The sequence below is a fragment of the Colossoma macropomum genome, unplaced genomic scaffold (assembly GCF_904425465.1).
Source record: "Colossoma macropomum unplaced genomic scaffold, Colossoma_macropomum, whole genome shotgun sequence".
Lineage (NCBI taxonomy): Eukaryota > Metazoa > Chordata > Actinopteri > Characiformes > Serrasalmidae > Colossoma > Colossoma macropomum.
The window spans coordinates 1,026,003-1,170,181 of record NW_023495761.1 but is presented as its reverse complement, the minus strand read 5'-3'; the positions used below and the strand labels follow the sequence as shown (position 1 = coordinate 1,170,181).

Genomic DNA, 144,179 nt, shown 5'->3' with positions numbered 1-144,179 from the left:
CTATTTACAGTAGGGTCATTTTGGTTCTATTTACAGTGTTTCTTCATTTATGTTAAGATTTATCTGTTTAATCCATTCATGCCTCAACATTTAGTATGATTTAATATGATAAGGAACTTGTTCATAACTTGTTCAGATTGGTCTAAAGTGATGACATTTTGTAAAGCTGTACCTTGGGTGCACATCTAATAGTACCTATTTTTATTATTTTATAGTTTATACTTTTATTTTCAATTAAGCTTGGATTTTTTTCAAATGACAAAAAGAATGAATTTAATCTGATATATTAAGTGATAAAACTCACCTTTTAGCCATGCGGTTTGATGAATGTGAAAATTTTCTTCATATTTGTGCTCAAAGAAGCTGAAATGTAATAGTTCGAATGTGGACATGAATGGATTAAACTGGAACAAACAAGAGGTTCTGAGTGTATCTTATTAATTGATACCCATTAATACCCGAATATGCTCTAAAATAATCAACAAGTGTTTAATTTCGCTTCTGGAATCACAGGACAAAGTGAGAAAAGAACGTAAAACTGACCAGAACCGAGCTGGTTAGCTCAGCACAGTGAACCCCGCTTTCCTTCGAGCGCTGCTCGCGCGCTCACCTCTGAGAGGAAATACACCCGCGCGGTATTTGACGGTTTTCTTTTTTTTTCCCGCCTTTTTTCTAGTGACGCCATCAGGAGACGGACGACGCAGGTGGAAATCACAAAACTACTGACAGCTGAAGAACCTCGCAAATCCAGGAGCTGAAGAAACCTCTGATTTTCCTTAAACGAACTTTTTTACTCCAACCCTGAAGAAAGAAGCTAACGGACAGAAGTGTGTTTAGGAGACGGAGCTGGAGGTGCGATGAACTCATAGAAGAACCTGTCTCGAGTTGTTTTTGTCTTTTGTTGGGGGTTTTTATGAAGGACATGTCTACAGAGACGTAGACCTCAGGTGTGACGGTCAGTGTGTTTTTATTGATGTAGTGACTGAAAGAACTAAAACCTCTCAGTCGTCGTTTTTCGGTCTAATTCATGACTTGGTGAGTCACATATTTTGGACTTTTTTCTTAATTAATTACTTGACTCAGTTCGTCTGTTACTTTTAAACCTCCATCTGGATCTACAGTAAGGCCAAACTGCTGCAGTCTGAATCCAGCACTCGTTCCCCGCACCAAACCCTTTCCTCCTTCCCTCTGCGGACCCCCCTTGTGCTGCTTCATCAGTCAGTCATCCCTCCATCTGAGGCTATGAGAGGAAGAGAGGAGACCCAGCTCACATCATCATGCCAGAGTTGAGGAGAGAGGATGATAGTCGGGCTGGCAATGTTCAAGGTAAGAAATTAGTCCTTCTTTCTTTTTTTTCTCGCTCCTCTTCCTCTTGTCCATTTACACGCTCACTCTTCCTCACGCCTTGATTCGCTTTCTCTCCCTCCCCTCTCTCTCTGTATCCCTCTCTCCATCCCTCTAGCTCTGTCCAAAAGTTTTCTTTCTCTCTGTCTCACACACGCACACCGTAATCTCTGTCTTGCTCTCTCTCTCACTCACTCACCCACTCACTCTGTCTATCCCTCTGTTACTCTCGCCTCTCACTCTTTCTCTCTCTGCCTCTCTCTCTATCTTTCTCGCTCCTCTTCTGTTTATCTATTTATCTCTTGCTCTCTCAAGCGCTCTCTTTATCTGTCCTCCTCCTTTATCTGTATCCCACTTCTATCTCTCCCTCTCCTGTTCTCTTTATGTCTCTTCGTCTTGCTCTTTATCTCTCACTGTCTTTGTCCCTCTTACTTTCTCCTGCTATTTCTTTCTCTCTTTCTTTCTCTCTCTCTCTCTCTCTCTCTCTCCCTCTCCTCTGTCTCTTTAACACAGTGCCATCCTCTGTTCTTTTGGGACTCTAATTGTTTGTTGCTTCACTCCATGAATTGGTGAATATGTGGGCATGAGTGTGTGTGTGTGTGTGTGTGTGTTTGTGTGTGTGTGTGTGTTTGTGTGTGATATTCAGAGCCTCACTGTCTTCTTCTGCAGGCGTTCTCCCAAATTGCTCTTGGTCGTGCTGCCTTCTTTCAAGCTTGAGTAATGTGCCCATAGTCTTGTCCAGACATCGCAACTAAGTGGGTTAACTAGAAACAAAGGGAGAAAGACAGAGAGAAAGAGAGAGAGAGAGAGAGAGGATGCACTGCCCTCTCATCCCTTGTTCTGTTTCTCAAAGCTGTGTTCCACAGAACTAATGAACTCATTCTGAGGGACGGAGGCAGTGTGTGTGTGTGTGTGTGTGTGTGTGTGTGTGTGTGAGGGGGTAGGACTCGTCAGCTAGCCTGAAATCTTTGATGATGTGTCCCTGCCTTCTGACTCCCCTTTGCTTATTAATGTAAGGTGACAGATTTGCTTTACCCTTGCTCAGTGGGGTCGGCACAGCTGCCAGTCACGCTCGCCTTTGATTGACAGGCACCAGAGGGATTAAGGAAGAGAGAGCGAGAACGTCTTTCAAATCTTCCCCAGCATCACTTCGAGGTTCTGTTGGCGTGGCAACGGGAAGTTGGGTTGGCGTGGCAACGGAACACAGGGGCAATGCCGGAGCCCTTTTGTGACATAACTGTTACTGTTCTAAACTGTTGCCGCTTGTTTGTGGCAGCAGCCAAAACTGTGACCTGTTCACTCCATTAGAGCGCTATTTCAGAAGTCTTCCATTTTGTAGTGGTGTCTGATAACAGTGGAGAACATCCAGTGCGCTCCTACTGATAACCTGTACTTCATTTAAAAAAACAACGTGCGTTGAATTTGCTTCAATATTTAGAAAATGTTTGATTCATACCTGCGTGGGTATCATTTTCCCATCTTTAAAATACATTACATCAGCACCGTTACTGCCAAAAGTAAACTGAGAGACACAATTGTCTTGATGTAATATATAGCTAGTTTTTTTAAATTAACGGGACCCTCAAGGGTACATCTCAGTACCTTTAGACAGGGAACATAATTGTACCACAGTCCATTGACATTATATTTTCTAAGTTGTATTGACTCCACACCCCGTCTCGTCTCCAGGCTTTTTATATTTCTGTTCTGTTTTAAAACATTAGGTACAAATATGTACTTTTCACCTGGGAAAATAAAACTTATTCAAGATGTAAATTTGGACCTTAAAACCACTGTTGTACCTTTGAGGGCACATTTCCATTGTTTTTACCTTGATAAATGAGAAATGTACCTGTACGGTCCCTTTAGTTCTAACAGTGTACCTCCAGGTAGATAACTTGCATTCAATAAATAGAACTTAGACAAAACATCATCAGTAGTGGTAAAATCTTGTGTTTGAGGCTGTACTGGCAAATGCACCAAAGAATGTAATGTATTTTACTTACATTTTTCCCATTTTGCAGCTTTCAAAAGCAAGTACAGCTGCTACCCTCTGTGTTTGTAACACCTGTTGCTGAAGCCACCTGCAATTTAGCGTCCGTCAGATGAAGATGACGTTGCTAAGCACTATTGCATGATGATGATCATGACATGAGCACCAGAATGTAGTCCAGGATGGTATGTTGATGTGTTGATTGCTATTTTTAGAATTCTTACTTTGTAGAGAATTCAACAGGCGATATAAGCTATAAGAAGATAACGCTACTAGCATTTATGAAAGTGGACACAGGTGTTTGGCTCATTTTTTAACATGCAGAAAAATGAAGCTTTATTTGATTCTACATGTGGTTCTGGGTAAATGTAGACAAGTGTGAGTGAGTGTGCAGAATAGTGCAGTATTTTATATCAGCCAATAAAGTAAGCTAACTAGCAAGAAGGTTAGTTATTAAGTCAAATTGAATTGAATTAAGTGAAATAAAATGATGAAAAACACCACTAGAATGAAGTCTGTGACTGGTGTACTTAATAGTTACATGATCAGTATTAACAAGTTTTTGACCTGGGGAGGTCAGTTTAGAAAAGCTTTCTGTTTTTCTGTTTTGGTTAAATTTGTCTCACGATTAATACAAAAACCTGTTGTACCAGTGCAGCGCTACCTGTATTATCCACCCAGAAGTCATTTCTTTGCTGTTGTGAAGTAACCCTGATGTGTCCTATAGTAGAATGTTAACTGATAATAGTGTTCTGTAGAATGTTTCCTATAATAGGGCTCTGTAGAATGTTTCCTATATTAGGGTTCTGTAGAATGTTTCCTATAATAGGGTTCTGTAGAATGTTTCCTATATTAGGGTTCTGTAGAATGTTTCCTCTAATAGGGTTCTGTAGAATGTTTCCTATATTAGGGTTCTGTAGAATGTTTCCTCTAATAGTGTTCTGTAGAGTGTTTTGTATAATAGGGTTCTGTAGAATGTTTCCTATATTAGGGTTCTGTAGAATGTTTCCTATGATAGTGTTCTATAGAATGTTTCCTATAAGAGGGTTCTGTAGAATGTTTCCTATATTAGGGTTCTGTAGAATGTTTCCTATGATAGTGTTCTGTAGAATGTTTCCTATAATAGGGTTCTGTAGAATGTTTCCTATAATAGTGTTCTGTAGAATGTTTCCTATGATAGTGTTCTGTAGAATGTTTCCTATAATAGGGTTCTGTAGAATGTTTTGTATAATAGGGTTCTGTAGAATGTTTCCTATGATAGGGTTCTGTAGAATATTTCCTATAATAGGGTTCTGTAGAATGTTTTGTATAATAGTGTTCTGTAGAATGTTTCCTATAATAGTGTTCTGTAGAATGTTTCCTATATTAGGGTTCTGTAGAATGTTTCCTATAATAGTGTTCTGTAGAATGTTTCCTCTATTTTAGGGTTCTGTAGAATGTTTCCTATGATAGTGTTCTGTAGAATGTTTTGTATAATAGGGTTCTGTAGAATGTTTCCTATATTAGGGTTCTGTAGAATGTTTCCTATATTAGGGTTCTGTAGAATGTTTCCTATGATAGTGTTCTGTAGAATGTTTCCTATGATAGGGATCTGTAGAATATTTCCTATAATAGGGTTCTGTAGAATGTTTTGTATAATAGTGTTCTGTAGAATGTTTCCTATAATAGTGTTCTGTAGAATGTTTCCCATATTAGGGTTCTGTAGAATGTTTCCTATAATAGTGTTCTGTAGAATGTTTCCTCTATTTTAGGGTTCTGTAGAATGTTTCCTATGATAGTGTTCTGTAGAATGTTTTGTATAATAGGGTTCTGTAGAATGTTTCCTATATTAGGGTTCTGTAGAATGTTTCCTATATTAGGGTTCTGTAGAATGTTTCCTATGATAGTGTTCTGTAGAATGTTTCCTATAATAGGGTTCTGTAGAATGTTTCCTATAATAGGGTTCTGTATAATGTTTCCTATGATAGTGTTCTGTAGAATGTTTCCTATAATAGGGTTTCTGTAGAATGTTTCCCATATTAGGGTTCTGTAGAATGTTTTCTCTAATAGTGTTCTGCAGAATATTTTCTATAGGAGGGTTCTGTAGAATGTTTCCTATGATAGGGTTCTGTAGAATGTTTCCTATGACAGTGTTCTATGGAATGTTTCCTATAATAGGGTTCTGTAGAATGTTTTGTATAATAGGGTTCTGTAGAATGTTTCCTATGATAGTGTTCTGTAGAATGTTTCCTATAAAAGGGTTCTGTAGAATGTTTCCCATGATAGTGTTCTGTAGAATGTTTCCTATAAAAGGGTTCTGTAGAATGTTTCCTATAATAGGGTTCTGTAGAATGTTTCCTATAATAGGATTTTGTAGAATGTTTCCTATAATAGGGTTCTGTAGAATGTTTTGTATAATAGGGTTCTATAGAATGTTTCCTATATTAGGGTTCTGTAGAATGTTTCCTATAATAGGGTTCTGTAGAATGTTTCCTATAATAGGGTTCTGTAGAATGTTTTGTATAATAGGGTTCTGTAGAATGTTTCCTATAATAGTGTTCTGTAGAATGTTTCCTATAATAGGGTTCTGTAGAATGTTTCCTATAATAGGGTTTTGTAGAATGTTTCCTATATTAGGGTTCTGTAGAATGTTTCCTATGATAGTGTTCTATAGAATGTTTCCTGTAATAGGGTTCTGTAGAATGTTTCCTATAATAGGGTTCTGTAGTATATTTCCTATAAGAGGGTTCTGTAGAATGTTTCCTATATTAGGGTTCTGTAGAATGTTTCCTATGATAGTGTTCTGTAGAATGTTTCCTATAAAAGGGTTCTGTAGAATGTTTCCCATGATAGTGTTCTGTAGAATGTTTCCTATAAAGGGTTCTGTAGAATGTTTCCTATAATAGGATTTTGTAGAATGTTTCCTATAATAGGGTTCTGTAGAATGTTTTGTATAATAGGGTTCTATAGAATGTTTCCTATATTAGGGTTCTGTAGAATGTTTCCCATGATAGTGTTCTGTAGAATGTTTCCTATAATAGGGTTCTGTAGAATGTTTTGTATAATAGGGTTCTGTAGAATGTTTCCTATAATAGTGTTCTGTAGAATGTTTCCTATAATAGGGTTCTGTAGAATGTTTCTTATAATAGGGTTCTGTAGAATGTTTTCTCTAATAGTGTTCTGTAGAATGTTTCCTATAATAGTGTTCTGTAGAATGTTTCTTATAAGAGGGTTCTGTAGAATGTTTTGTATAATAGGGTTCTGTAGAATGTTTCCTATAGTAGGGTTCTGTAGAATGTTTCCTATAATAGGGTTCTATAGAATGTTTACTGTAATAGTGTTCTGTAGTATATTTCCTATAATAGGGTTCTGTAGAATGTTTCCTATAATAGGGTTCTATAGAATGTTTACTGCAATAGTGTTCTGTAGTATATTTCCTATAGTAGGGTTCTGTAGAATGTTTCCTATAATAGGGTTCTGCAGAATGTTTCCTATATTAGGGTTCTGCAGAATGTTTCCTATATTAGGGTTCTGTAGAATGTTTCCTATAAGAGGGTTCTATAGAGTGTTTTCTACAATAGTGTAGTGATTTCTAAAATAGTATTCTACATGGTGCTCTCTCTATAATTGTATTCCATATTGTATTTCTGTAATAGCTTTCTATACAGTGCTCCCAACAGTAATGTGTTCCATACAGTGATTCGTCTAATAGTGTGTTTTAAATGTTTTCTGTAATGGTAGAATTTTCTCTGATACTGTTGTTTATATAGTGTTTCCTATAATTATGTTTCATATAGTGCACCTTAGTTGTACCCCATAATGGTGTTCTATATAATGTTTGCTATAAAAGTTCTATAATAGGTAGAGTTTATATTATAGGGAGCATTCTACAGTGTTCTGTAGAACGCTCCCTGTAATAGTGTTGTACATATTGCTCCCTATAGTAGTGTCCTATATAGTGCCTTCTGTGATTGTGCTCTATGTAGTGCTCCCTGTAATAGTGTTCTTTGTAGTGCTCCTTGTAATAATGTTCTATAAAGTGCTCCCTCAGGGGGACCATTTCAAATACAGCACTGCGATTATGAGAAGTTTTGCACGGTGCACCGTAACCATCCTCTGCAAAGTTACAAGCGAAGCAACACCAAAGCAGACATTTTCTGCAGCCGTTTCTTTTTTGGGGGGGGGACACAAGAAAGAGCACAGTTTCTTTACGATGCTGAATGAACTGCGGCCGCCGTGCTGATGTTTTCCTCATGTTTAAACTGCTTGGTGCGTGACTGCGCACGCAAAGCGCCTGTATATTTGTTAGTGTGTGTGCGAGCTAGAGACGACCTGTTCTCTCTGATCGATGGAGTGTGTGCTCATGTCAGTGGGAGAGATGGACTGATGGACATGAAGGTCATTATCCTGAACTGGGCTCATCCAAGCAGCTTTAACAACATTGACCAACCAATTAGGGGGGATTTAGGTTAGCGTGTGTGTGTGTGAGTGTGTGTTTGTGTGTGTCTGCATCACCTGTGGTGATGGTTTATCAGTTTATTAATGTGCACCTGTTCGCACCTCCATAACAATTAGAGGAAAAGCTGGCTCTGTTCCTTGTGCTGAAAGGGCTATGACTACCTCACACAATGTCTTTGACAATTGATAATTATAATGGCTTATTAAGCCATGTGTTATGGAGGGTTTTGCTAATAATGATGGCAGTTTTTTGGTGGGTATTGGACAGTTCTTTAAGGATGACAGGCCCATCATCATGGTTAGCATATTACAAGTGCAAAAACTGTATATCATAAGCCTCACTTGGGCTTTTTTTCACTCAAAAACTATTGAGATTTGGAAAAAAAGAGTAAAAGACAAACCATTCTTGCATATTATTTTTTACTTCTTTAAAATCCTAGTTTTGTAATCACACGACTCTGCCTGGTTGTATTTCATTTGAACACTCCCTGTTATTATAATCAGAGCTAAATAATATGATTTTTTAATTGTGCAGTATTGGCCCTGTAATGTAAGGAATGTGTAATTTGTAGAAATTTTGCAGAACGCTTCAGTATCCAAATAGTGCTCCAAAATATTCTGCAGGGGTTCTGATAAATAGCAGACGTTAATGCAGTCTGTCAAGTTTATGCCATTTTCTTGTGGGTGAGATTATACAACCCCTTCTGCAACACATGGAAATATGTGTTTTATCATTTCACAGGCCATATCTTGTTTGTAATATTTAACATGATATTATATTTTGCCCATACCACACAACCCTTGTTTTAAGTCATGTAAAAATGCCAATATATCATCTATTGACTGCGGTGTTTTTCCACCTATTCTCTATCTGCTGCATTATAAACACAGATGTAATAGAAGCTACTGAGCAGGTGCTGAAGCTGAAGAAACTGTCCATATAGCCTCTACCACAAGTGTAATTTGAGTGAATGAGTTGTTTTTTGCAAGTGCAGGGAAGTTACAGTTGCAATTATTGTCCATGGAAATCATCCATATGCTGCAGATGCGACAGATAGGCATTAGTTTGAAAACAGTGGGATTTTCTTTCAAAATGGTAGAAACTGGTTTCTGTGGTTATTTTAGAGCTTATTCTTCATTGTTTTCTAGTAATTGTCCTGTTACAAATGTCCATCTATCCCTGTCAGGGAGCTTCAACTTGCTACCTCGGTTCCTCCATCCTGAGGCAGTTTTTCCTTGTTTGGCACCAGCCCTCATGAGTTTTGACACTGTTCTTCTAGACATGGCTCACATATCTTGACACGAGCTCACATATTAAAGCGCTAGTTTAGTATATGTTTCTTTATAGTTTAAACATCGCAGTAGTTGCTGTTGGTATTGATAACCTATGCATACATTACGTAGTTTTTAACTATGATTTAGACTGTTCTGAATAATTATGGATAATTATGGATAGTTTTTCCTTTAGCTTGCCTGGCATTTTACACTGTATAGGGTGTACTAGAGCTTGTCCTATACAAGACTGTACTTTCCCACCAAGGTAGCCCATGTCCCGAAAGCATTTGGCCTCATTCACCAATATCTTCCAATATCTATAATAATAAGTTATTTTCTTAATTTTGTTTTTGAGAGAGGTCCTAAGAAAAAGTCTGCATCATATTCATGACGTGTTCTTAAACCACAGAGTTGTTCGCACATCCCAAATAAGAACATAGTGTGAAGGTCAGAATCTTGTGTGAAAACTGCGTTAGTGAGTTTTAAGAAGAAAGTCCCTTTTAAGAACAGTTGGTGAGTGAGGCCCAGTGTTAGAATCACTCATTCACTTCATTTAATGCCCCTGAGATAGTGCTGGGCAGTATTGTAAAAATTCAATATTATAATATTCTCCAAATATTTCAAAGTATTAGAGTATTTGATGATATTTAAGTTTACATTAATACATTTAATGCGCCAGTGTTTCCTGAGCATAGCTTCTGTACGCTAAAAGAACTTCTTAAACCTACACCTAAAGAACTTACATAGTATTTACAGCAGTCAAGTGATCAGAATAGTTAATGTGATTAATTATATTCTTAGTTAATGTAGTTAATAAATACTATTAAAAATGTGGTTTTTGATTTTTCTAATGTTGTGTTATTCCACCCTTCATAAGTACACAAAAGGTAGACTGATGAGGGGATATGTAGCATTTAATCTGCTTTGCCACTAGTATGCACACTGTCAGTACACACTGTGTGCATACGCTACATGAACATAATGTATCCACATACACACATGCACTGATCGTTGTATCTCAGGCTTGAGGAGCAGGTTTTTGGGTGAAGGATCTTTTCGTCCCTTCAGGGCTTAGTGATGGCCTGCTTCCACCTCGACCAATCGCGTGCGAGCATGGGATCACCCCCCTGCCCATTGGTCATGGGTAATTAATTAGCAAGCTGTTCCTCGTTAAGGCCAAATGAAGATCAGCACATGGATACCATGAGACAACAGGCTTGTCCCCAATCACCCGCTCACACACTACTTCTCACTAGGGTAAGAACACTACTACATATCCCTTTGTCTATCGTGGTATTGGTGTCACACCGTAATAATAATTTTGATTCTAGTGGTATTGATAGATAACAAGTATCCTATTCATGATAACTTTCTTTTCCATAAAGTAACCCAGAGGTTTCCTCTGTCTCTCTGTCATTTACCATGGAGACCACTGCCAGTGCAAGATTGCGTCTTTTCTATATTTATACAGTTATATCTGTTCTATAAGATTATCTGTTCTATAACATGATACTTTTAAGTCTTTTGTTTTAAAATTAAAATTATTTTTGTGAGCAAAACCAAGTATTTTGTAGTATTTAGAGTTCTGTGGAATCAGTACTTAACACACAGAATATTGAAGACCATATTTAATCTTTAGACTAAACCTCAGAATTGACAACTGTATCACGCCTAAAAATATGTGCATAGTTACACGCCTAATAGGTAGAATTTTTCATGGTTTAAAAATCTTTAAGACATCCGGTTAAATCATTTGCATTTGCATCTAGGAATGTACAATGATAATGTAATCATATTGGTATTGGCCAACATTTGCTTAAAGAAATCCACCCTAACCATAAACCAAGAGAAAGAAATGGTTAGGTCAGATCTTCAACTCTGCTCATTGTTGGACTTCTGTTGGAATTCATTCTGTTGGTTTGATTGTTATGCTTATTATATACTGTGCTTGTGTGAGTAGAGCACTTTCTCTCACATTTTCTGCACATTTCGTAGTCACTGGACTGGCTAAATCCTCACTGAAATACAGTCAGAAGAAGTGAGTATATATTGAGCATTTTTTTTTGGTCATTTCCAGGAGACAAATTGAGTAAATGGCATTTTTTGAGTCTAGCATGTTTTTCACCATGTTTATTGTTAATTGATTTTGCCAATAATCATGGTTTTGTATACTGTGGTAGTTGCAGGCGCACTCCCATGCAAAAAAGTAAGCCAAGCCCAAAAATCATGTTTTTTTACAGATTTAAACCCTATTGAGAACATTTGATCTCACATTAACCACAAACCAGCTTGGCCATGTTTCTCACCTGTTTGAAGTCATCAGTGCTAAGTGGAACAATATTGACTCTTCTTTCTGTAAAAGACTGTTTGCAAGTTTACCCACAAGACTTCAACATTTAAAGAAATTAAAGGGAAAAGCTTTTGCAAACTAAGTTACTTTATCTATTTGTTTAGTGATTTGTTGTTAAGACCATTAAAAGCTTGATGTTTTGCCATTTGGCCATTTTTGCACGGAAATGTATATAATCACAAAACCAGCCAGAGTTCAGCGTTTCTTTTTCAGTTACAAAACACTTCATTTCACTGCTTTTCTCCCTGTCAGAGCACATAAAAATGGCTAAAGCTTTTGAATAAGACCTTCTGAGAGGTTGTAGTGTGACCTGCAGGAGCTGCGAGCCTCAGAAACATATCTAAATCATAATCCTTTACATCACCAATAAAGATGGCAAATAAAAACTGAGCTATATACCAATTGACAGAGATAGATGCTGTTTCATTTGAATCATCTTTCAATAAAGCTAAAGCCAAATATTTGTTTTTGAGGGCAAAACCGACCTGCATAACATGAAAGGTAACTTGGCAGCTTGTCTGCACATATACATGAAGGGGTCAGAATTTCCCATACAAACAGGCTGTGGATTGGGTCTGTGACATACCTATATAGTCTTGTAAATTACCCCAAGTCAAATCCAGGTAGATTTAGTCCTAATTTCCACATTTTATAAATGTGTGTGTGTCTGTGTGTAGGGGTGGGTGATATGGCAAAAGATTATATCACAATACTCCAAGACATTTTCACAATACCCAATATGCATAGTAATATTTTTTTTTTCTGAGATTTAATAAGTTGTGTCAGACAAAATAGAACCTGTACTGCCACATATTAAAAAAACTATAAAATAATAATAAATTTACATCTACAATGATTCTTTTTCAATATTTTGCAAACTGTGCTGCATTAAATCCCATTAAACAGGACAAATTATGCTCACTTTATAATGAAATGTGGTTAATCTGTGTTCTTTAAGTACTGACAATATACACAGTATGATCAGAAAAGCGTATTGTAACATAATTTATCACGATACCGATAAAATTTCATCATATTGCCCACCCCTTGTATGTGTGTTGGCATTAGTATTGACATTGACAGATATGTTAATTTAAAAAATGTCAGATATCTGCCTTGACCCACAGCTCTCATTTCAGTACATCCTTTTTTGCACTGTTTCATCACTGAATGAGTCACAGACTACTGTACGCTCTTAAAAAAAGGTGGTTCTCTAAGGGTTCCTTAGTAAAGAAAATGGTTCTATAAAGAACTATGAACACTCAAAGAAGCCTTTGTATGATTAAAGGATTCTTTGCATCATGAGAAGTTTCTTCAGTTTGATAGAGAATGTGCTGTAGATGGTTCTACATAGAACCTTTTTGAAAAGGGTTCTATATAGTACCCAAAAGGATTCTTCTGTTGTTACAAGCTTGACATTGAACAATAGAAGAACCCTTTTCTAAAAAGTTCTATATAGAACCATCTACAGCACATTCTGAAGAACTCTTTCGTGATGCAAAGAACTCTTTAATCGTGCATAGGGTTCTTTGAGTGTTCATGGTTCTTTATAGAACCATTTTCTTTACTAAAGAACCCTTGAAGAACTATCTTTTTTAAGAGTGTAGATTTCTATTTCAGAAGTCCAGATTTTGTCAGATTCACATGTTTGAACATGTTTGTACTGAAGTGGGCATCTTGAGATTTAAGCACCACTTGTGCGTCATTGAAAGAAAGTCTGAAACGTTGGCAGAAGGAAAAGTGCACAGAGCACTAACAGCACAAACAAGCCTCATTCTTTCAAAGGTCTTCCAACATGTATATTAAAGGGATCTTTATCCATTTGGATTCTCTGTGTTAACTAACTAGTTTTGTGTGTTTACATTATTTATAAAGAGACTGCATGGACAGCACCTCCGCTGTCAGTAAATGAGGCGTTGAGTAATGTTTTTTGGCTGTTTTAACACATTAAGTTGTCAGACCACAACTATATAGCATATTTCTGATACTGGAATGTGTAATCAAACCATATCCTTGTATTAAAAATCTGAGCATGCTTCCTGTGTTAAGTCAGATAACTGGTTGTATTAGAAGGCACACAAAATATGTTATTCTTAACTGATCACACAGACATCACTATGTGCTGTTATGAGAGTGTGAAAGCTGTAGAATGAAGTCTGTGCTTTTTGTAGAATGACTTAAATCTGCCTTTATGTCATGTGCCTCTTTTTGAAGACCTATGGGAAGAATTTATGATACAGACATATATCCACATTAGTCATATAATTGTTTAGAGGCTTATTAGCTAAGCATTGAGTAAAACATTGAGTTTTTTGTCTGTTTTGAGTGTAACAATTTTAGTACAACGAAAAATCAACAAAATTAAAGTTCGAAGTAGTGAATCAAAATTGTAAACTCTTGCTTATTCTATGCTTGCATTCATGCTCAAATGACAGGGCTTTTGTTCTGAACTTGCTCATAGATTCTGTTTGGGGTTGTGAGTTTTGAGGTTTAATTTGCTATTGAGAATCAGATCTTGTCTTCACATCAGAATGAAAAATTACACTGTATTTGAAAATATGTGTATTGTGGCACTGTTATAGTTTGTTTGCTTTGCCATTTTCCTGCTCGACTCTTTCAGGTGGTGTTTTTTTTCCCTTTTGTTTGCTTTTGTTCTCTCTTTTATTTAGCAGAATCTTCTCTGTGAAACTGTGCTGGCACAGCTCCATTACCCCTCATAAAGGCTCTGAGTGAATGGCCAACACCTGAGGCCCACACACAACTTCATTCAGCTCATAGAGCTGTGTGTAGGAAAAAAAAAGCAATGCTGGTTATTAGGGATGCACCGCAGGAGAAGTATTTTTAATGGAGAAGTTAAACACAAAACAGAGATCAAACAGGCTTACGGTAAAAGTGTCAAAATCTAATGTTTATATTAATATACTTTTATGATTATTGTTAATAGAAATATTATGAATGCTCAAGAAAATGAGAAATAGGATTGCAATACTGTTTTTTACTTCACTCTGTTCATGTTCAAACGCCTAAGAACGTCTTCATTACAGGTTTGATACTTGAACAACAGGAAACAATATATAGTTTTGAAATGTTTTTGAAATGATGAAAAAATCACACAGCCAGTGCCGAAGTGCAAGGATAGCCTAAAAAATTACGGAATTCATTGCCTTGGCTGACCAACAGTTCTCTGGTGGTGAGGACGGTGGATTTCATGGCACATACTGTAGGTTATGTACTGTAATAATTTTAATACGTTTATTTTATATAAACTGTTTTCTCTTTATTGTCATTTTTCAGCCAAGTGCCCCCTGAATTTTGGTTTTGGTTTTGGCCAAGAATTTTCAACTTGTGTGTGCATGTCTGCACATAACTGGACTCATTTCTACAATTTTGTATATTTGTCTTTGCTTGTACGTCTGTATTTGTGTATCTGTGTAATTGAGCTTATTTTGTGAGCAAAGGAAAATACCACTTAAATCTTCCTCTCTTGCTCTGACAGGCTTGCTGTGTTTGGATGCGTATTAGTGTGTGTGTGTGTGTGTGTGTGTGTGTGTGTGTGTGTGTGCAGCAGAGGGAATTATTTGGAGATGGAGAGAGGCAGGCAGCATACCTCCATAGTGTCAAACTGGATTACCAGACAAGCGCAATCCCACTCGCGCAATGCACCACTTCAAAACGCTGTGTGTAAGGACGTGTGAGTGTGAATTTGTGTGTGCGCATAAGCATGTGTACGCCTCCCTCCGTGTATTTTCTGTCCTACAAAATGTTACAAACCTCACTCATCACTTAGCCCTGATAATCCAGTTATTTTTTTCTGTTTGTGGTTTTTATTTTTGCTCCTGAATTGAATCAGCACTTGCGAATTCATTTTGTATAAATGCATCAATAAATGTTAATTGTGTTTTGGGTTGTTATCAGAGGGTTTCCTCCCAAGCCGAAACGGAGCTAATTTGGGGATGGGATAAAACCTGCAATGGGTTTTTGTACAAACATTTTGTTTAATGCATAATTTATTGCCTTGCCAGGAAGAACTGAGCTCAAGGATTGTGAGAAAAGTGTGCTTATCCGCGTTCTAAATGTAATGAAAGAAACAGAGATAGGTTACTGTGTATAAGCAGACACACACACACAGACACAATTTTATGAACACCTCTCCCCTCACACATACAGATATGACGTACCTGACCAGTATACCAATTGGATATTGATGACCCAAAGATTTACAGTGAGGGGAATTTCTAAAAGTATTGAGACTTTTGGTTACTTAATACACATTCAGAAAAGTACACATTCATAAGCATGAACGAAGATATGTTTAAAGAACTACCTTGATAAAGATAAAACCGTTCAGACATTATATTAAAATATACATAATGTAAAGGTTCAAAAATCTATTTTTACATATTAATGTTCCAAAAATAAAAATGTGCAAGTTGCATCTAGTGTCATTCTGAATGACACTGCCATTGGGAAGATTTCGCACAAGTAGCAATCATGAGGAAGGCGAAGGAGCTTCCTAAAGGTTTTAGGGACAACATTATTGCATTATAGCACCAAAAGGGTTCTTCTATTGTTATGATGTCAAGCTTGTAATAGAAGAACCCTTTTTGGTGCTATATAGAACGATATACAACACATTATCCAACAGTCTGAAAGATGCAAAGAACCATTTAGTCATGCAAAGTGTTTCTTTCAGTGTTCATGGTTCTATACAGAACCACTTTCTTAACTAATGAACCCTTGAAGAACCATCATTTTTAAGTCTGTACATGGACACTCCCTCCACACGCAGCTCATCAGATTACACAGCTCAAAATGTTTGATTACTTAGGGAGACACATTGGCATATGGCCGCGATCTAGTTCATTCCGTCAGCACTGGCCTGGCCTGATTGTGCCTGTTTGTGTATGTGTTTATGTGCCTGCATGGTCTGGTAGTTTACTGGTCCGGCTGGTCTTCAGATCGATACTGTTTGTAAATGTCATCTTGGCCGACTCTAGTGGACATGACCAGGCCCCTTGGGCCATCTTTCAGGATTCTAGCCAATGATGCCCCAGGACCCAGGCCATTCTCTCATCTGCAGCCAATTAGGTCTCGGTGCTGGAACGAGTCTCTCATCTGCAGCCAATCAGCAGAAATTAGGCCTCGGGCCCTGCGCAAATGTGTCCGAGATGATCAAGAGAGTGTCATCAACTGGAACATGAAGGGACACTGATACAAGACATCACCACGAGGGAGTGCATGTGTGTGAGAACATGTATAATGGTTGACAGTTATTGTCTAACCTGCCATTTACACTTAAACATTGAAGGACTCCCAGCAGGTGTCCAGTTAGGATGTCGGTGAGCTTGAGAAGGGACAGACGCATGCTGTGCTACCATAACTTCAAGGCTTAAGCTAATTTTAACAAAAAAGCTCGCTTTTCAACTAGTTTGTACTTTGTTGTGGTGGTCCACAAAGATTTTAGCCGCATTTCATGGAGCACAGACATATCTCCCATATACTCCAATGGAGCATGAAAGGAACAGCTTGCTTTCATCTAAAATAGGCTTCCAGAAACTCCCAGCTTAACACCAGTGCAGTTTCTTCATGTCTCAGACTAGTTCTAAAGTATTGTGAGATCATGTACTAGTACATCACAAATTATAATCATAAATATTGTAACAACCTCATATCTTCGAAATGGTAGCTTTATAGGAGAAGGAAAAAGGAGTCCTAATGTAAACAGATTTTATTGCAGGACATTTTGGACTATTTGTATTGGTTCACTTGTTCATACTGTGTAAAAGGCAGCAGACTTTTTCAAATAGTGTAAAAATGAAATAAATGAAATTATGAGGCTTTGATATGACAACAGTGATATATTGCTGATCAGCTTGTCAACGTCAGTTGGAATTTTTGGATTATGTTTAGTTGATCACATGTTCACTGATTGTTTAGGAATGCTGCCATCCAACACTGAACACTGAAATATTTATATAAGTGCATGGCTCTTTCTCCGAAGTGATAATTATGAACGTGAAAACTGGAAGTAATGGCACACTGAAGTTTGGACACAGTTATGCGTAGCTCTGAAAGCACTTTCGGGTTAATGTCTAAATCTTCTGTACATTTGTTTGATCTATTATAATAAATGCTGATCAGTCAAGACATGAGTATGACTTTCACAAGGTTATTAAATAACATTTAGAAAACTACGTTTGGTATTTATCCAAAAAACAACGAATCTGAAGGAATAATCCAGCGGCTTTCTGAAGCAACTGCTCATTGGCATCTATCATAAGTGTGTTTCAAATGAACGTGTTTTCTGTTTTTACTAAGTGTCATGGGTGTCACTGGACCCAATTTACTGGTGCATGTGTATCTGTATAATGTTGCCATGCCCCACTATAATCAAGAGGGGATAAAAGTCAATACGCAAGTTATAGTTTCCAGTTTTCACTTTTGGGCTAAACTATACAACACAAACATTATGACCACTACAGACAGTACATTTCCCACAGTGCCTTAGCATCTTTCCTTTGAAGTCTTTCCGCTTTCATGACCTCTCTCTGTAACGTAGGGTCAGGGCTGACTCTTGGGGGCTCTAACCACAATCTTTTTGGGGACCCCATGTCTTGCTAGCTAATGTACTGAACAATTAAAGGCAAACTAAAATTTACCATGACCACCATGAATAATGATCACCACAATCTGTATAAATTATGTAAATTTGTAGCTGGCTAATTGTGCATTGCTGATGATTGGATACTCGTTTCAAGTAAATTATTTTATTTGAAATTAATTAATAAAAAAAATTATTATTTACTTAGTTCGAACCCTTGTGGTGGAAACAGCACTGCATTTTTATTGCTATAAATGCTTTACTTTTTAAGTATTTAGGTAGTACTTTTTCCTTCTTTGTCAGCTCCTCGTCATGTTTCACACAATATGCTGTTCATTATAAATTATATACTTTTAAGTTCACGTGCCTGAGGATTAATTACAGCTTTTAAAACTTAGGCAGAAAACCTGCTCTGTTAGACAGACCGCAGATTCGGTGGTAGTTGTTGTTCACTATAAGCCAAAATAAATGGCATAACATTAACACCTCAAAATAAACAGCATACATATATCTTTAAAGCTTTTTCTCTTATCTTCTCTGCATACATTCATTTTTGAGACATGATTAACCAGTAGCTCTTTTTTCCCCTCACTCAAGCATCTTAGACAGCTAGGAGTTGTTACGGGCTTCACTGGTGGCTGGAGGGCACTAAGCAGCTGCTTATGTTGCTTAATGGGTAGAGCTGCCACTTCCTATGGTAATTGTCAATACAGAACTAGTGATAGGTGGACTATTAGACAATGAATATTTGTGTTTAACAGCAAGTAAACTACAGAGCAGCCAGAGTAATACTAACACTTATGTCAAGGCTTACCACTTACAGCCAACATAAAAACACATATTAAGCCACTAAACAAATTAGGCACATTGGCAACTGTTATGCAGTATAAATGAATTGAATACATTCATTTTCAAATAAAAGGGACATTGTGCAATTAATAACTTCTCATTTTGCAAGTTTGTGCTGTTAAACTGATCATGCAAAAACAGAATGACACAACTGGCACGCTGTTTCTGTCTCAAACAAGTTATTTCATATGCATGTGTGTGAAATTATTAAAATGAAAGTATAAGTGGAACAGAGAAGGAGTGAAAGTGAGTATTGAGTCAGAAAACCTTTCTGGTTTTCATGTAGACCGTTCTTCCTCGACAGCTGTCAGGCAAAGAGGTTGGGCTCAGTTCCCCCTTAATATGCCTAGAAGCACCCCTGCAAAGTATGCATTGAAAATTATTGTCTGTGGAAGTAACCCGTACGCTTTGGATGTGGCAGATAGAGATTAGGTTCAGAAGAGCTGGAATATTCCTGTAAAACTGTATTTAATTTCAAAGGCCCCTGTTTAAAAAGTGAAAACTGAAATGTTGGAGAAATATGTAAAGCATATAAACGCATATAACTACAACTGTCCACAATATTTGACAGCTGTGCCCAGCAGAACGGTCGACTTGTATACAGAAATGCTCATTTTAATGGTCTGATGAAACCGCTTGTAGGAGATAACATGACTGATGAGATGCTAATTGGGCATTTCAGTGAGCCTGTTTGAGATGAAAGCATGCATTACCTCCTCTGTGTCGGACTGGAGTCTATAAGAAGCGCATGCTCTGTGGTCACCTATGAGAAATATTCCTCTGATTTAAGACTTCATCTAAAAGCATGTGCATCAGACAGTGTGACGAGTATACCAGAATAAGCTTTCATGTGTAAATTCAGTGCAGTACACCATGATTTTAGAACATGTTGTAAATGATGTGAACTCGCCACTTCCCTGTTCCAGTTGTAAAGGAAATGGCAGGATATTCTGTATTTTAGACATCTCAAATTCATATACAGAGTTATACACGCAATTATCAAAACCTCAGTAACATGAAGAAACATATTTTTTAGAGTAACATATTAAAAAATGATACTGACATGTCTTCTATGTTCAAAACTGGTAGCATCAAAAACACCAATTTTTTTTTTCGCCATTTGAAAAAGTCTTATATACATTGCGTTATTTGAAAAACATAGTCCAGCAGATAATTTGAAAGCAAACAAGTTATATTACAGTATGTTTATTATTCAGTTATTAATCTTAAGATGTACTTTCCAGTAAATAATAATATGTACAGGTATATATTTTATATGGTAATAAGAGTAAGGATTTGATTTACAGGTCTCATAGAGTTTAAAGTGTTAACTGATTTAAGGACTTTTTTCCTTCTTCTATAAACTTACTGTGATTTAACTCAGGGATGTGAGGTTTATATGACAATGACAATATACTGACTCAAGATGGGGTAAGAAAGTTACTATGAGTTTCTAAGGTATCTAAAGGGATTGGTATACTGCAAATAAGGGTATCATTATTGGATATAATCATTATTATTGGATATTAATAAAGGGAATTAATAGAGGGAAATAAGTTGGAAGAAAAAGAGGTTTACAGAACTGGATTTCTTGATTAAAAGTAATTAATTAAAAGAAAATAGGACTCCTAGCAACCATGCAAGACCTGGTAGACCACTAAAACTGTCAACTGTCAGATAAACAGTACTTAAAGCTTTCATCTTTGAGAGAGAGGAGAAAATCAAGCTCCACTCTTACTTCAGATCTGAAAGCATCCACAGGTGTTTCTGTCCACCCTTCCACTGTGAGAAGGCAACTCAACACTATGAGTCTAAAAGGATGTTTAGCTGTCGAGAAGCCCTTACTTGGATTGTGAGAAGCAGAAAATACAACCAACTTCTAAGACTGATGTGTGGAAAAATGTCCCTTTAGATTTCTTTGAAAAACTGAAAGCAATAATAGAAGCTTTAATGAAGCAAAGGGTACAAACTAAACACTGAAAGATATTTTCTACTTTTTTTGCTGGCCCTAAAATATGTAGATAATGGCTGTTGTGAATGGAAATATAAATTGGTGGACTGCGCATGTGTGTATACATGTGTGCATGTGCTTTGTGTGTGAATGTGAACACTTGGAAGCCGACAAGATGCTGAGTTTCGTCATCATATCAGCAGGAAGTCGTGCAACATGCGACAACATGGGGCTTACAGCTTTTCATAAGAAAATGTGTAGGAGTGCTGCGTGTGTGTGTGAGAGAGAGAGTGTGTTATTCAGAGATCCTGAAATCTTCCCCATCATCAGTGTGTGAAACACCATAATCTGAGAATATTACTAGAGTGGCCTTATTTAAGTAGAAATGTAAAAGTATTTGTTATTAAGAAATTTAAGGCTGTTAAAACTGAAACTGTATCACTATAGTGCTGTTGTCTGTGTGTGTGTGTGTGTGTGTGTGTGTATGTGTGTGTGTGTGTGTGTGTGGAGGATGGCTCATTTGAATAGTTGCTATGGATACCAAGCGCTGCTAAACTGAACGGCAAAACCGAATGGCACATCTCCTCTGCCTCTTTTCTCTTTCTTCTGTCATCCTCTAGCACTTTCTCTCTTTCGCTTTTCCTTCGTTTTGTCAGCTTCCATCTGCTGCAACTGTCATTTTTTTCTTTCTTTTAGCATTGTTTTATTTATTATACCTGCATTCATCTGATTATTTCAGTTCTTTCAAATGATTCTTACTGTTCCATCCGCCCTCCTTTTTTGTCTTTCCTCTCTTTTTTTGCCCTCTTTTTATCTCTGTTTTTTTAAAGCCATTACTGTACCCTTGTTCTCAGTTTCCTCATATTTTGTGTCTTTCTTTCCTTTTTTTTAATGTTCCATATGTGCTTGTTTCATTCTTTCCTAGCCCCCCCTCTCGCTCTGCCTCTGCCTCTCCCTCCCTTCGCTCTTTTCCTCCCACTCATTCTCCTCCTCCTTCGCTCCAGTCGTTCCGTCTCAACAGAAGTGAGCGCATTCACAATTAGCATGTGTACCTGCAATTAGCGCTGACAAACCTCCAATAATTAGCCCTGTAAGAGCCGCCTTTCTTTCGGAGTAATCCCTCTGCTTCTTCTTCTTCTTCTTCTTCTTCTTTTTCTTTTTTCCCCTTTCTTCCTCTCCTTCCCTCGCCTCTCATCCTCCCCAGAGCACTCGTCATGTTTTTGGTAGTGCTGGGCTCATGTTCTTCCCCTTAATGCCACAGTGTCAGCCCCTTAAGAGAAACACTATCAGTAAGAAAGATATTGTCAGCTCAAACGCACACACACACACACACACACACACACACACACACACACACACATGAGGGCTATAACTGCACACACATTTCCCAATACAATATTGATATTGAATTGAAGAACTGAAGAACACGATCTTACAAAGCTCAAAATAAATAGACTTTTTTGTCACAAACCGCCATTTTGAGCAAGGAGATACATGAATAGGAATAACCTTCACACTGCAGGCACCTTTTATTGTTACTCTGATGAGCCAAATCAATAATAAGCTCTTAGTGATCTGATCTGTGGGCACTCACTCAGAAACTGTCACAAAACAACAGGAGTCCCCAGAAAGCACAAATTGCAAATGCTGACCTTTAATACGTCCAACATGGACATACATGTTTATACTACTTCCTTTTAATGAAAAGTTTTAACAAGTTAAGGGGGACAAAAACTAAAAAGGTTCAATGCTGACAAGATTTTAGGTTTGATAGAGTTAAAAAATTCAATTGGTAGAACAAGACCACAGAGTCTGGTGAAAGCATAATTAACAGGAACAAATAATTTTCTTAAAAGATAAATGTAAATACACACAGAGTGCAAACGCTTTCAGGTTCCAGGGAGTTGGTCCCCCTTTACAGCTATAACAGCTTCCACACTTCTGGGAAGCTTTCTACAAGATTTTGGAGAGTGTCTGTGGGAATTTTCGTTCATTCATCCAGAGGAGCATTTGTGAGGTCAGACACTGATGTTGGACGAGAGGGCCTGGCTCGCAATCTCCATTCTAGTTCATCCTAAAGGTGTTTGATGGGGCTGAATTCAGGGCTCTGTGTGGGCCAATCAAGTTCTTCCACACCAAACTCACCCAGCCTGGCCTTTATGGACCTTGCTTTGTGCACTGGGGCTCTGTCAAGCTGGAACAGAAAAGGGTCTTCCTCAAACTGTTCCCACAAAGTTGAAATGGTCCAAAATGTCTTGGTTTGCTGAAGTATTAAGTTTTCCCTTCACTGAAACTAAGGGGCCTAGGCCCTGAAAAACAACCCCCATAGCGTTATCCCTCCTCCACCAAAGTTTATAGTTGGCACAGTGCAGTCAGGCGCGTAACATTCTCCTGGCATTTACCAAACCCAGACTCATCCATCAGACTGCCAAACAGAGAAGTGATTCATCACTCCACAGAATGCGTTTCCACTGCTCCAGATTCAGTGGCGGCATGCTTTACACCTCTCCATCCAACGCTTGCTGTGATGTAAGGCTTGCATGCAGCTGCTCATGTTGTTATTACCCATGCCATGAAGCTCCCAGCACATAGTTTTTGTGTTGATGTTAATGCCAGAGGAAGTTTGGCAGTTATTGAGTCAGCAGAGCGTTGGCGACTTTTATGCACTATGCGCCTCAGCACTCGGCGACCCGCTCTGTGGTTCCTAAATGCTTTCACTTTTCAATCATACCACTCACAGTTGATTGTGGAATATCTAAGAGGGAAGAAATTTTGTGAGCTGACTTGTTGAAACGATAGCATCATATTACAGTACCATGCATGAATTCAGTGAGCTCTTTAGAACAACCCATTCTTTCACAAGTGTTTGTAAAGGCATTCTGCATGGCTACGTGCTTTTAAACACCTGTGGCAATGAAACCGGATGAAACTTTACGTAAATTTAAACAATGAAACATGTAGCTTTTGTAAAAAGCACTTTACATAGAAAGGACACCATTTGCTTAAATTTTTCCAACAAAGTCAGGACATTTTCGTTCTGAGAAAAATCAAACACAAACATACATACATACACACACCCCTCGCAAAAAGCTCTGTTAGTTTTGTGACCGATTTTGATTTATGAGCTTCAGAGACACACACACACACACACACACACACACACACACACACACACACACACACACTGCACATTTGGTAGTGACTAAGTGGTTGTCTCTCTCTGCATTGCTGCTAATGAGAATGGCAGTAAACAATAATGTGATCTCTTCAGGCACTTCAAAAGGAATGAACAAAGATGGAGAGAGGGCCAAGAGGGAGAAGAAAAAGAGAGGGATGAGTAGAGAGAATGAGAAATGGGTGGAGAGGGAGAGAGAGACACAGGTGGATTTTTAAGAGGGGGGGTTAATAGATGTATATGAGAGACGTTTACTATTAGTCAGTCACTGTGTGTATGTGTGTGTGTGTGTGTGTGTGTGTGTGTGTGTGTGTGTGTTTGGTTGTGTATGCATGTATTTGCATGTTTGTTTTTGTACATTTTCAGGACCAAAATGTTCTGATTGTGTAAGAAAACCAAAGAAAAAGAGATACCAACATAATAGTCATGCCTTTCTAATTTGGATTATGATTTCTTTACAGCCAAAATGCTAGAGTGAAGCGTACTGTACTAAAGCCTCCTCCAGTGTTAAGAGTGAGGCTTCAAGTTGAAGTATTTACTGAAGGATTTACTGAAACACTAAAACATACACAACAAAGCACATTACAGGCTTCAAATGTCAGATTTTAAACTAGTGCTGCCATCAGTGTTTTACCCAGTGTGGGAAAGGTAATGTACACCAGTGTTAGCTTGGTATTTGTCTTTACTTTATGCTCTCCAAGCTGGGACTGACTTCTTTGGCACTGACATTATAACATGTTATTAATACTATTTATAAAGCATTAACAATTCATAATGTATAATAAACATGGCTATAAAGTGTAATTCAGTGTAATTCTTTTATAACGATGTTTATAATGCCTAATGAATACATTATAACATGTTATAAATGTGCTTACAAACATGACATTCATAGAAAGTGTTACCCATTATATTCTTAAATGTTTCAAACTGGTATATTAAATTCATGAAAAAAAAAATAGTCAAAAAAAGTTCTACATCAAAAGTAAGAGGAAACTGTATATTTAGTACAGTGAATCGTGTGTAATTATGCTGTGACATTTTGGTAAAGGTGTTGCAGCAGCATTCAAAATACAGCACAAGCACTTTTACCTGACATTACATTATTTATGGCATAAAATTGCAACAGAAATCATCCAAAATAGAAATACTTAATTTTAGCCAATCGCTAGTTTTTACAATAGCTACATGTTTCATTTTTAAAATAAAACGGGTAAACCAATTTCTTTTAGGTACTGAGGTCAAGATTAGTTTTAGGGTTACGCTTAGATTATTAATTAAAGATACTTATGTAGCCAACAGCTAGGCTAGCACAATAATTAAAAAGTCACAAAGTTAGCCTGTATGCGCTCTTTTAGATAGAGTCATGTGAAGGTGTAAGTACACCCTGTGAAAAGTTTAGACATTTTCAGCATATTTGGACATACAGATATCCGGTCTTCATTTAAACAATGTTGATAGACAAAGGTGATATAATTTAACAAGTGACACCTTAAAAAACATTTCTGTAGTCCTTCATATAATTAAAATAAACAGAAATGCAGTTTCCTATATGGAAAAAGTGAGTACACCCCTCTATGTATCACTTATTTGCTCTTTGTTATTGGAGTTTGGGGTATTATCAGGGCTACATCAGAAGAACTTCAATTATGGTGAGCATAAAAGCATCTCAGAATGCATCTCGAACCTTGAGGCAGATTTGCTGTAACAGCAGAAGACCATGTTGGATTCCAAGTATGTTAGCCAAGAACAGAAAACTGAGGCTGCAGTGGGCACAGTCTCACCAAAACTGGACAGTTGAAGGCTGGAAAAAGGTCTGATGACCTACATTGGCGCCAGGAGGAAGATTTGGTGTCTAAAAAGAACATCAGAGCAAGACTAAAATTTGATAATCAATATCTAGGCAAGGACCAGTACTTCTGCAGCAATGGACAGATCAAAGATAGAGGTGTTTGGTCACAGTACCAGAAGCCATGTTTGGCAAAAACCAAAGACTGCATTTGAACAGAAGAACCTCATACTGACTGTAAAGCATGGTGGTGGAAACCTTATGGTTTGGAGCTGCTTTGCCGCCTCAGGGCCTGGCCAACTTGCAGTCATAGAATCGACTATGAATTTCATACCAGAGAGAGCTTGAGGAGAATGTGAGGCCATCTGCTAGAAAGTTGAAGCTGAAGAAATGGACCTTTCAACAGGATAAAGATACCAAACATACAAGTAAATTCACCAATGAATGGCTCAGAAGGAAGAAGTGGAGAGTTGTGGAATGGCCTGGTCAAAGCTCAGATCTGAATCCCATTGAAATGATGGGATTCATTCACATGCATGAAGTCCTTCAAACATTGAACAGTTGAAATAATTCTGCATGAAGGAGTGGGCAAAAACATCTCTCAGTAGATGCCAGAAACTGGTAGAGATTTATAGGAAACACATACAAAAAGTCTTTTCTGTCAAACGGGGCAACAGCCGTTACTGAAGCCAGGGGTGTACTTAGATTTTAAACAGAAAAAAAAACATCTCATTTAATTTATTTTTACATAAATGATTGCAAAGTCAAATTACATTTGTTTTTTGTTCTATTACATAACATTTATCTATGCATGCTGTTTAGCTTATGCCCACATATGTCAAAAAAAACAATGAAACATTTCATGGGGTGGACTTACTTCTTACATGACTGCTACTGCAACAGGTATGCAATTTTATGCTGTGAATTTCTCGCTTTACCACATCTAAAGGCGTTCTGCTGGACTCAGATCCAAAGAAGACTGTTCCAGTTTGCAGAGTGTAAAGTGAGACAAATAAGTTTGTTTATGCCATGGGGTGTGTTAGGGCTGGACTTCAGGTGCCGGCCCCAAACAAGTTGTCTAGCAAAGATTTACTACTACAGTGCGCTTTCCACATCAGCACTCTCACTTTAAAAAATACATTATATCACAGCAAACCAAGTACCCAGCAAGCCCCTCCCCTGAAACCCCCTCTGACATCGCACTGAGTATAAAGTTACTGTGGAGCAAAGGCACTGAGTGTGAGGGGCAAGTTTTTAGAGTACGGTCATTGTATTTTGTTCCCTCAGTGGTTCTAACATGAACCCCTACAAACCATCACTTTGTAGCATCTCTACACTACAGCAATGCTAATTTCTGCTAGAAGTTACTGGGTATGCGGTGCTAAGTTAGCATCAAGCTAACAGTAGTGTATATTGACTTTCCTAGGTTTGGTAAAATACTACTGATGGCACCACTAAGTTAAAATCTGACATTTTAAGTGCTTTACTCTGTATGTTGTAGTGTTTCAGTAAATCATTCAGTACATACTTCAACTTGAAGCCTCACTCATAATATTGTTGGAGACTCACTTTACTTAGAGCTAAAAAATACAACTTACAAGCTCTTATATTATGAACACTACTTGTAATGCATTATGTTAGCAATTCATAATGCATAATAAACATGGCTATAAAGTGTAATATATTTTCATAAATATGTATAGCAATGTTATTCATAGAAAGCAATATAATTTTCATAAATGGTATTGTTTTATATATATATATATATATATATATATATATATATATATATATATATATATATATATATACAGCTGCTGTCGGAACAAAACCTCGGTGAAGGATAGAAGATACTTTACTTTCAACGTAAGTCAATGGAACCAGATATTTTTCCAAGTAATTTTGGTCCGTTTTAGGACATCAGAGTCAGGTCAAAGTTAGGTCAAAACCTGAAAAATGACAAAAACAGAGATATGAGGTATTTGTATATATATCTATTTATAGGTATAGATGTATATATATATTAAAAAATTAATATGTGACATATATAAAATTTCATGTTCTAACGTTACATTAAAACATTTGCGATCTGTTTTAATGCGTGTAAGCCATTCTGTCAGCAGATCAATCAACTGGTGTGTCATTCTGTCTAAACACTTTCTGTGGGCGACACACATGCACACACACTCATACACCCTCTCTCTGCCTCTCATCATCACTCGTTCTCTCTGTCTGTCGCTATTTTTCGTCATCTGTCTCTCACTCTCTTTCACGGCTATTCTCACTGTCCTTTGGACTTCTCATTGTGCTTCACAATCAATTTCTTTAAAAGCTCTCATGCTGAGTGTGTTTCACTGTTACTTTACAAGACAGTCACACACACTCTGAAACTCAAGGTCGAGTTCACACGAATGATTTATGCATTACAAAACTATAAAAGCCAGTAACAAATGCACATCTAGGGCACGCCTCACCTTAGTAATAAACGCATCAAACCATAAAACTTAACCAGTGACTTTATAGAAGTTAATGCACTGCAGTAGCCTCAATTCATTACACTTGCATTTCACTGAAATGGCTTATGGGAAATAATTGCCCTGACTCATTTAAGTTGCAGTTTACGGAAATGGCTTGTGGAATATGATTGCCGTTATTCATTTGAGGAACCTTTTAGTCAAATGGATTTGGAAAAAAATAACTAATTTATTCATTTGAGTTGCATTTTACTCAAATTACACACATGGCTTATAAAAACATTTGCCTTTTCTCATTTAATTTGCATTTTACTCAAATGGCTTATGGAAATGATTGGTTTACTCATTTGAATAGCCTTTTAATCAAATGGTTTGTTGAAAAGATTGCATTTACTCTTTTTGTTTAATTTAACTCAGTAACTTAAAGCAGTTGCCTTTACTCATCTGAGTTGGCTTTTGGAAAGCTGAATATATGTCGACATTAAATAAATGAATTATGATATCTTCAAGTAACTGGTTTACATAAAATGGAAGAAATGTAATGAAAGTATATTTCATTGAATGAAAAATGTTTACGTCCAAAGAACATTTCATCCCAATGAAACTCATATAAATTGCACAGAAATATTTCTAGGCTGTTTTTACTCGTATCTGTATCTTCCATGTAAAATGAAGTTGAAATAGATTTTACTCAAATAGTTTATTGTAAAATATTTACCTTTATTCATTTGAGTGGCATTTTACTCAGACTCTGGAAAATCATTGCCTTTATACAGTTTCAGCATACTGAAGCAGCTTATGGACCTGCTTTGGTTCATTTACCTGCCCATAGTTGTTGACATTATCAGTAAATGAATGCAATACATAGTATGAGTGTGTGTGTGTGTGTGTGTGTGTGTGTGTGTCTGTTGCTCTTGTGCAAAAAAACACTTGCACATCCACGATGAACAGACCAATAGAAATGTTCAAAAATTTACTTGACAAAAAAAAATAGGATTTCTGCAGTTATCCGATTATTTGAATGGTCATGTAAACACCATACACCAATATAGAAATCCGATTAAGAAATCAGATTAAGAGAAATGGGTTTTAGCTCAGTAATCAGATTTCTCAGTGCATGTATACCCGTATTTTTTTCAGATTTCTCAGTCTGCGCATGTGCAGAATAGACTGCTGTACCAGAAAATAAGCAAACGGTGTTGCTGTGAGACGCATGAAGCATTTAAATATTCTTCATCTTCTAGATGGTGCTTCTTCATAGTTTCTGGTAAAGTGGCTCAATGCCGCGGCATGAAGTTTGAGTTTTACATTATGTTTACGTCACGTCTTCTGTGAGTTTATTGGCCGGTTGCAAAGCAGAAATCGGATTACTGTCTGACTCATATAGACCTGGAGTTTCCCATTATCTGATTACTCAAGTGCATGTAAACACATTGATCAGATTACTGCCAGTTTTCTTCAGTTATGGGATTATTACTTGCATGTAAACGCACTCAGTGTGCATATCTGAATTCTCTAAAGGATCTTGATGTTTTCCAAGAAATCTCTTTCAACACGTCAGTAATGGGTGGTGATGGCTGGCCATGAAGGAATACACATGTCTCATTTTTAAACTCTCTCTTCCCTCTCTTCCTCCAGGGACTGCGTCTTCACTCGTCGGCCATGCTTGTCAGCCTTCGCCTCTCTCTCCTCGTTCTTCTCCCGCTCCTCCTCTTCCTCCCGGCCTGCGAGTCACGGCGGGGTGGAGGGGGCGGTTCCACCGCCGGCGGGGTTGGGGCCGGGGGCGTGAGCAGCAGCACCCGTGGCCACTCCATCATCGGGCCGCCACACTACCCTCCGGCAGCGGCCAACCCGGTGGCGGCGCCGCTGCCGCCCAAGTTCGCTCAGGGCCTTAGCATTGCTGTCATCCTGGTGGGAAACTCCAGTGAGGTGACGCTGGCGGAAGGCCTGGAGAAGGAGGACTTCCTGCATGTGCCACTGCCACCTAAGGTGGACCTGGTCACCATGAACGAGACTGACCCCAAGAGCATCATCAACCGTATTTGCGCGCTCATGTCCCGCAACTGGCTGCAGGGTGTAGTGTTCGGAGATGACACCGACCAGGAGGCCATCGCCCAGATCCTGGACTTCATCTCGGCCCAGACACACATCCCCATCCTGGGCATCCGCGGGGGTTCCTCCATGATCATGGCTGCCAAGGTACGGCTACCAAATGGCTTTCTTTGTTGTGCTCAGTCTTCATTGAGCTTTGTCTGGCTTGGTCTAATTTTTCTGCTTGTTCTCGCTCGCTGGGTGTGTGTCTCCCTCTCTCTCTTTCTCTCTCTATCTCTCTATATCTCTGTCTCTCTGTCTCACTCTCTCTCTCTCTCTCGCTGATGCTCTCTCTTTTGCACTCTTTCTCATGCTCTGTCTGGCTCTTTCTCTCTCTGTTTGTTTCTTTGTATCTTTCCCTCTTCTGCTCTATCTATCCCATGGTCTTGGTTTGCATTGTTATCTGTTTGTCTTTCTTTCCTCTTACCATTCTCTCTTATTTGGTGTCTCTGGCTTCTCTCTCCCTCTCTTTTAGTCTCTTCTTTTAAAGTCCTAGTTTTTCTTTAGTTTTACTTTGTTGCTTTGTTTGTTTGTTTCTTTCTTTCTTTCGTTTTTTCTCTTTCTTTCTTTCTTTCTCTTTCTTTCTTTCTTTCTTTCTTTCTTTTCTTTCTCTCTCTCCCTTTGCCCCCCCCGTCTCTCTGTGTGTCTCACTGGTTTCTCTTGCTTTGCTCTATGTCTCTCTGACTCTTAACTCATTAACTTTCTTACTCACTATCTTTTGCTCTCTCTCTGCTCTTGCTTTCTCGTTTGTTCTCTCTGTCTTTGTTTACCTTCTCTCTCCCTGTCTCTATTGCATTGTCTTTCTCCTTTTTTTCCTCTCTCATTTGCTTTCCTTCTGTTTCTGTCTTCTTTTGTCTTTTGGTCTCTATCTACTACTCTTTCCATTTTCTTTCTGTCTCCCTTTCTTTTGGTCTCCTGCTCCTACAGTGTCTCTTTCTCTATCCATCTTTCTTCTCTCTTTCGTTTGGTCTCTTGCTCCTAGAGGGTTTCGGTCTCTATCTATCTATCTTTCACTCTTTTCCCCATTTTCACTGCTTTGGTCTCTTGCTGTCTCTCTTCATCTCGCTTTCTTACTTTCTGTCCTCCGATGTCTCTCTCTTATTGTCTGTCTGTCTGTCTGTCTGTCTCTCTCTCTCTCTCTCTCTCTCTCTCTCTCTCTCTCTCTGTGTCTCTCATTATCCTCTCATTTGCTGTCTTTCTATGTCTCTTTTTCTTCTTTTCTCTCTCTTTTGGTTTTTGTCTTTCTGTCTCTGTTTTCATCTCCTGGCTTCTGTGTTTGTCTCTGACATAGTCTCTCTCTCTCTTTACAGTCTTTCTTTGTCTCTTTCTTCTTTGTTGGTCTCTGTCTTTTGCTCTCTGTTCTCTCTGTTTCTGGCTCTCTTTCATTTGGTCTCTTGCTCCTACAGGGTCTCTTTCTCCATTGGGCTCTCTATCTCTCTCTCTCCTCTCTCTCTCTCTCTCTCCCCTTCATCTCACTTTCTTACTTTCTGGCCTCTGGCTTCTCTTTAGGCCTCTCTCTCTCTCTCTCTCTCTCTCTCTCTCTCTCTCTCTCTCTCTCTCTCTGCCCTCTCCCTCTCTGTCTCTCTGTGTTAAATATATTTTTGTCTTTTATTTGGATCAATCTCCAAGGTCATCGCATTGTCACAGAAGTCAGTGCACGTGCTGTGGTAAAGCGTTCGTGTCCAAGGCTGTTTTATCTGGCCTGATGATCGCGGCTAACACTGCACAGAGGGAACCGAGCAAAGTGCTTTGAAGTGAAAGTGTGAAGATGCGTGGTGCTGGTCAGAGACGCAATGGGGCTCATAGGCTCATATTAGTATTACTGTCACTTCTGCTATTACCAATACTCCACTGCTTTTTTTGCACTGAAAGAATGTGATGAACGACTGAGAGAGAGAATGAAGGAGGGGGTAAAAAATCAAAGAGCGAGGGATAAACAGACAGGGGGAGGCCAGAGAGAAAATGGAGAGCCAGACTAACAGAGGCTGTGTTGGTTTTACTCTATAGAAAGCAAAGGAATGAATAGGAGCGACCATGGAGAGAAAGAGAGGGAGAGAAAAGAAAAGAAATGTCACCAGGACTTTTAGCAAATGCCACCGACTAAAAGAGTGGGAGTCTAACACACTTGTTTTGTCATTTTGGAAAAAAAAGAGGGAACAAGGTAGAAAAAATGGAAAAACAAATCACAGCTGTGGCTCAACATAAGTGCATTTTGAAATGTTAAAAAACACTGAGTTACCGAACCACAGGCGAACTTTACAGTCATTATAATAATGTTCACTTAGGCATCATTTAGTAAACATCATCATTTCAGTACACTTCCAACATCTCCTCTTCTGATTCTTTCTCTCAAGATGTGAAATTTCTGACCAATAATGTTAACTTGATATTGACTTTGTTCTTTTATCAGTCCACTCATGTTCAGTTATTTGTTATCAGTTGGTATAATGATGCATATATTTTCAGGTTGAATATGATTTCTCCATTCTGAGGTGAAGATTTCATTTGATTTTTGATATTTTATGTTAAAAATACATTGTGTCTGATTATAAACTCTGATTATGTACCACACAGATTAGTTAGACTAAGATAAAAAGTTAATGCATTAGATATCAAATATGGATAGAATATGGCTCGGATAAATAAAAGCCAAAATAATCCAAACTTTTAGAAAAGTGGTCATCAACGGGCAGCCTGTGGCCCATTTGGAGACCCAGTTAGAAATTTCAGTTGAATGAACCAAGCACTTCTGCAGTAAAGCCAATTAACATAAGTAAAAAATAGTTGTGCGTCAGCTGTATATATGCACTATATCGCCAAAAGTATTGGGACACCTACAAAAGGGTTGGTCCCAGCTTTGCAGCTATAACAGCTTCCACTCCTCTGGGAAGCTTTCTACAAGATTTTGCAGTGTATCTATGGGAATTTTTGTCCATTCATCCAGATGAGGATTTGTGAGATCAGACACTGATGCTGAATGAGAGGGCCTGGCTCACAATCTCCGTTCTAGTTCATCCTAAAGGTGTTTGATGGGGTTGAGGTCAGGGCTTTGTGTGGTTCTTCCAGACCAAATTTGCCCAGCAATGCCTGTATGGAGCTTGCTTTGTGCACTGGGTCACAGTCATGCTTGAACAGAAAAGGGCCTTCCCCAAACTGTTCCCATAGTTGGAAGCATATAATTGTCCACAATGTCTTGGTTTGCTGAAGCATTAATATTTCCCTTCACTGGAACTAAGGGGAAGAAATTTCACAAACTGACTTGTTGCAATGTATTACAGCACCATGCTCAAAATCAGGGAGCTCTTTTGAATGACCCATTCTTTCTTATGTGTGTATATATATATATATATATATATATCAGACAGAATGGGTCGTTCTAAAGAGCTCACTGATGGTGACTCTAACCAATCCTTCTGCCCTGCTTAGGACGTTTTATACTACATATCCTGTTATGTTTTATACATGCTTTTATAGCGACACAGGTCAAAACACAAAGTGAAAGTAAAATTTGAGCATGTTGCTGCTGCTCGCTGCATGTGCCCAATATAATGTGGGAGGATAAATCAACAGGTTATAAAGATCTTCAGCAAATTTTAAAGGTACGATGTTTTCAATAGTGTAATGGAAGAACTACTGGATTAACAGCAGATGATTGTAAGGGGAATGTAGGGGTGTGGCAGTTGGCAATTTGGCAGAGAATGAAGAAGTTTTAGTTGTTGGATTTTGCTTATGGCTGTGGGAAAGCTAGGACCGGAACTGCTTTAGTGGTGCAGCCATTAATAAAAAACAATTTTGCCATTCATCATTTTTAGTTTGTTTATCCGGATCTTTGTAAGAAAGAATTTTGATGGAACTTGACCTTCCCAAGTTGAATATTACTGCTCTAGAATTTATAAGCAACAGAAAAAAGCCCAAACTTTTGAGCTTGGGTGCATGCATAGAATAAGGCCTTCCCCTTCCTGCCCTCTGTACTCTAATTAGGGTGTATGCAGATGCTTAGTTTATTGACAGTAGTTTCATCTCAAATGAGAGAATATTAGAAGAGGCCGAGGCGTGTATCAGCTATATACTTTTAAATTTCTATGCGTTGTTTTAAATGTTAATTTTTTTTAGTCTTTTGATACTGTATTGAAAAAGTTACACGCTTGGTGTAGAGCTTTCTCTTTCGTACTTGCTCTTAGGTATAAGGTATTCTGGCAAAATTGCATTGTGACTCATATTGTATTGCTCCCTAGTGGTAATGCTTCAGGGCTACTTAATGGGAGCTAAACTTTTTCTACATTGTGTGTAGCACAATGATTCCTTACATAAATGCTTGATGTAATGTTTTTATTTATTTATTTTTTGTGTGAGAGAGACAGTCGCATATCACCTATTCACCCCACAGAGAACCACACAAGTGTTGTTTCTATTAACGCTTAGAAGTTGAGAGTTATTACTTTAGATTTGTTATTCTATTCAAATGGAATTATGTAAGTACATATTTAATTCAGTATTGAGTTGCATAATGAACCACATAAACATTTGATTTACATTCTGCACTGACAGGTTCAAGACTGCACTTCTGACTTTGCTGTTTCTTTCAGTGTCAGGCGGTGACAGAAACGTGGCGAAAATATAAAGGATGGCTTTTCTTTCCACAAACCAGGACCATATGCACAACAGTAAGACTAACTGACGTTTGTCAAATTCAGATGAAGATCAAGGCCTCCACAAACCTGCAAAAAATGGAAATTACAAAAACATATTTTGTTGCTGTAGCAACTTCACAAAACATGTGATCCTTACCCATTTTAACAACCTCAATGCTATGCGCAATGGCTCGTTTAATGCTTCAGATAAATTGCAAGCTGTGAGTTTTCATTTCTAACAGAAACTCACCAGTTGTGCTGGGTTCATGTTGTCTCTGTTTTATAAATTGTTTTAGAAACAGTGAACAGGAATACAGGAAAGTTCTGCTGCATAGTAGCAATTAAATCTAGTGAGCCCCATATCAGAAAACAGGAACAGTAGTTGGCTAGTGAACACTGTCAAGCGTGCTGTTGATAATAAGCATGCATTATGCTAGGGTTAGACATTTAGCTTAAGAGATCTGCACAGTTTGTGTCTGCTATCCTACTCATAATTAGACTTATAGTTAGATTGTGGTTTTAGTTTAAAAACAGTGTCTCATTGAGCAAAATGTGTTGCATACTAACAGTTTTGAAGTTTTCATCTTTTTCTCTGTATTTGTCTACTGATCTTTCATGTAGCTGCTGCTGTACCCACAACATCTGCTGTTTGAACTGTCTGTGACTCGGTCACTACCCAGGAGTGGTGGTGTGTATCCCTTAGGCTAGATTCTTTTTTTAATTAATTCTTGTTCATTCACTACATTAAAAACACCCCAGACTTGGGTAGCCTCTCCGTTGCTTACATCAGGGGTGTCCATTCTCAGGGCCGGTGTGGCTGCAGGTTTTCACTCCAAACAAACTGGAGCACACCTGATTCTACTTGTTAAATCGGTTGGCCTTAGTCTTCAAACATTTCATCAGATGACCTCCTGCTTTGTTGGAGTGAAAACCTCCAGCCACATTGGCCCTCTGTGGATAAAATTGGACACCCCTGGCTTACACAAAATACTATTAAGTAGCCAAAAAAACACTATGGTCTTCTGTTTTTCCCCCATCCTGCTTGCATCCTAAGAGAGTTAAGGGAGGTGATTGTCAACTTATACATTTGTTTTTTTGTGTTTTTGTGCCTATACATTTTGGACAGAACTGCATATCAGTGGTTAATAATAAATAATTAATTAGCTTTGACCAGACATTTGTCCCAGAACTCATGCAAGGTATTATAGTACTAGGAAATGTTGTCAGTATTATCATGAGTAGGCCACAGTCATTAAAATATCATTTATTTCTCTAATGCCATTGAGGAAGCAAGGAAGGAATTCTGTAAAGGGCTAATTGAATTAGTGCAGGATATCTTCACACACTGGACATCTTGTCCACTTCATTACACACACACAGACACACCTGTGTCTACACACAGTCGTCAGCATATTGAATGGGTCATAAAATGGACGCAATCCACTGCACCATGGCAAATTGGGCTGATGTTAGAGATGACCGCTGTAAAATGTTAAGGATTAATTGACCGTTTGTAAACATTTTGGACTAGCGCCTGTTCTACTGGTGGCAAATGTGGAGAGAGAGAAGCTGTAAGAGTCAGTTGCCATTCTACTCAAGACACCTCATTACCATTATAAGCTATAACACCACACAGTGAGCTACATGTAACCTATGCAGTAGAGAAACAGACACGGTCATTTTAGTTATGTGATGGGACAGGCTTACTTCTCATGTTAAACCTGAATGCCACGTTTTTGTCTGTTTTGCTAAATAGAACTGCCTTTTTCTTGGCAGAGGGCCGCAAACATATGAGTGCTTGAAGCATTGACCAGATGTGGGACTTGAGCTTCCACAAGGAAAGGAAAAAAAACTATTGATATAAGGGCAACTTCTAGCTAGCTAGCATTTACCTTTTTTATTTCTTTTTTTTGTGGTTGTTTTGAGTTACTGATACCTAAGATAACATTAGCTCAACAAACAGAGCAAGCAGATACACTGGCATTGATTTGCTTTAGACTAACATTACTAAACTTTTACTTTGTGTTTTGGTACTACAAATTGGAGCCGCAACTGTTATCCAAATCTAAAACTAGTTAAACAAATGAACGTCAAGTGAACTAAAGTCAACTTGGCTTGGAGATGTCCTTGGTGATGTAGAAATACCTGTCATGCATCTTTTTTTATGTTTGTGTGTAGCACCATGGGGCCTGAAGAATGACATTTCATTCCATATACAAGTATTCAAGCCAAATTGAGGAATAACAAAGACTGCTTGATTTGAATTGACTTGACTTGAAATATTCAATTGGGGATGATACCACAGTTTGACCTACAGCTTGTTTGAGGTTTGAGAGAGGAAAAAAAATAAATCCCTTTATCCTCTTTGAGTAACATGTATCACTACTGCATGTGTCGTTGGATCCAATAATTTGGCGGATAGCAACAGTCGGCAATATAGGATTGGTCAGATTTAAAATTTGCAAATGGTCATTTCTTTTGAGTTTAGTCAGATTTCTGTGGTGACTGTACATTTGCAGTTTCCTTTCCAGTGAAAAAGCTTTCTCATTTAGCAACCGTCTTCCTCTGAGAAATCTCTTATTTAATCTAAGTCAAGTGAGCTCCTCTAGCTAGTGTCAAAATGTTACAAGTAGCCAATTTGGCTCTTCCAATTGACTTTAATGTGATAGAATTGAAGTTTGCCACAAGCATTTTCACCTAGTGTTTTTAGTAAAAAAAAAACTGAGGTTGTCGAATGATACACAGGTGTTACTCATATACACTATTGCTCAAATGTTTGTAATCTCTTGCTATTTTAATAATTCATGTTATATACAGTGGAAACATACAGTGATTTAAATCTTATAAACTACACACTGAAAGTATTTTGTATGTTTGTATTCAATTTTTCAAGGATTCATAGGAGCTTCATTCTCAATGTTTTACAGCTTTCTCAGTCATTTTAGAATCATCTGCAGCTCTGTTTATCTTTGAATGGTTGTGTGGTACTGTAGAGATGCTTACCAGGCGAGGTAACATAACTGTTTTCATGCTTAATGGAAACTGAAAAACGTGCATACACACACGTTAGATGTGTAGTGTTCTGATTCAGGGTTGTTAAGATTGTGTCAAGCAGTTACTCCTTCACTTTCCCACTTGTCGTAGAAAGCTCTCATAGTGTTTAGTTGATTTTAATTCTAGGCTGCAGTGAGCTAATACATATTCAGAGTTTTCTCTCAACAGATTTGTTACACCACAGATTTTACACAGGCAAGACACTTATGCAATCAGCAGAATATCAGTGATATTTCACTGCTGTGCAGACGTTTGTGTTTTTACATATGCACTAATAATATGATCGTTATCTGATCGTGGCAGTTACCAGGTCCTTTGAGTGGTCATATAAACACCATACTGCGATTTATCGGTTTAAAGCAGTTTAATCAGTGGATTTCAAGAAATGCCAAAAAAAATGAAAAATAAATGACACACTCTCAACGGATGCTTTACTCTACAGATACAGCATCGTATTGATGTTTATTGGTGTTTTTTATTTGTCTGCCTGCTTTGAAAAGGAAGAAGTCTTTATGCTGGCTGTTTTCTTTACTGGTACGTCTTTTTTGAATGTGCTTGTAAAGGCCAGATCACCTCAAAGTAACTGCTGCTGAACGAGCCTATAAATGCAGCTAAAAAAAGCGGAAGAGGAGATGGAGAGAGGGAAAGAGGAAGGATAAATATGCCAGCTGGAGACGGAAGATGGGTAGAATAGAATCACGCTGATGACTCTGAGAGAATAGAGAGAAAGAGAGATGGAAGAGAAAGAAAGAGAAGGAAGAGAGGGGGATGTTATAAAACAAAGTGTGGGGGTGTGAAATAAAGGAAGCTTCTCAACATACAATTACAACACGGTTAAGTTTTCAAAAAGGAGGAATTCATAAAAAAGTTAACCCAAAATGAACCAGAACCTAAAGGAAGTGAATGGAAAAGAGGCAGAGGAAGAGAGGTGCTGAAAGAAGGCAACAGAAGGGATATAAAGCAAGAGGGAGAATGTGAGAAAATGTGCGAGAGAGAGGGAGAACGTTCAGATGCAAATGGAGGGCAAAGTAAAAAACATGTAAACGAAAAAGACCGAGAGCAAGAGAAAGGGACTGATAGATTGATAAAAAGGAAGATAAAGGGTGGAAAAGAGATAAGACAAAGTGAGAGATAGATAGATAGATAGATAGATAGATAGATAGATAGATAGATAGATAGAGAGAGAGAGAGGGAGAGAGAGAGAGAGGGAGAAAGAGAGAGAGAGGGAGAGAAAGTGAGAGAAGTAGAGGGAGAGGGCAATAAAAAGGAAGAGAGAGAAAGTCAGTAAGGAAGAGAGAAAGGAAAAGAGATGGGGAGAGTGGGAGAGAGAAAGAGAGAATGAAAGATGTGAGTGCAAGAGAGCAAAAGGGAGAAAAAAGAAAAGGGAGTGAGAGAAATAGAGGGAGAGGGCAATACAAAATGAGAGAGAGAGAAGGAATGAGAGAGAGCGAGAGATGGGAGAGAGAGAAAAGAAAAGGGAAGTAAAGAGAGAAAGAAAATGTGAAAGAGAGGAAGAGAGAGATGAACAGAGCAAAAGAGAGAGAGACAAGGAGAAAGAGATGGAGAGAGACAGGAGGGAGAGACAGGAGAAGGAGATAAAATGGAAGCGAAAGAGAGCGAGAATGGGAGAGGGAGCAAGAGAGAGTGTAAGAGAGAAAAAGGGAGAGATAGAGGGGGTATGGAGAGTGAGCATGAGAGAGATGGGAGAGAAAGAGGAGATCTAAGAGAGAGATGGGGAGAAAAAGTGAAGAAGTGATAGAGAGAGAGTGAGAAAGAAGGAGGGAGAGGGAGATAAAAAGGAAGAGAGAGGGAGGGAGGAAGGAGATGTGTGACATGCCACAGGAGGAGGTGGTTAAATAGAGGGGATTGAGGAGTGTTTTCAACCCTGTCTTTTTCTTCTTAATAATTACCTCTCTCTCTCTCTCTCTCTCTCTCTCTCTCTCTGTGGGCTGAATCGGTTGGCATGGCAACCACCGGCACATACATTTCTATATATATATGTAAAAGGATGCTGGGGTTGGGGGGAGGCAGAGAGAGAGAGAGAGAGAGAGAGAGAGAATGGAGGAAAAACAAGCAGCAATAGATACAGAGAGGAAATATTGAGATAGAGAGAGAGAGGGAGAGAGAGAGAGAGGTAGAGAGAGTCAGTCTATTTCCAGAAGTGAGTGTTTTTTTTTTTTCTTTTTTTTCTCCTTTTTTTGGGAGAAGCTTCAGGCGCTGATGTTGGAGAGGAGAGGACACGTCAGACAGGATGGTCAGGTTAACAGAGACACATGTGTACACACAGAGTTCACATGAGGAGAGATAGGAGGAGGAGAGAAAGAAGAGAAAGTGTGGGATTTACCACATGAAACACAGTAACAGAGAGAAGGACAGACAGACTGACTTGCGAGATGTTGCTGGATATATGTTATATGAATACACAGCGAGCCCAAAAGGTATCTGGACATTTATGCAATACCTAGAAATGTATTAAGTTCATAGTGTTAGGAAACAATGTCAACTGAAGTGACATTTATTTTAAAAACACCATTCCAGCATGACTGTAACTGGCTACGAGGGCAGCGAGGTCTGGACCTTGGTAGTTTCAGAAGGGTTTTCTCACATACCTCATAACAGTGCCTTTCCGATAATGCGGAAGCCTACTCTGAGGCATAGCTCTCACAGGCCGATCCAATCAAATGGGAAAAAAAACGATTTATTAAGCCGCATTTTTTAAGAGTGACTTTTGATTTGTTTTCTGTGAGTGCTGTTGCTGTTAAGGCCAAGCAAATCATTACACTCTGAGCCACGCTTCGCCTTCTTTTCTCAGCCCACCAATCACTGCTTAGCAACCAGTGCTATCTGCAGTTGCTTCAAGCCTTTGGTTCGTTGTCAACGCCCTTCATTTTCTTAACTAGCATGAGGACAGCAAGGTTCTCTGTAGTTTCTGAAGCATTTATGAGATTTAATTTGGAACCAAGACTATTCAGTCAGCAGTGACTGGTTCCCAGCTGACCTCAGAACAGCTGGTTTAGACATTGACTGAACTGCCTGAAGTTTCAGTACAAGACACTACGCTTATGTTACCCAGAGCAACTTTGACTTCTTGAGATGTAATGTGTCACTGGTGTTACCAATCCTCATTGGTGTTACACATAAGAAAGGTAACACCAGAGACATTTTTAATGAAAAATGCGTTTACAAAATGGCTGCTACAGAGCATCAAACCACATGTTGTCAATCATTTAATATCCACTAAAATGTGTAATTTAGTCCATTTGTATTCTATTTTTTCACAATTACCAAAGAATAAAGTATTATGAGCTAAATGAGAAAATTTCTGATAACTGAAAAGACACAGTGGGTGTACCATGTGCTTTTTTCCATAGATCCTCAGAAAATAGGTAAAAGGAAGTCAAGTGATATAATTTTTATTTCAAAATAAGAGATTTGTTGTTACGGGGTAACACCAGTGACACGACTCCTGGGGACAACAACTTTCATTATATATTTTATAATATTTTTTCGGCATTTATCATTTAATGCGTATATTCCATTGTCAGGTATAGATTATTGCAGTTAAATTATTTTGCATTTGTTTATGTCATTTAATGCATATATTCCATTGTCAAGTATAGATTATTACAATTAAAATTGCAGAAAAACATGTTTTTATTACTTCAAAATATGGGGCTCATCCTTTACACATGACTGTGAGGACCAGCACTTCTGTGGTGCTTGGAATTCTGTATAATTGATTTAAAAACCAATATTGCTCAAGTAATTGTAATTGTTAAAGGTGTAATTGGTGTAATTGTTAAAATAACTTAGTTTTATTTTAAAATATAAATAAATTGTAACCCTAACATGTTTTTCAAGTGTAACACAAAAATGAACATTTCTGTAGAATGACCCATATACTATAGGCTAACATGCAACATAGCTATGATAAAGTGTGAGAGTTTATGAGGGTAATTAACACATTATGATTGTAAAATGCAAACCTGATGACTCATTTGTATTTGGACCACTCATAACATTGCAGGCTAAATCAGCATGTGTTAGCCTAGTTCTAGTAGCTGCTCAGTTTAGGCTACAGGCTGTGTAGTTGGCTATATTGGCAATTAGATGAGAAATGAATGGTAGTTCAAAGGTGTATTATGTAAACTACTCACGACGTACTATAACAGAAAAAGTTCACAGTTAACTAGCATATTGATGGCACAGTATCATGTAATGTAATTCAGAAATCAGCTGGTACATTTGGCTGTATTATGTTTGGTTAACTTTATGAGTAGAGAAGAGAGAAAAAGAGGCAGGTACAGAAACACAAACTGAGCGACAGAGAGAGGTCAATGAAATAAAATCAATGTAACTGTCAATTGATTTAGTATATATGTTTCAGCTGAAAATAAATGGGTATATAAATAGTAACATGATTATTAAATGAAATGAAACAGGGTAGCTGAGTTCATGGGACAGTAATAGTAGTTTATGGACGACTGGAGGGATGGGAGAGGAATACATGAAAGGAAAAGGTACATAATTATGGACGGGTAAAGAATTTGGTTAAAAAACAATATAAGGAGAAACTGACAGTTGGTGTAATACACATCACCCTCACTGAAAATTTGATCCAGTTATTGCCCTGCATTTCAGGACTGTCATTTTTTTCAAAATGTGGCAGATTGCTATTATTTGAATGATTTTTAAATTATTATTTTTTTTATCGTTTTTTTTCAGGGTTGTATCCGAAATGCATTAGTACACAAGTTCATGATCCCATCAATGTGCACAAATTCGCTGGTCACTTTGAACATCCTGCTAAGCATACACAGTGTGATTTTAGTCTATTTTTAAACACACCCAATCACAATCACAACCATTTTCCCAGTACAGGTGGAGACATGTGGACTAGTGAAACAGAGTTGAAAAAGTTGACATTTAGTACCGAAGTCTGAATGTCCTGACTTTACTCTGTTTGGCTGAACAGAATAGCGAGGTATAAATGCTAATACAATGAATTTTTTTTTTTTAACTGTCATTGTAAAACAGACTGTAGAAAGACCATGTTGTCTTATTATGTATATTTCAGTGCTCAGTATGATTAGCCGGACTGCCGTAGCTTAGTTTCTCAGTGTGTTTGCTCAGTACTCAGTTACACATGTTATTTTGAATACAACAGCTTTATTGATATTTGTCCATAGACAGAGCTGTTTGTAGAGGCTCTGTTTCATATTGCATGTCAGGCAAACCAAGTGTTTTTCATCAAAGAATAATATTTCTAAAATCACAGTGTATGTGTGGTTGTAGAAGACACTCAACTACAGCTCAATCAGCCAAACACAAACAAAACTATGAAACATACTTTACTTACAGCTATACAGAAAACCCGCTCTTATCCACTGCAGCGCTACTCGATTCAAGGTAACTAATATAGCTAGCTAATGCACGTCATTTAAAGTATGCTAGATTTTAATTATTTAATTGTACATTGCACTCATTTATACTAACAACTACTTAATTCTAAGAAGGTAATTTGTTATGGTATCGGATTTGATATCGGATAGTTCTAAAAATACGCAAAAAAAAAGGTATCAATGCATCCCTAGTCTTGGGATGCATAGATATCAATGTAGCTATAACAGTGTAGCTATAGGCAGGCTTATGTTTTTAAACTAGCATTGTTATCTTCTCCACACAATGCCAAACGTCAGTGTAATCCTCATGACACACGCTCATGTTATGGTTCCATCATAACCACTAGAGTTTCCCCATATTGAATGGCTCAGTAAGTAACGTGCATGTTGTTTGAGTCTGTATCGGAGAGATAATGACAGCACCATTGTCCTCTCTGATTACGCCATTGATTAGAAAGTGCCTATAATAATCCTCTTCATATTAGATCATAGTTATTGTCTGGAAGCTGGGCCAGTGGAAGACAATGCAGTGGCCACTGGCAAGAGGTGAAGCCAATCTGGAAGAATTATGCTTCCATTCCACAATACGGGCCGGCTGTCCTGGGGCCAGCCATCACCATGCGGCTCCAAGTGGTTGCTAGGGAGCTGTGGTGTAATCCTGGGATGGGCTGGCAGTGTTAGGCTTGCACGAGTTCCAAAGACATGCACACACATACACACATGGGCATGGAAGAACAAATGCTCTCTCTCTCTCTCTCTCTCTCTCTCTCTCTCTCTCTCTCTCTCTCTCTCTGTCTCTGTCTCTCGCTCTCATATATATATATATCTTTAATATACATTCTTAACTTTAATGTATGCTAATGTGAACAACAATGTTGAGTACATAAAAGTAAAGAAGTGCTCAGTGTAAAGATGATGTACAGATAAATATATATGTGTAGAAAGGTTTATACAGTTGACCTTCACACAGCACATTCATTACATTAATGCATAGACATATGTTTACATTAGGGCTGTCTATTAAAATAATTAATCACAATTAATTAATCTGTGTAGTTAATCACAATCATATTGGTCTCATTTGCTCAAATGTGAGAGATTTTTTCCATTTTTAAAGCAGTACATTTAGTAATACACTCACTTTTTACTAATACGTTCAATTCAGAAAATAGATTTAAATTTTATACAGACATTTGCAAAAAAAAAAGATAAATTATAAATTATTTTATATAATAAAATATTTATACAGTTGCTCATGGGATGATATGTAGTTCAGCCATGAGCACTGTCCAGCGCAGTCTGCTGAATCACTGGTATTGATGGCATCAGCGATGTGTTTTGCTTGTAGATGATCTGTTATACTTGTTGTGCTTTGATGATTGAACTACACAACTTAGCAACATACAGTGTGTGAGCTGTATTACTGCATTACCTTTGACAGCACTAGTTTATACATATATTAATGCGTGTATATGTGTGTGTATATGCAAATGTCTGTACAATATTTCAATTTATTTTCTGCATTGAATATATATATATATATACATTCATATCTGTATATGTGTGAAACCTATCTACATTGACCAGTTCATATTGTGGCCCACATTAGGCAAAGTGGCAAATGAAGCTATAAATGGAAATATCTTAAACAAAAATGTTATGAATTAATGTTTTTTATTCAAACAGTAGAAAATATTTTCTTGTTGGGTGTTTGAATTCTGCTCTTTTCAAAATGAAGATATTCAAATAGCACAAATGGTTAAAATGCCCATCAAATAAATACATAGATATACAGGTAAAGGTGTATGTGTGTATGTATGCATGTGTCACACATAAAGGCATGAATAGTATCCAGGCTGGGCAGAGGCTCTATTATGTTACACATTCCAGTGTTATGAGATAATAGTTGGATTCCGCACAGGAAAACCCGTGTTACAGCGAGGATGAGTCCCAGAAGACTGACTTCTTAACTAAATACCTCACTGTATATCCTGTCAATATCTCTCTCTCTCTCTCTCTCTCTCTCTCTCTCTCCCTCTCTATCTCACTTTTTGCCCACGCAGCTGTGCATTTTCTATTTTATCCCCTTATTTCTTGCCCCATTCTTGTCGCTCGTTATCATTATCCTATGGAGGCATGTAACCTACATAGGAAATGAAGACGCTGTAGAGAGAGAGAGAAAGAGAGAGATGATCATGTTCTGTTTGTGCGTTTCAGTGTTAAGTGATTCTGTGACTTGTTTAAATGCAAAAACAGCCCACGCTTTCTCCTTTCTCTCTCTCCATTTCTTTCTTGCTGTCTTGACCTCTCCTATCTTTTTTTCTCTTCTCCGTCCTTTCTGTTGTTGCGTTTGTCGTCTCTTCTCTTCACTCCTCTCTTCTCCTCTCCCCCCTCTCCTCTTCTCATTCTCCTGCTGGTGGTCTGTAGAACAGCCGTGCTGAGGCCTGCTGTACCCCAGAGGTGTAGAGGTGTGTGTGTGTGTGTGTGTGAGCGTGCACGTGTTTGTGAGCATCACTTCTACAGTTAATAGAGCTCAAATGTCATGAACATTTTTTGACCAGTAGTGACAGTAGTGTTTTGATGATTATAAGGGGCTAAAAATTAAACACTATTGGTTGATTTTATTTGATTTCTGTTTATTCATATTTATTTTCCACTAGTTTTAGTTAAATTGTGCTTTACTGATGATGTTAACTGTCAAGTGGATTGTCAAATATGAAACACGCTTATTACAGAATTAGGGTTGCGTTATGTGTCATCATATGTTTTGTGTCAATATGATTGTCAGGCTAAAGGTTAGGTTACGATACATTTTACTTTATTCCAACCATGTACCACGTTTAGATTTACCAGTTCAGCCTGTATTGCTGTCATATAGTTAAAAAACATTTGCTGATAAATCAAATAGTTGCTTACATATTCTTATTGAAGCCTCCTAAAACTCCATATATATGGATAATAATAATTTGAAATAAACATAATTTGAAAATGTCAGCTGCCCTTTTACATTGTATAAACACTTTATGAAGAATGAACCAAAAGAAATGAAATAATCTCTATACAATTTTTTCTCCCAGACGTATAAATTTACCTGTAAATTTACCCACTGGAGGAATGTAAAGGTATTAAATGATAAACAACATAATTGTCTTCTGTGTTTACAGTAATTTTACCCCAACATTTGATTTTAAATACAATTTCTAAGTACTAATTTCGTGTAACTTTATTTCGGTGTTTACAATCTTGTTCATCATTCTGGACACAAAAATCTGAAAAATGTTTTCATTCTTCTACAACTGTCCTGCAAATTATTTGAAACCTATGAAGTTGAAGAGTGCTAGCATCGTATTAGAATCATATACGTATACATTTTTTGCCGCTGCTGTTTTGTGGTGATGTTTTTTAGTGTTACAAATGTTAATTTTATTTTTTATTTTTGAAGGAATTGAACATTCTAGACTCACAACATGGTTACATTTACTGAATAGAAATTCATGTTGCCCACCCCCTTGCTCCCTTCTCTCTCTCTCTCTCTCTCTCTCTCTCTCTCTCTCTCTCTCTTCCACTGCTCTATTGTTCCTCTTTTGCTTGTGCTTTATATTATCTCTCTTTCACACACTCTGTTTCTCTGTTTTTCTTCATTTGCTGCCTCTTGATGGTGCTTCTGAGTGGCACACTCCTGGGTTGTGCTCTCGGTGTCTGTGTGTGTGTGTGTGTGTGTGCGCGCAAGGCGCTCTCCTCAAAGATCACAGGAGTCTAAGTATGAGTGTGTGTGAGAGATCAAAGAGGAAAGTCGTGAAGACACCAGGCATGCTGAAGATCACAAGGCTTGGTGTGTGTGTGTGTGTGTGTGTGTGTGTGTTCAGAAGTCGGCATTACAGACCTGCAGACTGTGTGTTGCTGGAGGTGTAAGTGCATACTGGTTTATACGTACTTCTTAGAAGTAAATTTGCATCTGTATTAGGGCAGCACGACAGGGACGTAAAATACAGTAAAGTTGTTGGATACTGTGATGATGTGAGAAATCATACATTATGATTAAAATACAGAGTCTATCTAGCTCAATCTAGCTCAGAGGTTCCCAACCACCGGGCCTCAGATGTTTTGATACTGGGCCACAACAATACAGAAGTGAGCCAGGTGGAGTTAGCAGCCTAACTTCTGAAACCCACTTCTGAAATTTTATTATTATCATTAATGACATCATAATAGTTTTTCTTTCATTTAGAGCTTAATTTTTTCCGTTAATTTCATGGGATTAAACATTTCAGCATACATCACCTCTGTGAATGGCTTTGTGAGTGCGCGTACATTGCTATTATCTGAAGTCAAAAATTAGTAAACTGACAATATTAAATGGAGTTATGGAATAACTGAAGTTTGGGAGGAGGAACTTGCCTGAAACCCCTCCTCCTTCCAGTATAATGCTCTATAAATTCACACCACCTTCCGTCTCCTGTGACGAAGTTCTCACAGTCATCTGTGAGACACCCGTGCACCTACCAGCCACTCCGCCACAGACCTGGATTCTTCCCCCCGGCCATCTGCCAGCTCCTGCAGTCTGCAGATTCAGTCCAGCCAACATCCAACTATAATCCGTTTTCATCATACCTGCTGCCCTGGTTATTTCGGCCTTGACAGGATCCGTCCGCCTGGCCGGCTCCCCTGGCCACATGTGCTATCCCTGCCTGGATTCAGCGCTTCTAGTGCAGCTGTGGCTTGTGTTCTTTTGGACGTCTGGCCTTTTAGCGTCAGGCAGAAGCTGCCCAGAACTCTAGCCCAAGTTCTTAGAGTTCTCTCCTCTCCTTCAATCAGTCTTTTTTCTCTACCACCACAAAAATTCATAATTCAATCAAAAATAGCAGCACACCACACAGGAAAGAAAAATCAGAAAATAGGTCTAGGTTAAATCTGTCAAGATTTGTATGAATACGTCTGATCAATATTTTTTGCTGATTGAGAAAAGCAAACTGTTGGTTGAGAAAACTATTATATATGCCTGCATCACAGTGTCCATTATTATGACTTGACTTAACTTGACTTAACTTGACTGCGTTAAAGCTGTACTATGTAAATTTTGGGCATTTGGAGACCTCTCTGGTGGAAATGTGTAATTGCATGCACTGTGTGGAAGAACATTTTGCAATGTCGGTTGTGATTCAGCCTCCTTTCCTGTGCTGATAAAGTTGATGATTGCGACTGAAATAACTTTCAAAGAGATCTTTGAATTATTTTGGTGAACAACATGAAGAAGGAAGTAAGTGAATTATCTACTATCATCATATCTTCATCATATCTTCATCAGTATAATGTTGATTTTGCATTTGAGACTAAACATCGAGGCGGACTTCCTATTGTTCTTTCTGAGCCTTTGCATGTGATGTTAATGCATGAAAAATGGTAATACTTTTAAATTATTATTTTAGGTGACTCACATCAGTGCATGGCCACCATATTTTGCGTGTTTTTTCTCCTGACTTAGTAGTGCTCCCAAAAAAATCTTATATTGTGCTGCCTTAAAGTCATATTAAAGACGTATGAATGAGACCACAAAAAGCCATACTATGTGGCTTGAAATTCACCCCAAGAAAGACACCCCAAGTAGATAAACAGACAAATGCTAATGATCTGTTACCTCAGCCAGCCTTACAGCCTACTCTTTTTTACCTGATAGCTTATAACCTGAAAACAGACCATTTGTGAATAGTTAGTTGATATGAAATATATTCCTAAATTCATACATTTGTATCATTTTATGCCATTAAACATATAAGAAAAGAGTGTAAAAATGAACTTGAACTTTGTGTTTATTGATAGTCTTACTGTGACACATGCTATGAGGTATTGCTGCACTTTGCTCTGTATCTGCTATATGATGCTGCACGGTGGTCTTGTGCGGTGTCTTCTAGAAGCTGATAGGAAGACACAGCAAAGAGGTCTACTAGCCCACCTTTTTCCTCAGTTGTTAGCTAAAGTATATTTTACTAAGGTAGTATAAATGGATTCAGTTGTCAGCATGCAGGTTTGGTGGGTCCCACAAGAGGTGAATCCAAATTACAGTTCAGGTTGCTGGACAAATGGGTAAAGTTCTGGTCTTATGTTGGTTGTTACACAAAAAGACATGTAGCCTAGTGTGAATGTTTTCCATCATATATTCTTGAACAGCCTAATATTTGTTGTCTTTTGGCTTGGCTGCTTACATTTTCTGTGTCTTCATGGCTGTTTCTGACTTAAAGTCAAATCATCTAAAGTTTCTCAGAAGTTTGAGATGCGGTCAAGCTTCTCTCATTTTAAACCTGAGTTTTAAACCGTGGCTTGGTGCACTGGATTGTATTGTTAAATTATATATTCAGACTGGGTTTACAGTTTATCGTGGGGAAGTAGTCTAAAATGTGGAAAAGACACCTAAGGTTAGCCATTCATTTTGTCATAAAATTTGCATTTCGTTCAAAGAAAAATCAGGGGACCCTCTGTTTTTGAATTATGTCTTTCTTTTGGGGGGCACTCTTTACTCTTAAAGAAAGCACCCTCTCAATTTAAACCTTGAATATAGTCAATATAACATTGCACTGGCACTTCTACACACCTTTGTTCTCTCTCTCTCTCTCTCTCACACACACACACACACACACACACACACACATAAAATAAAAAAAGACACAGATACACAACTGGAGAATACACACACACACACACACACACACACACACACACACACACACACCACATCTGCAGGCTAGGTTGTATCAGCTCAGTGTGTTTGATATATGAAGGAACTCAGCCATCACATCATGTCAGTCTCCCTCAAGACATCAACTCTGCTAAAGCACCACCAGCTACACACACTCGCGCAAAGACTGCATGTGATTCTTCTCAGATTCTTTGTGAATCTACAGTCACCCTCTGCCAACCCACACAGACACACCTTAAAGTGGATTTGTAAATTGCTAAGGCCCTTGAGAAGTGCACAGGTGGAGAGGTGCTCTTTTCCACATGTGATTGGTGGTGATTTTACCAGCCCCCTGCACTGAACTTGACTGTAACCTTTAATACACACACACTCTAACCTTTTACATGCACACCTACACACCCACACCTTACACTCCAGGGCCAGCTCTTACACTCCAGGGCCACTGTGACTGTAATTAGCAATAGCAAAAAAAAAGTTCACTTATTGATGTATTTTTTACCAGATCATAGCCAGACACTGGTAGTCCCAAACACAAGCATAACTGTAATTTTAAACATATACTATACTGTACCTAGCATTAGAGGATTAACAATACAGCCAGCAGTTCAAATCGATTCATAATTCAATGTGTTGATGATTCTGTATTCTCAGTATTCAATATTTTGAAAAAAAAATCGAATTCAGAGTAAGATGGCAATAACCGTGTTGTTTCAAAACTTCTAGGGGGGCAAGAGGAGTGCCAGAGTAATTTGTTGACTGGTGCTTGTCATTTACAAACTGGTTTTCAAACAATGCAGTTGCATTAGATGGCATAATTAACAGAATGTCCTACTACCTTACATAGATGAGCTTGTTCTAGAAACACTGTGCTTCTTGAACGCACACAGAGAGTGGGGCATGCTGTGCCATTGCGGCAGGCAGATGCCTGTACAAGAAGCCGCCTATGTTACGGTGTATGTTTAAGGACATCTTCAAACCACAGCTTTAAGTTTCAGACATCAGACCAAAAGGCTTCAGGTCTCAGGGTTATTGGATATCAGGCGAAACGACCTCAAGCGAAGTGGCCTAGGACAAAAGACATCATGCTAAGTGACCACAGACAAAACGGCCTTAGACAGTAAAGTTTGTGTGACATTCATATTCCTCTTATTATTAGAATAATTATAGTTTCATGGCAAAAAGAAAGATGACAGTATACTACAACTGCAGCTTTACTGAACTGCTGTACCCTGCTGTTATGTTCTTTTATTTCAAAAAGATTAATCTTAAACTCACACATTATCAACATCCCTAGGGAGCACTGTATAGAGCACTATTATAGGGCGCACTATATAAAACACTATTATAGGAAACACTAGATAGAACACTATTATAGGGAGCAGCATCTAGAAAAATATTAAAAGTAGCACTATCGAGAACACTATTATAGGAAACACTATATAGAACAGTTTTATAACACTGTCATAGGAAACACTATATAGAACACTATTGTATGGAGCATTAATTTAGAACATGCTCTGTGGAACATTATTAAAGGAGCACTATTGAGAAAACTACTATAGAGAACACTACAGAGAACAGTATTATAGGGAACACTATATTGAACACGATTATAAAGAACGCTATAAAGAACACTACTACAGGAAACACTATAATACTGTTATAGGAGCACTTTATAGAACATATAGGCTCCAGCAACCCCGACCCAAGAGGATGAGTGGCTTAGATAGTGTATGTGTGTATGTGTGTGTGTGTGTATAATGTTATTATAGGAAGTACTGTACAGAACACCATTATAGGGAGTATTATATACAACCATATTAAAGGACAGTATTACAGGGAACACTATATAGAACACTAGTGTAGGAAACAACGAGCATCATTATAGGAACAGATTCAAATAAATGATTTCATACACTAATGTTGTAATGTTACATTAATGTACATGATCTGTTATTGCGGTGCATTGTGGGATTGTAAGAGTGCATATTGCGCATGTTTTCAGATCACCACTACAAAACAGTGCAATATATAGTAAATAACTTACATTTTTTTCATACATATACTTAATATATGACCAACAATCCTACATTTTATAGCGTTCAGCTTAATATTTGGTATTCAAATTTATTTTTCTGTCACCAAACCCTGAAGAAAAAGCAATGCTCTTCAGACATTTTCCTATTCAACATGTAGGCTCCTTTTGAATAATGGAACGTTGCCGTCAGACAGGAGTATTTCCATCTTGCCCTTCATCTCCGGAACGTTCTGCGAGGTCCGGCCATAATGTGGCCATTTAAATATAGCAGCCGAAGGGCACTTGTTGGAGAAATGCAAATGCAGCACTAGAACTTGGCATCCCGTTGGAGGAGGGACGGTGGCATGACGTGATGACATAACAATATCTCAGCTGTTGTTTTGACAGGAGCTCTGTTCTGTCCATACTGAATCATCACGCGCACACACGTACACATGCACACATGAGACATGCAGGAACTCTGTCTGTAGTGAGTCACTCATGTACACGCGCACACGGAATAAGTAACATGTAAACGGACATTTGTGCGCAGACACTCAAACACACAAAAGATGATCATTCAGTGAGTACTATATCCTGAGTAAACTCACACACAATGAGGATGGTTGTAGTTATTTGGATACATGGATATTCAAACTGATTGTAATCTGATTTGAATGCATGTGTTGTTTGAAATAAAAGAAATTGTGTATGTAACTTTAGAAGAGGTTTTTGACTGAATTTACGCTGTAAAAACCACAGAAAATGTTAAAACACAAGCAGCTGATATTACACATTAAACAAACATCTCACATTAAACAAAACAGCCACATCTAAGCTATATATGAAAATATTTTGACTAAAAAGATGATTCATTTGTGCAGTGTAAGTAGTCTGAATTATTGATCTATAAGAGTGTTAAATCAGATACACCTTAAATCGGGGATTCCACTGATTCTTCTTAATTTCTGTGCAGTGGTGGTGATGAAAACTAGATGTCTGAATAGCTTAATACCTTTTGAAGATCCCACACAGAAATGGTTTAATGTTCTTTTGGAGAAGGCTTTAGCCTCAAACATATTTTTTTAATCCATTCATTGTCAAGGATCTTATATGGCAATATAGCACCCCAAAAAAACTTATTGTTAACATTTAACACTATTTTACCATGATCAACATTACATAAAAACTCAGAAGACATGTGTAGGCTCACCGGTGGTTTTGGATAGTAAATAAACTAGATATATTTGTTTTGTAGACATCACAACATGGTTACTATCACTACCACTGTTAAGAAACCTGAGTGTCTCTTCAATTCACCATTTCACCTCAAACCTCTCTGAATGACTTTGTTTACATGTCAGCAATTGAATTACGCAGAAATGTAGAATAACTGGTGGAGTTCCCTTTTAAACACAAAGATGATGGAAGTGGACACTTTGTAGTGTAAACAGGCCATAATCTTGTAATGTTGGTTCAAATTAAAGGTAGTGAAGTTAGCTGTTAGGCTTGTTGCATGACTGAGCACCAGTTTACACTGCTAGACTTTTTATTTTTTGCAAAACTCAGTCTGCTTTAGCTTTCAGTGACAATGTGATTTGATTGGTGTGGGAGATTTTATGGAAATATCCCTTTCAAAACATAATGTTATCAGGAAAATAAGTTATGTACTTTTTTCGGCAACCATCTGATGATTATTATTTTGCATAGTATTGAAAAAGTGGGGTGAACTTGCCCCCTCAATCTCCCTGACTTTGCACAAGTACCTTATACACTGCTTCTAGTCCTCTTCAAAGAACACAGTCATGTGGTTAGCTGAGGTCTGTTGCCTTCTCAAGAGTTTAGAACATGCCAACCCAGTAAACCCAAGCAAGTGCTGCAGTGTGTTAATGGGTGGTAAACTATGTAATATTTATACACCCCATTCAGCACTATGGAATATGTATGTAGTTTGCTCAGCACTTTGGAAACTGTGGGTTTTTTGTGTGAATGTGTGTGGCCCAATCACTCTTTTCCCTGGAAAAAAACAAGGGAAAACACACATACATACACACACACACACACACACACACACACACACACACACACACTTACAGCATCCCCATGGATCCTTAAAAAACATATTTCAAAGATTTAAGATCATTAAATGCTTGAACATGAATTATTGTTTACTATTAGAAGTATTAAATTCTAAGATGATGCCTGAAGACAAGGTTGAAAAGAGTTTATTAAACTAATCCTGATTAATTCACCAACCAAAATATCCAGCTGACCTTAATGCTGTTGGCCGAACTCGACCTCTGTTTGAGTAAAATAGACATAAATGCACAGCATAATTGAGATTATGCATCATGGAAATTGTATTATGTTTACTATTTTTTTATATTATTTTTTTATATATTTTTTATTATTCTTATTTTTCTTAAAGGGAACTTCCACCTTTTTTTTAATTTCTGCATAGTTAAATGGTTCAGACGTAAACCGAGTAGTTCAGAGTGGTTTAAGCTTTGAAACGCTCCATTCTAGAAACGAGTCAAAGTTATTCACAGTGATGGTGACAGGAACCAGGCGTCTGAGGTGTTTAATTCATCCCGAAGCTACATCACAGAAAGTTATTCTATGAAATGATTACAAGTGTGCTTGCTGAGTCATTGCTTAATGATATTTTAGAAAGAAAAAGTATAGGAGTTGGTAAGTTACTGTATACATGGCAGCTCTTCACATTGAACCACTCTGAATGACTCACATATTAAGGTCTGTAATATGTAGAAAAGCTGAATTTCCTTTTACAAATGTAGTACAAATCGTTGAAATTGGCTGTAAAAACTGTGCAGCAGTCCTCACATATGCTCATTTGTGTTGAATTAAATGTATCAAGTTGCTTATTCTTAGATGAGAAATCCATATACATGTTATTGTATATGTGAATTTGTGTGTGGTTCAAGTTGTTTGTATGTGTGTGGTGGGGCTTTTATGTTTCAGTTCTGCTATTACTTACGTGTTGTTTGGAATGTAGGATATATTTGCGTCTGTGTGCCATTTTGTTTTTGCATGTGTGCACGTCTATGCGTATGTGTGTGTACGTGTGTGTACAGTGCATGGGAGTGCAAGTGGGTATTTTTTCACTCTAATGGCATCTTTAGCAAGACCGTTACGATGGAAACCACGTTGCCACGGAAACGCTGCATGTCTCTTTGAATTAGAAATCTCTCTCCCACTCTCTCCTATCGCGCTCTCTCTCCTTCTCTCTCTCGCACATTCTCTCTCCTGCTTGCGCTCTCTCTCTCCCTCTCTCCTTTTCTCTCTCTCTCTCTCTTTTTCTCTCTCTCTCTCTCTCTCTCGTCATACAGTAGGTTAGGAATACTGTAGCTATAAATGCAATTGTGCATATGAACTGTGTCAGTAGTGTCACTTGCTGACCCACGGGCTGTTTGTGAATTCATGAATTTTATCAATTTCACAATACTAACTCTTCCCATTCTGCCAAAAGCACAGCCTGAACAGCAGTCTCCATCTTTCAGTCTTTTTCCTTTTTCTCTCTGTTTTTTTGACAGTGCAGCTGTCCCTAGTCAGAAAAGTGCTGGAGCAGAAAGATATTCAAATTCAAACTGGAAAAAGAGAGAGACAAGGAGAGACAAAAAGAGAGAGAGAAGGAGAGAGAGAGAGAGAGAGAGAGAGAGAGAGGGAAAGAGAGAGAGAGAGGGAAAGAGAAGGTGAGGGGGCTTAGGGTATCTTCATTTACAATTACAGAGACGTGGACTTCCACATCAGAAAAACTTAGTGAAATAATTATTTCCTTAAATAGAAAAGAAAAGAAGAAAGGAGAGGGGGAGAGAGAGGAGGGGGAAAGAGTGGCAAAACTGAAGTGGCGAGATAAGGAGGGAAGCAGAGGATAACAGATGTAAGAAGAGGGTTAGTGACTGTGTGTGTCTGTGTGTGTACACAGAGAGAAGACACAGAGAGACTCATAGTGGGAAAACCTGGGCGAGAGAGGATTGAGAAAAAGAGAGAAGAACGCTTGAATGAAGAAAAGATAGATAAAGCAGAGGAAGAGAGATGCGGTGGAGGGTTTTTTGGAGGAAACATTCTGAGAGAGAGCAAGGGATGGAGTAGGGGCAGGCACTGTGACGAAATGTCATCGTCATGGCAATTAATTGTCACGGCATGGTTTTCTGAGCATTACTGTAGCAATAAATTGCCACAATATGCTTTACTGAGCATTGTCGTGGCGATAAATGATGTCACAATATGCTTTTCTGAGCATCGTCATGGCCATAAATGATGTCACAATATGCTTTACAGAGCATCGTTGTGCCAATAAATGATGTCACAGTATGCTTTACTGAGCATCGTCATGGCGATAAATTGTCACAGTATGCTTTTCTGAGCGTCATCGTAGCGATAAACGATGTCACAATATGCTTTACAGAGCATCGTTGTGCCAATAAATGATGTCACAGTATGCTTTACTGAGCATCGTCATGGCGATAAATTGTCACAGTATGCTTTTCTGAGCATCGTCATGGTGATAAATGATGTCACAATATGCTTTTCTGAGCATCGTCATGGCGATAAATGATGTCACAATATGCTTTTCTGAGCCTTCATCGTAGCGATAAATGATGTCACAGTATGCTTTACAGAGCATCGTTGTGCCAATAAATGATGTCACAGTATGCTTTACTGAGCATCGTCATGGCGATAAATTGTCACAATATGCTTTTCTGAGCATCGTCATGGTGATAAATGATGTCACAATATGCTTTTCTGAGCGTCATCGTAGCAATAAATGATGTCACAAAATGTTTTTCTGAGCATCATTGTGGCACTAAATGACAGTGATAGTGTGCTTTTCTGGGTATTATCAATACGGATGAAGTTGTATCATACAAGACAGAGAGTTCAGACTAATGACAGAGAGGCTGAAAAATTACAACTGCGTAGTAACAAGTGTGGTAGCACATCTTTTTTGTTTGTTTTATTTATTTGTTTCTCTTTAAATAGGTTTTGAAAATTTAAAATCCTTTTTTTTTTAAACTTGTTCTCTTTTAGATGTGGGGCTGCTGTTATCTTCATGCGTTGTTATGACCAAAGGCTAGTTATAGGTATTCATAAACGTGGCAGATGACGATCATTTTTTACAAGTTTTTACAATGGCTTTAAACATGGCTCAGCCAATTAGATTTCAGAACCAGAATTGTTCATTTTATAACTGACATTTCCACTTGCAGTTGTTTTGGCATCCTTTATTTTTTTAGCTTCTTTTCTTTAGACAACAGATATTGTGCTGAATTGGACTCCTTTTCGTATGCACGCAAGCATATTTGCATTTTCTGCCATTTCTCTTTATAAATAACCCTTAAGTTTATAAGTGTGAATTTTCAAACTGAAGATGCATGTTTGTAAATAATAACTACAAAAATCAGGAAGGAAGTCTAGCATTTGTATGTCTGCATGACTCACATCATCGTGAAGGGGTGCCTGGTTCTGTGGAGGAATTCAGCACACTACTAAAATGGCTGCTCACTGCATTCAGCTACCCGGTGAGGTTTTGTTCATTTTTGTAGTTTGCAGTAAGTCATACTGTGTCTTAAATCACATTGTGCAAACTTGTCAACCTTAATGAAGACCTGGATGCGGCTTGAGTGGGTTTTGGGGATGTATTTACAGAAAAAAATTTGGGTGACTATTGACTTTTAGTGATTGACACCAAAGTTAGCCTTTTAGATCCAGGGCTAAACTAAAGAAGTCAAATTTGGATGCCAAACATATCTGGTACACACATATAACACATTTATCATTTAGTAATCTCAATGAAATTAAGGCACAAGTTATATAGTAAGTAATGAACTGAACACATACAGGCTCTTGCAGCTTGAGGGGTTGCGGTTAATCATCGACTAATGATGGCCGTTTGTTGGTCAAAGGAATTTGCTCAAATTTGCTCCCATTGTATCTCCAGTTATCGCGGTGCTGTGTTTTTTGCCATGCCTACTGGCGGAGAGAGAGAGACAGAGAGAGATACACAGAGAGAGAGAATGTGTTTATAGGATATGAGTTGGATTAGAAGTGAGTGCATTTAAGATGAGTTGAGAGAAACACGAGACACACTTATTACACACACGTACGTTAGAGTGCAGGGGGTGAATGAAGGTCGGTGAGAACACACACACATACACGCAGTTGTTCATAAAAGGGGGACATTTTTGCATATTCAGTGCACTGCTTGGTTTCACAGCCTTGTAAATAGCTCTAATTCATTAAGCTAATGAAACTTAATGGATCCGTCCCTTTCAGAACTAAACAGTAAACATCGCAACAGAACAAGCCCTTAGCTGCTGCACCACCACTTCGCTCTGTGTGTGTGTGTGTGTTTGTGTTTGTGTGCCATCTTGACTCTCACACACTGATTTCTGCACCTCAGAATGAGCTCTAAACAGCGTTCAGCTCATGCTCATCGACCTTACTGCAGTTGTACTCACATACATGCACATATCTCTCCCCATCTTGGCTGTTATTCTCTCTCCCTGCCTTTTTTATTTTCTTTTCTACCCCCCCACCTCTCAATTTTCCTTTTCTCACCTTCTCCATCTCTTTCTTTCCTTTATTTCTCTCTTTGTGCAGTTCTCCACTATTACTGTTCTTATTGCCAAACCATTCAACCATTATTATGTTCTCTATTGCTTCCATTCCTTCTGCTTCTGTCTTTCTTTTTCTCCCTCTTTGTAGCAGGGGTGGGCACTGTGGCAATATGTTATTTTTATCATTAGAAAGGCACCGATATGGGAAATTGTGGGCCGATGCCTGATATTTTTCTTGTACGTATCTGCTGATGCCAATGTATAAATATATATAAAATGTAGAAATTGGGACTGAATCTGCTAACACTACGGAGAAACATGACATTTATTTTTGTAGTGTTACAAATCCTGTAAAATGAAAAAATGCAGATGTTTTAGCACCTTAACCCAGCGTCGCACAACCTTCTGCTTTTCTGGAGTACAATAAATACATCATCAAATATCAATTTCAGATATCGTTCACATTGAACCATCTGACTGATGCTGTTATCTGCTGATATTGATATGATTCTGGTATCACTGTGCAGCCGTAGTTATCATGATACAATTATGTGCAAAACGTTTGGTTGACCCTCGTTGATTTTCTAAGTGAAAATAAGTTAACACATCCTTCACAAAGAACACATTTTTGCACATTGTAATGCACGATTACTCTTAATTTGCTGAAATTGGCATAACATGAGGCCTGTGCAAAAGTTATGGCACATTTTATATTTTATGTTTATTTTATTTTCAATTTGTTAAACTCGGCCATTAAATTCTGTTTGGTGGATGCATGCTTACAAAAAACACTTATACAGCCAGTGTACAGCAACAACAACCAGTGTAGAGTAATTGCATAAACTGTGTAGTAACAAGTAGCTATTTGAATGTCAGCCTATTATTACATAATTTTATTCGTTTATTTTTACTAATTGAATAATTTTTTTTTTTACTTTTTAAATTTTTTTGCATTCAATGTTGCACTACCGTTTTGCTGGGTTATTTTGTCCGTTCCAGTTTGTGGTAATCATCAGAACATTTACATATTATCGCTGTTGCATAACAATGTTGTATCTCCATTGATGTCATTTTTTTTACTTTTTTGCATGATTTGAAAAATCCAGCTGCCTCAATGGCCCAAAATTACTTGGACAAAAACATTTTTACATTTTCCGTTACTTAATGGAAGGTTATAATATTTTTTTTCTCCTGTGCAGTTACCACTTTGGAGATATGAGCTCTTGTTCTGACAGTGGCGATATTGTTAAATATCATTAAATATTTTCTGCCAAATGTTGCCCTGACACTGCTGTCCAACATGCCATAGAATTTGCAAAGGATGTCTCCTATATAGTACATTGTGTAGTACATATAGTATTGAGAAATTCATTGTACAGTGAAATTCACTTTCTCTGTGCGTATGGCGAAGAACTTGACTTTACATAATAACATGCACAGTCGTATGCAAGAGTTCAATAGAATGTGCAGAAAAGTGTTTTCTGTAGAGGATGTGTTAACTTACTTTCACTTAGAAAGTCAACAGGACATGTAAATAGACCAGGAGCGCCCAGACTTTTGCATAGGACTGTGTGTACGTGTGTGTGTTGGTCCTCCACTGTGGCTCGTGTATGTCAGCAAGTGATTAATTGCCTTTGTCCCTTCTTTTGCTAACAAGCCTAATGGACTCCAAAGCAGCGAGAATTTAATTAAGCAGTGGGGTCGAAGGTCATCGAAACATATTGACTCCACCTTCTTACTGTCCCTTTCCCATGTTTTTTAACTGCGGCGTCTCTCTCTCTCTCTCTCTCTCTCTCTCTCTCTCTCTCTCTCTCCCCTCATTCTTTCCTTGCTCTTGCTTTTGTATTTCTTTTGTCTCCTATTATTGTCACCCCCCCCGCCTCATGTTGACCTCACTCAAACACCGACTCTTTGACTGACATGGCTGACATATTGGCGCTGATGCGAATGGCATATGCTCCAGTAAGACAGCCCCCATTTCCCTCCGAGGTGTACGTCTCTGACCTCAGTGATTCGATTCCGCTACGATTATTTACAAATCAATCCTAAGCATCCTAAAATCTCACATTTCATCATAATTCAATTTCTGTTATTTTGGCCTGATTCAGAATTATATTGAAAAAATACACTGACAGTAAAAACAACAAAAAGAATACACTAAGCAACTTTTAGGGGTATTTTTACATGTAAAAATAACACTAGAATTGTATTCTGTCCAAAAAATGTGCGTTAGAATCAGTTATAATCAGTTTTAACATTCCAGAATCATTTCAGTTGAATGGCCACCTTCAGATCAGTGCAGCGGGACGCACTGAAGCATTTTTACACCCATAGAAATTGTTACATGTACAGTATGATATGAAGAAACTGCTTACAGTGTAACAGAAATGTCATATGATATAAAAGGTTAAATGCTGAATAATGTAAAGCTGAGGAAGAAAACTGGATGTATCTCTGTTCTTTCTGTCCTCTAAAGAAATCTATGGTGAGGAACTGAGCACAAATTGTTGTTGACTTTCTAAGTGAAAAATATATTAACACACTTCTGCACGTTAGTTACTGTTTGAATTACTGTTATTTGCTAAATTCAACATATTGATGAAAAAAATACAACATAAAATATGCGCTGTGCAAAAGTTATGGGATGTTATGCTTTATTTTTTCCAATATGTTAAACTTAGCAATTAAACACAAATTGTGCTCTAAAATTAGCAGAAAAGTGCCTTATTTAATTTTGTTCTCTGTAAAGTGGGAACTTTTAACAAGACATGTAATTTGACCAGTGATGTACAAACCTTTGCATACAACTGTACTTTATTTATTATTACTGTCTTACTATAATGTGAACTTATAATGTGAAATATAGACAATAGAGACCGGTATATATAGACAATCTATACGTTGTATGGAAATTTCCTAATGTATGGAGCCCTGCTGGTGACATCTTGTATAACTAAAAATAATGCTGTATTAACGTGTGGGAACGAGATCCTAATGTATGGCCACGACATACTAAGATGTGGCAACAAGATGATTAAGTCATGTCCGCAAGATCATGCCTCATTAACTTGTTGTCAAGGCTTAATTATCTCATTCCCGTGCCTTATTAAGTTGTGGCTACACATTAGGATCTCGTTCCCACGCCTTATTAAGTCATGGCCACGACTTGATTGTCTCGTTCCTATGCCTTACTAAGTTGTGGCCACGCATTATTTTTTTATTTATACAGGATGTCACCAGTGGGGCTCCGTATTGATGAGTAGACCAATAGAAAATACGCAGTATTATTTGTGTAAAAGTCTCTATAAGATTTCAATTGTAGTTTAAGATCAGGTTTCCTTTTCCTGAAAAGTTAGCATTTTAGAGATACAAGGTTTTGTTCTGACAGCGATGATATAATTATTACTACTTTTATTCTAATCACCACCTTCGTATTTATGCATTGCAATCCATCCATGCATTTTTTACATTCTTCTCCCTTCTGCATCTGTCGCAGCAGGAGGGGAGAAAAAGTGGAGTGGAGAGGACGAGGAGAAAGCAGGAGATGATGTGAGGAGGGCTCTTTGTGATTAGAACGTGGCGTTGAGGCTAATTTTAGGCCCCGAAGATTGATCTCTTTTGATTACGAATTCATCGGAGGATAAAGGAGGGATGAAAGAAGCTTCTTCACAGCTTCTTTCAAGAGTGGGGTGGTGGTGGTGATGGGGGAAGTAGAGAGACGACGGGAGAGAAGGAGCGCATTTGATAGACCTACAATGGCTGAAAAGGCACAAAGAGAAAGTGAAATAGAGAGGTTTTTTTAAACTCTGTGCTGAGGCTTTTCAGTAGTGCGGGTGTGACACTGAGATGACGATACACTACACAGTTACAAGTGAAACTCGTGCCTACAGTGACTACACACAGTGTACAGTAGAAACGAGGTAAATTATAGGTTCATTGTAAAGCTAGAATCGCTACGTTTTGAGATTCAGAATGGCGGATGCAGATGTGACTTTTGAATAAATATGTAGGAAGGCTTTTAATGGTAGACCTTTTACCGGTTTTATACTCTAGACCCATTAAATTAAACTTTAAAATTCAGTTATCACTGGTAATGAGCAAAGCATGTTAAAAGAAGTGGAGAAAAGCCTGAGTTCCAAACTTTCAATCAATACTGATTTTGTGTTTGTAAGAAGTAGGCCTGTCTCCATCGTGAAATTTTAGCTAATGAGTGTTATAAAAATTATTGCAATTAACAATTTAATTCTGTTTTTGTTAATTCAATGCAACTAATAAAGTACTAGTTCAAAGTAGCTAAATTGGCTGATTAACTGTCTTGCTTAGTTAGCTTTTTACAGCTAACAAAAGAAGATACGCTGCACTGAACTCTGCATATCAAGTCATTTACACAGTCAACCAAAGCTTACGTTCATACTTCAGGAAAAAACCTGAAGGGTGGTCTCTGACTTTTGCACAGTAGTGTGTGTGCGCACAGGCATGTGCATGTGTGTGTGTGCACACATGTGCCTGTTTGATGAAGCCTGTGTGCTGTACGGTATGTGTTTTGTCGTATGCGTGTGTGTGTGTTTGATGTAGGTTTTGGTAATCTGTAGTGTTCAGATGCTAAGCGGCGGTAGCTGTTGCTTTGAAAGATGAAGTGTATTCCTTCGGTGTGTGTTTGTGTGTGTCTTCAGAAGATGAAGTGTTTTTAGTTCTCATGTTATTACAACCTATTTCAGTCTGACTGAAGCTCATGTATCTATGTCACAGCAAGAAACCACATCTACACGTGTGTGTGTGTGTAAGCACGTATGCCTGTGTGCTAGAAGCAGGTGTGTGGTATTTTTCTCAAGCAGTACATCATGTCTGTTTTTATCATCCCTCTCCGAATATTTGTGACTTCAGCATGGCATAATGGAGTTTTTTACAATCCATTCAGATTAGTTTGTAACTGTGCTATATAGTGCCCTGATCAAACACGCTAGCTGTGAGCTTATATATATGCCACAAGCTGACACACTAGCCATGAGTTAACATCAGGGCCACAATACGGTAATACAATACGATGTAGTACAATACATTACGATACTATAAGATGTGTTGTATTGTTGCACATTTATGTTCACGTCCATATTTGTGGATGCAACAGTGATATACAGTACTGTGTATAGGTAGGTCAGGTACCACCCTTCTTTAATTAATTTCCATTCAAAACAGCCATTAAGTACAAGTTATTCATTTTCACAAGTTTTTTTGAGGAGATTAGATATAATATAATCCACTTGCATGATGAAGGGGAACGTCAATGGAAAATAAGTGGGGCAAAAAAAAAAGAGTTTTGAAAAAATATTAAATTATCAAAGAAAAAATCTTAATCCTAATACCTCCTAATAACCATGCAAGACCTGGTAGACCACCAAAAACTATCACCATCAGATAAGAAATGAAAAGATAAGAAGGGAGAAAATCAAGCTCCACTCTGACTTCAGATTTGAAAAAATCCACAGGTGTTTCTGTCCATCCTTCCACTGTGAGAAGACAACTCAGCACTATGAGTCTGAAAGGATGTGTAGCTGACACGAAGCCCTTATTGAAAAATCTCTCTCAAAGATGAAAGCTTTAAGTACTGAGTTTATCGTGGAAGAAAACTCATGTGATCAACTCAAGTGATGATCACCTAATTTTAAGTAAACTGTAAATTAAGGAATAAAACATTTTCCATTTTTTTTGAAAAGTAACTTTGTGATATTGATAAAGTAAATAGTCTACTGCTGCACTCTCCCTGCAAAATACACACCAAGGCAACACGTTTACAGTAAACGATAAACAGTAGTAGTGCTTAATTAAAAAAAGATTAATGCCACATCCATGATGAAATGATTACAATGTGTGTTCTTTTTTCAGTGTATTTACCAAATGCTTTATAGAGCCCTAGTCAAACGCATTAGCCACAAGCTAATATGTTGATGGGAAATTTTCATGCCATCCGATCTCTACTGATGTATAAACCATGGAAGACTTAAGAGGGTTAAGAGAACAAACAGGAATTTATATATGTGTGTGTGTGTGTGTGTGTGTATGTGTATGTGGGCTAGTGTAATTCTGTTGGTATATGAATTGCCTTTACAGTAACACATGTACTGTTACCGTGTGTGTTTAGCTGCCAGGCGTGCGTCATGCCATATCAACAACAGTTCCTCTTCCTCATTTTCGCTCTGTGTAGACATATCATGTTCCCATCGTCCTATTTGCATTATGCAGATGCGCTGCTGCGCGCTGTGATTGAGACACGCGTCGCCCGTGAGCCTGTGCAGGGGAGCCTGGGTAACCATGGTAATTTGCGTGACTGCATACTTATGTACTCTAAAGGAAGGGTCAGAGAGTCACTTTAGCCCAAAGGCTATTCTCGCATGCTTCTGCTGTGGACATATTGCAGAGATACTGAGCTCTCCTGTTCCTGTTTATGCAAGCTAGTCATCAAAGCCTACTTCTACTGTTCTGCTTCCTGAATATGTCTTCATTGGATTTTATAAACCCGCTGCACAGGACACAGTATAATAAATGTGGGCTTTTATCAAGATAATGTAAACAAATCACCCCTTTGGACAGTCGCTTTAGCATAGTTAGGGAAGCTACAGGCTGTTGGTTGGATGGATTTATGCATCTGTGAGTTCGACAGTGATGGAATAAAATGGAATACTTAATTGTGCTTAACTACTCAGTTGAAAAATGTATTGATTAAAATTCACCTTTTATATTTCACATTTTTATAGTTTACATTTGGCTGCATTTTTTTCGTTTAACCCATGTAGTCTATCAACTAAATTTAGTTTGAGGGGGAAAAAGGCCACAGAACTTATTCTGATCGGTCTAAAGTGACGGAATTTTGTATAGTTACTCCTATTTAAATTTTCTGATTACATGTAATGTTCATGTTTTTATTTACAATCAAATTTGGATGTTCTATTGCTTTGTTAAACATCTGTATCTATATGACCAAAAGACTGCATTAAAGATGATGATATGAAAAAGTGATAGAAAGTTTGGTTTGATCAGTGTGAAAAATTTCTTGCAGAAAATATAAGGACCAGAGGAAACATAGCATTCCAGACATTATCGTGTTAATTTTTGTATCCAATGTAGTATTTTTCCAGTCTTTGTCTGCTTTTCCAGCTCTGACTGCTTTTTGAATGAGAAACAATATAGGACAGCCAATCAGAACAGAACTCATTTACACGTCGGCCTTGAAGGCACAGTTTGTTACACAGTTGTTAACACCCTGTTTAATTGTAAGGGATACAGAGAGGATCATGTAAAAATAAACTATGAACATCTTTCGTACATAAAACCACACAAATGTTATAAGCGGACCTCAAGGGAAAAAGTAATATACAAGAAAAATGTAGGCTATTGACCCTTCAAAAACATTTTTTGATTAGTCACCAAAATAATTGTTTGATTACTTGATTAATAACGTACTCAATAGTGAAAATTGACTAGTCGTGGTCAATTTTGACACCTTTGTGGGCCAACATACCTAAGACCTAAGCAGCACAGTCATGCACTTTGGGTCAGTATGATGTAAGGCACCATCAATGACCAAGAATAGATCTACTTTAATGTAATCACATTATGACAATGCGTTATTTGTTACGCTTCAAATTTGATATCGCTATACACCCTTACATTACCCAGGCCTAGTTTCATTTTCCTTTTCTATCTATTCAATCTGTAAAATAGGAATGAATGAAAACCTCTTGGGGTCATAGTTGAAAAGAGCATTAGGGAGTTGTCATTATGTTACTATGAATGGGGGATTCGGCTTTCTATTATTCATGCTCCATTTGCTTTTACACACAGCAAATTAATGGTGAATTTGTGGGCCGTAAAAAATGTTTGCGTATTAGCACGCTAGCCGCCCCAAACAGGGAGATGTCATTAGCGTTTCGGTCATTAACATAGCCAAATTACTCTGACCAAGTCTTGGATTTTAATACCGAAAATAAACGAGCAGTAATATGATCACACATTTAGAGTAAAAGATTAAATAGTTGAAATTTGGCCATTGGGAGTGAGGATTAAAGAGAGAGAGAGGTTTCTTGTTTTAATGAAAGGAAGGCGGATTCTCTTTTTCGCTCGATGCCAAAGCCTAGTTAGAGAGCCAAGAGAAGCGTAACTGCGACCTCTTCGTGAGATGCAGGAAGTCTCATTAAATTGGGCAGGGGTGGCTCCTCTTGGTCTGCTGCAAATAGGGCTGAGACTTTACCTACTCTAAGACACGGAGTGGAGAGCCGGGTGGGAAGCTTCTAAAATGCAGTCAGACGAAACTTACTAAAAAAATAGTTGCTTTGCAGTAGTGCTGGGCAGTAGTGATTCATTCAAAGGTATAATATTTATCAAATATATCACAGCATCATAGTATAAGAGGATATTCAAGAGTTGTTGCTGACTTGAAGGCCTGTGCAAAAATGTGCCATTTAATCTGCTCTTCTCCATTAAGCCTGTGATGTCTCGTGAACTGCTGTTGAATATGATGTGCATTCTGTGATGTGATCTAACAAAGCCAAAAATTCATAGATTTTCATTCAGTTTGTCTCATTACTTTTTTGAATAAGAAAACACATGAATGAGAGTCACACATCAGTCGTTTTTAATCATTTCTCTGATTAAACAAAACAGTAATGAGCTCTTGTCAATTTAACCTGCGCAATGAATGAGCTTGTGCACCCACACAGAATAAATCACAGTGAATCCAACAACAAAGGAAGCCTCGTGCAGCATTTATTCAGTGATAGAAAATATAGTAGCACACCTAAAAGCGCCGATGCTGATGTGTTGCACTCTGGCTAATGTAGATGTACATGTGCTATAACTCCTCTGTCAGCATATTTTCACGAGTTTAAAACCTGACATGGCTTGCACTACAAAGAACTGATGTAAATTTACAGCAGAAATCCTACAGTAATATACTGTATTCCTTAAGTACAGCAGATTGTTGCAGAAAGTGGTGCATTCTGGGAGATACAGGTCACCCTTCTTATAAAATAAGCTATGTTAAAATATAGGATTTTACAGTTGCTGTTATTTGCAAAGTATATTGGGAAATTGGGGTGGATCTTCCCAGCATTCCCAGTATGTGTTTTTTTACTTGTTGTTAATTTTCTTATTTTTTTATCATACAGTTGGAAAATGAATTGTTTGTTTTAGCATATTATTTTTACCCTTGGTACAAGTTTTAGTTTTCCAGCCATGAGGTTGTTTTGTGTTTCATTAAACTAGTTCATCAAGTAATGTTATAATGTCCTAGTATTATTGCATTTATATTTGCACAGTCTATTACTGCACTATTCATATTTACACCAACAGTTACTGTAGAGTTTGCTCTGCATACATATCTTTTTACGTATGCTCTCACAGTACATACTGCCTGCATTGTACACTCTCCACTCACTCTGCATATATGTATACTATATTTATACTTGCATATCTATATTTTTTTATCACTATACCATCCTTCTGCACTTTATATGTAAATAATACTGTATTTTGCACTTCTGGTTAGATGCTGACTGCATTTCATTGGCTTTGTATCTGTACTCTGCACAGTGACAAAGTTGAATCTTGTTGAATCTATTTAATCTCATCTAATCAATAGATATTTGGTTACTGTCATCTTTGAAGTCTTAACGACTGGCATAAGTGCATGTAACTGCTGTACTGTACTGTTCAGTACATGCTGTGATTAGTAGCACTATTGTTCTCGTAACTATGTTAGAGTATGCTTGAAGTTTTAACTGTAACATATCAAAACTGAGAGCCCTTAGTCAGCCATGCGGACACATTAGAGCACATATGAGCTGTACAATAGAAAAACAGGGATGTGGGACAAAACTGTACAAATACAGTAAACAACTATAAATTGTAAAATGTTTACTGACTGTAGTTTTACATTCACTTTGTTATACAGTGTGTTTTAATTGGACTGTTTTATTCTGTTACCTAGACATAAACCACATATACAGAAAAGAAGCTTTTTATTAATGCATTTAATGGCTTATGACATATATGACATTTAACTAGCGTTTTCCATTAGAAATTAAAAGTATTAGTATTACTAAAAGTAAAATTTAATGTTGTTGGGTAATAGCAGTACTGGAATAGACCATATATCAGCCAGCTCTAGTTTTCAGTTTCATTTTTATGCTTTATGACAGTTGCCATCTCTACCAGGCGCAAACCATGGGGAGCATCAGGGCATTCGCTTAAATTAGGAGCGCAAATCTTAAAAAAGCCACAGTAATGAAACTGTACTGAACAGTCTGAAAACAGCTGCTCTAGTGAAACTGCAACAATAGGGGTTTTAAGCATGCATGGTCGCTATGGTAGCCAGAAACACCTAGCTGTTTTCCACATGCATGTGTTTCACTCACGGGTTCCCTTTTCGTCTCGCAGTGTTGCCAGATTTGCTGTTGTCCCAAAAAATATGACTGGCTTGAAAATGTAGTGCGAGTGGAAAAGATATAGTCTTGGGGTGCATTTTTGTTTGGACTTTTGTAAATGTGCTGTGGAAAGGTTTGAAAATGAAAACTAATTGCATCATGAATGTATGTTGATCTTAGTGTTGAATAGCTGGCAACCCAAGGACACATACTCACATAGAATAAGAGAAGCAGCAAAAGAGCGACAGTTCACATGTGCTGGACTTCAGCAAGAAAGATCTACAGATATCCTTTAACCACATGGATAAACAGTCAAATCAGTTACTTTGCTCAAGAAAAATACAGTTTGTAAAAGAGCACTGTACATTTATTTACCCTTGACTGCATTCTCACATGTGATTGTGAGTTTCAAGCCGGGTGAACAACCAAGAAATCTGTTTCAGTATGGAATGTTTAGAAAAAAAAGAAAAATGAAAGTTTTTTAAAGTTTTGTTCGATTTTCCGTTTATTTTCATTGATTCTTATGGCTTATTTCACTTTGTTTTGCTGTATTTTCCTGGTCTGTTCTCTAAAAATAGTGCTACCTGTGTTAAAGCTCTGTTAACACAAGCAGCAAAAAGAAAACCAAGTTGTTCTGCATTGCTCTTAATGCGCTGTAATACTATTATCTTTTTTAATACAAAAGTGCAAAAGTGTAACGATAACGAAATGAATTATTTCACATGTATTTGCTCATGATATCTGCTCGTACTTCGATCTCTTTACCCCACATTAAACTTCTATCAAAATCCCCTCCCCACCCCATGTTAACCTAAGTTGACACACATGATCACTACCCAAGTTGTCTTCAACTTGACGATATCTCTGCCACCTCCATACTGTTCTTTGACTCTGAAGTTACCCACAGTATCATCACCACCAGCTATAATCATCATCATCATCATCATCATCATTCTTCTCTATATTATCTTCATCATTATCACCTTTTCCGGCACTGCCTTCATCGCCACCTTCTCTGCAACTGGGTCACCAGTTCCGAACCCCACTATGCTGTTCACAATGACTCATAACTCCATTATTCCATTATGCTTTATGTGCTTTATGCATGATTTATGCATAAATCTGTTGAATTCATATAGACAAATACAGCTATATTTGTTTTGTTCTTATCTGAAAAACTCCAGCCATACAAGCTGTTGTCAAGAATGCCCTGACTTTGATATTTACCCCAGAGTATAAAGAAGGTTAAGCTACAAGACCAACAACGTGTTCCTTTCTTTGGTTCTTCAAGGGTTCTTTTGTAAATGCAATAGTTCTATATAGAACCAAGAACATTCAACAAATGATTTGCATGTTGCATGGTGAAACAGTTCTTCAGATAGTTTGAGAATGTGTTGTGTATGGTTCTTTATAGAACCTTTTTGCTTTTGTTATGATTTGAAGCTTGTAACAATAGAAGAACCCTTTTTAGTGCTATATAGAAACCTTTTCAAAAAGGTTCTATATAGAACCATATATAACACATTCTCTACATAGAACCATTGTCTTTACTAAAGAACCCTTAAGGAACCACCTTTTTAAGAGTGTACTTTTTACAAAAGTAACTGAAAGGTCAAAATCATTTCTTGTAGGTTTAGATGCAAACATTTTAGGCACCTGAGAAAATTACATTTAAAAGTTGAACCAGGCAGTAAATGTTTATTTGCTTATAAAATGCTGATGTTAGAATAAATACAAATAATAATAATATAATAAGTGATTTTATGTATTCAAATGTGTCTGTTTAGTTATTTTCAAACCTCTCCTTGTGACAGCCCAGTATTAATTCAATCCAATACCTTGTTTAGTTCACCAATAATTTATTTAGTTAATTTAACAAATCCATACAGTGGAGATCGAGGAGAAGTTGGGATCCAAACCTGTGTTCTTCTGACTTTTGTTGTGTAGCTCACAACTTCTAAACTACTGTTTAAAAAGAGGAAATTCTTGTTACTTTTTACTGTATAATGTGTTTATTGGTATTATTGTCATGTTATTTTGAGTTTTCTATTGGTAAGTGCATATTGCATATGTAATATTTATAGGAAATCTTATGTATAGCTACTTACATATAAAATTGTATGCAAAAGTTCATGCACCCTTAGTCAAATTATGTTTTATTTAAATGTATAATGAAATGTAATGAAAATAAGTTAACACTTCCTCCTGCATACATTTTAAAGTAACCCTCCCAACCCTGGCCAAAAGCAATAAGCAATAAGATAGGTAACATGTCTTATATACATTTTACAGTTGTATGCAAATATTTGAATACCCCTGGTCAAATGATGTTATGTTTGAGTATTGGAAATAATAAAACATAAAACATGGCCTGTGAAAAAGCTATGGCACATTTTTTATTTTAGATTTTATGTTTTACTTTTTACAATACGTCAAAAATCCAAAACTCAAACAAAGCATATAATTTGACTAGGAGTATAAACTTTTGCATATGACTGTATAATGCATACAGGACATATTATACAACTTATTACTTATTACATCCGGTGTTGGGAAGATTAAAGTATTCCGTTACAGACTGCTGGTGTTCTGATATGTTCTGATTGCTTTCTGTTACTTCTGGATTACTTGTCTTTTAAAACTCCTATAATGAAGTGAAGATGAGAAAAAAAAAACTGGTATACCGAGAATAGAAGCTCTGAGACTAAAACACAGGGAAACAAGTAATCACTGCAGAATGACCCATTCCTTGACTTCAACATGCAAATGCAGTAGTTAAAAGCTACACTGCTCTACCAGGATTTTGGCTTATTGGTTAAAATCTGTTGCTTACCATACCAAAGTCAAAAGATCAATCTGATATAAATCTTCTTTTAAGACTCATCAACAATAATTAAACACAGGCCATTCTAAAAAATCTGACTGGTCATCATTTGTGTTAAATAATGCTGAAAGGCCTGTACTGGTTTCTAAGATTTCATGCTGGTGTGTCAGCCCAGAGGCTCTGTACATAAAACTCTACGTAGGATATTTTGATAGCTTGAATCTCCTCATAAAAAAACAGTACAAGCGTTCAAACTACGAAGCTGAAGTTGGCTTCTTATTAGCCAGCTTCTTGTTCACATTTTCCAGTTTTCCCACCTTAAGTGATGCACCAGTTATATTCTGACAACCGAGGCACCAGGAGAGCCAATAAAAGGTAATTTCAAGTTCATTTTTACTCTACTTGTATAAATTGAACGAAATAAAGCGTTCAGCATCATCTGTCACGCTTGGTATAACTTTACTTCTTCTTCACAAACTGGCTGTTTTCAAGCAAAAAGATACGGATTGAAAAAGGCTGGGATGGTAAAATTAGCTGAGGTAACTACCATTAGCGTTTATCTGTTTACTAAAAAACCCTGGCATCAGCCAATGTGTACATGTAAATTATCGGAAATCAGCATCAGCCCAACTGTAACATATAGGTACTTACATATGCATAATATGGGATATATGTATGACCCCACATCCTGACAAAGAACAAAAACAAATCTGTACGTGTGTGAATGTTTCTTGTACATCAGATCTTGGCTGAGAGACATACCTGACAGCGTTTATATTGTTCCACTGGAGCCAGTTACAAACCTTTTCCCCATCCGCAGAGGGGGGGAGGAAAACACTTAAGAGTTTTCCCAACAGAACCTACAGTGTTTGGCTCTCAGCTAATGTGGTTAATGCACCGAAGATAACATGGAACGGTTTAACATGGGGAGAGGAGGAAGAAGAAGACAAAGGTGCAGAGAGAGAGAGAGATAAGTGAGTGTGTGTGTGTGTGTGTGTGTGTGTGTGTGTGTGTGTGTGAGAGAGAGAGAGAGAGAGAAAGAGAGAGAGAGAGAGATTAAACTTGGCACTGAACTTGGAAGAGATGTCATGCCAAGTAGGGATGTTGACCTGGAACTGAAAAGTAAAGAAGTTAAGATAAAAGGCAGAAGGACGAAGGCTCGGTAATGAACGACAGAAGGAGAGAGAGGGAGGGCAAGGTTGGAAGAGGGGGATAACAGACAGAAAAGAGAAAGGTGGCAGCAAGAAGAAAAGAACCATGGTATAACAGAGAACGATAATGGGAGAGACACTTTCAACAATTAATGAGCAGATCTCATTTTCTCAGAGAGTAGAGGAGAAGGGATCAGAGAGGAGAGCAGAGGAGGGGGTCGAGGGCCTCGGGTCTCATTTCCCTCCGAGGAACCTTAAGGCTGTAAAACTCAAAAAGAGAGAGAGAAAAAGAGGTCATTGTGACAGAAAATGACTGAGGTCATCGCCCACGGCTAGCGTGGAGAGGCTAGCCTACTTCATTTAGATAAGCAGAAAACATGGTGGATCTATTAAATCTTATTAATTCGCTGTGGAGACCCACAGGCCTACGCAGCTGTATGCTTGTCGTTTTCAAGGCAGTGATGGTTGCCTTCACCCCACATGAAATGGGGGGAGCACTCAAATTTCACTTCGCACTTCAACTCACTCCGTTGGCTGCCTCCACATCAAAGATAAGGTGCAAAGGTGTCCTGCTTTTGTTTTCCAGGCATTATACTTCTTTGCTGACAGGCCTCAGCTACAGAGACTATTCTTTACATTCGCAGACAAAGAGCTGCCACTTACACAGCCGCCATAACACATTAGGGTGGTCTATTTTTAGAAACACCTCATGAACCTTGCTTAGAACTAACGTGTTCACTAGCTGGCTCATTTGAGTAAATTTCAGTTTGGGTTGCCAGATCTCCAAAAATTAGAAATAGTAAGATGTTGTTAGCTGGAAAATATGTGCTTTTGAAAGACATTCAGTTTATTTTTTTAACAGTGTAATCCTTATTAGCATAAAAAAAATGGCAAATCTGTTTTTACATACACTGTATGGCTAAAAGTATGTGGAGCACCCATATGCGCTTGCTGGACATCCCGTTCCAAAACCTTGGGCTTTATATCCAGTTGGCCCCTCTTTGTGGCAGCCTCCACTACTCACTATCCTAGGAAGTGTGTGTCTCTGGAATTTGTGCCCATTTAGTCGCAAGAGCATTTGTGAGGTCAGGCACTGATGTTGCACGAGGAGGCCTCCACTGCTCCAGAGCCCAGTGGCTGGCGTGTTTAGACCACTCAAACCTCAACCCCCACCTTAGACGCTTAGCATTGTGCATTTTGTTCTTAGGCGTGTGTGTAGCTGTTCAGCCATAGAAACCCATTTCTTGAAGCTTCTGACACTTTTGCTGATGTTGCTTCCAGAGGCACTTGGGTACTCTGTGGTGAGTGATTCAATAGAGGATAGGTACTGTGCACTTAAGCACTCTGTGGCCTGCTACCACTTCATGGCTGAGCTGTTGTTGCTCCTAGACACTATTAGCACTTACAGTTGACAGGGGCAGATCTAGCAGTCAGAAATTTCACAAACTGACGAGTGGCAAAAGTGGCATCTTATGACAATGTCATGTTTAAAGTCACTGAGCTCTTCAGTATGACCCTGTCTATGTAGACTGTATGGCTATGTGCTTAGTTTTATTCACCTGTTAGCAATGGGGGTGTCTGAAATAACTGAACTCAGTAGGTAGGGGGGGTGTCCATATACTTTTGGCTATTTAGTGTACTTCCAGGGTTTTCTCTCTCAGAGTCTCCCTCATATCTCTTGGTGCAGGTTCAGTAGGTGTTTATGCTACACTCTATGGCCAAAAATATGCGGATATTGCTCCTAATTATTGAGTTCAGATGTTTCAGCCACATCCGTTGCTAACAGGTGTATAAAATCAAGCACAAAACCATGCAATCTCGATAGACAAACATTGACAGAATGAGTCGTACTGAAAAGCTCAGTGACTTTAAACTTGGCACTGTTATAGGATGGCCACCTTTGCTACAGGTCAGTTTGTGAACTTTCTGTCCTGCTAGATCTGCCCCAGTTAACTGTAAGTGCTATTATATGTTTTCCCTGCTCCCAGCACACCTGCTCCATCTAATCAGCTCATTAACAACCCTTTACTGAGTTGAAGTGGGTTTGTTAAAGCAAGGAAATGTGTTTTCTGGCATAACAAATCAAGCTTCTTTATATGACAGTCTGAAGGATGAATTTAGTATGCATGGCAGAGGGGAACTACAAATTAATGCCCATGGTTTTCGAATAGCTGGACTTTGTATGCTGTTTCAAATTGCAACGTAGACAGAGCGCTAGGTGGCTAAATTTAGGTGTACTGAACTGGTATGAAAGTCTCCTACATTTGATATAATAAAAGTTATTTGTTTTAAAGTGTCCGTGGAACATATTCAGTAAGGTAATGTTAGCTAAGTAATGTTAGCTAATCCCAGGGGAAAGAAATATTCTAAATGAGATCTCCTCTTGATCTCAGGGACTTCTCTTAGATGTTGTTAAGTCCAGTTTAAAATCAGAGTGAGACTTAAGCCATTTTCTCCAGTTTCTGAATTTTGGCTCCTGAGAAATAAAACTACGATTTTCTCACTTTGGTCAAAATATTGTCACACATGTGGCTTAACTCTTTTGTGTCTGACTCGTCTCAGTCCAGTCTCAGCTGAATAATATCTCCATAAAAAAGTGTAAGATCTCATCGTCATCTGTCAGTGCAAATGGAGAACTCATGTTTTTCTGATTCATCACTAGAACGTCTTATAGAGAAATGCTTATGTTAATCTCCCCTTTTCTCCTAAGGGGGGTTTAGGAGAAGCAATTTGGAAATCACTGATCCTTCATTAATATTCATTAATATCATATTGAGATCTGCTTTATTTCTCTGAGACAATCTTAAGAAAGATTTTTTTTCCTCTGGGATGTGCTGTCACTATCGAAGTTAGCCCCACTGCTGTAGAAGAATGGGGCTTCATATCTTTTACTCTTGTGGGCCTTGTTTAACAAGAACAAGAAGGACACAACTATTGCAGTAGGGCAACACAGTACAAACAATCTGTAGATATATTATTAGGACACATAAGCACAAAGAGGGGCCATAAGTGAATGAAGCCAAGAGAGAGAGAGAGAGAGAGAGAGAGAGAGAGAGAGAGAGAGAGCGAGAGAGAGAGAGAGAGAGAGAGGGGTCATGGGCTCCACTGTGAGTTCAAAATCTTTAATGTAGTTTTATAAAAATGAAAGCAATTCAGAAAGAAGAAAAAGAATGCGTCTGTTCTGAAAAGTTAGCGAAGATGGTTTTGTCTTTAAAATGCTTTGCTTTATGTATAAAATATTTGTCTGGCCCTTGTAATGCCATTAATTAGAAATTACACATTTCTGTCTGGTACAACAACCTCAAACATGATATCCACAAAAAAGTTTTTGGTGTTGAAGCATTCACACACACTTAAAAATAGGTTGAAAAATGTTCCTAAATGATTCTTGGGTGAATATACTTCTAGGAAAATATTTAAATTGGTGTAGAAACTATATTATGTAGAAGTTCTTTAAAATTATAAAATGTTTTTTCAAAGAAGAACTATCCATTGAATGGTTTTTTAGAGAACCAAAAGTGGCTCTTTTATTCCAAAGAACCCTTTGTGGCTACTTCATTCTTAAGGCTTAAGTCTTAAAGGGGACTTCCACCAATTTTTCAAAATTACAGTATAATTAAGTCGTTAAGATGTATACAAAGTCATTCAGAGTGGTTGGATGTGAAATGCACATTTCTAGAGAAACTTGTTCACAGTGGTAGTTATAAGTACCAGACATCCAAAGCATTTAATGTCTCTAAAAGCTACCTCAAAGAAAGATATATTATATGGTTATGAATACGCTGCCTGGTGTCTGAGACACTGTTTTACAGTAGTTTTGAGATAAAGGTTTGGCCTAAAACTGTTGGCCCAACACTGAAAAGGAATCAGTCAGTATGTTTCTCTACAGTGAAATGATTTGAATTATGCAGATGCTCCCTTTAAGTCTTCTCAAAAAGTTGAACTATAGTTTGTGAACATATGGGTATCGATAGCATAGATATACTGTAAGTGCACACAGAGGAAAACAGGTGAGAAGACATCATTTTTGCCTCAAGTGTCCTCGTTCATCCCTCTGGCGCTTCTACAAAAGACTAGAAAGAGAGAAGATGGAAGGCAGAGAGGGAAAAATAAATGAATTATCTCCGCTGGACGGAAATAGCTTCATGTTTCAATCAAAGACAAGCTTTTTTAAAAATTAGATTTAAAAGAGAATGGAGGGGAGGGGGTAATATGATGGGAATGAAGGTCGTTGGCGTTAATTATGCTTCGCATGTGACGTGTAATTAATTCGGCGTGCGTTTGATTAGAGACTGATGGGGGTCCTTAAAGAAAGGTAGGCCAAGATGATGAAGCAGGATGAGCTGACTGATAGGGAAGAAGTGAAAAGAATTAGTTCTGAGAGGAGGATTAGAAGAGGGCGAGAGAATGAGATAAAAAAAAGAAGATACAAAAGAGGAACAGGTTGAGAGAGTAGGCCTGTGTAATGTTATCATAAACGATTAATGAAGTGGTGAGACAAAAAGGTTGAAAAATGTGGTGAAAGAAATGAGGAAATAATTAAATTAATTTAAAAAATTATAAAAGAATGGAAATAAATGAGTGACTCAGTGTGAGAAATGATTGAAAGATTACATAATGCACTGCATGTGGTAATAAGCCAACTTGATCCCAAATAGATCAAGGTGGCCATCACAATAGAATCTGAAAAAAGTCATTTGGAGCAATCCTCAAAACATTATTTCAATCAGTTATTAACCCTTAAAAAAGGTTATTACTTTTATTTGCTTTACTGCTCCATAGTTACATTGTTTTATGTCATAAATGATGCAGTTTATTAAATTGGCTCTCAATTTTCATTTTGCAGTGATAGTTTTAAAGTCTTTAAGACTTCTGACATTTTTGTGTTTGTTTCAATAGCAAGAAATTAAAGAAATGTGGCAAAATTGTAAAGGATGTTCTGTAAACAATTTCACTGTGAAAGTAGTGTTAATTGCATTACTTTCAAAGTAATCGACTGTACCATATTAACTGTAAATAACAGTAAAGTAGCAACTATTTACTCTGACTTCACAGTCAACTGAGCCATAAGATTACTGTGATGTAGCTTTATTCTGCTGTGCACTCATACAGTAATAACCTGTAACTACCGTAATCCTCTGTAAATGTAATGCAACTCAGTAGCTAGTAATTTGCTGTGAATTTACATATAAAAAATTAAATATTAATTTTACCAGACCTATACATATGTTAATTTAAAAGAACAGCACAAATGAACATATTTATTCAGCCTTTTTTTTGCTCTATGCACAGAATGTCAAATGTCAAAAGTGAAACAAAAATAAATAAATAAATAAACAGAAATTTTAACTGCTTTTTTTTTGCACAAACATGGCCAAAAACTGGCACTATCAATATGCAAGTGTTGCAGAATTTAAACAATAAAAAAGGCAGTGTAACATTTTAAGTCTTTAAAATAACAAAACCTGAACCTGTCAGAATGAAAGCACTAAAAATACATATTTTTAAATGTTTATGCCTTTTAACAGTCATATCCCATAATGCTTAATCTTAACTTGATTACAATTAAGAATGGTGAATACAGCGCAGTAAAAAACTGGCAATAATTTGCAGTGTTTTTCTTTCTGCAGAACAAGGCTGTATGCACAACAATAACTTTTCATCTGATGCAAATTTTAATAATACCTCCTTTTCTGCTTACAAACACAAATGTGGTAGCAGTTGAAAGTTTAGAATCTACACTTCGACAGAAGTGTCTGATGTGTCTGCTAACCAAACCCTGGCCAAAGTAATCATTCTTCATGAAAGAATCGTCATAGATCAAATAACATTTTAAATATATTAGTGGAAGCCAAATAAGGACATTAAACTATTTGTTATTATACTCCATTTCCAAACCTTTCTTCATTCAAACACAGTTCTTTTTGCAGTTAATTTCCTTATTCTGGAGCCCCTCCCATACGCTAATTACCTCATTGGTCTGACTCCACTATGTACGTGTTGAGGCTTTCACAGCACTATAAAATGTGTCTAAGAAACCTTCACACAGTCTGTAAAAGCTTGAAGGTCTTGGCATTTGGTGTCAGCTCAGCTGTCTCTAGTTCTGTGGATTTGAAACACCTTCCTTTAACAATACGTTATACGTTGAAAGAGAATACTTACTTCACCCCAAGTGCTGTGGGCCTAATTGGGGTAAAACCAGAAAAGATGGACTATTCATTTGCGGAAGACCGCTGTTGCTGCCCACCTCTCCCCTAATGCTTTGATGGCTGAGTTTGTGATGAGCAAGCCTATTATCTCTCTCTGTCCCTCTCTCTCCCTCTCTCTCTCTGTCTCTGTCTCTCTTTCCCCTTCTCTCTCTCCTGCCTCACAAGTAGTTGTGAGTCATCTGGTGACTAGATCCCAGGCATATCCAGCATTCTGTGCTGAATCTACTATACTTCCATATTGCATGGCAGTACTGTACGGAGTCTGTGGCTATTGTGTGCTATTATGTGATGAAGTAGTTTGTGAAATGGGTTCTAGGGCTGCACAATGTTGACAAAATAGCAGGATTGTGATTATATTACTACATATTGCTATTATTTGTGACATTATTTGGCCTGCATTATTTTCACCAAACTAATTTACTTTTGTTGAATTACATAAATAGTCATATGGGCAGTCAAATTACATGTGTTGGTTATAAGAAGTGAAAAATAATTACCACATTCTCTACAAGGAACATTTTCCTACAATTTTTCATGCACAATTTACATTTATTTGCTCAGTGTAACATGCATTTTGCACAGGTCACATTTTATGTTTTATTTTTTTCTGATATGTTAAATTCAGGAGGATGTCTGTACTTATTTTCACTTTTCACCAATGGCACACAAACGTTTGCGTATATAACTGTATATATATGTAAGTAGCTATTGTAATAATGTCCCATATGTATTATATGCGGTAAAAAAAAAGGTAGTTCAGGCATTGTGAGCCAGACAACAAAGGTAGAAGAACACAGGTTTGGTTCTCAACTTCAACTCCAGCCACTGTATGGATTTGTTCCATTTGTTTGGGATTATTTTTCCCAGTATGTTAAATTCAGCAAATAAACAGGAATTGTGTATTAAAATGTGCAGAATTTGTTCTCTGGATTGGATGAATTAACTCATTTTTATTCAGAAAATCAACAAAACATTTGACCAGAGGTGAGAAAACTAGCTAATAAAAACAACATTATGATAAGTTAAGGGATCTCATTTGAATATTGCTGCCTTCTCTATATGCAAGGCCTCTCTATATAGCTTCTCTCATGATGCACTTCTCTAAAGCAGATAAATATATATATATAAATATGATGTTTTTTCTGTCTTTTATGTTTCATATCTATATTGGTTTATTCTTGAGGCTCACTCTTCAGTCTGTCTCCAGTGGCTTTGAGATAAATGTACAAAAGCTGTTTTCTATATTTATAGCAATCAGAGCCTAAGCTGCTCCTTCTTGCTGCATTTATGGTGGTGTATGGCAAGCTCACTGACCGCTGTCAGCCTTAACAAGCTCATGGCTGTAGTGCTCGTTAATGGTCAGACTGACCTTCTGGAGAGCAGGACTCCTTCTCACTGGTCTGACCCTGCGCCGGCTGCATTTAATAGCGCTAAAGGGGCTGATGCAGCGGTCGATGGTGAGCGCCCGGACTGAGCGATGGTGCGCTGGTCTAGTTTTGCTTCAGCTGCTGAGTTAAAAGTAGATCAGGTTTTGGTCTGAAACCACAGTAGATCCCCAGATTAGGTTGTATTTTAATTATACGATTAGTACATTTGAGGGTGTATCATAGAACAATCCCTTTTTTCCTCATTCTTTATTGAATCAAGCAGAGACATTCTGTCTGTAGTATGGATTCTAAACATTATTGACCTCACATTTGTGTTTGTATGTTCCTTCATTATGATTTAAATTTGATTGATTGCTATTGTTGTGCTTACAGTCTTATTAGACTGAAAGTAAAAATTTAGTTCACGAAACAAACTACAACGTTAAAAGTACCGACTCAAACCTGTTAATACAGAGTGTAACTTGCATGTAAACGTAATTCAAGATTTAACTAAATATTAAATTGATTAATTAATTGTGTGCTTAGGATTTTTTTTTATATTTTAGCAAAACGTATTATATACATATTTATATATTATATAACACAATTCATTTTTTGTGTTTGGGATGTATAACATCCATGTATACTTCCAAACATCATTTTATTTGCCCCTTTTCAACGTTTTTAAACTTTGATAACATAAACTCACTCTACCAATCACTTTTGTATTTGATGTTGGCATATCAACAACCAAAATGACAACGGTCAGAAGGATTACACTGTCCTCTACTTACCTCTACTACCTAGAGACTACGTGCAGAAGTACTCATAAAGTTTAAGCTCCTGTTGCCTATGAGGGGGTGAAACTCTCTGTGCTACTTTTGCTTTTCCAAAGTAGGATGTAGGCTACCCAATGTAGGTGTTTGTACTTTTTATGTGTGGAGCAAATGATATCTTTGTAACTTGAAGAAGACATTTTGTCTCTTTTGTCAGTTGTTTTTGTAGCATGTAAATCTTTTGAACAACAAAATTGAAAATGGGTTGTTTGGTGCAAAGAAATTGTTTTAGAATATTTAGCATTTTCATAAAGTGACTCATTCAGTATGTAGCAAGTCAACCCTCTGAAGCGTACAGGCACATCACTGTGTTTAGAATGCATTCCATTTATAATGTCACAGTATTATGTACTGTTATACATGAAGGTTTAGACACCCCTTATTAATCGTTTTGTAATCATCTTAACATGATCAGTCAATCATTTTGTTGATTTTGAAGTGAAAAAAGTAACACGGATGCATGTTGCATTGAGCAAACCTAAATATGACATGTCTGCAAATGTAATGTTTAATTACTATTTATTTGCTGACTTTAATACATTGAATATCCTTTCAGTCGATCCTCCAGTGTTACTGTTTTTTATAAGATCTCAGAGCTTATTTGACCCTTTAGGATGTAATCCAAATTGGTGTAGACAGTTCCAGAACTTAATAGATTTTGTGGGTGTTGTGCTTAAACTCAACAACCTTGGGCTCATCTAAGTGGCTGAATAAGACTCTTACAAAGCAGCGAAAGCTGTTAAAACAATATCTAAGCAAAAAAATCTGAAATGTCATTATGAAAGGAAAAATAAGAACTGTTGAAGTCAAGACCAGATTTGAAAGACCCAGAAAATTCTCTGATAGAACTGCTTATAGACTGATCAGGTGTGCAAAGCGAAACCCCCACATCACTGCCAAGGACTACAGGAAGATTTGGCTGGCACAGAAGTCAAGATGCACAGGCCCACTATGCAGTGTTGTTGCACAAACATCATCTACATGGAAGGGCCATCAGAAGGTAACCTTAATTGTGATCTCATCACAAAAGTCAGCATCTAAAGTATGCAAAACAACATCTAGATAAGCCAGAGGCATTTTGGAATCAAGTGCTGTGGTCTGATGAAACAAATATTGAACTCTTTGGCTACAATCACCAAAAGTATATTTGGAGAAAAAGAGAGAAGAATTTCAATAAAAGAACACCCTGCCAACTGTTAGGCATGGGGGTGGATCTGTTATGCTTTGTGATTGTTTGGCAGCCAGTGTCACAGGAAATGTTATGGGGTTAGAGGGAAGAAAGGATTCTACTAAATATCAGTAAATCCTTTAAGCTAATGTTCCACAGTCAGTGAAGAAACTGAAGGAGATTCTAACAGTTGCCTGTTGTAGAACAGTCTAGAACCACAGTAAGGATTCTACAGCCATTCATTCAAGTTAAGCCATTTTTTAAGCATTTAATACTGCAAGCTGTCCGGATGAACTAAACACACCCCATTGCAAAATTGAAAGCCCTCTTGTAAAACTGACCCTTTTAGCACTGTCCACTCGATGAATAACTTGTACCCACAGCTCTGTCCTCCTGAATTGATACTATCTGTCGTGTACAAATCTCTCTTTGGTCTATTTTAATGCCGCACTCTGCTCACACTCCCTCACGAACGTCACAAGCCATAGCTTGATTTCCCTACCCAGCAGCAGAGAGACTAGCTGGAGAAATTATTTAATGGCCTCATTATAATGTCTGATATTAGAATTACTCCACTCATATACTAGCACTGCGGGACACTCTACTCTTTTCTCTCGCCTAGATTATTAGCGAGTGCGAGAGAGAAATGAAAAGAAACAGGGAATTAGTAGTAAGGTTTTGAAGGCTATTAGCATCCCACGGCTTGTCTAGGGCTGGCCGGGGAAGGAGTGAGAAGCGAATGACAGGGCTGGCCACTTCAGCATATTACACAGTAAAGAGGGTGAATGGAGGGGGTCTGCGGATTCAATCATTGTTTAAATGTGCAGGAGTTGCAACGTTAGCAGAATGCAGAGAGATGGAGAGGAGAACGTGAACTGGCAAAGAGATGGAGAAAGAGATTTGAGGGAGGGAAAGACAGAAACCAGAAGTTGTTAGCTATACATACATATATCACTGCTGTTGGAACAAAACCTTATATCTCCATAGTGATAACTTTACAGGAGAAGGAAAAAAGATATTTTACTTTTAATGTAAGTCAGTGGAACCCGAATTTTGGGTCATTTCTTTGGGTCCATTCAGTATGACATTTACACACAATATCAAAGGCCAACAGGCATTTTAAATTATGTCAAAAGCAGAAAAATGACACAAATGGAGATACAAGGTTTTGTTCTGACAGCAGCAGTATATATATATATATATATATATATATATATATATATATATATATATATATATATATATATATAGTGTGGCAGGTACAGGCCAGCAGCTTTAGGCAAGGTTCGCATCATGGGGAAAAAATGTGACCACAGCATGATTGTTGGTACCAGATGGGCTGGTTTGAGTATTTCTATAACTGCCGATCCCCTGGGATTTTCAGGCACAACAGTCTCTAGAGTTTACTCAGAACAGTGCAATAAAGAATAAACATTCAGTGAGCAGCAGTTCTGTGGATGGAAAAACCTTGTTGTCTGAGAGGTCAACAGGGATTGGCCAGACTGGTTCGAGCTGACAGAAAGGCTACACTTACTCAGGTAACCACTCTGTACAACTCTGGTGGTGAGCAGAAAAGCATCTCAGAATGCATCTCAAATCTTGAGGCTGATGGGCTACAACAGCAGAAGACATTTGGTTCCACTTCTGTCAGCCAGGAACCGAAAACTGAGGCTGCAGAGGGCACAGGCTCACCAGAACTGAACAGTTGAAAAATGAAAAAAATGTAGCCTGCTGAGGCAGTCAGATGGTGGGGTCAGAATTTGCCGCTGACAGCACAAATCCATGGACCCAACCTGCCAACAGTGTCAACAGTCCAGGCTGGTAGAGGTGGTGTAATGGTGTGGGGAATGTTTTCTTGGCACACTTTGGGCTCATTAATACCAATCAATCTACCTATGAATAGCACATCCTGTTTGAGTATTGTTGCACCCCCATTAACATTGCAGTGTTCCAGTGTGCTATTTCTTTTGTTAGTTTGCTGCTGGTTGATGTATCCATAGTTCTCCTGTGAACATAGTCCGCTGAAGACGTCTTCCAATGCTATCATTACTGATAATACTGGTATTCCTGCAACAGTGGTGTGTACTGCTTTTTAATGTTACACATTCAATGTACTTCAATAATAAACAAATCTATCATGGCAGTAACTGGACATAACTTTTATCAAAAGAGCTGTTTATGGAGAGGACAACACTCTCTGACTCATACCAGCAACTATGGATGTGTCGGATGTGTGTTAATTGCGGTTTAATTTATAATGATTTTTTTAGGTTAACGTATTACTAATGTGTTACTAAATATAATATAATCAAAAATATAAATAATATAAATATTGAAATCAAGGGTATTAATCAGGAGTTTGTCTCCGTTTGCTGAAATAACGTCCTCTACTCTTCTGGAAAGGCAACACTAGATGTTGGAACATTGCTGTGACTATTTGATTGCTTTTAGCCACAAGAGCATTAGCGAGGTCAGGCACTGATGTTGGATGATCAGTTCTGGATCACAGATGGCAATTCAACTTATCCCAAAGGTAAAGTAAAGCAGCACTTTGGAGCCGGAGAAGTAGCCAAGGTCAGAAGAGTGTGAGGTTGAGAGTGCACTTTAGCGTGTGTTAATGTATAGGTGAAGACGAGAAAGCAGCATGTGTGAGTGATTTCACATAGACGCCTGCTGATTCTTCCGGAATGAATGTCGGAAGCTTAGATATGTCGGCGTTAACCCCCTCCCGCCTTGTCAGTGTTGTTACCTCATTAAAGCCGAATCAAGGTAACGGATCAGTCCATTGCAGCCCCCTGGGGGGTGGACTCCAGGGTAGTGGGCTTTGATGTTGAGCGGAGCATTGAGACCTACGAGACATACCGAGAGAGGGAGGGAGGTAGTCCGACATGAGTCATGAGCAACATAACGAATACACACATACGGTTGATTTTGTGCACAAACACACGCACACACACACACTGGATTGTCAACTGCTGGCACGTATGCATACTTACACACAAACATTGTGTTCACTGGCCAAGACCCAAAAACAAATGATGCATGAACACATGAACAAAGGCATTGTAATTTATAGGCTTGGATGCCAAAATACAAATGCATACAATGTGGACACACACCCCTGTTTTGGTGTGCATTGCAGATAAGAATGCATTTACAACATATTACATGCATAGAAGGGCTTTTAAAATTGACTGAATCTACCATTTACCTCTGGGGCACAATGACCAAATTCTGTTTTCTTATGGCATCAAGTAAACACTAGTTTTACATTCATGCCTTTAGATTTGCACAATTGGTCAGGCATTCCTTGGAATGCATGCACAATCATGTGAGAAATAACATTTGACATGCAGTTTTGCCACATTGTCTCAACTGTATAAGCTGTAGTGGCCCTGTTTTATCCTTTTAAATGTGACCTTGCGAATGCGGTGTTGTTCCAACACTGATTAGCAGTTAGTGCATAATGAATAAAAGAATGAAAAATAGTCACCTGCTTAACAGCTTCTTTCCTATTCATGTATTCATATGATGATTGTGGCCTTTGTTTGTTGCAGGATGACCACTCCATGTTCTTCCAGTTCGGGCCGTCGATAGAGCAGCAGGCCAGCGTCATGCTCAACATTATGGAAGAGTACGACTGGTACATCTTCTCTATCGTCACCACTTACTACCCTGGATACCAAGACTTTGTCAACAGGGTGAGAAAGATGCAAAGATGTCTTTTTTCAGGACCACTTTTTTTTATTTATTTATTTATTTATTTAATTTTTCAGCAACATAGAACTTAGAAACATGCTTTTTGTTGTTATCATATTCAAATATTTAATTAAGGACATTCTTATTAGGGTACATGATATGGACATATATATTGTTATATATTCACATATACATGTGTATGTGTATGTATAATTAAATTAAATAGTATAACATATATTTACATACGATAATGAAACAGTAGTAAAACAGTAGGAAATGCCAAATCGCTCACATTTTATAGTGTCACTCAAACTTTTCAGGTGTTTAAACTACTTTTGTGCCAAAACATATTCAATATGTGCATCTGACAGAAAACTGTCAATTTATTATTAAGACAAATCTTACTTTTCATATCAAGAAAGACACTTGGATGAATATGAAGATGACTGTGGCAAAATATACATGTATTAGAGGCTGTTTTCTGTTAACTTTGCAGGTATTTGTTTTACTTAATTTAAAAGTACAATAAAAAACAAACATTACTTGGGAAATTTCAAAAGAAAGCACGCTGTCCCCAGACTTTTCACAGGCAGTCTACATGCATGTTGCCCCAACTGTAAGCAACTCCCAGATTATCTAGAACAGGATTTTTCAACCTGTAGGCCGAGGACCACCAGTGGGCCGTGAAGCACCCTCTAGTGGTCTGCAAGCCTGTCCTCAGAGGGAGGCGGTAATTTAGGCCGGTAACTTCACTGTGTCACAAAAACATAAAAACACGATGGACTACAGCTCCAAATCACATCTACCTTGTACATTTCTATTCTTTTTCACCCTTTTTAACATCACTACAACCATGTGGCCTTTTAACATGTTTCATGTTTTTTAACATACCTACAAATTTTGCAAACCTAATGAAAACGAGAATGGCCAATCTGATCTTTTTCAGGGCCTAATTTTCAGGTTTTTAGTAACAGAATTTAAGAAAAGAAATATAAAGTTGTATTTTTAAAAGTTGATTTTAGTTTTCCTGTGGGCCACTATGCTTTGTAGTTATACACAGGTGGGTCTTGGGATGGGAAAGGTTGAGAAGCCCTGATCTAGAATTTAGTTTTGACTCTTCAATTGTTCATGGCACCAATTACTGCCTAGATGACTTGACCTCAAAATGATGTCTCAGTCCAAATGTCTTTGAAATCATGTCTGGAAGAATCAAGAGATATCACAGTGTCTTTGTTATCCACTTTGTTGAAAAAAAAAAAAACGTTCTTTTGTGGCTGTTCTTGATCTCACAGATAAGAAAGCAGTGGAGAAGAACTGGCCCTACTGCAGACATATTTGTCATTTCTATAATGGAGCAGCGCATAAACAGGGTGTACTTCCGTAACTGTCTCGCCTGCAGAGATCAACAGAAAACAGGTTTCTTGGGGATAGGGAGACACATTGTGGGAAATGGAGTTTGGACTACTTGCTGGAGTAATGCTGGAGTACCATATAGAACAGTTACGATGGCATGCTTATCTGAAGCACCTCTTTTTTGCAAAACCGTAAAGACAAGCTAATAAATTTCAAAGTGCTGCTTTAAAATTCGATTTCCTCCATCTAATTCACTCACTGCTCGGTATTGATGGGGCACTGGAGTGTAATTGCACAATGTAAAATGGAAAAGGTGATTTGACATGTCGATTACTAGTACTTATTGAAAAAAGTATACAATTTTGAGCCATGTTTGTAGTACGTTGACATAACGGCTGGTCATTTTACGTCACAATTTGTTTCCTTGCTTGGGCGTCCGACTGGTAATTACGGCTCAGAGTGACACTTGAAGGTTTTTTCCTCTGTTGGGAGCTTGTAATTACGGTAATTCCAAGGAGATTTGAATGCAGCCAATTGTGTGGGTTGGCAGTTGGTGTAGTTGTGGAGTGGGAAATGTAGATTAAGCGCACCATATAGTATAGTTAGAGTGAACTGGGGGCCATATTAGTTGCATTTCGGGAAATGCGGTTTTAACGTTTCTGCAGAGGTTTAGCATCTCAGAGAACAGTTTTTTTGTTGGGAGTTGTAATATAGAGCAATAAGCTATGAGAGGCCATGTCTTATGATTTTACAGCGGTTTGTTAATTACATTGTGGGAAATGTAGTTCTTATCTGTTTTTTCCCTCGTACAGGTTCGGAGTACCATAGAGAATAGTTTTGTGGGCTGGGAGTTGGAGGAGGTGTTGCTGTTGGACATGTCGGTGGATGACGGCGACTCTAAGATTCAAAACCAGATGAAGAAGCTCCAGAGCCCTGTGATACTGCTGTACTGCACTAAAGAAGAGGCCACCACCATTTTCGAGGTGGCACATTCCGTCGGCCTTACTGGATACGGTTACACCTGGATCGTACCAGCACTGGTGGCGGGGGATGCAGACAACGTGCCACCTGTTTTTCCTACAGGTGCGAATGAAAAGGGGATGGAGAGAGGAAAAAGGATGAAAGGAAAAAATAGAACAGAGAATGCAAAAAAGAATGGGAAAGATTTGGGTACAATTCTGGATTCAGTTATGCTTTTGTAGGAAACGATTCAGCACATAAAAAATTTTTAACACAATTCAATTTTGTTTCTATTCACAATTATTTTACACTAATGTATCTGTTTACTTTTTACACAGTAGTGATACACAGGCAATCAAATCAATACTCCAAGCTTTTCTTTAAATTAATTTTACAAGGGTTCCCAAGTGGTGTCCAAGTAAAAATATGCACTGGTGCTTCACGTGTCAGAGGAAGCGGCATGCTAGCCTTCACCCTCCCTGCTTACTAGCACTGTGTGATGGGGGAAACCTAGCGAGCAGGCTTACAGCAAAGTGTCAAAATCTAAGACTTAAAAAAGAAAAAAAAATATATGTTAATCAAAAGGAGATATAATGATTAAAATCACTGTTTGTTCTGCCAGTTAGCATACATTTGTGTAGTTAAACAATTTGAGCAGCAGCAGAGTGAAAATATCGGCTCATTGGAACTTTTTCTTAATTTCTATGGGCGACATTAGACGAGCGGTTTACTATCTGTTTATATTAAGCATCAGTAGGGTGTATGGCACACATGAACTCCGCTACAGGACTGGTACCACTTTAAAACAGGGGTGCGACGATTATTCGACTTAGTCGACTAAAATCGACGACCAAATTAGTTGGCAACTAATTTAATAGTCGATTAGTTGGTGACGTCATTACGCGTCTTTCTCGCGCTCACTAGAAACGTTTTGGCATTACCGCTTACTGGAGACTTAACAACAGCGCGGTGGCAGCCTCAAGAACAAAATCCTCAAATGTGTGAGAGCTAAACTCAGAAACAAAGGTTATCAGTCGTGCTGTTTGTAAAGCCGACCTTAGCTGGCTATGGGAGCTCATCCTCCATACTGTAGCATCTGAAGAGGAAACTTGTCTCACTGGGTGAAGAAGATTCATCTCGGTAAGATACGCCGCGTCCCAAACCGCATAGTAGCACAATAAATAGTGTGTAAAAATAGCGCATATACCGTTAGAAGTGCACTTATTAGTGTAGTGTGTGAAGTACAGAAGTGTGTGGTTTGGGACGCGGCGATAGTTGTGGTAGCGAGCTGGTTAGAAAATGTTATTGTTAAATTCCGTCCTACCTCATGTTCTGAGCTGAGCTGTAACGTTTTCTGTTTCGAAATGCTGCTCTCTGGAATCGTTCATGGAGTTGGAACAGAGAAGCGAGTAACTATTATTCACAGCGACTCTGTTCCGGATAACGTTCACAGTTTCAACACTACATCGTCGTCTTAACGTCGAGGCCACCGGTGCGTTCAGATTCGGAGAACACAGGAGCGCGTTTACAGTTTTCCGTTCTCCACTCGCTGACAGTTTAAGGAGGTGGTTCTCCGTGAACACACAGGGCAGCTGGACGAAGGGTTACCGATGAAATGAAATGTTTTCACAAAATCGTTAATTTAACTGTTCATAGAGAAGTTCGCCACAAACATTCACCACTTTCCCATCCGCTCCATCAGAGCGCGTCTCCTCTACAGCGGGGAGTATCCGCTCTCAGACTCTCACAGGAGCACAGAGAGATGCTGACTTTCCTCAGTTTCAATAAAGACCTGTGATTGTAGAATCTAGTTGCAGTAAAGTGTAGACAGACAGCAGAATGAACAGAGCACAGACTGCACTGTTTAAATTTAGACTGTATTTATTTATTTGATTAAAGAAAAACGGATTGTTTTGTTGTATTTTATTGCTGCTACTTTGCGCATCCTTGGTTATAAATTTTGACAGGAAAAATATATTGAAGTTTTTTTTTTATCTTTTGTGTTAGAAGGAAAATTCATTAAAACAGTGAATGCTTGAATGTTATTCATATTTATTGTCTTCATTGTTAGTTAGCAAATGTATAAAACAACCTCAAGCTAAATTTAAAAGCTAAAAACTACATGAAAGTTATTTGGTAATGTAGTGATTCATAATCCAAATAATCGATTATTCGTTTCAGTAATTGATAGATTATTCGACTATGAAAATACTACATTCCCTGCGTTGCTCAGAATACAGCGAAACCACAAAAACAGATTGGAAAGTCGCAGTTTTTGATTTGATGAAAACATTATAAGTATAATAATTAAGTATAACCAAGAAATTAATGGAAGTCATTGCTTTGGATGGTGGATTTCGTGACACTGTAGCCTGCACAGTGAAATCATTTTAGTTTATTTTTTAAGCTGTTTGTTATTATGTTGTTATTTGTTATTATGTTGTTTGTTATTATTTTCGGTTTCAGTTCCGGGCAAGAAATTTAATTTTGAAGCAGATATTACTCACTTTATTCAATTTTATCAATCTTGATCAGTTCAACCAAACCGATGCAGCTGAATCGGCATGCATTGCCATACATCAGTGCATTTTTACAGTCCCAGAAATGTTGTTACATGTACAGTACGATATGAAGAAACAGCTTAGAGCATAACAGAAATGGCATGTGGTATAAAAGGTTAAATGCTTAATAATGTAAAACTGGGGAAGCGAACTATGCTGCAACATATGGAACAGGGCTTTAGTTCATCTGACCAGTTGTTTTTTGCTTTTCTTCATTTTAACTGAACAGTATCTTTGATGGGAATAAAAACAGTTTAAACCTACCAAAGCACAAAGGTTTAACTGAAAACACTTTTATATAGTGTAAATATCTCCCTCTGTCTCTCTCAGGTCTGATCTCCGTGTCCTATGATGAGTGGGATTATGGGCTGGAGGCTCGTGTGCGTGATGCCGTGGCCATCATCGCCATGGCGACCTCCACCATGATGCTGGACCGAGGTCCACACACGCTGCTGAAGTCAGGTTGCCACGGTGCGCCCGACAAGAAAGGCACAAAGGGAGGAAACCCCAATGAAGTGCTGAGGTGAGTCAGACTGACGCCCACCCACGCAGACACACAGGCTCATACCTATTCACTAGAAAGATTTTTATAGGAAGTCTTGTTGGTGTCTCTTGGTGTTGTTTTTTTTTTTTGTGCTTTTAGCCAGAATTGATAGTCAGTGTAATGATTTTGGAATGGACCAAGTGTACTCACAAACACGCTAATATATACACACACACCTCTCTTGGAAACACTTAGACTTACAGTCAATTTGTCTTGGTCAATTTAGAGAGAGAGACAGAGAGAGAGAAAGAGAAAACACTGAGAACGAGATTTACTAAGAGCACCATTAGAGACAACTAATTTACTTGCTCAGAAAATTAAATGGTAGTGGAAATCCATTTCCTGTTTGCCAGTGTGCTTGAAAACGATGTTGTTATAGACCATCAGAGGCTAAAGAACTCCATTTGTATACTAGATCATGCCTTTAACCCTTAGAAGTCATCACCACCAACAACAAAACTTGGTGTCATTTGATGTTGTAACATGGGGGGTTCTCACAAGAAACTTAGACAATCAAAGTTTGGGTCCAGACCTCTGCTTTACTGGTCATTACTCAGAGGGAGTGTACAAAAACGAAAGGGGAAACAGAGTGTAGTGCCATTTAGTTCTAATGAACTAAATGACCAAAAACTAGCATGCACAAACATTTTATTAACTGGGCACCCTTAAACTTAAACTAAACAGAACACAGGCGTGCTCTAAAGCCACAATATTAACCCTTCAAATTGCACACATACTATTTAGTTATAAATCTTAAGACTTATTAACCAACAGTAGTAACTACTATGAAATATTTAGCAACTACTGCAAAACTAATAGGCAATTTAAGTAGGTATAATAGTGAGGAATTGAACCCACATACGAGCCCTTACAGTTTAAGGGGTTAACTCTAAGCTATTACTCATATACCTTAGTTTTTATAGTTGTCTTTATTCACAAAGGTCCACATCCTAAGGTGGAGTTCCCAATGTGTTTTTTTCTGATGTCTGTTTTTTTTTCAGGGGTTAACAGTGTATTTTTTTTGAACGCTGCTCCTGGTTGCACATCATAACTCTCAGTCAATTGTAGTAGCTAGCTGCTGTTTTAATATGTGTAGACAGAAAGCTTCTCAGCCCTTTTAGAAAGTACACTGGGGAAAATGATTGGATGTTTTAACTTAAAGTAAATAACCTGGTGGCCTTCAAATTTTGAATTCATTGAACTTCTAATAGTAAGCTAACACAGTAGTCTATCTTACATTCTGTTAACTTATTATTGTCTGTCTACATTCGGTAAATTTGTTATTGAATTCAGTGAACCCAAAATTTAAGGCAAGTTAAACTAGCAGATGTGGTGCTGTCAGTAAAAGCAAGCTACACTTTTTAAAAAACTGTTATTTTATTTATGTCGTGCTAATTTTGGTCTGTGAAATCATACAGTTTTGGGTACCCAGTGACTGCAAAGTTACTGAAGGCCTGTCTAACGTTTGATCTGATTGTTCAACACAGAAAAACGTTTGTTACGTAGGGTACTTCACAGCTTTGAGTTTGTTACGTAGGCCACCTCGCCCACAGAAAACAATAGTAAAAAGGCACTTTAGTTGGCAAAAAACACATCCAAGTGAACCCACGCTAAGGCTTATCATTCAATAACTATGTGGAAAACAGTACAAAATGATTATTATTATTACTTCATAGGATCACCCACCAGTGGGTCCATGAATGTAAGGAGTTGATGGTTTCTCACTTATAGTACATTAAATCAAGTGGAGACGTTGTGTCAAAAGTCACTTTCTGAACTTTCGGTCCATACACTGAAAAAAGTAATGCATCAAATTGAACAGATTTAAATGAGTACATCAATTCCTTATGAATAAAATGCACTGTATGTCCAAAAATATCCAGACACCCCTTCTATTAAGTGAATTCATTATGTTCAGTTATGCACACACAGCATATATAATCTCCATAAATAGCCAATAGAATGGGACGCTCTGGAGCAGTTGCACATGAGCAAGAACACCATGCCCAATACTAAGCGTCAGCTAGATGGGGTATAAAGTCCCTCAGGGCTTTGGAGCAGTGGAACTGAGCTCCCTGGAGTGATGGAGCGCCATCCAATACCTTTGGCATGAGTTTGAATGGTGTTTGTACTCCAGAACTAATCATCAGCATCAGTACTCAATGATGTACTTGTGGCTGAATGCATTCAGATCTTCACAGCCATGTTCCAACAGCTAGTGTTGTACGAGTAGTGTATATCACAGTACCACACATCAGTGACTGATTTTAGTTTTCAAATATAAACTGAAAGAAAAAACTGTCTAAATATTTGAAATGAACACATTTGATTCGAGTAGATTAAATGCATTACATGTGTCAGTGTGTTTGTAAGTAGAAGAGAAGTTTTTTCTTTATGATTTGAACTTGATAAATAGCTTTGTTTAACACAAAGAAAAACAATCCGTTATCGTTGTTGCTATGTTTATCATTTCTTGACATTGAAACAAATGAAAAAAATGACTCAGAATGTAAACTGAATTTAAATAGATTTCATTATTAACGTACTGTGTAATTTTGCATATAATTATGTAATAATATTTAAAAGCTATATCAAAATGAAAGTAATTGTCTAAGGGTTAACTTTCCTCACTGACTGACACTGAGGTGTTTTTTGGGACACTGACAGTTAAACTCAGTCTCATATGAAGGAGAGAAATGCACAAAACATTTCAGTCAGCAAGAATGCGATTTTCTGAAGTGAGTGAATCAAATGCAGAGGTGCATCTCCAACTGGTCACATTAACAGAAAGGCGCAGGAGAAAATGAGCTGAATATAAAAGAACGAGGCACGATGTGTTTAAAGATGACCACGGCACATCGACAGAAACCTTTTCCCCATAATGGAGGCGCCTGCATCTGCGCGGAGAAACGTTTCAGCTCATTCAGGACCTCAACGGGAGTCGCTATTCTTTTTATTACCGTTACACAGCCTGTTACCCAGCGCCATGGGTAGCACTGAGGGGGAGCGTTTCGGGTGAGTTCTGCGGGTCGCCTATCGCTCCTCCTCAAACTGCAGGCAGAGCAGTTTATTATGAATATATTAGCCCCTGAACACCTGAATAAAGCAACCTCCCTCTTTTTACATTCCCATTTCCGTTTATTCTTATAGCAGATGCTCTGAAACGGCAAACAATCATATAAAGTATCCAGCGCATCTGCAAAGATTTATAAAGACATGAGTCCTATCGTGGCTCTGCTTAAATATTGTAGGCCTTGAGGACAAAAATGTTTTTTTAAAAGGTTTCTTTAAGGACATATATTTTAAATTTTTGCTGTACTTCATGTATCTTCCTGAGGGCCACTTAAAAACCACCTTTGTGTCATTTTTTAGCCTCTCCTTATCCTTTAGAATTAAGCAAGTTTCTCATATTGGGCCTGATGTATGTAAATTATATGTAAATTTTATATAAATGTAAATTATTTATTCTGATTGGCTCCCTGTTTTGTGCTTCATTCAAAAAGTAGTCTGGCCTGAAACACTCCTTATAACTTTACCGTGATTGGGTGGAGCTAAACTGCTAGGGGCTGAAAAGGCAGATGTGCAGTCATATGCAGACGTTTTGGCAAATTACATGTTGTGTTGATTTTCTAAGTAAAGCAAATGAATAGAAACTGTGCACTAGCATTGATAATGTCATATTTTAATTTGTTTCCTGTAGAGGATAAGTATATAATATAATGTGTAATAACTTATTTCCACTTCAACAAATCAGCAAAACATGTCATTTGACAAGGAGAGTTCAAACTCTTGGATATGACTGTATGTAAATGTGTTGGTTTTAGTGACATTAACAGTTTAACAGTGTTTACACGCTACTTTAACTCCTTTACTAAAAGGAGCATGAAAAGTGTCAAAGAGATGAATGTTTTGATATCTAACAGCAAGTAACTCCTCTAGCAATGGCTTTCAGTTTAAGGAAGACACATGAGACATGGGTGCTTAATCTGTTGGTGATTACTGTCTATACTGATGCCAGTCTATTATATTTACACGCCCACAGGACGGCCCGCAGCTGGCCTAATATAAATTCGAGCACAAGTGCCGCAGCGTTTCCATTTAATGATGCAGGCGCTAAGATTTACTAGGGCAGTTGCTATCAACCTTTGGAATAAAACAAACTGCCCTTTGTGTCATGTGAATAGTTGCGCTGACGTTTCTGTGTTCTTATTATTTAATTTGATAAAGAAACCGTTCATTCAAAAAACTTTGATGTTGCTGGGAATAAAAGAAATTGATACTTAGCATTATAGAAATTGGTGGCTACTCTCATCTGGTGCAGATATCATTGGTGGCTATCTAATCACTGTTATCCATGTTAGCAAGCTGAGGAAATGAACTAATCTTTTTTTTAAATACAAACAAACATTGAACGCTTTTCTTTGCATTTGACAGAAAGCATGGCAAGCTTAGAAAAGAGTGCATTAAAAAACAACACACAAGTTGGTTACAAATATCAACTAGAAAATGTTACTACATGTTTGGTATCAAATTAATGAAGATCTTTTAAATCGTGACACTCAGCTTGCCTTTCTGTATGAATTGTTGACTGTCCAGCTGTGCTCTTGTTGTTGTGGAGAGTACCTGTTTTTCAGTTAAAAAGCCCATGACCTGCATTTTTCCTGTATTTAAATTTTTTCCTGAGGTCCACTTATTTGGTTTATGTGGTTTTATGATGTTTTTTTTTACTGTTCTTTAAGACCGATATGTGTAAATGAGCTCTATTCTGATAATTGTCCTGTTCTGTGCCCCATTCAAAAAGCAGCCGGGGGTATAATATTCCTTATAACTTCAACATGAATAGACAGAGCTAAACTGCTAAGAGCTTAAAAGGGGCTATACAGTACTGTGCAAAAGTTGTAGGCCCCTAAGCAAGTTGTTTAAAGTGTGTGTTTACATAACACTAACCTAATCCTAGAAAAAATACAAATAAACACAAACACAGTAAAAAAACAGCAACAATGTCTGGTTTTTGAAAAAGTAGTTGACATGTTGTGAGCTGTTTAGAATACCACAGGTTTCCACCTGAGCGATTAGGAACACTGGAAATGGTCAGTGACTTCCTGTTTCACTGGGAAATACATGTGAGATGACACACATGGTTCGAGTGGAGAAAGAGTCTCCAAGGATCACAGCTGGGAAATTGCAAACATTAGCTAGGTCTTGGGGTCAGAACGTCTCCCAAACCACAATCAAACGCCACCTATATAACCACAAGCTGTTCGGTGGGGTTGCCAGAAGAAGGCCTTTACTGTCAAGAACCAGTTTGCCAAACGTTACTGGAACTTTCAGTGGAACTTTCAGTGGGTTTTGTAGTCAGATGAGACCAAAATAAAAGTTGTTGGCAACAAACACCAGAGGTGAGTTTGGTGTAGACACGTGCAGTACCTCATCCTCACTGTGAGGTATGGTGGTTAGTCTGTGATTTTGTGGGGCTGTTTTTCTTCCAAAAGTCCTGGACAACTGATTTGGATATATGGGATCCAGAAACTCCATCACGTACCAGCAGAAATAAAATCCAAACCTGCGTGCCTCAGCCAGGAAGCTTAAGCTTGGCCACAGTTTGGATGTTCCAACAGGACAATGATCCGAAGCACCCCTCAAAATCAACACAAAAAGTGGTTCACTGACCCCAGAATTAAGGTTTTGCCATGGTCACCTCAGTCTCCTGACCTAAACCCCATAGAAAACCTGTGGGATAAGCTGAAACGGAGAGTCCACAGTGTGGAGCTCTGAATCTGAAGCATCTGGAGAGGTTCTGTACGGAGGTCTCATATCCTTTGCCATATGTTCTTCACACATTAGCAGTGTAGGAAAAGATGCAGAGCTGCACAAAGTATTAAATGAAGGGATGGCAGTAACTGTGACACACAGATTTGAGAAAAATATTTATTTTTTGATAACATTGTTAGATTTTTGTTAATATTTTAAATGAAAGATCCAAAGAATAAGAAATATATTTTTACAGCCTGTTTTGCTCATGATTTTCAGGGGGAACAATATTTGTGGAGAACACTGCATATTCACCTGTTCTGGCTATTGCAGTTTAGCTCTGCCCATTAGGATTGAAGTTCTGTGGAGTGTCTCAGCTCTGTATGTGTTTTGAATCATGCACTTTTATATGATTTCTAAGTTTCTCTAGCATTTTTTATGTGACATGATTGGGAATTGGAGTGAAATCCTGGTAGAACCAAAAAGTTCGAAGAGTGGAGACTGGAGACCTTAGACAGTCTGTCCACGATTGGTCCAAGGAATTTTCTGCCCAAGCATTTAAATTGACGCTTCACCACATTATAATTCAATTGCATAAATCTCTGCAAAGTTGCTTGTTGCTGTAAGTCAACTACAGTTCATTTACTTTTATAGGAAATGACTGGTTGCCTGTCGCTGTGCTGCTTGCTGATGCTGGAGATGTAGGATTAGAGATGTTAGATTATCACGTATCATTTATTTTGTGTGACAGTACAAATCGTGTGCTTGCAGATAGTGGCTGCTGTTGTGGAGAAAACCTTTTCAGGATTTTGCATTAAGCAGTGGCGAAAAACTAAAACACCATTGAAACACCAAAGAAATGTAGCTACCTTAAATGTGCATTGACCTCAAACCGAAGGAAGATGATTACATTTTTAATATATAATACTTACTTCAGTGCATGTTTTCTAATGGAATTGTAGTTGTTGGTGTGATGTGTATTTTTTGTCAGTGCTGGTGTTGGTATTCAGATTGTTGTGAATACTGTTTTACTATTTCTGTGATGTATTGTGAAGGCAGTAAAACAACACTGAAAGGATGGATGAGGGAGTGTGTATATGTGCGTGTTGGGGGGGCCTCTTTCTTTTCCTAACACACTGTCTTTGACATTTTGACAGCGCTCGACGTGTCTGCTTATTATCTCGGCTTTTGTGATCTCACAAACACCCCCGTTTTAATGCCAATGTGAAAACCCACCTTTCACTCCAGCAGCTTCGCCTGGCTTTGTTTTGCCGCTTGACACTGGGCACGGAGGGGGCATTGATTGCTAATTATTAATTAGCATTTAGCGCTGCCTTGCATTTGATGTGCCGTCGCGTCGGTAATAGAACGCTCGGGGCAAAGCTGGATTAGAGAGACGCAACAAGAACAGAGCAGGCCTTCTCTCAGCCGCTCCCTCGCTTTTATCTCTCTCTTTCTCCCTTCCCGTCTTTCTTTTCGTCCCTCTCCACCCTCTCTCGTCCTCCTCTTTGTTTCCCTCCCTCTATCTTTCTATCTTTTGATTTTTTTTTTCTCTCTCTCTCTGGAGCATTCTTTACAGATTTTTTTGCTTTTTCTCTTGTTTCTCACTTTAACTTTCGTCTTGCTTCACTCCTGAGAGCGAGCATTGTTTCTTTACCCTCTCATCTGTCTCTTTTTCTGTCACACTTTTCTCACTCTGTTTTTCTTCATTCTCATTCTTTTTTCCTTTTCTGTCATGACTCTCCCTTTCTTTCCTCTCTCTCTGTCTCCTTTCTGTCTTTTCCTCCTTTTTCTTTCCTTTTTTCTCACACTGTGCTCTCTTTCTTCTTCGTCTTGCTCTTTCTGTCTTTGAATTTCTTCCTATTCCCCATCTTTCTTTCTTTCTTCTCTGTCTTTCTCCATCTCTCATCTCATCTACCTGCTCTTTCTCTTCTCTCTCTCTCTTTCTCTCTCTCTGTCTCTCTCTCTCTCTGTCTGTCTCTCTCTCTCTCTCTCTCTCTCTCTCTGGTTCTCTTCCTTCCCCCTCTCTCTCTCCTCTGGTTCTCTACCCTTTTTCTCTTTCTCTGGTTCTCTACCCTTTCTCTCTCTCTCTCTGGTTCCCCCTTTCTCTGGTTCTCTTTCCCCTTCTCTCTCCTCTGGTTCTCTACCCTCTCTGCGTCTCTCTCTGTTGCTCTCTCTCTCTCTCTCTCCCCTCTCCTCTCTCTCTCTCTCTCTCTCTCTCTCTCTCTCTCTCTCGCTCTCTCTCTGAACACACACAGGCTTCATCCTCACCCTCACTCGCCTCCCAAAATAAACCCTGTAAAATATTCAACGCTAAATTTGGGATTTGGGGAGCTACATCTGTTGTGAAACAGCAGAATGTAAAAGAACTCTGCTACAACTTTTGACGCTGCGGTTACTGAGCCCCAGGCCACTGCCTGATTCGCCATGCTCTCAGAACCACTGAAACAAAAAAATTTACATTTCCAGTGTTTGCTGAATTATTAATTAGTTAGTAGGCTGTTGTACTAATGTATGGATGAACTTCATTGTAATGAAGGAAACAGATTAGAAGCATTTTGAACATTTTATATGTATAATTCTGCATATATGATGTTACATTACACATCATTGCTGTCATATCAAACCCTTTTTTATATTTGAAAAAAACAGCAGCTTTTTTAACTGTCAATATTTCACAACAGATTAACTGATCCAAATTAATATTTAATAAGGATTTAATAAGGGCCAAAACAGCTTATTTCGTTCCTTAAATATTTTAGACAATCAAGGAAGATTTGTGCATAGATTCAGATTTAATAAGGGGCTAAAAAACTGAATATTTCTCTTAGACACAGGAAATTGTCACTTGAATTAGCCCCTGGTAATACTTTTAATTTTGTCTTTTATTAATTAAAGTGTTGCTTAGAAAATTTTGGAGATTGTAAATATTTAAAGATTACTTCATTTGCTGATTATCAAATCTTCATTACACCACAAAAAAAAAAAATCTTGTGAGGTACATTTAAAATTCTTAGTAATGAAATCTCAAACATATAAGCAACCACACATTTTAAGAATTTGTGATTAATAGTCATAATAATTTTTCTTCAAGTAGTCTTAGCCATAGGCTACATGTTTACGCCCTTGATAACCCCTTAATTATCCATTTAAAATATGTTTTTGGGGTTATTTTTCAGGAACAATTAAGGAGTGGGCTACTGTGTTTAAGGGGAAATTAAGGGCTCAGTTTCTAATTCAAGGGTCCCTAAATGTATGTTAATGTGTTTGGTGTAAATTCTGATGAATTCAAATACATCCTAAGGGCTCAGGATTTAATGTGCCGTGTGCTCAGAAAAGCATAGTTTGTCATGATAAAAGTATCACGATAATGATAAAATATCAAAAATATAGTCATATTGCCCACCTCTAATATGACAGTAACACTGTGCAGCTATGGCTCAGTAACAGTATCATGAGTTTGGCTTGAATGAAAGCGCCTCTACTCTCTGACCCCTGCTGGACCTAAACGATTTGTTTTCAGGGCAGTAGGGCCAGTAAAGCTGACGTTCCGTGCTTGTGTTTTGTCATTCTGGCCCACGCGCCGCATGCTGTCGTAGATCTGTCAGGACTGGCATATAGCTGTGGAGGTCTAGGGGACGGTCAGGGCAGACGTAGCAGAGCTGTGTGTAAACATGAGAGAGAGAGACAGAGTGACAGAGAGTTTGAACAGGGTTTATGTGTTCTTCTCTGTGTGTATGTCTCACTGTTTACCTTTGCGATGTTTGTTTGGCTGTCAAAACTCGTCTCTCCATCTGCCTGTGTTACATCTTACCCCTGTGTGCAAACGCACGCGTCTCCATGTTTCTGTCATAGCCCCTCTGTATCTGTGCATGTTTATGTGTTCACGTCTTGGGCATCTGAATTATCTGCCCATAGCAACTCTAAAACATTGGTAATTGTTTAGGCTAGAGGTGGGTAATATGATTGTTTTATCGTTATCATGATATATTTTTATCATGATACACAATATACTTTTCGGAGCATATCTTGGATATTCAGTACTTGTTTCATTGCAAACAGGGCATAAATAGTACCAAAACTTTTGCACAGTCCAAAATGTATGTTTTATTTTTTCCCCAATATGTTACATTCAGCAGATTAACTGTAATTGTGCATTGAAGTATGAAGGAATATGTTCTCTGTACACATTGTACACAAATTTACATTTCTCTATAGGATATGTTTTTTTGATTTTACTTTAAAGGTCAACAAAACATGCAGTTTAACCAGAAGTGCCCAAACTTTTGCATTTAAACCCAGCTAAAATGATGCAGGCAAGTCTTTAACTACATCTTGTCAGATTTTCACTGCATTTTAATAAATGGAAAGTCATATTGGAAATGTAATAAGCAGCAATGCAATCACGAAAAGATATATTTAGCATATTGTATATTCTCTGAAGTGCCCTGCCTGTAATCAGACAGCAGGCCAGCACGGGTGAACTCGGGGCCAGGCTGTGGCCCCTGGAACCACTGCCCTGCACGCTCAATAAGTCACTTTATCGCACTACGGGCCAATGCTGAAAGATGCTAACCCACCCTGGCTCAGAAGCGGGTGGATGTCTGTCTGTCTGCCTGCCTGCCTGTCTGTCTGTCTCCTGAGTGTACATGTGCTGGTGTATGTATTTTTAATTAAAGCGGATTGTGGACTGTAGATTAATTACCTTACTTACACAAGGCTTAAAGCACGTTGTGGGGGGAATGCCATGAAATCATCAGACCATGTCCCCAGGGGAGGCCTACAGGACCACACGCGCATACACACACACACACACACACACCCTGCCTGTGAGCAGCAAAGCAGGATCAGCCACTACAGCTGTGTTGTCATATCCTACGTTTTACTGGAGCAGAAATCACAGCTACCTAAATCCTGATTAGCTGCTCTGCTGTAGTGATGTCGTCATGCCGCCTCGTGACTGTCATTCCAAATCAGTCGGAGATTAGTGACGCCCTCTTGTAGATGCTGCGCTAAGAAAAAAAGGCAGCGTGAGTGGGTATTACCATTGGTTGTGGAAGGGGTGGGGTGCTATTATTCACTTCCTGCAAACCCCTCTTTCTTAAACATGGCCCAGCCTACAGGGGTCCAAATAGGTTCCTGTTTGTTTTTTTAGAGAGCTAAACACACCTCACCTCAGTAAATGAATCTGAGGCCATAGAACTACACGAAAATGCAGGTTTCTGTTCTTAAAAGGCACAGTGAGTGCAGTGTGAGCATAATTGCAATGGGCCCAAAGGCCTTAAAGACAACACAAACTGTTATTATTATTATTATTATTATTATTGTTATTATTATCATAAGTGCCATCAAGTAGTTTCTGACTCCTGGTCACAATATCCTGTTTTCTGTTTGGAGCTAGCTAGCTTATTGGATGTACATTTTCTTGTATGGTCAGCATATGTGGTAAATTTGAAACAGCTACAGTAGTTCTTGACATTGTGTGAAAATCTACTGCAGAATGGATAAAAAACACCACTCCAAATTTCTCTTCACATTAATTTACATTAAAGTCAATAATGTTTTTGCCTTCTAGCTTGAAGTCACATTTTTCACATTCACATTCAAAACAAATTGTAATATACAGTGTTTATATATACATATATATATATATTGCCGGGCCAAATCAAACGTCCTTTTGGGGCGTCTTTGGCCTGTGCGCTTCACTTTGGCCAACCTGTTTTAGTGTCTTTCCAAAGGCCACATTAAAGGCGTACTCCAGCATTTTTCAACCTAATCTCAATGTGCATTTTCTCTGCTTAGAGCAGAAAACCTCTTGACTTAAAACTCACCTATAACAGAAGACATTGGTCATTGCTAAGTTTTAAATACATGACTGTATAGCGCAAATGAGATGGATGAGACATGAGAGAACTAAAACTGTTCATGTGAAGTTTTATCCAACTTTTGAACACTAAAGCAACGCAGTGGAAAAAGTAGTTCTGGCCGCTTTCCAGCTGTGCGCGATCAGACAGGAAAGCTTGTAAAAAGACTCTACCCACACAACTACACTGGTAACAAATTACCACAAATTCCTCTCTGCTGAAAATTAGTCCCATCTCTGAAAGAATGAATTGTAATCATGTACAGCTTCAGTTACAAATAGCTTTGGCTGACGAATCCTGAAAGTGATTCGCAAAAATATGTTTCACATAAACATTTACTGGTGGAATACAGCAACTACTCAATAACTTCAATAAAAGCATTGTCTGTGGTAACTGACTGTATGCTACAGTTACGGCAAACAGACACCAGAGTAAAAAAACGCTGGAGCATTCCTTCATTATTTTGTATCTTTACTTGGTAGGATGTGCAGTGAACGCAGGATATCGATCTTGCAGTTTACCACTATGGCATCAGTACTTATAAAAGAAAGTCAGTCAGTTATATTTTGTATTATTTCTATGCATGCTTTGCTCTTGCCAGCTGATCTAGGAACAGTTCCTTCAGCCAGCTCCTAAACTCAGTCGTCATAAGTGCCGCGAGCAGCGCGAAAGGGTAATTTCTGCAAACATCGTTCTATCATGTCTCTATATTGATCCGTCTGTATTTATAGAGAGCAAGATTTATTGGGAACTTGTGTATCGTGTGCCTACCCGCAAGTGGAAAGAGGAGAAGGGGGGAGAGAGGGAGAGGGAGTGAGGGACAGATGGAGGGGTGTGGGGGCAACATTCTGGGTACGAAAGATATACTCTCTCTCTCTTTTTCTCTCTCTCTCTCTCTCTCTCTCACTCTCTCTCTTTCTGGTGAGATTATTGTTCCCATGGCAACGCGGCAGATTGCTAGGAAATCACTGTGGTTGTGGGCACCATGGTAACACATTTCATATGCCGGTCTCTCTCTCTCTCTCTCTCTTTCTCTCTCTCCCCCCTTCTCATTCTCTCTCGCTCTGTCTCTCAAATCACGATACATGCGTATCAATCATAACACGCACACGCAGTGCAGTCAGCGCTCACTTGCAGCTTGCCAGGGTCTTTACAGGGTCTTTCTCTATGCTACTATTTCTTCTGTGTTTTTTTCCACACACAGGGCAGTGCCTTGGTAACCATAGATGCTGTCAACCAGCTTGTTGCCCTGTTACCCAATATAGCATGTGTGGTGCAGCATGCTAAGGTTAATGTACAGCTCCATGTATTATAGCTGTAGAGCTTAATTGCTTCTTGTTCTGTTATTTGAATGGTTGGGCTGTATTACTGCGACCTGCTGTAAATGTGTGAGATGTCTTAAACCTTTACAGCAGGGTATACTTCACATGTACATATACATTACCTCGTATAAATGTATTCATCTCTCTCTCTCTCTCTCTCTCTCTCTCTTTCTCTCTCTCTCGCTCGCTCTCTCTCTCACCCCTCATTTAGAGTAGATAGTTATTTCTTGCGTGGTGAGTCTTTTTTTGAGGCTGAGCGTTGTCATGGCGATGGCAGCCTACAGCTCGAGAGCGGGTCGGGAGGGGGGCTGCGAGGAGAGAGGGAAGAGAGAAGTTTTCACTGGCACTGACACAAACTTGTTGACACACATACACCGCGATACTAACACCCTGATGCAAATCTGTGTGTCTGAGCGCTGCAGGGCACAAATACACCAGCACACACACACATACACATGCGTACACCTGGCGACGGACTGATTCACAGCCCCTGTCTAAAGTGGGTCAGCGGCTGTTTGTCACAAACTATAGAGCGCACAGAGAAAATTATGCCTCACCAATTCTAACGTTAATGTGACAGTGTCTATTTCTAGGTGATGCGCATGATCGTTTAACTGTGGAAATAAGGCATGTAATCAGCAGCACCTTTTTATAGAAACTGGAGGGAAAAAAACTATTTCAAGCTATTATGATTTGGCATCACCTTTGTCACCAGTCTGAGCTCATGTAGTACATAATCATTTAAGACCTTTTCCCTGCCTAAATGACCTCTTTTACAAATTGACCTGTCCATGCTCAACCCAGAAACTCATTCATTCATAGAAACTGTTATGAGATTGGACAAGCTTTACAAAACATTGGCAAAAATCTTGCTCAAATGAATGACTTTAGATTGGAGTTTAGCTTCATTATGTAATGTTAGTTTAGGAAATCATAATTGGCAGATTGGAAACAATAAAAGCAAATTTGCCTGCATGCTAACGTTAACATGATGACGCAGCTAATAAAAATAATTTAAAATGAACAAAGCACTCTAAATGTAGATATTTTGACATAACTGACTTGTTTCCTGTGATTTCTCTTAAGGCTGGATGGGATTTTTGCTATTTATGCTGAGTGGAGCATGAATAGGTCAGTTTCTAGGCTCTCTGGTGATGCAGATGACCAGCAGCTTTCAGTGCAGAAATAGCACATGTAATCAACAGAACCTTTTTATGGAAAGCATAAAAACTCTATTCCATTATTTTTGGCAGTCACCTTTGTCACCAGGTTAACCTCTTGCTGTAAATGATCATTATAGACCTTTTTCTTTTTAACATGACACCTGTTACCAATCTCTAGTCTGATGTGCACATCATCTCTATCTCAAGTAAATCAGTTCATTTCTTTTTCAATATGAAAATAGATGAACATGCTGTTTGTTTCAGTGTGAAAATAGGACCTCTAATCAAACTATTCCAACATATCATTATTGACTGTCACCTTTCTCACCAGGCTAAGTGTTTGTTGTTCATGATCATTATAGACCTTTTCGCTGTTTGCATGACATCTGTACTGTTTACTCCGATAGGGGGTATTTTTTTCAGGAACTCTAGACCTTCCCACTGGCTTTTCCACTTGAGTGGAGCTAAAGGTTATGATAATGATCTTGTGACCAGGAGGCCACCAGATCAGCGCTCTCTCGTGTTTATCCACTCTGTCACAGCTTCCAGCACTGAACTGGACATTTTGCTTTTGCAGAGACCTATGCACTGATCTGTGAGCACATTACAGGCACGCTTGTAGACTTAGAGCGATATATCATAGCTTAAATACATTATAGCTTAAAAGTGTTAGTCCTTTAAGCTCTACTGTCTTCCATATTAGTTTCTCTACTGACTGTCTTCCATATTAGTTTCATAGTACTGAATAATTTATAGTAGTTACTCAATAATTCCAATTATACTTTGGTTAGTTCCAACCACATGATGTGATTGACTGACAAGCATTCTGTGACTATTAATATTTCCTGGTATTGGCACTCTAATGGCATAAAATTCAAACAAGTATCACTCCACATTATTCCCCTGTAAACTAGCGATGGTCGCCAGCATGTAGACCGTTTAATGGAACTAATTAAATGTTATTCATAAAATTCTATTTTTGTTTTTTTTTGAGGTAAGAAAAATATCAATAGTGAAACTGTGGTTTAATCACAATAATATACGAAAGGTTTTGCTAGATATGTGAGACTGCCATCCTGACATTTAATCTTCTATTTTAACGTGATTTCTCAGTGCTATCATTTTACTGCATTTTTTTGATGTTTAAAGTTTTTGATGTTGATAAGGTTAAAGATATTCTAGGTGACTACAGTTCGGTTCTGAATGGTAACAGTTGGTTAAGGATTCCAGATAGTTACAACTGGTTAATTATTATAGATGGATACAACTGGTTAAGGATTGTAGGTGGTTATAACTGGTTATAAATTCTATATTGTTACAGCTGGTTAATTATTCTAGATGATTACAAATTGTAAAGATGGATACACCTGGTAACAAGTATTCTAGATTAGATGGTTGAAACTCATTTGGGATTTTTGGATGGTTATTTTAACTGGTTAAGGATACCAGACGATTACGACTGGATAAAGATTCTGGATTAAATAGTTACAACTGGTGTAGGATTCTTGATGGTTGCAGTTGATTAAGGATTCTAGATGGTTACAACTGACTCTTATGTTCTTTACGTCCTCAGATACCTCATGAACGTAACCTTCGAGGGGCGCAATCTCTCTTTTAGCGAAGACGGCTACCAGATGCACCCCAAGCTGGTTATTATTTTGCTGGATAAGGAAAGGCAGTGGGACAGGGTGAGTATATCTCTATTCCTTGCTTTCTCTCTGGCATTCTTTCTCACTTTCTCTCTCACGTTGTCTCTCAAAACATCGCACCTCCCTGACGTCATAATCAGCGCTGTCCCGTCTGTGTGTCTTTGTACTTCGTAAATTCCCACTATTCAGACATACTCATATTGAGGGTGCATTAATCCGACACTGACCTTTTAGACACACTTTTATCTCCCTGTTCCCCACTTGCCTTTTCTCTCTCTTTCTCTCTCTCTCTAACCACTCTCCTTCTTCCCTGCTCCCTCCCTCCTGCTTTCCTTCCCAGGTGGGAAAGTGGGAGAACGGCTCGTTGTCTATGAAGTACCATGTGTGGCCACGCTTTGAGCTCTACTCGGATGCTGAGGAGAGGGAGGACGACCACCTGTCTATAGTGACTCTGGAGGAGGCCCCGTTCGTCATTGTGGAGGACGTGGACCCCCTCAGCGGCACCTGCATGAGGAACACGGTGCCCTGCAGGAAACAGCTCAAAGCCCAGTGAGAGGCCCATTGACCTACTTCACTATCAAACAGAGCCTTTTGATTTGTTATTGGGGAGGGGGGACTCAAATTAAATGGAAAAGCTGTCCTGTTCTCTCTTTAGTCTTAGGTAACAGGCAACGTACTGTATAGATTACTAATTCTTATTAACATTGTTTTGCTTTTTCGGTCAATTAAGTGAGTTTCCAAACTAATGTAAGGTACTTTATAGATTACAAAAGTAACTGAATAGTTCATGTCTAGACTGCATGTATGTCAGTTACAGAAGCAGACAAATTGTTACTGTGTGAAGAAGGGTGGCAAAAAGACATTTTCAGAATTGCAATTCTTATCATGATATTTATTTATTTATTTATTTTAAATATTGTTGGAGGCTAGCCAGTAGGTTATAAAACAGATACAGTTTACTAAAAAAAGCAAAGGAAAAAAGAAAAATGAAATGGATGTTAGCCAATTATGAAATGCAAATCATTTCATAATTGGCTAACATCCAGTCAGCTGTTTGTTACTATACAGTTTGTTAACTGGTTAACTGGCTGTCTAATATTTGTCTAAATCTCTTGTTTAGGAAAAATGCAGTTAGTCAGAACTACTGAAAAAATACTTAATGCACTCAGAGAAGTATATTGTTATTGTAATTTTTTAGGACAACAATTGCATACCACTGTGTCACCCACTGCTAGTGTCAAGAGGAAATGTGTCAAAACTCATGAGAGCTTGTGTCACACAAGAATAAAATCTCAGGAAGGAATATAAGTGGCTTCTAGCTGAATCTCACTGAGCACAAATTCAGGTGCTCAGAGTTGTAGATGAAAGTAATGTGATAAAATGGTTTAGTTATTTTGTGTTTCTTGATTAACTGAGGACTTTGATAGCACTAACATATCATGCCATGGCTAATGTACATGGATTATTCCACTGAATTGGTTCAAAGTCAGATTTGAAAACACATTTTGGACTTTTAACTAACTTGGACTTTAGATTAAATCCTTTCACTTTGAGTGACCCAATGCCTTATTTATGTTTTTTATGTATATTAAAATAAATGATAGAACATTCCATTTTATCACTGCCAAAACATTTGAAATACTGAACTTTAACTGATTGTAGTGGCAATTTTAGCTAATTTTGAGTAAAACTCAAAAACGCTAGGCAGTACAAAACTAGCAAACACAGATTTGAACAATTCGTACCATATTATTTACAAGAAATCATAATACTTTTCATTAAAACACAGAAAAGTGTACTTACCTGCAGAAAATATGTGTTTTGGTAGTGACATTTTTTAAAGGGGAACTTCACTGATTTTTCAAAATTTCTTTATAATTTAATGGTTAACATGTCAACAAAGTCATTCAGAGAGGTTTGGTGTGAAGTGCTTCCTTCAAGAGAAACTTACAGAGTCAGAATTGTTTGCAGTGGTGATGATAGGAACCAGACGTCTGGAGTGGTTAATACCAGGTCTCCCTCACAGAAAATTATTACATGAAATTGTTATGAATGCTCAGCCTAATGTCTGAGACATTGTTTTACAATAGTTTTGTTTTACAATAGTTTTGTTTATCGATCATACTTTGATCAATTTATTTTAATCCATTCATGGTGGAGGGATACATGAAGATTGTTCAAAGGCAAAATAACCCCCAAGGAAAGCTTATTTTTTTCAGATTGACCATTATTTTACCATAAGCATTTCATATAAAAGCACTTGTAGTTTCACTGGTAGTACTGATAGTAAATAAAGTGGCTATATATGTCTTGTAGACATCGGGATCCCTGTTTCCACTGTACAGAAATCTGAGTCAGTAAGTTTCTCTACAATGAACCATTTAACATCAAACCGCTGTCAATGACTTTATGTATACACTATATGGCCAAGAGTATGTGGACACCCCTCCTAATTATGGAATTCAGGTGTTTCAGCCATACCCATTGCTAATAGGTGTATAAAATCCAGCACATAGCAATGCAATCTCCACAGATAGACAGAGGCAGTAGAATGAGTCATGCTGTTAAATCTTCTCGGCTACTTTTGGGATGAATTGGAACATCGGACCTTTTCGTCCAGCATCAGTGCCTGACCTCACAAATGCTTTTTTTGACTGCATGGACACAAATTCCCACAGACACACCCCAAAATCTTGCAGAAAGCTTCCCAGAAAAAGAGAAGGCAACTCTGTATTAATACCTGTGGTTTTGAAATGGGATGTCCAACAAGCTCATATAGGTGTCAGCTGTCTACATATTTTTGGCCATATAATGTATCTCAACTCTCAACTATTGAATTATGTAGAAATTCTGAAACATTTTTGGAATTCCCCTTAAACACTGATTTTCAGATTTTGGAAATATTTACTTCAAAACAATGAAATCTAACTGCTCACCATGTGGCCATGGGGGACAGGGATGCAGTCTCACTTCCTGCTCTAGAGTGCAGGAGTGTGGTTAAAATAAGGCTCCACCTAAAGACTAAAACATTTTTTTTCAAAAACTTTGTGTTTTAGTAGTAACATGAAAATGCAGAACAGCATTTCTAGATAAATATATATTTTTTATTTAAACGTTAAACTCATGAGAAGTCAAAATCCTTTGACTTCAAAGAAAATGGAAAAAAACAATTGTAAGTATTATTTTCACATGTTGAAATGTAGGGGTTAGGATTTGGGGCAGCCACCTCTCAATAGAAAGAATGCTATAAATGATTCTTTTGTATATATTTTGCTTAATAATTAATCTACATTAATGTTTTGGGTTTAGATAGATTGTAACATAATCCTTGTAAGTATCTAAGGTCTGGACACTTAATTGTGTTTTAGATTTTTTTTTGCTGTTGAACCATAGTTTGAACTATATTCCTTTCCAGTCTTTCAATTGCTATCCATATCATGCATAAACATTTAAACCTAAAATTATAGATGACTGTGCAGCATAAAATATGTCATTCTTGCTCATCCAGTAACACCTGGTGAAAAGTAGCTTCAATTTACAAGACATTTCTGCTGTCGTTTGTAGCTTAGATTTCCCTGAGGGTTGCCTTTGATGCTGCAAAGCTCTTTTCTACAAATGAGCAGTAAAAAGCATAGTAAGCTTCCCCAACACTGTTTACTTGTTAGTGTGATTGTATACAAAATATGCTACACAAGATTCAGCCCCTTAAACCTGACTTGATCCTGAATGGAAAGAAAGTGCAGCATTTAATATATGTTGCATTGTTTTTTAAAGAGGTGAGTTTATTAGCAAATCACAATCCTGTTTGTTTTATCTTTCAGTATTATTGCTAAATAGTACTGCTTAAATCTGTTTTAGTTAGGTATTCACTGGCATGACAGATTAAAATATGAGCATTGGTGTTAGGTTGTACGAAGTCATCTCATAGCAGAGTTAAGTTTATCTTATTGTGAGACTGATTAGCTTGAAAAATATCCCCTTGCCACTGACTAAGATGCAATAAATTGAATGGAGTGCTTAGTCTTTTGTCTCTAAAGACAGTGATGTCCATTTTTAGTGCTGAAAACAGTCAATAGCTTTATCAATCTGTCATTTGTTTTAAAAAATGAGATCTGTCGTAAGTGTGAATTTATCTTAAGGGGTATTTATCGACCGTTATTGACTACACTGCTCAATTTATGTTAATGTTTTGTCATCAGTCATTTTGTGATGGCTTGGCCAATTTGTAAGAGTTCATTATCATTCATCTAGATACAGCAAGGTGGTTTCATACTCCAACAGCACATTTATAATCGACACAAAAACATTATTTGCTCTCTGGTTTTATGGACTTGAGGTCATAACAAATTTAGTAATGAACCACAGACCTAAATGGCATCTGCTCATATTTTATAACATACTCTTCCCATTATTGTGCTAGAGACAAACAGGTAACCCCAGTTTGCCCCAGGATAATTGGTAAATGCAAGTCTTTTTGGGGCGTAGCATTAGTTAAATGTCCTAGCAATAATCATTTTGTGAATTGCTGTTATGTGAATCGCTGTTATTTTAAGGATATTTTATTGAATTATTTCTCTCATTTCTCATGGTTAAGAGTTCTAAACAACCTTCATGTCAAGGATGATTACCCCTTACCGTCTGCCTTCCAGCTTACATCTTTCTTCTTTTCTCTCTCAGAAACCAAACAGGCGATTCAGGGATCTACATCAAGCGCTGTTGCAAGGGCTTCTGCATAGACATCCTCAAAAAGATCGCCAAGACCGTGAAGTTTACCTATGACCTCTACCTGGTGACTAACGGCAAGCACGGCAAGAAGGTCAATGGCACGTGGAACGGCATGGTCGGAGAGGTGGGATCGGCTTTCAGATTCAAACCAGAACACCTTTTTAAAGTCTGTCAAGCTAGATCTGCCCAGATTTGATCTGAAATATCAGATCTTATTTTGATCGGCTGTATTAAATCTACTCTAATTCTGATCTTTTTGTTAAAATTTGTGTGAAATTCAATAATTGAACTGTGCGTAAAGATGCACATTTCATTACATTGGTGGCGATAGGAATCAGATGGTGTAATGTCCACAACAGAAATGTAGCCATTTTATTTGCTATCCAAAATGACTAGTTAATCTACATGTGTCTCATGAGTTTTGAGATGTAATGTTAATATTGGTAAAATTCTGGTAAATCTGAGGAAATAAGTATTCTTTGGATACTATGCCCTCAGTGAAGAATTAGGTTACTTTGTGCACAATGTAGCACACTGACTAAAGAAGACAGAAGAAGAATGGTAGCTCAGAGTGTGTTGCATTAAGCACATACTAACATGGAATGATTTAACTGAAGCATTTTGTAACAATTGGCAGCCTATCATGTCATTGCTGTCAGACCCCATATCTCCAAAATGGCAGTTTTAAGAAAGAAAAATCATTCTCGACTTTAAAGTTAATGTAAGATTTTATTCTGCATAATTTTGGACTATTTCTATTCTGTTGGTTTATCATAAAACGTTCACACAGAGTAAAAGACATTTTTTAAAAAATAAATAAAGTTAGAAATGACAATGGAAATACAGAGTTTCATTCTAAAAATGATGAAATCATACCTAAATTTGATTGGATTTACTAATTTTAACATAGTTGAGGTGGGCAGATGTTCATTTATATGGATCATTCTGCTGAATTTGTTCAAAGTGGATTTTTTTGGATTTTAAACCCAATTATCTCCCCAATTTAGTTGTCGCCAATTCCACCCACTAGTTAGGACTCCCCCAATCACACGATACTATCAACGGCTACGGATGGCTGTAGCATCACCAGTCACTACCAAAACAATAAAAACACTACCAAATGTTATAACTACCAAATATTTTGTTAGTTACTGTTTTGGTAGTGACAGTTTTACTTAATGTTGAGCAGAACTCAAAAACACAAGCCAGTGCATGTTCATGACAAGCAAACACAGACTTGAACCTTTGTATGAACATAAAATCAGAATATATTTCATTAAATACAAAAAGTTTACTTAATTGCAGAAAATATGTTTCAGTAGCGGCAGTTATTACACGTTGATTTTCACACTGATTTTCAGATTACACACTGATTTTCCTGTGGCCAGGAGGGACAGGGATGCAGTCTCACTTACTGCTCTAAAATGCAGAGGTGTGACTAAAATAAGGCTCCATCTTTGTAGCAAAACTTGTTTTCAGCAGTAACATGAAAACGTGGGACAACTTCTTTTATTTAAACATGAAACTCATGATTAATCTAAATCTTTTAACTTCAAATTAAAAAGGTCTAAAAAAATACAAAAAAGACAAGTGTTATTTTGGGACAGAGGGTTTGAGATTGCCGCCTCCCAATGGATAGTGCTGATGATTTTGTATATATTTAGCTTTTTACTATCTCAGTTAATGCCTTATAAATAGATCATAACATAATCCTTTTAAATATTTAGGGTCTGAATACTTAAATGTTACTGAGGGACCTCAGTTTTAGCTAATTCGGTAGAATGATGCATATACAAATACACAAATACACATTAGCAAAATACAACTGAAAGTATCATCAGATATTCAGAATTAAAAGACTTTAATCTGATCAAGGGGAAAATAATTTGATAAGTATATCTGTATGAGCAATTTTAGAAACCTAGTCAGTGTGTATTTCCACATGAATTAAACCAGAGGGTTGATTTGTGTTTGTGATTAGAGTCTAAGGGGATCCACCTGTTTTTATATTTATTCTTAAACAACATAATGCTGTAGAATCTACAGTTCTTTCAAATGGTAGTTGCTTACAGGTCCGCATCCATATTAGGATGCATATCAGCTAGAACTATACCCTACATCATGTGCAGGCATATGCCACATTCCCACTAGGAAATCACCAGAATTCACATATACCCACTTAAAAATGCACACAGATGCATGTTTGGCCATTACTCCTGTTGTATGAAATTTTAATCTAGTTCTGAACATCAACATAAATAAAACAGTCCTTCACTGTTCATGAGGCTGGCTGATTATTTGAAAATAAAACCTTAAGGCTAATGTGAGTTGTAGCAGCTTAAAAATACTGAGAGTCTGCCTCTTCAGAATCTTACCGTAGTAAATAGTCTCATAATATTAATTTTTCTGAAATAAAAAGTGTAATGATGTTGTTAAAATGCCTAAATGTGTTATTTACACCTCAGTCTGCCCTACATCTGCCTTTTCAGCTTAAAGCAAGTTATTAGTAAAATTCATGTTAAAGTTACAGTGTTTCAGCCTGGACTACTCTTTAAGTGAGGACAGGCAAAAAGCACAGATATTTGCATTTTATTTCATTTTAATGTAACATTAATAAAAAGCTGGGTTAAAGTAGCTGAATTCACTAATAAGAAGGGCTGTGTGGATCCTTTTGGACATGTAGTATAAGTGCAGTAGAGAATTCAAGCTTTTATTTGTCTCCTTAATTGATTTGTAGTTAGACATGCTTTTATATAAGGTTGATGGAACATGAAGTCAGTGTTTTTCAGCTTGGAAATGTGTCACTTAGTATTTATGAAAGTGTGAGGAAAGGAGTGTTGATGAAAGAGCAAGAGAGAGAGAATGAGTCAGTGACATGAAGAGAGACATGGAGAGAGAGCAAGTGAGATGCAGGGAGGGAGAGAGAGAGAGCGAGAGAGAGAGCGAGAGAGAGAGAGAGAGAGAGAGAGAGGAGGCCTGAGGGTAAGTCCAGCTGGTGTTTCAATTCAGATTTCATAGATTAGAAATAATACCCATTGCAGAAGCATATGCTAATCCACAGTTTAAATGAATGTGGCACGTTTATCTAATTTCTTTTCATTTAGAGTCAGATTAATTATCGTCACATCCGTCACAATGTTTGGGGAGGCTGCTGTTTTTGGCTGACTCGCTCGCTGCTTAATATCTGTGCATGATGGCTCAAGACATCCATAATGTATTATTATTACTGCCCAAAATACACACACACACTAACATACACTTACATTCACATTTTGCATACAAGCAAATACCAACACCATATATAATGCGTTTATTTTTCAGTTGTTATTTTAAGGATTATCCAGTAACTACATAACTACATATCATCGCTGGTCTAGAATTACTCGGAATAAAATCCCATTACATTAACTTACATTACAAGTTAAGAGTATTTGCTAACTTTCCACGAAGCCCATATTCATAATCCATTATAAATGTGCTTATATCTCTTTGCAACTTGTTAACGATGCTTTGTAAACATATTTATAAACTCTAATAATGATCCATATAATGTACTATAATAATGAACTATAATAAATTCTATAATAAATTGTGTTATACCAGTGACACAAGTGTCACTATTCACTATAATGTTGTTTTAAATGGATAATGACCTGTGTATAATTAAACTGCCTATAACATATTTTTAGTAACAATTACAGAAAACATTATAAACATTTACAATGTCATCACTGAGTGATTCAAATAAAATGTTTTTTAACTTTATGCAGTATATTATAGTGAAAACACTAACAGACACATAGGAAGTACTTGTCACATTTAACATTCAGATGTGAATGACTTAAAATATCAATCGCTTGAAGCACTTACTGATGGCATTTTAAATGTTCATACTTTTTATTGCTGTTAAGGAGTATTACAGGTGCTTTATAGTTATGTACAGGTCATTATCTGTTTAAAAGCCATTATAATGAAAAGTGATACTTGTGTTACAATTTCTTTGTCATTAAAGACGTAATTACAGTACATTTTTCCTTATGAGGCAATATTAGACTTTATCATTAAAACTAAATATGCTAACAGTGCATTTTCACAAAGAGTTACAAGGACATTTATAACTATTTATGAATACAGACTTCATAGAAAGTGTTACCAGAATATTTTTCCCTCTTCCTATGAAGTTATCATTTTGGAGAAGGTTTTGTTAGGGCAACAATGATACGGACCATTCAGGGTTAAACTCTGGCTTACCTAATGCATCGACATAGTTACATAGGTTTCTTTGTTTCCTTTAATTAATTCAAATCTGCCCCCAGAGTAGTTGGGCCGCCTACACGTCCACATTGGCTGTGTTTGTTTTTTCTCTATCTTACCATGTTTACCACTGCATAAAGATGCTGCCTTTATTGTTGGATGTACAGTGGCAATTTCTGAGCACACATGCACACACATTCACACAGAATTCTGCTCATTAAGAGCTTTTTAATGAATTTGTCGTAGAGTAAACAATAAACGTTACAATAAACGGCGACTGAAGTGTGAAGTATATTCCTATTCGTGTTTTTGCTTGCTCAGAATAGTAGCATATAATACAAACAAAAAAATCTTGTCATGTCATGTTCTTTACATATCAAATTAACAGCAGCAGCATTGAGAAATCACATTATTAAAGGTAGGAATGCACTATTCTGAATTTTTCTCAATACATTTATCAATACATTTACTCATTTACTCTTTTTTCAATTTAAAATCTATATACCTCAATGAGTAGAATGGCTTGGGATAATTAATGGTAACAAGACTGCAACTGCACATCACTTCTTAACCTCATAGAAAAAAAACATAAAAAAACAAATGAAGGAGTCTACTGGCAAATGTGATAAGTGTGTCTAAGAAACCGTATGTCTGGATGGTATACATTCTGTTTAATATTAAGTATTGGTGCAAAAAGCGAGAAGGACCAAAAAAAGAAAAAAAATGTGTATTGCTTAAGGATAAGATAAGGAGAATGGGTGGAGAAGTGTAGAAAATGGGTGGAGTGTCTCTGTAGCATACGTTCACCTTATTAACTCAGTCTGTTTTGCCCCATTTTCACATGTAGCCTGAGGCCTCTGATATTTAAAGCTAAATATACCTGAGCATAAGAGGGGACTGGGGAAGGGATGATAGAGAGGAAGGGCAAGGAAGAAGGAGGGATGACTATTTCCAGATATAGCAACCCGCAGTAGTAACCCAATTTGTCTTTGTATGTTCACTCATTTTTGAACATCTTTCTTTATCTTTTGTGTATATTGTCTTTTATTTGAACCAACCTGGGACAAAAGGGAAAGCAGTTGAAACAAAAATACAATGACAAAAAGTGCCTCCCTGGTTAAATGTTATAAATGTAATGAATTAGTATGAATTAATATCATCATCACGCTGTAAAACACTTTCCACATCGTTGTCTGGTCTTGACCCAACAGAATAAACGCACTCTGTAGATTAAATAGATCAAAATAGATCGAAACTGCTGTCATGAAATGAGTTGTTCTACAATATATGTCCAAACATTTATGGACAGCTGCTCGTTTCTTCTCAAACCTCTATTCTTCTGGGAAGGCTTTACACTAGATGTCGGAACATTGCTGTTAGGATTTGATTGCCTTCAGCCACAAGAACATTACAGCGGTCAGGTATGTTGAATTATTAGTTTTGAATCACACACGGCATTCCAGCTCATCCCAAAGGTATTACATCCATTACTCCAGAGAGTGCAGTTTGTGTGCAGTTGCTCGAGAGCATCCCATTCTATTAGCAGTGCCTTCCTATAAAGATTATACAAGCTGTGTTTGCGCAATTGAATGTCCACAACCCTAAAGTTTCTAAATGCAGTAATCAGAAGGGGTTTCTGAATGCCATTGAAATGGAGGTCAGATTGGTTGTATATTGAAGTGAGCGCAAATAAAATACCTCATATGTTGTGATGTTATTGCATTCTTTATTTCTTTATTTTCTTTATCATTTAGCTAGCTAACAAAAGAACAGTTGGCTAAAATGATTTTGCTCTTAAAAAAATTGTTACTGATTAATATTATGATTAAGTTCAAATCTTATTTTGTATATTTTGGGTGGTCCCCATTTGAATGTAAAATGCCCCTGAATTCCAGTTAGTGAGGGCAAAAATTGGCCTTAAAAATATATTTCCTACCCTGATTTAAAATCCAGTCTTTTCTTTCTCCTTTTCCCCCCTTTTTGTCCATTGTTTCATTCGTTGCTGTAGTCATGTATGTCATAACTAAGCCTTTTGTAACCTTTGTGTCTCTCTTTTTCTTTCTCTCTCTCTTCTCATCTCCCACGCTGTAGGTGGTGGCTAAGAATGCCCACATGGCAGTGGGCTCTTTGACCATCAATGAGGAGAGGTCAGAGGTTATTGACTTCTCTGTGCCCTTCATAGAGACGGGTATTAGTGTCATGGTCTCCCGTAGCAACGGCACAGTGTCCCCCTCAGCATTTCTAGGTATAGACCGAAGTGTGTGCACTCACATACAAGCACTACACATGGACATTCTTACTGAGCAATTTGAAAATACGCAAAGTATTTCATGTCTGCTAATCAGGCCAAACAGTATTATTGTTCATGCACTACTGTTCATATGTTTGGAATCACTATTTTCAATTGTTGTTAGAGATACATGTGTAAATCTGTTTTTAATATAATGTTAGTACTCAGAAATTTCAAATAATTAGTAGGAATCCAGAAATTTTAGATGTTACAGAATGTTGAAGGCACTGTAGAAGATTCCATAATGACTGAGAAAACTGTAAGACATTCAGAATTGAGTTAAAAATAATTTAATATCCAGAATGCCTTGTATTTGAAATACACCTTTAAGTACAGTTTATTCATTTTTCAGGAGATATTTCTGAAGAGATTAAATATAAGATAATCCACTTGCATGAGGAAGGGCAAAGTCAAAGGAAAATAAGTAGAGAAAACAGAGGTTTTTAGAACTGGAGTTTGAAAAATAATATAAAGATATAGAGAAAATGGGACTCGTAACAACCGTTCAGAAGCTACCAAAACTGTCACCATCAAATTAACAATACTTTGAGCTTTCATCTTTGAGAAAGCCACAGGTGGGCCTGAAAGCATGTGTAGCTGAGGAAAAAAAAACATTTGCAAATCAAATAAAGAAGCTGCTGGTGTTCTCAGAGCATTAGACTGACCAGATTTCAACATCACTGAATGTGTTTGGGATTAGTTGGATTGTGAGAGGCATAGAATACAACCAACTGCGAGCACCTGAAAAGAATAAAGCTGTAATACTGAGAGGGTGGACAAAGTAAATACTGAATAAATTGGATTTGTATTAGTTGTTGAGGCTTCTGTGTAATTTTTTGTTAAATATGTTTCACTTTTTTCTGATGCAGAAAATGACTAACTTGTATTTAATGGTCATTTTGACTGGAAATTAAATAAATGAAGAGTGGTCTCTGGCTTTTGAGAAGTACTATATGTAAATGCAGCATATTAATGTCTCAGAAACATACATTGAATAAAACATCTAAAAATACCTTTATAATACTTTAGAATATTTGAATCTACACTGTTAATATTGAATAAAATAGCAATTATTATTCTGATAAGTTGTTCCAAACTCTTGAACAGTACTGTAGCACCTTCTGTCACACACTTTCTCTGCCAGTACAGACTCACTAAGTCGAATGAAGTGGTGTTCGTGATAAGATCACTTCTTCAGGATACCTCAATGAGCACTTCATTAACGAGACCCTCCCTCTCTCTCTCTCTCTCTCTCGCTCTCAGAGCCCTTTAGTGCTGATGTCTGGGTGATGATGTTCGTGATGCTGCTGATTGTGTCCGCCGTCGCTGTCTTTGTCTTCGAGTACTTCAGTCCTGTCGGCTATAACCGCTGTCTCGCAGATGGACGAGGTACACACGTCCACACACACTTCCACATACACAGTGGGAGAACACCTATTAAACACCCTGACACATTATAGCCAAGATGTCAAAACCCATCACTCGTCCCTGTCCATGCAAGCAATACATGCCTCTTCGCATCATATTGACCAGCACGGTAGCATCTTTCTCTAAAATATAATAAGGTGCAGTTTGATGTCAATCTAAAAGTGACCATGTCATGGAAAATCAAGTTTTCCTTGCTTTTGTCTTTTCAAAAATCATGAGTACTTTTATTATCACCCAGATTACATCATTTTCAGCTCTCCATTCGCGTTGAAGTGATAAATTAAGTGATTAAACGTTGTGCTGCTTCCGGCTGTTGAGAGGCCAATGTATTGCAGCCCTCTAGAACATCTAGACATCTGAAAGTAGTGGATTAAATTTATTTTAAGTCCAGCCTTAACAATTTGTTCTGTATATTTCAGCCCGGACTGCTTCTGAATGAAGTGCAATACACGACACCCAGTCAAGACAGAGGTCATTTACGGTTCTGTGCAAAAGTTTGAACACTACTGGTCATATGACGTTATTGTCTAAGTGAAAATAAGTTAACACATCCTCTACAGGGAACAGAAATAAATTTGGCTTTGTTTTGTACATTTTAGTTGACAATTTCTTTTTGTTTGCCAAGTTTAACAAATCATCAAATATAAAATATTGTACTATAACGTTTGAACAGGCCACATTTTTTTCTTTTCCAATATGTTAAATTCAGCTAATAAACAGTAACTGTGTATTAAAATGTGAAGAAGTATGTTCTCTGCAGTGAATGTATTTTCAAACTTTTGTACACAACTGGCCATATATCAGTCTTAAGGGCGCAGTAAGAGTGGATGACAATAAGCTGGAAAATGATAAATTTATATATAAGACGTTGGAAGATAAAACCACAAAAATACAGTGCTGAATATGGGCTGAAATGAGAGCATATTAATTAATTCACATATTAATGTTGTGAGGGCCGGGCCAACAGATCTATAGAGTCTTTCTAAAGAGAAGCAGAATAGATTCAGAACAAGTCAGGTTGGTTTGAATGGAGTCATATGGTGAGTACAGGCTGTAGTCTTTGCTGTACTTTCTGTATGTCCTGCACAGTGATGGCGTGTACAGTAATTTGCTGTAAGCTGGGAGAAATAGAGGCTGCAGATTCTCCTCTCGCCCACAGCCCCATGTTTAATGACACGCCTCCGTTACATAAGCATGTTGTACCGTGCTGCAGCTTAAAAACACTTCTGATTCTCTGTAATTACTACACACTGTAGGGTCCCTCTGTGCCTCTCTCTCTCTCTCTTTCTGTCTCTCTGTCTAGCCTCTCTGTCTAGCTTTCTGACAGCACTATGCCTTTTTCACCTCAGGTTACTGTTTCGACTGCTTCAAAACATGCTGACGATTGCATTCATCTAATTTATAAACATCTTTTTTGGCCCCTCTGTCTGTTTTATCCTCTTTTCTCTTCCTTTGCCCCTCTACCTTTCACATTGCTTCCTCTGGGCCTCCCTTGCCTTTCTCTTTCTTCCCCTCTCTCACTTTTTCTCTTTATCTCCTCCTCTCTCTCATACTTCTTTCATATTTCTTTCTCATATTTCCCCCCCTCTTCCCCCTTTTATATGTTTCTTCCCCTCTCTCTTGCCCTTTCTTTCTTTATCCCCACCTTGCATACACTCTTTCTTCCCCTCTGTCTCTCTTCCTTATCTCTTTATCTCTCTCTCTCTCACACACACACACACACACACACACACACACTATCTTTCTCCTCCTCTATTTCTTATAATTTATACTATATTTCTCCCCTTCTCTCTCTCATGTTTTCTCTTTCTCTTTCTTTGTCTCTCTCTCTCTCTTTCTCAGAGCCGGGTGGCCCCTCCTTCACCATCGGTAAGGCCATATGGCTGCTTTGGGGTCTGGTCTTCAACAACTCTGTACCTGTCCAGAACCCTAAAGGCACCACCAGTAAGATCATGGTCTCCGTTTGGGCCTTCTTCGCTGTCATCTTCCTGGCCAGCTACACAGCTAACCTGGCTGCCTTCATGATCCAGGAGGAGTATGTGGACCAGGTGTCCGGCCTCAGCGACAAAAAGGTAGCAGGGATTTACCTGTAAAACTCCACCCCACTGGAGATAAGCCTAACAGCTTTGTTGTTAATATTGCGGGACTGCTTTTAAAGCTGGCATTTTACAGTTCAGCAAATCTGGAATTAAAGCTACAGGAAGCAGTGTTACATTGTGTTGTTCATAAGGCTAAGTAATGCTAACAGCAGTTTAAACGTTTATGCACTTAAATGAATAATGGAACCATCCAAATGCCTGTAAGATGCTTAAACTTAGATCGATCTCATCATTTGCTTCATTGGACCAGTATGTGTGCAGGGCCATCAGAAAGTGTGTGCCCCCTCCTAACCCCCGCCCTGCCCCTTTGGTCACTCTAAATGATTTCAGATACTTATACAAGATGTAATATCAGACAATGAGACTGGGAGGAAACACAAAGTACTGTTTTTCAATGATCATTTAATTTACTGAAGGAAAAAACATTTTGCAACACCTACGTCACCCAAGCCACTCTAAACTCAGTAATTTTTTGTACCATGTTAAGCAGCACCAACTGCAACCAAAGGCTTCCTATAAATGCTGTGGGGGAATTTTGGCCCACTCTTCTTCACAGATTTGCTTTAATTCATCTGCAGCGGAGGGCTTTCAAGCTTGACCTGACCGTTTAAGGTCCTGCCCCAGCATCACAATGTCGTTCAGGTCAGGACGTTGACTAGGCCACTCCGAAACTTTATTTTTGTTTCTTCTGAGCCATCAGAGCTGAACTTGGTCATTGTCCTGCTGCATAGCCCACTTGTGCACGAGCCTCAGATCACGTACTGATGACTGCACAACTTTTTAGGTAGAGAGCAGAATACTGTTGCCCAGGCCCTGAAACAGCAAACATAACATCATCATCACACTATCACCACCATGTTTGACAACTGCTATGATTTTCTTATTGTGGAAGCCTTACACTGGGTGTAACAGAAGCACAGTCTTCCAAAAAGTTCCACTTTTAAACAATCACTTCAGGCTTGCAGGTCATCAAGGTTTGAAGATCTGAAACAATTAAGTATGACCCTGACCCTAACCCAAAAAAGAAGAAATCTAGAGGGGGCAAAAACTTTTTCATAGCAGTGTACCTGTGATGTATATAAGGAGGTTACCCGCTGGGTTGAACATAACTTATCCTTACACCTTACTTAACCTTAACCAAACATATCCATGTCATATGATACGTATGTATTCTTCAGACTGTTCTTTCCATCACTGTCATATTTTAACCATCATGACTTCACCCTTAAAGAAGTATACTGTGAGAAAATTGGATATCAGTATCAACTTCAGAATGAATAGCAGTCACTGTTTGGAACAAATAAGTCAAATGTATCCTTTGGCCTCCTATTTATTTATTTATTTATCGATCTAGTCTATAATGTAAGATACGAAACACTATGTGTAATTTGGCCTGAACAGGGAAAAAAATTGGAATGGTAGTGCCTTATATGTGTTAGGTGTTCATTGTTGCATTTCGGGTGTAAGCAAATTCAGTTAAACTGCCTGTAATTGGCCTAGGTGTTTGTCATGCACCGGTGGTCGGTCGTGCTAATTGCCATGCCTTTCCCTGCTATTTCTGTGGTATGTTCTTGCTGCTTTGCGTCTGGCCGGTATAAGTGAGAAATTACTGGGCTAATGGGAACTGGGTTACAGCTGCTAAAACAGGCAAGGAGAATTGACTTTGAGAGGCTGTTGTAGCCACTGAATAATTGATGTGGTGAGATTTTGTTCTTTACTTTAAGTTGCGCTTTATTTTTTTCATGTCTGGCAAAGCTTCTGGGTGTCAAGCGGATGTAGCAATATGGGTTTACAGGATACACTGACATGATTCCACTGTGAAATGAGGGAAAAAGATCTCATTCATCTTTTAAGGTCTGAAGCAGCCAAGCGCCCACAGGTCACGCCGCTGTGTTTTAGTGTTAACAAAAGTTGCACATTTCTTGTGTGTGTTTAAACCTGGATTTTGTGACTTGAAGTTAACTTTTTGGAATTCACAAATTTATTTTGTGGCCTGACGTTGATTTGTTCCAGCGTCTCAACCAGTGGTCCGCATGATGTTTTTACCATGTCGTCATGGGCTTTTTTTTTTTTAACAGCTAATTGATATTGTTTTTAATAGACTTTAATCTAGTTAGTTTTATCTAACATTGCATTTTGAGCGATTTTATTGCTAATATTATGTTATAATGTTACGTTTGTTAACGTTTAGTTAAGAGATGTTAAATGCATCCAGAATGATTCTAAACTGACTGAGAAAGCTGTAAAACATCAAGAATGAAGTTACAATAGCATTAATGTCCAGAATGTCTCATGTTTCAAAAGCTTGAGGCAGATCATTTGACAAAAAATACACTAAATAGGTAAAGTATATTGTTGCCGTCCAAAAAAGGACTGCTATTTCCATTTTTGATGATTTTTAAAATTCATATACTGAACACAGCAGCTGTCCTTTGTGTTGTGTGAAAATTCAATGAGGAATGGACCAACGGAAATGCTCCACAATCACTTTGAATAAAACCTCTTTACATTAACTTACAGAAAAAGTTAAGAATGTTTTTGCCTTCTCATGTGCAATTACTGTTCTGGAGATACATATTTACAGTATTTAACTCATGAATCGTTGAAATACTAAATAAAACATCAAAAAATATACTCTTACAGAAAGATGGTTCTTCAAGGGTTCCTTAGTAAAGAAAATGGTTCTGTACAGAACCCTGAACACTCAAAAATCCCTTTGCATGATTAAAGTGTTCTTTGCATAATGAAAGGGGTCCTCAGACTGATGGAGAATGTGCTGTAGATGGTTCTGTATAGAAACCTTTTCAAAAAGGTTATTTATAGGAACTTCTACAGCACATTCTCCATCAATCTGAAGAACACTTTCACAATGTAGAGAACCATTTGAATCATGCAAAGGGTTCTTTGAGTGTTCATGGTTCTATATAGAACCATTCTCTTTGCTGAAGAACCCTTGAAGATCCATCTTTTTCAAAAGTGTACCTTTGGTTTCTAGTTTATAAGATTAAGATTACATTGTACAATCTATTACTGTATTTTAAAATAACAATTATTGTTAATACATCAATTTACCCCAAACTGGGGTACATCAATTTACCCCAATTTAACTTGTTTGTATCTAAAACTTTAGCCTCACCAGACACTATACGTAAAGGGACGTGTTACCTTTTGGGTTCTGGGTTCCATCAATGTCTTTATTTCAGTATTAATTGAATATGTTGATTTTGTCAACTTTGATAAAAGTGCAATTTAATAAAAGTTACTTAATAAATTTTTTATCAGACTCCAAAGGCATGATGAGCATATTGTTGTTGCATGCTGTTGTAATAAAACCTTTCATCTCTGAATGTAGATAATGTTGTTTAATGCATCTTCATATAATGATTTTATTCAAAGTATTTTTGGAGCTTTTCTATTGTTCTGTTCATCATGAAATGGTTACACAGTGTAAAGGGCAGCTGATGTCTTTAAATGGTGTGAAAATAAATGAAAAACAAAATGAGGAAGACTTCCTAATTGCATTTTTCCAGAGTTTTTCACCCTCTCTGTCTCTCTCCTCCCTCCAGTTCCAGCGTCCAAATGACTTCTCTCCCCCATTCCGTTTTGGCACGGTTCCTAACGGCAGCACAGAGAGGAACATTAGGAACAACTACAAAGAGATGCACAGCTACATGACCAGCTTCCACCAGAAGAACGTAGACGAGGCCCTCCAGAGCCTGAAGACTGGGTGAGTGAGAGAGAAAGAGAGAGGGGTGGTTCAGGATGAGCAAGTGTGAGGAAAAAGAAAGCAACAGAAAAAGAAGTGAGGGGTGGGGGACAGAGAGTAAGAGAGACAGAAGAAGGGAGAAAGTGAGAGAGAGAGAGAGAGAGAGAGAGAGGAGGAGCGATAGAGAAAGAAGCTTAAGGATAGGATATGTATGTGAGTGAGTGGGTGTTCAGTGGACTCACAGCTGGTAATAGCATCAAACTGGAGAAGCCTGAGGCTGTTTGTTTAGAAATGACTAAGCTACACATCTCGCCGAGACACTGAACTGACTGTAACGTTTAATTCCTCTGGACTCATTTCTGATGTGTGGCATCTCTAATCATAATAGATTTTAATGAGCATACAAGTGTTTCCTATACATCCATTTTCACACCATATTGTAATACATTATGCAAGAGCAATCACCAGAACCCAGAACTGTATACTGTTTTAAACTAAAATTGGAAATACACTACCCTAACAAAAGTATTGAGACACATCTGTGATGGAGATTAACTAAGCTTTTTGGGAAATAATAAGGAAATTAGAGCTGCACAATAAATTGTTTATTCACTGTTATCATGATATCAGCCTTTGCAATACTGATATAGCAGAAGTGTACAATATGCAAAAAAGGCTGTAATCATTCACTGAAAGTTTTCTTGTGTGCTGTGGCCAATTACAACTGCTTATTGTGTTTGGATCAATCAATGCATTCACTTGACCCAAAAAATGTAAACAATTTTGGTCAGAAATGATGTAAGCTAATCCTTATCCACATCACATTATAGGTTTACTAATGTGTTGTTAATGTACTGGAAGGTATATCACTATCACAATATATAGCAGTGTAATTGCGACGTGGCAGTTTGCCTTAACCAGAATATTGACGTGCCTTAATTCCCCCTCTAAACTTTCCACTGCTACAGTAAAATAGATCCATTTGTGAGTAGTTTACCTAAGTGCAATTTTTGTCTCCTTATTTGTGTTTCAAATATTGCAATGTTTGTTGCACAAAGCCTAAAATATAACATGTTGATTTTTTTTTCAGCCCTATGTCATGGTATGGCAGTGCCACAGTGATTATATACAGTGCTGTGCAAAAGTCAGTGACCACCCTTGAATTTATTTAATTTTAGTCAAAACAGCCATAAAAAATAAGAAGAAAACATATTTGACATAAAGTCTCACAGAAGCCTGAACAACTCCATATAATATAATTTTTCAGTATTTAATGTCTGCACCTTTATTACAGCTACGATTCTTTTCATTTTTTCAAAAAAAAATCTGCAGGGATACTTTTCTATACCAACAGAGTTCAGTCTTAGAATTTGGTTGCTTTTTTTCCCCACGATCCACGTAATTCCTATTACAAATCTAGACTCCACAATCCTTACTCCACTTGATGACTCAGACAAGTTCTGGTGCAGATTTTCTTTTCTCAGTAATGGCTTTTTGACAACTACATGTCCTTTTAGCCCCATAGTGTTCAGTTGTCTTCTCACAGACAGAAACACCTGTGGGTGTACAGAAGAGTGGTCAAATAAATACTGATTTAATATTGTGCTTAGTGTTGGAGAGAAAATGAATAACTTGTACTTTATGGCTTTTTTTTTTACTGGAAATTAAATAAACAAAAGGATGGGCTCTGACATTTGCATAGTACTGTTGTGTGATTTAGGACGAATACCAGTATGTGCCATTGGAGTACAACTGCCAATTCCAAAAACACCTGTCTTGAACAATTTGAAAGAGAATGAAGGTGATACTGCAGCAAAGGAAAGAGCAGATTGCTATAAAAAACTGCTGACCAAAAGACAGTGTGCACTGAGATGCCTGTTCTTGCTTTAATAAAAGAAGAGGGGATGGTTATCCCACCTTTATGTTAACAGAAAATTGCTTCAGAGCCTTCCACCAGATACTAGTGCAGTTATTTGGGCCAAAGTGCTCCTACATGAATAAAATTTTGCAGTAAAAGCATGTTTGCACTGAACTACACTTGTGGTAGGAGTAGTGTATATAATCTTTAAGTCTATGGATAAAAAGTGACTATAGGAGCACACCCTGAAGTGAGATGTCACATCCGCAGCTGCTGATGTAGATCAAAACTAGACTTTATGTATTTCATGCTGTGCCTTGGACTTGCTCCATCATGTTCAGAACCAGCACCCTACATTGGCAAACTACAGCTAGGGCCTCGGTGTGATAGTTCACTAGTGATACAGTATATGAGGCTTTTTTGCTAAATTGACCAAAAAAACGGGGAAAAAGTCATGCGAAAATATATGCACAAAAAAAAAGTTGAATTGGCCATGGCCTAACAAGCACTCTGTAGCATTCCCTAGCCTCTGCGGTTTAATTTATACTTTAGCAATTGCAATTTGGCCTTGTGAGTGTAAAGTCCACATGGGTATCCAAATATAGTTGGCATCCATTAGCTGCAGTCAAGCACTCTTCAACGCCTGAATGATCTTTCCCCCTCTATTCTTGACAGTAAACTGGACGCGTTTATCTACGACGCTGCTGTGCTGAACTACATGGCAGGCAGAGACGAGGGCTGTAAACTCGTAACCATCGGTAGTGGTTATATCTTTGCTACCACGGGCTACGGCATTGCAATCCAGAAAGACTCAGGCTGGAAGAGACCAGTGGATCTCGCCATTCTGCAGTTGTTCGGAGACGGTAAGCCCTGTAAAATGACATTCATATGAGCAGTATTACAGGAATTAATTCTATTTAATTTGGCCACTGAACAAGCCCAGAGATACTTTGTTAAATGTGAGCGCACATAGGTATTTCAGGTGAATACTCCCTGAAGAATGTTTTGTATGTGAATGCATATGAGTCTCTTTGGCCAGTTATCCTAAAACCAAGGCAATAGTAGCAATATTATTAAGATTTCATGCATTATACAAGCACAACATAATGTACTTAATCAAGTTAGATCAATTCCACTCCCTTTGCAAAGGCCGTATGCAGGTATACTATAATAAAAGTAAAAAAGCTATTAGATCCAGTAGTTGTACTCATACTTAAAAAGACCTAAACACACATAGGCTATGGAATTGTACTGTTTGTAAATGAGTACATTGCTCCAAAATGTAGCCCATAATTATTTACCAGAAGTTGGTTTGATAGTATAGAAAGCCTAATAAGCACAGAGTTGCACTGTTAAATGTATAACCCATACTTTTACAGAATGAAGTTTATGTTGAGGAAATGTTTATATTAAAGGGACACTCTGGTCAAAATGAGAAATGTAACCATCACTATATCTGGTGTAAACCTTTCTGCTTGCTTCCTACAGCAGTGCTGCAGTGGTACCTAGAGTACTTTTCTTGTTTAAAGAAGGCAAGAAAAACCACCTTCTGATGATGTAGGTGGGAGGAACTTTTGAAAAATAACAGCTGCTTTGGGGTGGATTTTTGGGGGCTTTTTCAGCTGTTGAATGCAGAATGAAATCAGTTACTGCTAAGAATCTGAATATCTTTTTTGCAGCCATTCAACTCTGGTTACTTTCATTTTTTCAATGGAGAGAATGAATTACTCGAATGACAGTAATGACTCATCAGATGAAGATGACAACAACCCAAAAGCTAAAGTTAGCAAAATAGCTATCTGGCTGTCTAAATACCTTAAAATTTTGTCTGACGACCAAGGTAAGAGTTACGGTAATAATAGCATGGTTGTATTGCTTAGCCTGGGGATCACTGTCTTTGCTAGCAGTCAGGTTTTGTAGACACCATGGGGATTCCCAGTGGTTGTAAGAAGTGTTAATCCTTAATGCTGTGTATTGTAGTGAGTGAACATCGATGAATGAAAACCATATAAAATTGAGAATTTGTTTGAACCAATGAGGCTAAGGGATATAATGCTGCTTACTGGTAACAAAGATGTCACGTTCTGTTCAGAAAAGTTCATGATGTCTGCATTTTGTTCCTATTGTTTATTTTCAGTTTTATATTTTCATTCCATGATCCAGCATTCATAGTGTGTATATATACTATAACATTCAATTCAAGCTTATTCTATAGCTTTCTCATATGGGTCACTGGCTTTGTTAGTCGAGAGGTAGTCTAGAGCTCCTCCGAGAGTCTTAAATAACTTCCCCTTAAGGCAGACATCATACCCACACCCAGATAAGAAATGACAAGGACCTGGATTTACACCCACCATAGTCCCATGTTGATGAGTATGTGTATATGGAGCACAGTAGCGCTTTAAATGGTCCTGTTAGAACTCCTGTTACACTAACAGACCTGTTTGAGGCATTAGAGCTGACATTTGTCTCAGTCATCTTGCCCATTGTTTCCTGGTGTACTCTGTACTCTTACCAGTGTTAACTCTGTTCATTTCCAGGAAAGGTTTAGCTTACATATCCCAAGTGTTTTAGGGTTTGAAATAAGAACCAGCTTAAGATCCTTAAGGACTCAATTGGACCCCAGTATACAATAGATGTCACTGTTATTACAGGATGTATACATTTCAGGCATATAATGACTTGTTAAAATGAAAAAATATCTAAAATATTACAGTACATAGGGAACCTCAAATTAGTAACAACCTAGTAATGACAAACACCAATACTGCCATGTCAAAGCATAATAATTTATGGCATCTCAGAATAGTTTTATTTTTAACACAGTGACCTTATGTTAGGTGTCTACTGTACATAATGTAACTTGCAAAGTAATTTGTTAAAATGAAAAATGTAAATGTTATTGATTATGTTGAGACTAATAACATTCAACTTCACTTTCACAGATATTTCACAGTCTCAAATTACAATTACTTCATAACCCAGATTTACAAAGTCATCCAGTCATGGAGCAATATTTTACACCACATCTTGTAGCCTGCAGCTGTAATCTCATAATATTCTCTGTGACTTTTCTTCATCAAAAGATATGGAAAAGTATATAGACATATCAAAAGATATAAGGCACTACAGACAACAAAAGAGAAAAGAATGGCAAGTGTTGATCTTGGGATTTTTACTACATTACATTGTTTCCTCTGCTTTCTTTTTCATCCACTTAACAAGCCTGAGCCATTACTGACAAGCCAGTCTCGTTCTTCACACGACTTCTGAACAAAGCCGCACAAAGAACATGGCCCGCATGCTCTGCTACAATCGCAAATACCGCTAATAGATTTCGACACTGTGGATCATACGTTGTACTGCAAGGATATCAGAGCTGGATCGTGGGGACCCAGCCGCACAAAGCACTCTCTTGCTAGCCTAAATTAGCCCTGGCCTAGTTACTGGGCTACCTTTTGAGTGATTGCTCATGCATGCATATAGACATGCGCTGCTAGCGACACGCGTTAGCTTAGCGACGCGGCAGCTGCCCATTTGGAGGTCTGCTGTAGGTATGCTCAGGTGTGTCATGCATTGTTATTTCGTGGCCGCTAGGCATTATATAATTTTATATAGGAGCCAAGACTGAGAGTAGTGCCCTAGTTAGACGTGTCAAGGCTAGCTTGTGGCGGCCCTTGAGTGGATTGGGGATGGCGTCAAGTGTGTGTGCGTGTGTGACTTCCAAACTGGAGCACTCTCTCACACACTCACAAACATACACCGCACATGTAGGCAAACATTTACACAGTTGCGCTATCACTATCCCCGTTTCTGTCTCTCACGTACGCACACATGTCCGAAGGGAGCAGTCTACATAGTTTTCCTTCAGCAAGGGGAAACCAATACGCTGACAGAGAAAGAAATATCTCTTAGGCCCAAAAAGCCTGTAGGTCCTCTCAGATCTTCTCCATCACATCTTTTAAGTAGGGCATCGTAGGAAAAGCTTCAGATTAGCAGCCAGCATCAGAGCGACTTTAGCATCTAAGAAGACCTACTTCGTATGGGCATGACCAGTGGCGTAACTTAGGATCTTGGACCGGAGTGCAAAAAGACTGAATTTGCCCCCCCCATGAAAATGACCTTAAATAAAACAAAAGACTATGTAATTTATATATTTATATATATATATGTAAATAAACAAAAGTGACTGGACGGTAGAAAGTAAATACAATTCACAAAGCTTTTTTGTGATATTTACATTTTAAAATTGTCGAGCAATGTTACATGAGTGCATACTTAGTTGACTAAAAATTGTCACCTTCAGATTGATGCGCTCCTAGGTCTAATGTAGGCAAATAGTGGAAGTATTTTAGTGAGTTATCATATTGAAATTGCATAAGTAGAAATACACACACACATCATCTAAACCGCTTATCCCTCTGGGTCGCGGTGGGATGCTGGAGCCTATAGTAGAAATACAAGAGGTCCAGATATGTTATGGATCTGATCACCATGCACTGCCCCCCCCCCTCCACCATGCTACAGGTAGTTATAATGGAATTCACTGATTTTTCAAAATGTCTGTACAAATCCATCATTAAGATGTAAGCAAAGTCATTCAGACTGGTTTGATATGAAATGTTTCATTTTAGACAAACAGATTTCTTTACAGTAGTGGCAACAGGAACCAAAGGGCCATGTCTACACTGCAGATATAACTCATTTTTATTGCTATCCAAAATGACCAATGAACCTACACATGTCTTCTGAGCTTTTATGTTTAATGTTAATAATGTTTAAATAGTGGTAAATTTGAAAACTACTATTTTGCCTTAAAATGCCTCTCCACCATGAATTAAAATAATACATTTTAGGCCAAAAGCTTATTGTAAGAAAAGTCATCAGGCATTAAGCAACATATTACTTGAAATAGTCACAAATAACTTTGTGATGTAGCTTTAAGAGGCATTAAACTCCTGGGACGTCTGGTTCCTATCGCCATCGCTGTGAACAATTCTGATAGGGTAAAAAAAAAAAGAAATCTAATTAGGTAGGTTTCTCTAGAACAAAGCATTTCACACCACTCTAAATGACTTTGTTTACATCTTAATGACTGAATTATGCAGAAATTTCAAAAAATCAATGGAATTCTCCTTTAAGCCAGTGGGTATTACAGCAATGAACATTCTAACTACTCCAAATGCTTGACTATCATGTTTAATCAAAGAGCTAGCTTGCTCCCTTTGTCTCTGAGTATAGAATGGATGGACAGGGAGTGGATTTATATTGGGGGTGCATAATGCTGCCCCTCCTTTGAGAACTGCCAGGCCCTTAAGGCCCCCCCCCTTAGCTCCTGGAGCCAAATCACAAGTGACGCTCATAATCAATCATTAATGAGGAGGCGCTCCGTCGGGAATGCGTCGGGAGTAATGCGACATGACAAATGTTGCACATCGCGGGGGCCTTAATTTGTTTACCGCACGCGGCATTGGAGAAGTTCTCAACAAATGCTCCCAGATGAAGATAAGCACAAACAGACGAATGCGTATTAACGCAAATGCCAAAAAAGAGCTCACACGAACGCACAAAGAGGGGGAAAATCCTGACACACATTTAAACAAACCCTTTAGAAAACACCTAAAGCAACTCCTACAAAACATTTTTCTCTCAGAAACATATACAGTCAGTGTGTTTCTAACGTACACACATATTTCAACTTACAGTACACTACAGTACACTCACTTTCACTCAAGGCCAGACATCACGCACTTACTCATCTCTCTCCCTCTGCCCTTGCTCTCTCAATCTCTCTGTGTGCCCTTCACCCTAAACAAACTCCAACTCTGCTGCCATCCTCACAACATTTCTCTCCCTCTCACCATCCTTCCATAACCCATTCATCCCTCCACCTCTCCCTTTTCCCATTTGTCATTTCATGTCTCCATCCAAACCTCTCCTTTCCTCTTTCATCTTTCCATTCCTCATTCTCCAATTCTGGAGTCCTTCTCCCACTCTCTCCCCACACCCCCCCCCACCCTTCTCTTTCTCTCTCTGCAGGTGAGATGGAGGAGCTGGAGGCTCTGTGGCTGACTGGGATCTGTCACAACGAGAAGAACGAGGTGATGAGCAGCCAGCTGGACGTGGACAACATGGCCGGTGTCTTCTACATGCTGGGGGCGGCCATGGCGCTGTCGCTCATCACCTTCATAGCAGAGCACCTGTTCTATTGGCAGCTACGCTTCTGCTTCATGGGCGTGTGCTCGGGCAAGCCCGGCATCACCTTCTCCATTAGCAGGGTAAGTGGATCCCTCATCCTATACAAGCACTCTCTCCTTTCAGAACCACTCTGGGTTGACGTATGCATGGGGTGCTTGAAGGACCCTGTTGTAGCAGCTTTGAAAAACTGACCTGGGAGAGGTGCTGTTTTCTGATGAGAAACGCCCCTTTGACTAGAACTAGAATTCCAGAACTTCTATAACCAAACAATTGACCTATCCTTGCTCCACCCATAACTGCATTGTTTCATAGCAACTGTGTGAGGTTGGACAAGCTTTGCAGGTTGTTGCCAAAAATCAGCCTAATGAGAAATTTACCACGTAGTTCAGTTTTTGTCAAAAAATGAAAGTTTAGAATAGTTTAAATTATAATCAAATACTTTTCAAACCTACCTAGATTGAAATAGCTACAGTGTAATCAAGCTTGGTAGCATTACGTTGTAAACTGGAAGCTCATTATATAGCGAATCTAAACTCCAACCTGAATTCATTGGGTTTAAATGGTTTTTGTTCCAATATTCTGTGAAGCATGTCCAACTTGGCAACAGTTGTTACGATAAAATGCAATTTGGGGCGGAGCATGGAAAGTTCAGTTGCATTGTTACATAGCTAAGCAGACCAGAAATTCTACGTATAGATCTAGAACTAGAAGTTATTGCATAAAATTATAGTTCTGCTGAAGTTGTAAGGCTGGCTATACACGGTGAAGCTTGAAACTTCAGTTGTAATGACCACTTAAAAATGAATTTTCAAACACTTAGCATACGCTGAACAGAGTAAAAAGTATAAATATATAGTAAAGAACCATAGGTAGATAGATAAAAGACAAGATGCTAATTTGGCTAACTAGTGGAGTAATTGAATGTGTTGCAAAAACTTTTTTTTTACTTGTTTTAACTAGTTGCATGAATTTTTCACCATGTAAAGTCAGCCCGAATTTCTAGAACTTCAGGTAAGATCTAAGAATTTCTGCTCTGCTCAACTGTATAACAGTGTAGAGTGTAGAGAGTAATGAATAGCTGAAATATTGGCACAGTCACGTTTCACTTAAATTATTTCACATATTTTACTTATGTAAAATCACTTACTTTAGCCCTTATTTTAGTCATGTAAATTGTAGTGTATTATTGTAAGGACAGTGTCCCTATATGGAGAATATATTATATGATAACCTTTCCCTCAAGCAGTGAACCTTCTCTTGCTGTGGAACTGTATAATCAAATGTGTTGAAATATTAAAGAATGCAGGAGCAGGACAGGGATGGTAGATAAGGATAAGAGTGGCTCGAGGAGCAGACAGAAAGGTAAAAGAGTTTAAAAACCAAACAGTGCAAGGGGGGAAAAAGAACGCAGGAGTAGGCCATAAAAAAGAAGGGATAGAACCCTCTAGAGGAAGAAAGCAGAAAGAAAGAGGAACGAGATAGCATAGACATGAGAATATGTCAGTACCAGTCCAATCAGATGAAGGGGTTAGGAGATAAATGAGAGAAAAGAGTCAAGCTGGCAAGGATGACCTGAGGTTAAAAAAAAAAAAGGACAGGAGGTAGTAGAGATAAGGCAGACACAATGGAAGCACACAAGAAGAATGGATAGATATGGTGAGGCAGAAAAAGTAAGAGACAGACAAGAAACCGTTTCTGACGTGGCCTCTCAAAGGAGGCCATGGAATGCCAACAGGGGGGCCACCTTTAACCTTTGAAATATTTTTGGGAGAGAATTCTATTAACAGTGTCCCTCCTGGTGTTCGTTTTGGTATTTATGTGTGTGGTTATTCTTTGTGACATTATATCGTCAAAGATATTTCAGGGACTTTTAGTTTGGGAAACACTAAAGGATGGACAACAGGAACTGACATGCAGTATGTAAATTAGAACCCCACATTCCTGCCTTTGTTGTATTTGATTGTGTACTGAAATGTGGATAAGTGGCTTAAAGAGTAATACATTTAGGCATGTTGATTAAGCTGAAGAGGTTTGGATAATGTTGTGTAATTAATTTGCTTTATGTGTCTTTAGTACTAAATAGGCCATCCGAAGAGAGGCAACAATGTCAGCTGAATTTTAATCAAATTGATTTACAGTATTGATTGTTAGTAAAAAAACAGGCTCACTGTAACACTATCATCAATCATTCCTTCTGCATCTGTCTCTCTCTTCTTTTCTCTGCCTTTCTTGTTTCTTTCTCCTTTTTCTCAATCACTCATTTTCCATCTATGACAGTGCAGGGTTGGGGTCCTGATGTATAAAGCTTTAATGAACCTATCATTCACTGGTTTCGTCCAGTTCACTATTAAATCCTATCTACTATTTTTTTTAAGTCTCAAATTTAAAAATTAATCTCAATTTTGCCTCTACGTGTGGCAAAATAGCACTGCTTAGATAACATTCTCTTTCATAGAAAATCAGTGCAGGGTTGTAAGTCAGTAGCATTAATTTCAGAGACCTTTTGGTGAAGCTTACTACATTGTAAATTCTTGAGATCAGTGTGCTTACATGTATAAGAAAATGTCAAGAGTGAGATATCATAAGTGCTTATAACATAATTGTTATTGCACCTATTGCTTTTCTCTTCATCACCCTTACCTCTCTGTGGTTTCTCTAACAGGGCATCTACAGCTGCATCCACGGTGTACAGATCGAGGAGAACAAATCAGGCCTCAACTCCCCATCAGCCACCATGAACATGAACATGAACAACACACACTCCAACATCCTTCGCCTGCTGCGCACTGCCAAAAACATGACCTCCGTGCCTGGGGTCAATGGCTCCCCCCACAGTGCCCTGGATTATGGCCACCGCGAGTCAGCCGTCTACGACATCAGCGAGCATCGGCGAAGCCTAGTAGGCCATACTGACTGCAAGCCTCCGCCACCATACTTGCCCGAAGACAATATGTTCAGTGACTACGTGAGTGATGTGGAGAGGACTTTTGGGAACTTGCACCTGAAGGACAGTAACCTGTACCAGGATCATTACCTGCACCACCATGGGGGCACGGGATCCGGGCTGGCTCTGGGTATGTCGGGTCCCTTGCCTAACCGACCTCGTAGCTTAGGAAGTGCCAGTTCATTGGAGGGTGGGATGTACGATTGTGACAGCTTAGGGGGAGGGGTAGCGCCCATCTTCACCACCCAGCCCCGCCAGTCACTGACACACAGGAACAGGGAAAAGTTTGACCTGATTGCGGGCCACCCCACCCAGTCGAGCTTCAAGTCTGGCCTGCCCGATCTGTACGGGAAGTTCTCCTTCAAGGGTGGGGCGTCCAGTTCAGGGTTTATAGCGGGACATGACAGGTACTGCGGGGGAGGTGGGGCGGGCTCGGGAGGGGACGATGGGAATATCCGCTCGGACGTGTCGGATATTTCCACTCACACCGTGACCTATGGCAATCTTGAAGGCAATGCCAAGAGGCGCAAGCAGTACTGGGACAGTCTGAAAAAGAGGCCTGCGTCTGCCAAGTCCCGTCGGGAGCAGGATGAAATTGAGCTGGGCTTCCGGAGACGCACGCATCACACCATCCATCACCACCACCACCACCACCCAGTTTCGCAGGGACACCGTTCGGCTACCCCACCCGTCGAACGCAAAAGCCAGAGAGGGGGCAACTGCTCCTCATACCTGTTCCGCGACAAAGAGAACTTGAGGGACTTCTACAAGGAAGGGGCATCCCCATGGGAACATTTGGATTTGAGTGATGCTCCTGGAATGGGTGGCGGAGGGGGTCTGGGTGGGGGTGGATGTGGTGGCATAGTCGGCAGCGGTGGTGGCGGGGGAGCGTGCACTAGTTTGGTTCCCGTGGACGATTTCTTGAAAGGTAAATCCAAGAAGACAGAGGTTAAGGGTGGAGTGGGAGGAGGAGGAGGAGGATCTCCTGGGCAGCAGGGCCATGCATGCTGGGAAAAGAACATTGGAGGGGTGGGAGGGTTAACTGGTGGGGACTGGGAATGCCGTAACTGCCACAGTGGAGGAGGTGGAGGTGGCAAGCCAGTTTGCATGCACGGGGGAGGAGGGGGCGGGGGCTATGCGGCTGCAGGGGGTGTCGGGGGATCCAGTGGAGGAGGAGGTGGGGGGAGCGGACAAGTTTCCAGCCGCCCAAGCTCAGCCACCTGCAAGCGGTGTGATTCGTGCAAAAAGCCGGGCAACTTGTACGACATCAGCGAGGACAACCACCTCCTCCTGGATCAGATAGGGGGCAAGTTCCTCCTGGAGGGTGGGAAGGGAGGTGGAGGGGCCCAGACCCAGGCGCAGAGGCGCAAGTTTGGCCCAGGCGGCAGGGTTCTGCGCAGGCAGCATTCCTACGACACGTTCGTAGACCTGCAGAAAGAAGGGGCGGGCAGGATGGGAGGCTCAGGAGGCTTTGGAGGCGGTGGAGCTTCCATGCTCCCTCCGCCCCGGAGTGTGAGCCTGAAAGACAAAGATCGCTACATGGAAGGCGCAAGCCCCTATGCCCAGATGTTTGAGCGGTATGCGGGAGGGGAACGGGAGCCTTCTTTTTTTGGTGCTGGGGACCGAGGGAAGGGCGGGGGCTCGTCGTTTAGCTTGTTCCGTGGGGGTGAAGGTGGGTTGCATCGTCGTTCGATAGGCGAGAGGGACATGAGGGACAGAGATAGAGGCATGATGGGAGGAGGAGGAGGAGGAGGAGGTATGGGCGGTACCCGAGGGGTCGGGACTTACTCCTTGTCTAAATCTCTCTACCCAGATAAGGTGAACCAGAACCCATTCATCCCAACCTTCGGCGACGACCAGTGCCTATTACATGGCGCCAAATCGTACTACATCAAAAAGCAGCAGACACAGCCGCAGCAGCAACAGACGCAACAGCAGCAGCAGCAGCTCCTCAACAACAACCGGGCTGACTTCCGAGGCTCCATGGGGGTGACTTCCTATTTGCCAGTCTCTGCCTCTGCCGGGGTCATGTCCAACGTGGGACCCCGGTTCCCCAAGGAGCTATGCCTGGGCGGGCCCCTCGGCAACCACCACGGAGGGGCGGCGGGCAACAACAAGCTGCTGTCAGCAAGGGACGGGTTAGGGATGGGGCAAGGACAGAGACCGTTCAATGGCTCTAGTAACGGACATGTATACGAGAAGCTCTCCAGTATTGAGTCTGATGTCTGAAGTTCGACTGTGAGTGAGAGAGGGAAAAAGAGAGTGACAGAGAGAGGGAGAGAGAAACATGGAAAGTTTAAGAAAGGAGGCAGCAGACGTTGAGACTGATGAGGGAATAAACCAACAGAAAGTGTCTGCAGTGTCTACTTAATTTCTACGTTCAAAAGGAAGAGGAAAAAAATGAGCAAGAGGAACTGACCGATGCTTTAGGTGAGCAGACAGAGCACTGTAGGGGCCACGTGTAAATAGAGAGATGGGACCAACTCACTAGAGAGTGACGAACTCTGCGTATCCCTCTCTTTTATCCTCTCTTCTTTTTCTTATCCCTTCTATTTTTCTGCTCCTTACGCCAAAACGAAACGTCCGATCCAGCTTAGGCACGGAGACCTGGTACAATCATGAATGGAATTCAGTTATCGTCTTGAAACAACAGGGTAAAACTTACAATAATTGTATTGATAACGTTGTTAACAATAATATTATTAGATATTACAATGTTTATGATGTTCAGTTTGGGCTTGATTTCTGGATGTTATATGCTGTTATATATTTGTACTCTAGTTACAATTCTTTGTTAGCACAATACTTTGCAGGAGGCTTCTTATTTGATCATGGGATCTTATTTGATCTTATTTGTCAATTGAGCTTGCATTGTCTTACGTCATCGCGCCATTCTGCCGTGATGTGGAACACCAGGACCGCTGTGCAGAATGCGCCCTCTGCCAGGGACGATGCCAAGCTAGAAGAAATGTAGACAAACTTGCTTTCCTTTAAGATTATTTACTATTAATTATTCATGTTAATTTTATTTCTGATATGGAGTGCTGTAAAATGTATGTAAAAGGCATGATGCACAGTACGTCAGCTGTACTCGAGATATTGTTGTGAAGGACATTTATTATGATCTCTTTTTATGGTTTTACAACTTTTACAACATTGCATTAATGTCAGTAGAACATTGGTTTAGTTCACAGCACATTATGTGCCTTACCAGGAGTCCCAGAATTCTAATTATACAGGTCATATTGCCATGGCAACTTTCTGGTCACTGCACACTGATTGGTTATTGGATGATTCATGTATTATTCTGGAATTATCCTTATTGTGAAGTAAGCACCTGATCTTGAATATACAGTGAGCAGTGCATTCTAGAGACATAAACCTGAGTGTGGTTCATTAGTCTGAGAACCTGGTTCTAAAGAAGGAGCTAATGAAGTTTAAACCCGACAAAAACAGTACAGAAGGACCTGCACGTCCATGCCCAGCACATGGGTTGTCATATACAGAGTTGAGCTTCAGCGCTTTAAGTTCAAATGCTTGAAAAACAAAAAAACAATTGATTCATTATTTTTCCTCTCTGTATCCCCAATCTCTTCAGTACTAAAGTCTTTGATCAAGCAGCAAATTAAAACCAATGTCACGGTTTTGTTTCCTCTTAGAGTGCACTCATTATTCAGTTTTCTTTCTTTCTTTATTTATTTCTTTCTTTCTTCCTTTCTTTCTTTCTTTCTTTCTTTCTTACTTTCTTTTTTGTGCACACTTTGTCCTTTGGGAAGCACTCGGCCCAACAAAAGCTGGGTGTTGTGTGATATTATGAAAGAGCTCTTTGTCTCAGCATTCGCTTGTATTTTTTTAAATGTAAATATTCCTTTTTTCCACACTGTACAGTGCACAGACAGCAAGGATGTAACTTTAGAGAAATCGTGTGTTACTAAATTAGGTACAAAGTGAAATAAAATAGTTGCACAGTTCAACCTGGCCACAATACCGCCAAACACCCAAATTAGATCATGAAATGTTATTTATTGTCTCACCACTTTTACATTTTTTTCACAAATAGTGACCTGACTAGTTGTTGGAGGCATAGGTTCTGGATAATCCTTCTTGAGTGTAATAGTTGTTGATTTTGCATGGACACCCTTTCACCCCACATTAACAGAATGTTTTTAATTCCTCTTTGTATATGTTGCAATGGAAACAGAGCTTACTACCCTAATTAAAGGTGTGCCCTTCAACTCCTGGACAATCGCAGTCAAAACATCACTTCAAGACAGTTTACAAAATTCAAGATCACTGTTTTAAAACTCAGTCGAGGTATTTTGTCTAGTATTATCAGACAAAGAGGATGGACATAAAGTGCTTACCAGCTATTTTTCTAAGTAGCCAATTATGTAAAGAAATGAACTAATTAACTCATCCAGCCATACAATTAAGAATGAAAGTCTCCTCCATTTATTGGCATTAGTTCTAGTTTACTTTTTTGTTGCTGTTTAGTTTAACATCGTCTTTTGAGACACCGATGAGCACATGATAATTTCTACCTTTCTGGTTACAGAAGAACAGTTAAGTTTTCCCATACACTGTTAGATCCTGGTATGAGTTTGTTGTGTGAAATATACATTTTCTTTACTCACATTTTGTAAGCCAAACTGATCTCCAATTTAAGCACAATATTTATACTATTTGGTTAATAATTGATGTGTATATGACTATCGGTTTTGTGGACTTTAAAAAACAAACCACATTTATTGCCACATTTACTCATTTTTTTGCTAAGTCTGTGTGTGAGAGTTTGTGAAACCGTGAGTACATTGTGAGAGACATGCATGCATCTTTCTTTCTATTTTACATTCCTGCTTTTACATTCTTGCTTTTAGACTATGTATAATTCAAGGACCATGTCTAGTGTTTTCTTTCTTTGTGCAGAGAAATATGTGTATTTCTTTTGCTTAAGTTGTACCAGTTAGTGCCATACAAAGGTAATGTTGATAAGCTGTATATAATTTAGTCGGGGAGACATTATGGCGAATATGCTAGCAGAGATGGATACATCTTTGCAGCTTGGAATATGGACGTACATTGAGACATTGATAAAAGCTTGTATTTAGAGAAGGCACTGTCATGTCTTCGGCCTGAAGTTTTTACTTTACGTCGCTGGGCAAACACTAATGGTGGGTCCTAACCTGGGTTAGGAATGTAACCATATAACCATGAGAATTTATTTTCATTCTTGTGATCATATAGGGCTAATTTTGTCACTTGAAGCGTTTGAAATCTTAATCTCTCATAGTTGTTTTGGTATAGGGGGAAATTATGTGCATGAACTGTAGAGGCACCCTTAAGGTTTTTTATGCTTGGTCTTCTTTCTTTTTTTTTTTAAGAGTACACTATTTGTTCACTTCAGTCAGTTCTTTAATTGAACTAGCCATGTTTTGCCCACAGTTGCATTCTTTGGTAGCTGCTGTTACTGGGTTGGACAGGTTTTACAGAATGTTGGCAAAAAATCCCATCCAACATAATGAGTCACTTTAGCGTACTATTCAGTTTTGGGCAAAATACCTAAATTATTCACATTAGACCGCTGCAATGTTGGTTTTGATTTAAGACATGATGTTTTCAGTTTAAAAAATGCTGCTAAGCTGGACTTTGTTGTTGTTGCTAACTGGAATTTGGCAGGTTGGAAACCACAGCAACTTTGCTTTAGAATTCGCCACCTTGCTATGAACTACAAAAAAATTGATGATTTGTCTTTTTATTGTAATCTTTCATTTCGCTGTTGTCAGAGAAAATCTTGAATCTTCAAAATGATAACTTTATAGGAGAAAGAAAAAATCTGTTTTACTTTTATGTAAGTCAATTGAACCAGGCTTTTTCCAAGTTATTTTGAGCCGTTTCTTTTGGTCCATTCTTCATGAAATTTACACACAGTGTAAAGAGCAACAGGCATTTTCAAATTATGTCAAAAACTGAAAAACAACAATATGCATACAAAATAAAACTAAATTGAGCTAAATTCACAAAATGCTACAGTTTTTCATTTTCTGACGTTCTGTAAAACTTGTCCAACCTGACAACAGATGTTACAGAAGAATGCATATGTGGGAAGAGCATGGCTAGGATTCAGAGTTTCGCAGCTTGGTGCATTTGCAGAAAATGTGTGGCGACAGACTTGGAGCGCTATATTATCAGTATTATCAGTCTTCATGTTTTTGTGGGAGAGTTTTGCTCATGGCTAGTAAAAGCAGGGCAGAGGAAATGTGTATGTGTGTCTGTGAGAGTGTCTGTCTGTGTCTTTATGAAAGAGAAGGGGATGCTCTCCTCTAGAATAAAAGCTGCCCTTCTTTAAGGCTTTAGTTTTGATTCACACCTTTTTCAGTGGAGGCTCGGTGATAGCAGGCTAAGCACTGATTTGTTAAATGTAGGTGGATGCCGAGAGACAATGGTTGTACACGAAAGAAAGGAGAGAAATAGAGAGAGAGAAATAGTAGCCTACATTTTATTTTTGCACTCTGTGATCATTCACACTAACGTATAGGCTTCCTGAGATTTGACTTTGGTACAAAAAGAGTGCAGCGTTGCTGTTTATTGTAGGCTAATCAGTCTTTGTTTTGCCATTTGCTTTGCAGTTCATGTCCCCTCTCTGGTACTGTATGTCACAGGTTATTGTACATGTGCCTGGATTCATGCTTGATTACCTCTGTGTGTGTGTGTGTGTGCGCGTGTGAGTTGAGACACAGAGCACAGTGCAATGGCTGTCTACTGTAACGTCTGAATTTTTTGCTGTAAATAATGAAGTCCCCTTTTCTGTAATTTTTAATATATAGAGAAAACTATTCTAAGCTACGGAAATTTGGGATACATTTTTGTTAGGAAGGTTTTGTAAACCACCATAGAGGTCAATAATGACATCATGTCACCAAGGCTAGAACTCCACTTGAATAGAATTAGAGGACCCAATTTGAAGAGACAAAAGTACGCCTTTGTGGTCTTTACTATATAACTGATCTTTCTAATTCTCTTTCTTTTCCTTCCTCGTTTTTTTGACGCTTCTTTTAAATGTTACACAAAGATTAACAATTGTACAGACTTGTGTAAATACGACCAAATGGTTTCTCTTTATTCTGTTTTTGTAT

General features: G+C 38.3%; 1 protein-coding gene across 1 annotated transcript; it reads left to right on the top strand.

Annotated features, from left to right (window-relative positions):
- Window positions 1-30,098: 30,098 nt before the first annotated feature.
- On the top strand, window positions 30,099-140,701 carry grin2bb (glutamate receptor, ionotropic, N-methyl D-aspartate 2B, genome duplicate b). Its single transcript, XM_036563466.1, has 14 exons — window positions 30,099-30,437; window positions 86,236-86,379; window positions 88,543-88,813; window positions 91,582-91,774; window positions 107,469-107,583; window positions 107,885-108,093; window positions 112,222-112,393; window positions 118,615-118,768; window positions 120,077-120,202; window positions 122,084-122,313; window positions 125,907-126,067; window positions 128,580-128,767; window positions 133,944-134,182; window positions 136,765-140,701. Exons 1-14 carry the CDS (start codon window positions 30,243-30,245, stop codon window positions 139,273-139,275), a joined length of 4,908 nt encoding a protein of 1,635 aa, XP_036419359.1. The 5' UTR covers window positions 30,099-30,242; the 3' UTR covers window positions 139,276-140,701.
- Window positions 140,702-144,179: the final 3,478 nt, after the last annotated feature.

What these genes read in the sequence shown, in the direction of transcription:
- grin2bb (XM_036563466.1), top strand. Translation starts at nt 30,243, where the DNA reads ATGAACGAGACTGACCCCAAGAGCATCATCAACCGTATTTGCGCGCTC. An exon ending in CCATGATCATGGCTGCCAAG is followed by an intron (nt 30,438 to 86,235) that starts GTACGGCTACCA and finishes TGTTTGTTGCAG; the next exon opens with GATGACCACTCCATGTTCTT. An exon ending in AGGAAACAGCTCAAAGCCCA is followed by an intron (nt 108,094 to 112,221) that starts GTGAGAGGCCCA and finishes TTTCTCTCTCAG; the next exon opens with AAACCAAACAGGCGATTCAG.